This window comes from Sarcophilus harrisii, chromosome 2 (genome assembly GCF_902635505.1).
Source record: "Sarcophilus harrisii chromosome 2, mSarHar1.11, whole genome shotgun sequence".
NCBI lineage: Eukaryota > Metazoa > Chordata > Mammalia > Dasyuromorphia > Dasyuridae > Sarcophilus > Sarcophilus harrisii.
Genome location: NC_045427.1, coordinates 204,755,175 through 204,899,353, shown reverse-complemented (window position 1 = coordinate 204,899,353; position 144,179 = coordinate 204,755,175). Strand labels below are relative to the sequence as shown.

Genomic DNA, 144,179 nt, shown 5'->3' with positions numbered 1-144,179 from the left:
TCCACTTCAAACAATTCAGCCTGATATTTTTCTAAGTCTGCAACACAGAGGCTGAATTCTTATCTCTTAGGAGCTTGCTAACTTTTTAACACGGAATACAAAATGCAAAGCAAACAAACAAACACACACAGACACATGCAGAGCTCTATTTTTCCCTTTTATTTTTCTTTTTATCCTTTTATATCTAGCTACTGTCCTGATAAATTCTTGGACTGTGTCTTTCCCATACTTAGTTCCCAAACTAAATTCAGCAGTTTCCCAGAAGCCTACCTCAGCAGTTCTTTACCAATGGGGCCTGTCACAGTCCAGCACTCAACAAAATTTAGCAAAGGCTATTCCCTCGGGTTCCCTAAGACCCCGCAAATAAGACCCCCAAACTGTTCTGAGAGCTTACTGAGCCATCACGTGTAGATTCTAAAACTGCGCCAGCCAGTTAAGATTCTACTTCCTTCAATCTTCAATTCTGCTTTCCACTGAGTACCTCTGTCTTGGGTCATTGTCTAAGAGGGGAGGGAGGCTGCCCACCCAGAGCCAGAGACCATGGAGAAAACTGCTCCGTGGGCACCTGTCCCTGTCCAGGGTGCACATAGCCATCTCCCCCAAAGACCCCATCCCGGACAAGCCCCCAACTGTTTGGGACAAAAAGACCTACCCAAAGTGACTACTCAGAGATCACTCATAGAAAGCAGAATTATTTATTAGAATCTCGAGAAGCAGACCCCATCCTGGTCTGTGAGCCAAATTCACAGCAGGAGAGAGCCACTCCCTTAAAAATGTTCACAATATTTAAACATTTCAGACAAAGAACCTCCAAAATCCCACCCTCTATATGGTATGATTGGTCACATAAGTCTATTCCCCTATTTGGTCAGTGGAATGCCGTAGATGTATAGCTTTCCCACCAGTGTCCTTCCTTAAACAATGGAATATAGTCCGGGCCTTACCTAAAATGGCATGCTTCCTACCACGGATCCTCTTTTGGACAGTGGAATGAAGCCCAGGCCTTATCTGAAACCAGATGCTTCCTAAACTGAGGCCTTTAAGACTTTAGCTAACAGTCCCTGATCTTCACCTTTTTCCCACACAAGAAGATGTCAAGGGTGTGCCCTTTGCCCCTCTCAAGATTGTATTATCAAGTTCTCTAGGAATAGCAGATAACTGATTCAGAGAAATGTGGACAGTTACTAGAGCACTGCACAGGAGCATGCTTTTGATGGCTTTATGCACATGGAAGAAGGAAAGCATACAGTTTTCAGAGATTTGTGAGCACTAGGCATCTGATTTTTTGGTGATGAGAACACAGAGAGCATCAATGTGAAGTCCTACATTACTTCCCAAGGAGAGGGATATCCCTCTATAGAGTTCCGATATCCCTCTATATCCCTCTATAGAGAGCCATCAAAGGAATAATAGCTGTAGAATGTGAACCACATAAAGATGACCCAAGTTATAGTGGGATTCTACAAGATGATTTGCTATTATTTTACCTATGGCTATTCTCCCCAGAAAAAATACAATTAATCTGGTCAAAGTAGAGAAACAAAGAATAAATTGCCCCTATACTGTAGCCCCAGATTATCACCATAGTAATGAGCCACAAGCAAATAAAGGCTAATCTAGACTTGACTAACCTTACCAAAAAATTAGAGCTAGGCTTGATGTCTGCTAAATGTTGTTCTAAAAAGCCAAAGAGGTTAGGTTCAGAGACCAAAGCTGCTCAGTTTGGGGAGAATAAATGGCACACCCATAAAAGCCAAATGATATTTTGCTGCAATGACAGATGATAAGGCATTGGTATCCTGGATGTATTCGAGCACAAATTTCTCCAGAATACCATGCCTATGGAACTATTATCAAGAAATAGGTTCCTAAGAAATTTATTCCTACCTCATCAACCTTTCCTGGGTCCTTTTGACCAAGAATCATGGGACCCCATGCATCATCAGTAACTACTGATAATAATGTGTTTTTCTATGCGGAACAATAAATCTCAAGTTAACATTATATTTATCTAGTTGTTTTATGAAAGATACTTGAATGATATAACACCCTGTGAATGGTCTGGGTCTCTCTGGACTGAATAAGAAAGACTATCCACATTTGGGTTATGTCTTTAAGCAATAAAGGATAATTTTGGTCAGGTGCCTGATTCTGATTGATAATAAGATAAGTCACACACTCATTCCCAGAGGCTACCCGTTCCACCCAATACTGGGGGTAATACAGTTTGTAGCTTTCAGAGAGCTAGATACTTCTTTTCCCTTCCTCTGCAACTTTTGTGAATGGCAAGGCTCCTTTTATTAGTTTTAAGAATCTAATGTGTCTGAATGTATCCAATTAGATTTTTTTTTACAAGGCAATTGGAGTTAAGTGACTTGCTCTGGATCACACGCCAGTTAAGTTTCAAGGATCTAAGGCTACATTTGAACTCAGGTCCTCCTTACTCCAGGGTCAGTACTCTTATCTTTGTGCTCCCAGTTAGATTTCTTATGGTTCAGTCTCTATCCTAATAGAAAAATTAAACCCCTATTTCAGTCCTTACTGTATTTCAATGGAATTTGTGCATAAAAGCATGGTATAACTCAAGACATTTAATCATAATAAAAAAATCAAACTATACATTAATGCCTCAAACAGTGCTCAGTGTGGTTCCCCTACTTCAGTGGCTGTGGTGAGACAGAAAGACTATATTTCCAAGTTTGGTAAATAAGGTAGAGATAGGAATAACAATGTCCCTTTAGAGAAAGACCTCCTCTGTAGTCTACCCAAGACCTTAGAACTAGGAAATTCCTGATGATTTCCCACAATGTTCACTAGCAATACCTTAACTGTATGTGCTATAATTCTCTTTACCAAGTTTACTCTTTACTAAAATTCTCAATTTGCCATAATGATAATGTAAAACCATGGCTTAACCTTTTAAGAAATGAAAGAACAATTAAAGCTTAAAATGAGGTTTTCCCAAGGAAGATTAAAGTATGACTAAAAGGCAGTTTTAAACTACATTGGGTAAAAAAGGAATATCAAAGAAGGAATAGGATCTTTGCTTAAGATAGGATGGTAAAGAGAGACAACAGAAATGTTCAACTAGTTTTGCTGCATATATACAAGATGGAGGAACCCTGACTATTTAGCAGTTCCTCTGGGCTTTTTAATGGTTTGCCTACTTAATATGTGATTATTATTATTGTTGTTGTTGTTGTTGTTATCTTTTCTGGACTCCAATATCCTCATTTATAAATTGAGAACTACATGGACTCCATAGTCCCTTCTAGCTTTAGCAGTCAATAATTCTATGAAATGTCAGCTCATTGAAATTACTAGTCCCACAGTACTAGAATTTATTAGCAAGATAACAGGTACGAGAAAAGGCAATTCAGTCATAGGCTGAATTACATGAGGCAGTATCATGTACAGGGAGGTGCTAGTTCCCATTAAGACCATTTTCTAAAATATGGCATTCAATTCTGGGTGCCATATTTTAAGAGGAATATTGATTATTTGGGGAGTGTCCCAGGTAAGGTTGCAAGGATGGTGAAAGTCCTCAAGTTTTTGCCTTATAGAGATGGGTTGAAGGGACCTGGGACATTTAACTTAGAAAAGAAAACCCTTAACTGTAACTTGTTTTGAATGTGACAGAGAATGAAGACAAGTCTCTACTTCCCTATGTTTAATGCAGCAACCATTAAATTTGAATAGGAATGACACTTTCCATGAAGTGAAATCTGACTGATTACAACCAGGTCAAAACTTCATATTCCTGTAAGCCTGTCATGCCAGAGGCATAGAAGATGTCACAGTGGGAAAGGAAGAAGTAGAAGGTAAGCAATGTGAAGGAAAAAGAGTGGGGGGGAAGGGCTGAAGAAAGTATGATGGACACATAATGGCAGTCTATTAGCCAAGCTTCGAGGAGAAATTGAGCCAGCAGTTGTGAAAACTGCCAACATCTACCAGTGATGTGTAGAAGCTACATGGGAGCTATAACTGACAGAATAATAACCAGATGCTATGGGTGTCTAGTGGACAAAAAAAAAAAAAAGTAAATAGAAGCAGACAATCAGCTAGATCATAACTATGCATCATGAGGTAAACAGTCCACTTCTGTGAAGGAGTGCCCAAGGCCACATAAAGTCTTTGCCTTATTTTCCCCTGATTGCCAAAAAGGAACCTGAAAGTTTTCTTCTGAAAATTGGAGGAATGGCTGTAAGAATGTTTCCATTGTTTTGAATTCACATTCCTGTTCCGAATAAATGGGTTTTCATTTATTATTATTTTTCCTGAGCCATGCTGTTATTGTAGACCTGAGTCAACTTCTTACTAACAAGTTCTTACCCTGAGGCAAGACAAGTGATTCACTAAACCACTCCCCTGTAAACAATACTTGGAGGATGAGTGCTATGGGGGTGGAAAAAGGGTTACATGTATGTTATGCTGAAGGAGGATGAGACTTGTTCTGCTTGGCCTAGATGGCATAGGGGAGAATAGGCAGATTCTATATTCCTTAAAATTGAATTCTGTGTCTAATTTTTAAAAAGTTTAGTGTTTAGTTTTTTTTTTAATTGCTCTATTAAATTTGAATTTAATTTAATGAATTATAGCTGCTTTGGCTATGTATTCAATAAATTCAGTGGCATGTACCTACTATCAGTCATTATTATTGCTCAGTGAAATGTTGCCTCTTCATTATTTGTTATTGTTGTTATTGTTTTTGACATTATCCTCTCTAGGTTGAACTATGTATGTATATACTTTAGATCTTTCTAGCTTTAACAAACTATAATTCTATGAAATTTCATCTATTGTAGATAATTTTATTGGAAACACTAGTCCAGGTGCTATAAGCCACAGTCCCTAAGACTTTCCCCTAACCAAAGTTATTAAAAATGTTGTCATTTCTAAACCCTTTGATAAAACTTTAAGAACTGACTATTAAGGTCTAAGAGTCAACTGTGATGAACTGGAGCCAATAAATACAAGCAAAACCAACTCTGATCATCATGACTTCTAAGTCTGTCGTTAAAGAAAATGCCCTTGTGTGTGCACACCCTTACCTTTAAGAAAATGGAATTCTTCTTTTAGACTTCTAGAGTCAAGGACAATACAACTGAGAGTAAACTGTAAATATGTTTACCTTATTGGTTCTCATGGGACAGATTAACAGTTTCAATAATGTACAATGTTTTACCTTTACTAAAATTAAAATGACCTTAAACAAATCATATCATCTCTGTGAGTTTCTTTATCTATAAAATGGGGGTAATGGATTATCCATCAAATAGCAATGTCTACTCTGTGCCAAGTACTGTGCTAAATACTAGGAATACAAATACAAAGGATAAAATCATCCATACTTAAAAGGATTTTATATTCTCTAATGGAGGAAAAAACAAGCACAGGTATAATAAAAAAAAACAAAATAAATAAATAAGAGAATATGTACTAATAAGCAAATATAAGATAATTTCTAAGGTCCTTCCCCATCTTTGATACTTTGATACATCTTTGTTGTTAGATTCCTGGGGCAATACAACAAGACTGAAGACAAACTCAATATAATTTGTGAAGGGACACATTCCTAATAACTGGGTGGCTCAGAAAGAAGTTTCACTTAACTTGATACCACTGGAGTTGGCCTTTGAAGGAAGATAAGAATTGAAAGAGGAAGAATTGATAAGGAATTATATTGCAGGTATAGAATCTGTAAGAAAGCATGGAGATGGTAACATTTGCCAATTTGTTTTATAAATAACTAATTTTCTTATTTATAAAAATTTTACTTAGATTTATTTAGATCAGAAGGTTCACAAGGGCAGTCTGTCCAAGAAATTTCAAAAGGCAAATTCCAGCCAGACCATGACTATGGAGAGCTTTCATTTTCAGGCTTAGGAGTTGGAATTTTATCCTAAAGACAATTCAGATCCACTCAAAATCTTTGAGCAGAGACATGACAAGGTTACAAGTGTGCCTCAGAAAGATTTTTTTTTCAGTTAAGTAAAGGGAAGTTAGATTGAAGAAAGGAAGGACCTGAGACAGAACAATTTAGAAGCTAGTATCATATTTCAGATGATAACTGATGAATGTCTGAATAATGGACACATCCATGTAAGAGGGAGAGGTAGACTCATTGATTGATTGAACGCAAAGAGGGAGAGAGAAAAGCAAAGCATTACCCTGAAAATATAAACGAAGGGAACTAGGAGGTGATAATAACCTTAACAAAAGCATAGAGAAGAGGCAAGTTAATGAGTTCCATTTTAGACATATTGAGTTTGTGATTCCTACATGACATGCAAGCAGAGGTGTCCAACAAGTAGCTGCTAACATGAGACCAGAGCCCAGGAGAAAAATGCAGGCTGAATATATTGGGATTTGAGACTCATCAGAGATGAAAAAGGACCCATGAAAACAGGTGAGATCACCAGAGATAGAGAACTAGGGGACATAAATGTTAAAATGATGAAGATACCTTCCTAATTTCCCCCAATTAATGTTTTCCTCCTTATCATCAAATCATATGATCTAAAAAGGCTGTGGAGCAATTAAGAAAGTAGGAGGAAACCCAGGAAAAGCAGTGTTTCAGAAACCAAATGAAGAATAGAATATCTAGCAGAATAATCCATATGGCAGCTCTCTTCAGCTGTGACATTCTATGGTTCTAAAAAAAAGGAGCTACCAAAAGTGTACTTCAGCTTCAAAGACAGGTCAAATAGAGAAAAGAAGGATTAGGAAGAAAAAAATTGAAAAAGATTTATGACATGACCTTTCCCTTTAATTTCATAATTAGCTATCCACTTAGTATTTTCTAGTTCCTTACAACTGCACAGCAGTGGAATATCATGTGGTTTAGATGCCACAAGCTCTGGATTCAAGTTTCAGTTCTGTTGTTATTTTTCTGAGGTCTTCTTTCCAAAAGCCAGTTTAATCTAGACAAGTATCTGAGGTTTCTTGTTTCATATATGTTTCCATCTTGGGGGAGTCTGATGACCACTAGATGTCAGTATGATTGAGTTTGGGTTTCAGGATTCAAGGCCAGTCTGTGCTGTGATAGTCATTTGCCATAGTTTCTGTTTGCCAGAAAACAAGCAAAGGTGGTTAGAAAAATAACAGATTCCACCATGGTCATTTACATTGGAACATTCAGAGAAATTCGTTAATGGGTAATAAAGTGGCAGGTGAACTACACCATTTTCACAAGTTCTTCATTATTTATTATTTATTTAGGGTTGAGGACCTTTGTCTCTTACAGCAATGACAACCACTTATGAAAAGCTGCTGTCTGAAGCACTTGAAAATGATGGACCATCCAATTGACCGGCCTTTAAAATTAGGAACCTTATTCAAAAGGCAGCAGAAAACTTACTATAATAAATTGCACTCATGTAATGTATATATACATTTTCTCATTTGAGACTCATTGTTAACATCCCTATTTTACAGGTTAAGAAAATGAGATTTCAAATTGTTAAGTAACTTTGTTCACATGATTAGAAACTCCTACAGGGAGAATTTGAATTCAGATTTTTCTTCCTCTAGACATCATACCAAGGTTGCCTCAATAAAGTGAGTCAGAAAGTTTCATTTCTAGTCCTGAATCTGCCACTAACTTGCTGTGTTCTCCTAAACAAGTAATTTTACTTTTTCCAGGCCATACATATATGTTCTTATGTCATCATAATTAGCCAATATTTAGCACCTCTTCTGATATTTCCACTCCTCTCTTGCCTCCTAACTTCCCTTGTTCCAACCTGGAAGGAAGGAAGGAAGTATTAACTAGGAGGAAAGAAGGGGATGTGAAATAAGCAACAGCTCTTTTCTGAAAATTTTGTCTAAACTTTCATCCCTTCTGTTTCTGGCTCACAAAGAAACAGAAAAATTGTTCCATAGAGACATGAGTACTGAATTAGAATCAAAAGATCAGAGTTCAGATTCTGATTATTAGTTCAGATTATTAGTTATGATTTGGGGGCAAGTAGATTAACCTTTATGTAGCAATTGGAGAATCTCTTCATTCATGTGAAAGCCCCAAAGAGCTGCCTTAGATTGGAGATATTCTATGGGTTATTCACTCTAAATTATTGTTCATATGTCCTCACCATTGTGTTTGCTAGTAAACATAAAGACAAAAATAGTCTAAAGCAAAGACATTTATAAATTAGCTTAGTAAGAAAAAATAGTAATAGGCCATTTTTCTATTTACTACCATATCCTCACCCACTCTACATCCCTGCCTCCCACAAATATACATACCATCAATAGGAAAAATAAATATATAAAGAAATCACATGTGGAGAGTACACATAGGGAACATTTGTTCAGGCCACATATTTAAAGAAACATGCACATCAGGGCAATGTGTATATAAGGCACAGATGGAAGAATAATTTTCTCTGATATTGTAGGGTCACTAATGTCTTTTCATATCTGTAAACTGTTATCTCTGCATTAGTAATTGCATCCATCAGTTCCTCCTATCCTTCAAAGCCAAGCCTGGTTTTTTTTGGAGCACACAATAGCCAGCCATTACTTAGAGTCAGAAAGCTATTTTTTTAACTCATTTAATCCTCCCAGCAGGATCAACATTTCTGCTGATCCCAGGTTTGTATCCGACTTAAGGTTAGAAAGTCCTTTTTTAACTCCCCTAAATTCCTGATTGTCAAACTGCCTTCCCTTTCAAACATTTTAAGAGCTACCTTCTAGCAATCTGAAAAAGACTAGCTGGGTCTAAAGCACTACAGTTTTCCTCTCCACCACCACACCTTCCCCAAATCCTTTGGGTCTTGCCATGCAAATAAATATGAGCTAACATGAAAGCTAGCTGAAAAGGCAAAATTTCTGTCTTCTTTCCAGCCCAAATTCTTGCCTTTATTATTTATCTGTGTCCAGCAACAAGCCTCTGAGGCTTTGAGACACAATACAAGTCAGACCCTCATTTCCTCATGTATAAAACGGTTATAGGGAAAGTATTCTGTAAATCCTTAAGCTCTAAAGAAATCTGGCTTGTTCTTTTTCATAACAGAGTTTTAAGCATTCTGTCTTCCTCCCACTGATAGAAACTTGTGGTTAAGATTCTTTAAAATACAAGCTTCCTATTCAGACCCTGGGCTGTTTTCCCCTAACACTGAGCCTCTAGCTCCCAGCTCTCTTAAGTGTGGCTCTGGGCCCAAAAGCAGAGTTCCCAGGTTTTCAAAGACCTTTAAATCTAGAAATCCTGGGGGAATAGGGGTGGGGAATGGGCTTCAGAACAGATTGAACAGGCCCTTCCAGATCCAGGCAATTTTCAAGAATGTTTAAACAGAACATAATGAGATTTATAGAGATTCATTTACTAGGAGTGTATGAACAGGGACTAACTTCTTTATATAAAGCCCAGGGAGGGTCTGGCTGAGCCTCTGTCAAGAAGACTTAAAGTAGGGTTTCCACTTCAGATGGGTTTAGACCAGATGCTCTCTGAGATCTCTTCCAAGTTTGATACTCTGTGAGAAGAGACTGAGACTGGTGACTGTGCACAGCTCTACTTCCATTTAAATCTAATTCACTTGCAAATCATGACGCCATCTTCTGTCATGATCCTCTCAGAGAATAAAGACAAACAACAATTAACTGAGACAGCAAAGAGAATCAACAATCACATTTCTCTCCTAGACTCTCACAGGAGAAAAAAAAAAGTTTTAATGATGCATTTTTCAGTTAATTTGACATCCTGTATATTTGTAGGAAACTTGATCCCAAGAATTCTTTTAGGTCAGTCACACTTGCCTGCAAAGACATTGCTTAATTGCTGAATTATCTTTTAGTTAAAATTTATTCTAAGTAAGAGAAAGAATAATATTCTCCGTTTTCATATTATTGTATATTTGGTTTATATACAAACCCTGGGAAGTGATTCTCTAAAATTAAACTTCTTCTCTACTATCAAACAGGATTCATTCAATAAAATTATTAATTAAGTACCTGTTATTGTTTGTCCCTTCATTCTCTTGAAGAAAACTATAACATCAGGGAGGTAATGCCATCACATGCAAGGAAATTTAAGTGAAGGAGACCTGGACAAGGTCACCCACCTCAACTTTCTCCTCCCAGTACAATCTGGCCAGATACAGATCAGAACAACAGGAGATGGCCCTGAATACAGAAGGCCTTTTTAAGCTAAGGTTTTTAACAGGTCTCAGTTTGACTAACCCAGTCAGTGCTTAAAGCTAGGCAGCAAGCAGTTAGCTGTATACAGAGCAGTAGACTCAGTCAGGAGGAAATACAAAATTTAGATAAGAGTTGGTTTCTGTCTTCAAGGCACATATCCTATAGGAGGGAGACAATGTACAAACACAAATAGTCATTACCTGTATCAAAATCAATAGGACCATGGGACAAAAGTACCTCTTCCAATAAGGACACCTAGTTTTGATTTCATTCAGCTAGGAAACACAGTAGATAAAGTGTTGGGCCTAGAGCCAGGAAGATCTGAGTTCAAATACAGACGACTTAGACACTTATTAACTATGTGTCCCTGGGCAAAGCACTTAATTTCTGCCTGGCTCATTTTCCTCAAAGGTAAAGTGGGAGTAGCAATTGCACCTACCTCTCAGGGTTGTTTCGAGGATAAAGTCAGTCAGTATTTGTAAGTCACTTGGTGCAGTGTCTGGCACAGAGTAGGCATTACATAAATGCTTATTTCCTTCCTTCATTATAACTAGGTTCAATCCTGCCTATGATTTTGCTCAGTCCCATCTGACTCTTTGTGACCCTATTTGGGATTTTCTTGGCAAAGATCCAGGAGTAGGTTCCCATTTCTTTATCCAATTCATTTTACAGATGAGGAAACTGAGATAGAGTTAAGTGACTTGCCCAGGTTCATACATATCTGAGGCCAGATTTGAATCTTCCTAATTTTAGACCCATCACTTATCTGTAAGTTTCAACCCAATTTCTAAAAAGGGGTGATCTGACTTTTTTGTGCTCTCTGTCTCATTACGCCTCCACCCTTTTATGCTTAATAAATAAAAAAATCATTACAGCAAAAATTGTCAACAGACAAGAATAATAATGATGACCAAAAATACTCTCAGTTCTGGATAATGGAGTTTGGTCCCTATGTGGTGTGCCTGTCCTACCTCAGTCTCCTTTGCAGGCTTATCATCCTTCTCCCTATATACGAATTCTCCTTTGGTAATGCCATTAGTTCTCACGGGTTTATGTATGGCAATGACTTCCAGATCGATCTATCCAATCTCAGACTCTTCCCTGAGCTTTAATCTCTCCTTAAATCTTGCCTTTTGGATATTTCAATCTGGATGGCCTGAAGACTTCTCAAACTTAACCTATCCCAAGTCTAATTTATTGTCTTTTTTTCCAAAGTCTCCTTTCTTCCATACTTTCTTATTTGTGCAAAGAAATAATTCTTCCAGTTTCCCAGGTTCACAATTTCAGCATTATATTTGACTCCTCATTGTTCCTCACACCATATAGCCAACCAATTGCTAAATCTTTCCATTTTTACTGCCTCCTTCTCTCCCTTCATATGATTATCACCTTAGTTCATGTCTTTACAACCTATCACTCAGATTATTACAAAGATTCCCTAAACCTCCATTCTTCTAGTCTTACTTCACTCCAATCCATTCTTCTTGATTCTGTCAGTATGATTTCCCTTAAGCACAAATCATATGATTCTCCTACTCAATCAGGGCCTCCAAATGACCATAGAAGCAAATTTTAAAAGTGTTCTATTTAGTTTTTAAGGCCCTACGTAATCTGACCCCAATTTATCTTCTTTCTTTTTTTGCTTATTATCATTTCATTATTTACATTCTCAATCATAAGTACAAGAAAGGAGCAAACAAAGGAGCTTGAAAGAAAGAGAGAGAGCTCCAACTGTGCCTAACATTACTCTAAAACAATGCCTTTCATAGAAACACTATCTAGAAAGCTATGAGAAATGACAATATTAAATCAATAAATAGCATTTGAAGAACCAAGTAGTCTACAAGAGTACTGCTTAGTACTCCAAGAGTCCTTAAGAAAACAGCCCAATCTATCTTTCTAGGCACATTGAATAGTTCTCTCACATTGTGCAATCATAGGATTCTCACAACACTTAATGCATCTCTCATCTTTCTGTCTTTACATGTCTTTTCTTTCCTTCCTCTCATAGAATCCTTCTCCTTCTTTAAGTAGAGCTTAATTATCATCTTCTGCATAGAAACTTTTCTGACTTCCCCAATCTCTAGGACCCCAACCTCCTCCCAACTATCTTAAATTTAATCATTTTGCATAAATTTGTATTTATTCATTTTATGTTTGTGCTGTTAGTGTATGTACATGTATATACAATTTGTTGTTGTGTTCACTCATTTCAGTCATATCTGACTCTGTGATATCATTTGGAGTTTTCTCATCAAATATACTGGAGTAGTTTGCCTTCTCAAGCTCATTTTACAAGTGAGTAAATTGAGGCAACCAGAGCTAAGTAATTTGCCCAAGGACACACAGCTAGTAAGTATATGAAACAGGATTTGAACCAGTCCTCCTGATTCTAGGCCCAGAGCTTTAACTATTGTGCCACCTTGTTACCCTATAAATATACAATACGTTCCACTTATTAGAATGTAGGATCATTGTTAGGAGAAATTATTTCTTAATTTGTACTTGCATTTTTAGGCAACTAGTCCATAGATGACATTTTACTACTTGCTTGTTGATTGATTGATGGAAATATGGTCAATTCAGATTTTCATTGTTGTCAGGTAACGTGCACAGGATCATGACCTAAGGGTCTTCACATTGATAGTCACAATAGTTGAAAGGCCCTATTTCTGATGTGCAGAGACGCAGAATTGAGCCTGTTAAGCAAGTGGAGGGTAGAAATAATCTTGTAAAAAATTCCTTCTCTTTCACTAAGGATAGAAGAGATAGACAGTTGTCTCAAATGGATATGTGATAGCTTTGCTCAGAGGCATTGAGCCGGACTGGCTGATCTCTTGTGGTTTTTCTAAGATCCAGCTTTGTTTACTTTGTTTTACTTTGTTAAACTTTGTTTACCATTTTTTAAAACATTCTTGACTGCATAATGCACTGTCTGACTGCTGTCCTGAGTGAGACCAGAATCCTATAGTGCATTAGAGTCCCACCTTATCCTGTGGGTACAACAGAACAAACGAGAACCACAGAGATGAATATGGGATTAAATTGGGTAAAAGGGATTTGTTTCTGTCTGAGCTGCATTCAAGATTCACTCCTCCAACTGCTCTGTGGCTTCCAGACAAAGAAAAAACCAGCATCAAAATTGGCTTTTTTTGTAGCAGCAAAGTTTTCCATGGGCTTATCTCTGAGATGATGTAACAATTGTCTCTCGAGAAAGGATTCTTGGAATTGGAGTTTTTCTGGAAGTCAATTAGAGATGAAGGGGCTGCTTTTTAACTTGATAAAAAGGATCTTTGTCAGCTCCATGAGCTAACTGTCAAAGCCAAGGGACATCTTTCTGCTCATCATTTACTGAGAAATCAGGGAAGGCCTCTGATACTGCCTTTCCAGACAGAGGAGAAGGTGGCCATTCCACAACTGCAGATTATAAAGTCACTAAAAGTGATTTTTGCTCATCTGTTCTTTTCTGTCAGTTAATACACATCACATTCACCTGCCATTTCTTTTAACTTGTACTATATTTAAATGTTTATGTTTTATCTAGGAGATAGCTAGGTTGTTCAGTGAAGTCAATAAGACCTAAGCAATCCTGTCTCAAGACAGTAGCTGTGTGAGCCTGTTTGCTTTACTTCATTGGAGAAGAAAATGGCAAACCACTACAGTTTCTTAGCCAAGAAAACCCCAAATGGGGTTACAAAGAGATAGATATGATTGAACAACAATTGTTTTTTGTGACTACTACACTAGAAAGTCCTTGAAATCAGAGACCCTCTCCTAATTATATTTATATCTCTTCCAGTGTTTTGATAGTACTCTACAGATACTTAATAAAAATAAGTAGGATGCTTAATAAATGTTTATTAAATGTTGAATCAAGTGATTCCCATCTTTCAAGTTCCTAGAGTTCTCCAGAGTTCAAGTTCTCCAGGGTAAAGATATACAATTGTATCTATCTTCTATTTTCATAAAATGACTAGTCCTTCAAATGATCTTCATGTAATATAATCTGAAGCCTTTTTACCATCGTGTTTGCCTAACCTAAAACAATCTCTGCATTATCATTGTCCCATGACATGAAATACCCAGAACAAAATACAGTACTCCAGAGATGACCTTAATAAAATAATCACAATATTATCCCCTCCTTCATCCTGGGCATCGACTTTTTTAATAAAACCCTGGAACACCTTGGTTATTTTGGCACTGGATCACACTGATTACTCACATTGGACTAATATGATTAAAAAAACTCTGAACTTGCTCTTTTTACCAGTCTTGCATCATTCCATCTCTACTTATGACTTACTACTATTAAAAATATTTTTCTTCCTCAATGTGACTTCCAAACCCTCCTCCCTTCAGGTCTTTCCCAGGTCAAAAACCTTTTTCTCATTATACTCTACTCTATTCCCAACCTCAACTCCTTAATGAATCAGTTCAACTCAACATAATCTTCTTTTCTTGAATTCTGTTGCCAATTTATTCCTTGCCAAACATCGGAGATTAGAGAAGGGATTTCATTATAAGCCAAATAAGATTTTTTTTTTTTTTTTTGCTCTTGGAAAGAGCATAAGATTGGGAATCAGAAAACTTGGGTTCAAATCTTGCCTCTGGTAATTAATGTATTTGTCTCTGGCATTTACTATGTAGGATTGGAAAAGGAAGGAATTAAAATGCCTTCTGGGTTAATGATTACCCAGGGGAAAGTTCTTTGGCTTTGAAATAATCCATTTGTAACAAGGATATTAAGTTTTTCAACTACTACCCTTCCCACCACTTAGGTTTATTACTAAGAGATAGCCAGACTACTGCTTACAAAATTTGCAACGTTGACTCTGGGTATTTCATTAAAGAACCCAGATAAAGGGAAAAGAGATTTGGCTCTAGAAATGATTTCTGAATTTTACAACTATGTAATTTGGAAAGTTTTATGCATTGTGGTAGAAAGAATCTCTTTGAGTCCTTAGTTTAAGCTTTCTTAATTTAAGGTGGGAGTTCCAATATATAAGGCAATATCTCTTTATACAAATATATTGAACCACTTACTGATTTTTCAATTTGGTCAGAAGGAGGTAGTAAATGGAGAAGAGAAAGCTATGGCTCTGGAAATAGAGACCTTTGCTATCTTTTTACTACCACTTTACTACCTATATATCTTTGAGCAATTTGTTTAACCTTAAAATGTGGGAGTTAGAAAAGAAGGCTTCTAAGCCTAATGAGCTCCAGTTCTAGATTTTATAAAATGACTAGCCCCTAAATCAAATCACCAATTTAAAAAGTACCCCATTGGCAATTTGATGGGTACCAGCCAGTCAAAAGGAACTTCAATTGGCCATAGAATACCAGAATTAGAAAGGTCTCCAGGAGACATTTCATCCAACCTTTTCAGGAATAGGAATTTCCTCTATATCCTCTGTCGTCTCTCTGTCTCTCTCTCTGTCTCTCTCTTTCTTCTCTCTCTCTCACTCTGTCTGTCTTTCTCTCTGTGTCTCTCTCTCTTTCTCTCTCTTTCTCTCTCTTTCTCTCTCTTCCTCTTCTCTCTTGCTCTTTCTCTTCTTTTCTCTCTTGTTCTCTCTCTGTGTGTCTCTTTCCTTGTTCTCTCTTCGTCTCTTGCTCTCTTTCTCTCTTGTGTCTCTGTGTGTCTCTCTGTGTGTCTCTCTTTCTTTCTCTTTCTCTCTCTCTCTTTCTCTGTATCTCTGTGTCTTTCTCTCTCTCTCTTTCTTTTTCTCTCTCTCCTCTCTCTCTCTTTCTCTCTTTGTCTCTCTCTATTTCTCTCTTTTTGTCTCTCTTTCTCTCTGTCACTTTGCCTCTCTCTTTATCTCTCTCTCTCTCTGTCTCTCTTTATCTCTCTTTATCTCTCTCTCTGTCTCTCTTTATCTCTCTCTCTCTCTCTCTTTATCTCTCTCTCTCTCTCTCTCTTTATCTCTCTCTCTCTCTCATACACACACACACACACACACACACACACACACAAATACACACACACACACACACACTCTGTCTCTGTCTCTATATATTTATAGCTCTAAAAAGTAGACATCTATTCTTGACTGAAACATTAACTATCTACTAAGAGATCCCATACAAATGTTACCTTTAATCCCAATGGTTCTATAGATAAATGCTCTAAAGTGTAAATGTCTTTTTTGATTCAACCTCCTCAGTCAGGTTGACAAACAAAAAAAATTTGTCTTCAGGGTTATTTAAATACGGAATACTGTCCAACTATCCTCTTCTCAGATAATATGAACAGAGCCTTCTATTGAACACAAATGTAATCATCTTTTGCTTTACTCAAGAGCTACATTCTATGATGGATGGTTTCAATTATACTCGCATCTTCCTCTTGGTTAGTCACCATGACTAGTATTAGTACCATTTTTATTGTGGGCCCCCAATAAACAAATAAATTCATGAAATAATAGAAAGAGGAAACTGAAAGCAATCAGGCATCTCCCTTACATCTGTCAGTTTCACCTGGGACTATTTTCAATTCAATTAATCAAAATTCACTGAGCAACAATTCTTTGAAGAGTCTTGTTTTAATGGATTTTTTAATAATAGAATTTTGTTTTCAAAACATATGTATAGTTTTCAACATTCACCCCTGCAAAATCTTGTATTTCAAATTTTCCCCCCTTTCTTCTCCCATCTCCTCCCCTATACAGCAAGCAATCCAATAAAGGTTAAACATGTGATAAATATTTCCACAATTATCTTGCTGCATAAGAAAAATCAGATTAAAAAGGGAAAAAATGAGAAAGAAAACAAAAAGCAAGCAAACAACAACAACAAAATGAAAATACAATGTTGTGATCCATACTCAGTTCCTACAGTCTTCTCTCTGGGTGCAAATGGCTTTCGCCATCACAAATCTATTGGAACTGGCCTGAATCATCTCATTGTTGGGAAGAGCCATGTCTATCAGAATTGATCATCTCACGTTTTGTTGTTGCTATATACAGTCTCCTGTTTCTTTTTCTTCACTTCATTTAGCATCAGTTCATGTAAGTCTCTCCAGATCTCTCTGAAATCATCCTGCTGATTGTTTCTTATAATACAATAATATTCCATAACATTCATATTCCTTTAATAGATATTTTAAATTTTTTGCTTACCTATGAACACAAACTTTGCAAAATCAAATTTTTTCTCCTTTGATCCAACCATCACATTACTAGGTTTGTGCGCCAAAATCAAAGATAGAAAGAAAAAGTCCTTTATACAACAAAATATTCATATCAGAACTCTGGGCTGGCAGAGAGAAAGAATAAGAGAAAGACAGGCAGACACACACACACACACACACACACAGAGAGAGAGAGAGAGAGAGAGAGAGAGAGAAAGAGAGAGAGCACAAAATGGATGCCCATTGATTGAAGAATTGCTGAATAAATTGTGGAATATCAGTGTTCTCAAAGGTTCAAATGGATTTGTGATCTTAGTGTGCTTTCTTTTTTTTATTATAGCTTTTTATTTACAAGATATATGCATGGGTAATTTTTCAGCATTGACAATTGTAAGACCTTTTGTTCCAACTTTTCCCCTCCTTCCCCCGCCCCTTTCCCCAGATGGCAGGTAGACCAATACATGTTAAATATGTTAAAGTATATGTTAAATACAATATTTGTTTACATATCCATAGTTATTTTGCTGTGTGCTTTCTTTTAAAAGACTTTTAATCAGTTAACATTAAACAACAAAAATGTGTCAGACACTATGCTAAGCACTGGGGATATAGAAAAAGGGAAAGGGGAAAAAACCTTTCCTCTTAAGGACCTTAGTCTAATGTCAACATACAAAAACGTTGGGATAAACAAGATACATACAGGATAAACTGAAAATAATTAATAGGAAGAAGGCCTTAACATTTAAGGGAGATGGAGAAAGGCTTCTTGCAGAAAGTGGGATTTAACTGGAACTGGGAGGTAAAGATGAGGCGAGAGGACATTCCAGGTATGGGAGATAGCCAGTATAAATTTCCAGAGTGAGGAGATAAAGAGTGTCTTGTACAAGGAACAGAACAAGGAGGCTATTCTCACTGAAGTGCAAAGTATATGTTGGAGTAAAGTATAGTAAGACTGGACAATTAGGAGAGGATCAAGTTATGAAAGGCTTTAAAAGGGAGAGAGGGTTTTATATTTCATCCTGATGATAATAGGGAATTCTGGAGTTGATTGAACAGGAAGGGGACATGGTCAAACTTATGCTTTAGGAAGATCAATTGACAGCTGACATCAGAGAAGCAAACTATCAGGTTATTGCAGTAATCCAGGGGTTAGGTGGTGAGGGTTTGTACTCAGGTGGTGGCAGTCAGAGGAAATAACGGGGTATAAATAAGAAATCTTCTGAAGGTAAAATTGACGGGTCTTAGCTAAATCTGGGAAAAAAGAGTAGAAAAAAAAGGAGTTGAGGATGTGACAGGATGAGTCTGGATAACTAAGGGGATGCTGGTACCTCAATAGTAACAGGGAAGTTGGGAAGAGGAACAGGTTTGAGGGAAAGACTCTCCTCCAAAAGGTTGTCTCCCATCCACGCAGTAACATTAATCAGGATTACTTAGAAGACACATGACATATAACTTTGTTGCCCTGATAACTGAAATTAGATGAGGAAAAAAATAGGATGACGTATGCTTATCCAAGATGTCTACCACTGTCACAAAGAAGACCCAGTGCAGAGTCCAAGCTGAAAAAAGGATTTTGTACAAAATCCTTTTGTACAAACTCTGGGGTCTTCCAGAGATTCCTATTTAGGAGTGACATTGTTCAGATCCCATAAAGTCCTGGAAGACTGCAGTGCCTTCAAGATGAAATCCACAAACACTCCAAAGAATTTGACAGCTATTCATATTGTAAAGACTAAGTGGATGAAAAAATATCCAGATTAAGGCATCCGATTATATGGACAACCTAAAAAGCTCATTCATAAATGCATCTATAGATACACATGTCTATATATGGACATATGTGTGTGCATATTTACATAGTCATATGTAACGGCATGTAATGATATAAACCATCTGTCTAAAGATACATACATAGATAAAAAATAGATGCACACATATATACATACATATAAAAAATAGACATCTAAGTTCTACCTAGAATTGAACAGATGGAGAATAGAATGATTTGTTCTTGGGAAATTGCAAATTCTTTAATAGCTTATTAATGTAGTGGAATAAAATAGAATATCTTTATTATATAAAAATGATAAGCATGAAGAAATATGAAAAACATTCATATGAACTGGTAGAACAGGGATAGGTACTGTACCTGTGATCTTACTCACTTGGGTTAAGAAAACTATCTCTACTAATACTGTTTAGCTTCTTTTCTGCAACTTAAAAAGAGTTTCTGGGGCAGCTAGATGGTCCAATGGATAGGGCACCAATCCAGGAGTCAGGAGGACCTGAGTTCAAATCCAACCTCATACACCTAACACTTAGCTGTGTGAACCTCACTTAACTCCAATTGCCTTGCCAAAAAAAAAAAAAAAAAAAAAAGAGTTGCCTAGAACTTTGAGAGGTTAACTGACTTTCCTAGGATTATATAGCCAGTCTGTGCCAGTCAGGACATATGCCCAGATCTTCCTGACTCCAAGTTCAGCCTTTATCCACCATTCAACATTGCTTCTCATCAATTGATACAGAGCAGGGGAAAAAAATCGAGAATATTTTTTAAATGACTACGGTAATGTCCTGGAAAACAACACTAAAAAGCAACTCAAATTAAGCATAATTACTGATGGAATATATCTCCCTCTTCTTGGGCTGAGACCCATGTATGCATTTTACATTCTCATAGATTAATTTGATGTGTTGGTGTGTTTGCTTAACTGTCTGGGATTTGGTTGGGGTGGGGGAAAGGGGGAGTGTTACAAGATAGGGTAGAATGAGTGTCAAAGCACATAAGGAAATAATTGGGAAAATGTATACTATATGTTTATGATTCACATCAACAATTAGATCAAAAGAAAGAATGTCAGAGTTAAGGTAAAAATAGTAATCGGGCTATACAAATGAGGTGTGAAGGAAGAATATTCACAGAGGCATTAGAGGAGGGCTTGTAGTTCTGAAAACCTTCTCACATCAGGAATGGGTTCAATAGGCAGCTCGCGCATTTATACCAAGAAGGGCACAGCACCTTCTAAAACTATAAAGAAACAAGGCGGGAAGGACGGGGGACGGGTAGGTGGGGAAGCAAAAGGTGAGGAAAGAAGACAAGGGAAAGATTCTTGAGAGGGGAGAAGTTAAGTAAAAGTAAGGCAAGTTATGGAGCAGAATTTAATTAAAGAGGCAGCAGGGATAGGAAAGACAGGTGAGTATAGGTGGTGTGTGTATCTGTGAGTGTGTGGATGTATGTATTTATTTACATATGTATAAATATATCTTTTTCTTAATTGTAGCTTGGGGGTGGATGAAAGGGAAGGAAAAGAATAAAGTAAATAAGATTGTGCAGCAGAGAACCAAAAAACAATTTACAAGGAAGTAAATAAAAATGAACATTAATGAATATAATTTCTTCTATTAATAAATACACTTTCTTGATTTGGTAATTTGTTGTTATATATTCTGAATCCTGCCTGATGTTCTGCTAGCCACATGACAATGTTCTCTTTTATGTCACTTTGTTTTGTATTTCTTTTGTTTTTCTTACTTTAAATAAAATAAATTTTAAAAATCAAGTTAGCTAAATAGACAGATATTTATCAAAAAAATCTCGTGTCCTGGTTTTGTAATTAATTCAATTTTTTGTTTTCAATTTTATTAATAAATTCTTTAATTATTAGGAGCTATATTTTGGTGTTTATAGGGTGAGTTAAATTTGTTGGTTTTCTGTTTATTTTTTTTAGTTGCATGTCCAATTCCTTTATCTGCTTTTTCTCTTTTATTGTTGAAATGATTTAAAGATGTAAGATTTCTTTTAAGAACTGCTTTGTCTGCATCACAAAAAAAGAATGGGTGATATAGAAACAATGTATATCTAAAAGGGTTTTTTTTTTTAATCTAATGCTTCATACATCATTTAATTCATTTGATGTGTTGGGTTTGTTTAACTGTCTGGGAGTGTTACAAGATAGGGTAGAATGAGTCAAAGCACATAAGGAAATAATTGATATAAAAACAACATATATTTAAAAGGAGTTTTTTTTTTAATCTAATGCTCTGCAAATCATAAAAGTGTGATTTTTTTCATATGTGTCATATTATAAAGTTGAATCGGTTAGTTAATCAACAGGCATTTATTAAACATTTTCTTTGTGCCAAGTACTGTACTAAGTGCTAGAGATTCAAAAAAGAGCAAAAATCAGTCCATGCCCTCAACTAGTAGCCATTTTAACAGTTAGTTATGAATTTAAATGTGTCTAATAGATGATTAACTTGTTAACTAACACTTATTCACCCCAGTAGGGGCAATAAAGTCAAAAGGAAAAAGTACTGGATTTGAAATTAAGGATCTGGACTCAAACCCAACTCTGTTATTTACTATCCATATGATGTTGGGCAAGTCACTTAATCTTTATAGATTTCAGTATCCTTTTCTGTAAAATAGGACCTTAGACATCCAGTGTCAAAAAAGTATGGCTACATCAAATTTCATCCACTTACCAGTTGTATTTTACAGTGAACAAATGAATAACTTCTATTGTTATCATTTTTTCTTTCTACGCTGAACTTAATATCTTTCTGAGCATACAAATTTATTGTTTTCTTCCTCTCCCTCCATTTTTAGTTTAAAGCTTTCTTGATTAGTTAGCTTGGCAAAAATATCCAACCAAATACGTCATATCTGATCATCATGAGAGACTAAGATTTCATCAATCTTGTAACTATAGTCTAAAAAGGTGAATCCTGTTTTCCTATCCCACACCATAAACAGAAATTCACTTCTCAAATCTTCCTATATCTTCTAAAATCTGACCTTTTGTCTAAAAGAATGATTTTCTAAAACGCTACCACTTACATCTCCAAATCCTTTAGCTTCCTACACAGGATTTCATTATCCTTATAGATATTATTCATCCCTACACAAAGTGGCATAAGGTAGCAGATAAATTTAGGAAAGGATGATGGAATTACAGATCTATGGTTGGAAAAGACTTTAAAAGCCATCTAGCCCAACCCTCTCATTTTACAGGGGAAGAAATTGAGATTTCCAAGGAGATCAAATGCCCAAGTTAACACAGGTAAATGTCAGATATAGGAAATAAATAATGAATCTCCTGGAAAGATAAGATTGTAGAGGTAGGATAGATTCCTCTTCTACTATGCTCTCTCTATCTAAATCTTTCCTTCATCACTCTTGTTAGTTAATGGTTTTTTTTTTTTTTTAAGAAATTCAAAGGTCAAGAGTTCTTAATTTTTATGATTCTGTGGAACAAATTAGGGATCTTATACAAAATGTACAGCTAAAGTTTTGAGCTTTACATTATTCTTTTAATTATTTAAGCTTTTTTGTATAAAAATACATGTACATCCTTTTCTTCACCAGTTAAAAAGGAATCCGTTTTGCAGGTTTGGAAACATGCATATTTCTTTTTGTATAATAAAATGATTCCTTTTTTGAAATTTTTTTTGGGAAAAATTCTTAACCTATGGTTCACAGACATCCTCTTCAAGTTATTTGTGGTAGATTTCAGGGGATTTGTTATCTTGGATGGAAAGAACTACTTTTTTTGATCACTAAATTTTTGTGAGATTTAGCATTTTCCTCAACTATTTAAAAACATTATTCTTAAAAGGGGCCTGTCAGCTTCTCCAGACTGCCAAAACGGTCCATGATACATACCCCAAAAACAAATAGAAAAGTGAAGAAGCCCTGGCATAGAAGAGAAAATAACAGAGGGTGAATTTTTTAAAATGGCACAGTCCTATGAGACTGTCAGGATTCCTAAAGCTCAGAAGAAGCTGAGGCTGACAACAAAAGGTTTTATTTAGCTATTTTGGTGAGGGATGAGGCTGGAGGGAGGTTAAAAGGATTGAGACTACTGCTCTGGATAGATTGGATGATAATAACAGGAGACAGAGACAATCAAAATACTGAATTCTTTATTTGCTTTTTTTCTTTGCCTAGAAGAATAACTTTTGGGCTAGAAAAGACAGAATAATGATTAATGTAGGAGGTTCAAACCCAATTTAAGTAGGAAACAGTGGAAGAGTACTCAGCTGCCTCTGATGAATTCTAGCCTCAGGTTGTCTCTTCTCCTCTTTTAAGAGTCTTATCCTGACTCTTTAGTAAACCAGTTCAGTTCTACACTAGTCTCTTTTCTTGAATCCTTTACTCCCAAATATGATCAAATCAGACCAAATGAGATAGTATTTACTATCCATGTGATGGATATCCATATGATGGACAGTTCCTGGAACATCCTAGGTGCTTTATAAATGCTTATCCCCTTTCCCTTTCCTCCTTCCCCTCCCTTATGGTCCCGTTTGCCTTGCCAAGCTTCAGCCCTAGATTATTTCAACCACCCCACTATATTTGCTCCTAACCACATGTTGCAAAATAAAACTGGAGAAAATAATGAAACTCTGCTGACTGGAACCACTACAAATTTATGTTTCATAATCTCAACTGGACTGTCACTGCAGTAAGGCAATCTTTTTACTCCTCCCTAACTAATTCACTATTCCAGTCACTAGGACCACTTTTCCAAATTTTTTCAACCCTCCTTAAATCTTCCATAGCTCTCCTCCCCACATCCTTTCAAGCCGAGAACTTTGCCTCATATTTCACAGAAAAAAATTGAAGCCATTTATCAAGAACTTCCATTCCTCCTCTCCTCAACTCACATCTTCCACATGCCTTCTGAAACTGTCTCCATCTTCACTCCTATCTCACATAATGAAGTGGTCCTTCTTGTCAAGGCAAAGAACTCTGCGTGCAAATCATTTCATTCCGTTCTGTCTTTTCCAGGAGATTTTCCCCTTCATTATCCTTACTCTCTCACTTTATCTTCAATCCCTCTTTATCTACCCGCTGCTTCCCTATTGCCTACATTCATGCCCATGTCTCTCTCATCCTCAAAAATTCTCACTTGATCCATATATTCCTTTAAACTATTATCTGGTCTCTTTTCTGTTCTGTGGCCAGTTAGAGCTTCTGCCTCTTTTCCTCTCACTTTCTTCTGAAGTCTCTTTATTCTGGCTTCTGACTTTAACCAAAACTGTTCTCTACAATGTTACTAATGATACATCACTTACCCAATCTAATGACCTTTTCTAAATTCTCATCTTTCTGGCCTCTATGCAGCTTTTGACACTGTCAATTATCACTTCTTATGCTATTTTCTTGCTAGGTTTTCTTCTGGTTCCTCTCTTATCTATCAGACCATTCCTTAATCTCTTTCTCATAATCTTCAACTTTATCTTACCTGATAAACATGATTGTCTCATAGAACTCTACCTGGGTTCTTCTTCTTTTCTCTTCTCCCTCTCTTCTGTTCTACTCAATGAAATCTTTACCTCCTATAGGTTCAGAATTCTCAAATCTATTTCTCAATCCTAAACTTATTACTGACCTGAAGTCTTGCAGCTTCACCTGCTAATTGGACATCTTGCATTGGATGTCTCATGAGACTTCTTAAACTTAAAATATCTAAATTTGAACTCATATTTTCCCCAAAATTTCTCCCTCTTCCTAACTTTCCTATTATTGTTGAGGATACTACTATTTTCCCATAGACTCAGGCTTGCAACTTCAGTGTCATCCTGAACTCCAGATTCTCTTTCACCCCCAAATTCAAGGCTTGTCAATTTTTCCTCTCATATATATATACATACATATATATATATATATATACATACATATATATATATATATATTCTCATGATCTCTGACTGCCATTACTCACTGTCACTTCACATTTGTACCATAACAAGAGCTTTTTGTTTGACCATCTTGCCATGAATCTCTCTTCAGTCTATCCTCTACTCAAATGCTAAAGTAATCTTTTAAAAGAGCAGGCCCAACCTGCATTTTCAAATTCCAGTGACTCCCTATCACCTCCAGCAATAAATATAAAATCCTCTGTTCGGTGTTCAAATCCTTTATTAACTTGCTCCTCTACCTTTCCAGTTTTCTGATACCTTATTCCCCTCCATATATTCCAAGATCACTAACATTGGCCTCCTTGCAATTTCTTACACAAAACACTCTCACTAGTAACTCAGGGCATTTTTATTGTATATCACTCTTGTTTGGGATGCTCTTCTTCCTCATTTCTGCCTCCTGCCTTTCTTGACTTCCTTTAAGTTCTGCTTAGTCATCTTCTACAGAAGTTCTTTCCCAATTGCCATTAATTCTCATATTTTCTACTCCTTCAAATATTTCCAGTTTATCCTAAATATAAATTGTATACAGTATCTTGCACATTATCTTTCCATTAACTAAATTCCTTGAGATCATGGCCTTTCTTTGTATTCTCAGTCGTTAGTGTCATGATGGCACATTAGTAGATACTCAATAAATATTTGTTAAGTGACTCTCTCTGTAGACAAGCTGAAAAAATTGTAGGATAGATAATTATATATTTAGAGCTATTCAGAACTGATTAAATGACTATATTTAAAAAATTAATGACTTACCTAGCTTTGGAGAGACTTTCAATCCCTTGATCACTTAGTCATTATTTCCTTGGTATTTATGCTGCTTAATATTTCTTTTTATTGCCCAGATAAAGATGATGTTCCATGGTAACTAACTTTTTGTGATTCCATAAATGGTTACACACCAGCCTATCCTCCACTATCTCCTGAAATCTGTCCAAGCTCATGTTTGTTGCTTCCATGATACTGTATCTCCTCATCCTCTATCATCCATCTCTCCTTTGCTTTTAATTTGGCCCACCAGGGACTTTTCCAATGAGTCCCTTCTTCTTATTATGTAGCCAAAGTATTTCAGCTTCACCCTTAATATTTTCACCCTTCAGTAAATATCCTGAATTATTTTTTTTTAAGTATCAACTGATTTGATTTCCTTGTTGTTCAAAAATTTTCGAAAGTCTTCTCTAGTCCCATAATTTAAAAGCATCAGTTCTACAGTGCTAAATTTTCCTTAAAGCCCAACTCTCACACCCATATATATTTTATTTAATTATTATAGCTTTTTATTTATAGGATTATGCATGGGTAATTTTTCAGCATTGACAATTGCAAATCCTTTTGTTCCAACTTTTCCCCCTTCTTCCCCCCAGCCCCTCCCCCAGATGGCAGGTTGACCAATACATGCTAAATATGTTAAAGTATAAGTTAAATACAATAATATGTATACATGTCCAAACAGTTATTTACAGCCATATATTGTTACTGAAAAATCCACAGTTTTGACTATTCATACCTTTATTAGCAAAACAATGTCTCTGTCTCTCTCTTTTTTTTTTTTAGTATGGTGTCCAGATTTGCTATCGTTTTCCTTCCAAAAGCAAGCATCTTTTAATTTCATGACTGCAGTCACCATCTACAGTGATCTTTAAGCCCCAAATTATGAAATCTCACACTGAATCTATTTTTTCTTTTCTCTACTGGCACCAGTTGCCAAGATCTTAGTTGAGTTTTTTTTTTTTTAATGTTGAACTTCAAGCAAGCTTTTATGTTCTCCTTTTTTTCCTTCATCAAGAGGCTTCTTAAATGCTTCTTCACTTTCTGCCATCAGAGTGGTAACATCTGTATATCTGAGATTGTTGAGATTTCTCCTAAAAGCCTTAATTCTGATTTTTGGTTCATCCAGACTGGCATTTTGTACCATGTTTTTTGCCATATGAGTTATAAATAAGGTGACAATATGCAGCCTTGTCATACTCCCTTCCCAATCTTAAATCAATCAGATGTTCCATGTTCAGTTCTAATGATGCTTTTTTTGGTCTACCTATAGGTTCTTTAGGAAAAAAGTAAGATGATCGGGTACTCCCACCTCTTTGAGGGCTTGCTACATTTTGTTGTGACCCCTACAGCTTTAGTGCAGTCAATGAAGCAGAAGTGGGTGTTTTGTTGTTGTTGTTTTCTGGAGCTCTCTTGCTTTCTCCAAAATCCAATGGATGTTAGCAATTGGGTTTCTAGTTCTTCTGCCTTTTTAGAAACCAGTCTGCTCTTTTGCTAATTCTCAGTTTACATATTGCTGAAAACTGAGAAAGCTGATTTATTGGGGACCCCCTACTCAAATCCTAATCAGTATTAATCAGTCTATTATAATTTTATAAGGGGCAATGATTGTTAATAATGATTCATTTAGTAATACTTATCTAGTCAGTCATCGAATAGTAAGTATAGGAGTAAGTAATTCATAGTTTGTACAAGTCAAATAGGAACATAGATTCTGGTAGAGAGGCTTTTTGCATGGAATTATATAAGAATGGAAATTACTTGTATTTCATGCATGAGGCCTGTTTGTATAACTACAGTATCATGGGAATTCTGACATGAAGTATCTCTATCCTGTTTCACTCACATCCCATGCTGGTATTGTGGAAAACCCCTAAATTCCCCCAAAAAATGTTCTTGGGGATGTGCTATCTCCACTTGCCCAACCCAAGGGATGGCTCATCCATATCATGATTATCTAGAATATTTCCTATAGAAATATTTTCTGCACTGCCTATCTCAACAACTTGTGACTCTGCTGGGATTCATTTTGGTCTATATATTATATGGTAACCAATGAAATGCTGTTCTAATTTTAGTATAATTGTAACCCTGAAAAAATAGACCTCTGAAGGAAAATGGAACCTTAGATTAAGAGGGAGGTCTGGGGTTTGCTTAGCTGGAGGGAAGCCAGAGTTCTCTAATAAATTATGTTTTGGATTCAGAGCTCTACCTAAGTTTCTCTTTTTGGTTTTCCGGGGTAATCTTTTCCCCCACAAGATTTACAGGATCTTAAGCAAAATCCTGCTGGCTGTGAAATGAGCACACTTATTTGGTAATTTGAATGTTCTTTGGTGTTGCCCTTCTAATAGTGGCCCCTGTTAAATTTTCCAAATAGGCTGGCAAATTGAGATCAGCATTTTAACAACATAATCTTTTAGGATTTTAAATACCTCAACTGGAATTCTGTCACCTCCACTTAGTCTTATTGTTAGCAATGCTTCCAGATACCCAATTGACTTTATTCTTCAGGATGTATGTATGACTCTTGATCAGTAACCACATCATCATGGTTAACAGTGATGTTACGAACTTTCTTTTATAAGTATTCTGTATATTCTTGCCATTTTCTAATCTCTTCTACTTCTGTTAAGTCCCTATAGTTTTTACTTTTTTTATCCCTATTTTTTCATGAAATATTTTTGATAGTTCTAATTTCCTTAAAGTGATCTGTCTTTCACATTCTATTTTCTTCTATTTCTTTGTATTGCTCATTTAAGAAAAATTTCCTATCTTTCCTTGCTATTCTCTGAAATTCTGCATTCAGTTGGGTATATTTTTTCTTTTCTACTTAGGTATTTTGCTTTCTTTCTCTTTTTTTTCTTTTAAGCGTTTTTTGCTGCTACCTCCTGTCCATAATTCTTCAGGAACTGTCTCTCTCAGATCTTATCCCTTAAATCTATCAATCATTTCCACTTCATATTGATAAGAAGTGTTATTTAAGTTATAACCATACAGTCTAGTGGCTTTTTCCCTAAGTCAATTTAAGTCTGAATTTTACAATAAGAAGCTCATGCTCTGAGCCACAGTAAGTTCCAGATTTTGTCTTAATGAACTATATAGAGCTTCTCCACCTTTGGCTGCAAAATATTTAATTAATCTGATTCCAATATTGATCATTTGAACATATTTATGTGTAGAATTGCTTTTGGATTGTTGAAAAAGAAGTGTTTGGTATGACTAGTGAGTTATCTTCACAAAACTCTATTAGTCTCCATCCTACTTCATTTTGTATTCCAAAATCAAAGTTGCCTGTTATTCCAATTATCTTTTGATTGCCTCCTTTACTAATAGATCTGATCCTCTATGATGAAAGTGACATTTTGGAGTAAAGTGGGGAGGGCTTGTTTATAGAAAATGTTACATGACTTCATAGCACTAATTCAATTTGGTTTCTTCAACATCAGTGACTGCAGCACAGACATATTACTGTGATACTGAATGGTTTGCCTTGGATTTGAACAGACATTATTCTGCTATTATTGAGATTATACCCCAGTACTGCTTTTCTTCCTCTTTTATTGACTATTGCATTGTCTCCATTTCTTCTAAGGGATTCTTGTCCATAATAGTATATGTAATGATCACCTGAATTAAATTCACCCATTCCTATACATTTGAATTCACTGACACCCAAGATGTCAAATGTTTAATTTTTCCTATTTTGTGTTTTACCACATCCAGCTTACTTTGGTTCACAGGACTAACATTTCAGATTCAGATAAAAGTATTGATAGTATATTCATCAAATTTGCAGATGACTCAAAGCTGAGAGGAATGTCTAATATTGGATAGCAGAGTCAGGATTCAAAAATATATCAGAAGATTAGATAGACTAAAATGAGATAAAAATTCAATAATCCTTAATTGGTCTATGAAACCAAATTTTTAAAAAGATAATGTAAAGTTATCCACTTCTATAGTAGGAGCATCTGTAGGCTCTTGAGATTATTGTTGCTATTGAGAACACGTCTTTGGCCCTATCTAGTACTTTGCCAGCCTACAGGTTTGAATAATAGAAATACTGACCTGGGCATGAAGAAATATTTTCCCCAGCTGGAAATGCTCTAGAACTTCTTTCAGCTCCTGACTATAGGCAGGAAACCATATTTTATATCTTTTTTATTCCTATATCTTTATGATGTAAAACAGGAACTTTAATAAGTCCATTGTCACATCTTTAGGTTACCCTGTTCCCATTGTCCCACACAAAGATAACCCAGCTTATAAAACTGTTTTTTAGCATATCTAAGATTCAATCATTTCATTATCCATTTTGCATACTCCTGTAGACACACAAACAAGTTTGTTCTCTTGGCCCCTCCCCAACTCCTCCCTAATTCCTCCTTAAGTTGCCCTTACTCTCCCCCCTTCCCTCCCACTTTAAAAGTTCACATCACTCAAAATATCTTGCTTAATTGTACATAACTTAACCATGCTTAATAACCCACAAGGTATTTTGTATTAATAAATGGCATACTTTGTAACCATGATAAATGTCTGTGTGAGTTCTTCACATTACAAAAGGCTCTCCCACATGGTACCTGAGTTCTTCATTTATCTGATACGTCTTCATTTATACTTTGTTTTTTTTTTTTTTATTTAATATAAATAAGTATAATTTAAGCTTTAAATTAATATTTGTCATTTTTAACATTGTTTTCTTTTGAAATTTTGAGTTCCCAGGTCTCTCTCCCAATCGTTTCCCATCTACTTAGAAGGCAAACATTATGATATTAATTATACATATGAAATCATGCAAACCATATTTCCATATTAGCCATATTGCAAAAGGAAGGGAGGAAGGAAGGAAAAGAGGGAAGGAGGGAGGAAGGAAAAAAAGAAAAATATATACTTCAATTTGTACTCAGAATTCACTCTTTGGAATGATAACATTTTTGTCATGAGTCCTTTGTCTTGATTCATTATATTGACCAGAGTAGCCAAGTCTATATTTTTGTATTTTTAAACTTCAGTTAATAAAGTAATTTAAATTAGACTTTATATTTCATGAGTGCCCCATAGCCAAAAACAATAACAACAACAATCCAAATCCAAACTTCTATTGTGCCACAGTTCACTAGTACTGTTCTACCTCGGTTTCCCTAATTATATTGCCTCAGTTTCCCTAAATTGTTCTGCCTCAATTCCTAATTGTTCTCCTCAATCCTGCAACAGCACCCCTCCCTCCTAATCATCATAATCCAGATAAGGAGAAAGACCTTCTCTCTTAGACTTCATGACCCCAGTCCTTCCCTACTTATCAGAATGTCCGGTGGCTCCCCCCATTCTGTCATTGTTCTTCTCAATCCCAACTTATCAGAATGGCAGAACTGGATTGAGGGTCTGTTCTGCTCTCAATGCTCTGACTCTTCCCCTGCCTCAGTCTACCCCCTGTGTCTGAGCCACATGTATATATGTCATTGAGTACTCACATTATTTGCTGGATTCTTGGAGATGATAGTCTCAGACCAAACCATGGATCCATTTGATCCCAGTAAATCTCTCCCTTTCAAATAAAATATTAAAAACTCTCCATTCTCTATCTTGCCTCAGTTTCTCTGGCATTACATTTGAAGGTTCCACTAAAGTATTAGAAACTGAGAATGGGATTAGAGATTAGAGACCTTCGGGTCTCCTCCTTGGGCCTGGGGGCAGCTGGAGACCTGAGTTCTTGGCCTGGAGAGGCTGACCCTCTGGATTTCTCCAGAGTCTATAGGAAAGAGAGCAGTTTTCAGCCACAGCTACACCCAGCGGTGGACACCTTCATTTTGGCCATGGGAGAGTAAATCTGGATATTTTAGGATATAATTTAATCTGTTTACCTGTTCTGTCTGTCTGTGCTAGTATCTGGATTCTCAGAATAGAATCCCGACAGGCATTAAGTTCTGAGAAGGATATCAACAGGACGCCGGATGATCCCCTCTGGTTTGGGTGTCTTCCAAGACACATCTGGTCTGATCTGACTCTGAGCATCTTTTTGGGCACTCTCTGGTTATATGAGTTAAATGTTCTGTTTAATGTTGTAATTGTGCAATCTGTGTGATTTGTGTTCTGTGTTTAAGAGCTATGTTAAAGTTTTCAGAACAATGATTAAGAATTGGTTATTTCAATGTGGCAACTGTGTTTAGTATATTTCTAACTCCTTAACCTGTTGCACTGATCTGTAAGTAAAAGGAACAGAAAATCTTGGCTATTTTAAAACTGGCAGATGGGTTTTTCCTTGAGGCAGTTTAAAATTCAGACTTGCTTGGCTTGGCTTGGGTCAGAGGACAAAGAAGTTTATGCTAATTGCTGGTTTAAACTTCAGAGAGAAAAGGAAAAAAAAAAACATACACAAACATATTCTTTTGGGGAGTTTTAAAATGGTGGGAAATAATTTTCCTGTTGTATGCAGGCTAGATTTGGTTATCTTGAGTATAGATCTAAAGAACAGTGGCTTGTTAAAGAGAAGTTCTGTTAACTTCCTTCTGAAACACTTTGGGTAATTTGTTATCATTATAAATTATGCTTTAAATCCTGCTCTGCTGGACATGTGGGTTTTATGGAGTCAATTAGCTATCCACTATATTGTGAATTTTAATAGTTTAGAAGGGGATTTAGGTGAGACAAGAAGGAAAATTTGCAAGTGGAAAAGAAGTTGGGTGGGATAGGAGAAACAGGATCTTTTGTCTTCAGGGGTGAAGATTAAACTCACCCCCACCCCAGCCCCCCACTGCTTCTGCTACCTTAGCAATACTTTTTCAATACCTGAAAGAATGGGAACCCCTAGTTCCTATTCACTTTGCCTTAGGCACTTCTGGCCCACCCCCTATCTCACCAGTTCAGACTGAATTGGAAGTCCTCCCAAAAAATCCTTTAAACTTACTGGACTATGATTTCTAGTTATGCTTTAACTTTGAAATCCCTTATTTTGTTGGAATTGCCCTGGCAGACTCAGTTTTGGGGCCTATTTTTTGGGAAATCTCCAACATACAGACACCTGTCCTGGGACTGGCAGTCTCTCTGATCCGTTTCTCCATTCCTGTAACCCCGGTTTCTTAATTAGTTTTTCAGCATTCTCAGTTTTAGTTTGTTATTAGGCTGCTAAAAGTTCGGGGTTTGCCTGCCTTGATGGTCTAACTCTGCATACTCTGACCACACTGCTCAGAAGTCCAGATCCTTTCTGTATCCTGGTAGCGGGATTTCCCAGCCTGTCCTCCCAGGAGGGGATGGATGGAGCCACTTTTGGTCCCATTTTCCCCCTGGAGTCTATCAGACAGAAATGGGCTCTGCCATTCCTTCCCCTCATCCTAGGGCTAGGGCTGGCAGGTACCACCATTCTTAGCACCCGAGTCCTTGGGACCATCTTGAGGCCAGAAGCTGTTTGACAGTCAGCAATGATTTGAGGAGTGGTCTGTTCAGCATCAGACAAATTGTTGTTCTTAAATTGCCCTGAGGCAAACTCCAAAGTCAGAAGATTTAGGATTACTTATTGTTAGAACAGAAGCCCCCCTCAAAGATCAGTGGACCTCAGAATCATTGCTGTCTCCCCTAGAAGCTAAAGTATATCAATATGGCAGCCAAAAAATTCTCACAAATTGTATTGAGAGTCACACTGTCTAGAGTGAAGGAGATCACAGTAGCATTGTATTATGTATTATGACTTGGTTAGAACACTATTGGAAGTACCTTGCTCTTTTCTGGGTGCCACATTTCAAGAAGGACCTGGCAAAAGCTGGGCATATTGTAGAGTATTCTTACTCAAATATAGATGGACTGGATAGTCTCTGAGATCTTCATGTGAGTATTTTTGAGCTTATGAGTTTATAATTGTCCTAGGCTAACTGAAACCTATTGTAATAATCATTCTCCTGCCTTATACCTACTAGAAAAGGCCTATGGATTTCTGCCATGAGTTCATGTTAGAGTATTTATTTATGGAGGCCCAATTTCAGATTGGACAAAATGGTGCAAGCTTTGACCGAGGGATGATAAGTTACCTAACAAATGTGTCAAAAGTGTCCAAAAGGAGATCAGATAATGGAAAATAATAGAAACTACTGACTGAGTAATTTACTGGTCAGACTGACTTCCCAATCTAACTTGCTCCTGATTTACAAGCCCTAAGAGGTAAGGGTGTCATATAAATCAGATAAATAAGCTAATTTCCTGATTTCAGACTCAACTTGAAGTTGAGTTTTGGTATAGTAAGAAGTGGAATAAAAGTCTGAAATGCTGTTTATTCTCAAAACATTTAGCATTCTCTGTGTAGCATTCCCTTAGGGCTACTTTCTCCAACTCATACATTAGCATATTGAATACTCAGAGAAAGACTGACCACCACTTCTTATGGTTTTAGGAACAGCCCTAAGGGCTTAGGATTGATTTCTAACTCTACTTGATAAACCCCATCCAGAGAACCTTCTCACCTCTTGCCATTGATAATCAATTTGTTAGATAGAGTTAATTAGCTTTTAGAAAGGGATATTTACTTATATAATGTAGTAAGAACAGTTGATGTGAAAACATTCCCTCCCCCCCAAATTACTTGGGCCCCATTTTCATCTTGCACATACTGTTTCTGGGAAAAAAGACTCAAGCTTAAAGTGCACGTGTAGTAAAGGGGGACCTCATAGCTCCTAATTTTATATCTATGCCCTCTATACCGTTTAAGGGATGGTTCTTTTTCTTTCCAAAGTAAATCAGTTTCTTACACATAACATGTTCTTTAAAGGAATAAAAGTGTTTATTTCATAGTTTTTTTCCCCAGAGCTAGAGATGGAAAACCAGAGGAGGTAGAGAGGAAATAGTAAGTGTTCAGCAGCATAGCACAAAGAAGTCCAAAAAGCAGGGTTTGCTGTGTGAGGCAGGCTAGATTTGGTGCACCCTCACCATTCAGAAGCCCAGGAGTAAGGGTGAAAGTGGAGGCTGGAATACTGGAGAGTCCTAAAGAGTGCAAGAAGACTGAGCCCTGTAGATTTCTTGAAGAAGGAAGTACTTAAGCTAATAAAGAGAGTTTCAAATGAAGGGAAGTAAGAACATCCAGCTATAGTGAATAGCTTTGCAAAGTCATGGACTCAGAAGATGGGATGTAATGAACAAGAAATAGTAAGCAGACCAGTTTGGCTGGACATCGTGTGTGAGATGTAGAACTCCTAATCATCTGAATCATTTACTCTGACCCAGCCTGGATTTGGTTATTCTCTTAGATCTCCTCCAGGGAACTTTGTTCTTTTGTCAGCCAGCACTATCCAGGATCCTTTATTAGTGTAAGGCACGTATTGATCATATAATGTAACGTTCTTGTCGGTTTTCTGGAGGTCTTTGGGGGCAATCTTCCTTTCAGTTCAGTAATCACCACAAGAATAGCCAGAGGTTAAAGTCCAGAATCCAAATCCTTTATTGCCTCCTTGCCTAGGGCCCGGCTACTTTTCTTAGAGGCCTTCCCGAGTCTTAGTTTCATATGGTTAAATGTTTCCGGTCTTGGAGCATCATTTTTAGGTTCAAATATTACTTAGTCTTTTAGTCACTATCTCTTAAAGGGGAAAAACAAAACAGATTTATATTCATTAGTCTGAATCTTTCCCACCAAATGCTAATTACACATAAGACCATTGCACATAGTAAATTCATTTATCCAAGCAAATAATGAGCAGAAATCAGAGAAGTTCTGTAGACTAGAATATACCAGAAAATATACAAGAGTTAATGAACTCATTAAAGCGGAGTAAAATGAAATCTTGGCTTAATCAAAAGAGAGGAGTTTTTATTGTTAGCCAAAGAGAAATTCATTGAAGTTTTTAGGGAAGCAAGTTGGAAATTAGGAATATGTTAAGAAGTCAACTTTGCATTTACTATGTGTGTGTGTGTGTGTGTGTGTGTGTGTACACACAAATCTGTTTCTCTTTTTTTTTCTTCACTTGTTTCACATCAATCCCCAAGAATTTATTTCCTTTCACAAACAGGCAATGAAGAATGTTTTTCCTCTCCAAAAATATAGCATCAGCTCTACACACAGTCACAGGGTTATATTCTCATGTCACAGTCACAGGGTTATATTCTCATGTTCTTCAATCCAAAATCATGTCCTGTAGGCAGTTTGTAATTTAGGATTTTCTCTCACCAACCCAACTTGTTTGGGAGATAAGTTAACATTAGTTCTTGTTCTAAAAACTCAGACCTGATTGACTCTACCTATCCTCTCTGAAGGTTTTGCTTTAATCTCAAAGATCCCCTATTCTACGCTGACCAGAAAAGATCCCCTTTCTATGATACTTTAAATTGCTTTCCTTGTGAAAGCCCTTTGAAGTAAGGTAATGCATGAATTAACCTTTTACAGATGAAGAATAAAAAACTGAGAGATTAAGCTGTTTTGTTCATAGTCACCCAGTTAGATTGTAATGCCAAAAGAAACTGAACGAGACAGAGATTAGAGACCAATTCATAGTTTAATAAATGGAGAGAAATACTGGGACCAGTGGATCCCAGGGCTAGACGAGACTATCATCTCAAAGAGTCTAGCAAGCCTTTTATGGAATAACAACAATGGAGGGACCTAGGTGGGGATAGAGGGAGGTTACTGATATTCTAATGACATTAAGGAATGTCTATAAAACCTTTATCTCAACCATTAAGAGCAGACGGTCATAACCTTTTTTTTTTTTTTTTTTAATAGCCTTTTATTTACAGGATATATACATGGGTAACTTTACAGGATTAACAATTGCCAAACCTCTTGTTCCAATTTTTCACCTCTTACCCCCCCCCACCCCCTCCCCTAGATGGCAGGATGACCAGTAGATGTTAAATATATTAAAATATAACTTAGATACACAATAAGTATACATGACCAAAACATTATTTTGCTGTACAAAAAGAATCAGACTCTGAATTATTGTACAATTAGCTTGTGAAGGAAATCAAAAATGCAGGTGTGCATAAATATAGGGATTGGGAATTCAATGTAATGGTTTTTAGTCATCTCCCAGAGTTCTTTTTCTGGGTATAGCTAGTTCAGTTCATTACTGCTACATTAGAAATGATTTGGTTGATCTCGTTGCTGAGGATGGCCTGATCCATCAGAACTGGTCATCATCTAGTATTGTTGTTGAAGTATATAATGATCTCCTGGTCCTGCTCATTTCACTCAGCATCAGTTCGTGTAAGTCTCTCCAGGCCTTTCTGAAATCATCCTGTTGGTCATTTCTTACAGAACAGTAATATTCCATAATTTTCATATACCACAATTTATTCAGCCATTCTCCAACTGATGGACATCCATTCAGTTTCCAGTTTCTAGCCACTACAAAAAGGGCTGCCACAAACATTCGTGCACATACAGGTCCCTTTCCCTTCTTTATAATCTCTTTGGGATATAATCCCAGTAGTAACACTGCTGGATCAAAGGGTATGCACAGTTTGATAACTTTTTGAGCATAGTTCCAAACTACTCTCCAAAATGGTTGGATTCGTTCACAACTCCACCAACAATGCATCAATGTCCCAGTTTTCCCGCATCCCCTCCAACAATCATCATTATTTTTTCCTGTCATCTTAGCCAATCTGACAGGTGTGTAGTGGTATCTTAGAGTTGTCTTAATTTGCATTTCTCTGATTAATAATGACTTGGAGCATCTTTTCATATGACTAGAAATAGTTTCAATTTCTTCATCTGAGAATTGTCTGTTCATATCCTTTGACCATTTTTCAATTGGAGAATGGCTTGATTTTTTATAAATTAGAGTTAATTCTCTATATATTTTGGAAATGAGGCCTTTATCAGAACCTTTGACTGTAAAAATATTTTCCCAGTTTATTGCTTCCCTTCTAATCTTGTCTGCATTAGTTTTGTTTGTACAAAAACTTTTCAGTTTGGTATAATCGAAATTTTCTATTTTGTGATCAGTAATGATCTCTAGTTCTGCTTTGGTCATAAAGACCTTCCCCTTCCACAGGTCTGAGAGGTAAACTATCCTATGTTCCTCTAATTTATTAATAATTTCATTCTTTATGCCTAGGTCATGAACCCATTTTGACCTTATCTTGGTGTACGGCGTTAAGTATGGATCAATGCCTAGTTTCTGCCATATTAGTTTCCAATTTTCCCAGCAATTTTTATCAAACAGTAAGTTCTTATCCCAAAAGCTGGGATCTTTGGGTTTGTCAAAGACTAGGTTGCTATATTTGTTGACTGTTTTATCCCTTGAACCTAATCTATTCCACTGATCAACTAATCTATTCCTTAGCCAATACCAAATAGTTTTGGTAACTGCTGCTCTATAATATAATTTTAGATCTGGTACAGCTAAGCCACCATCATTTGATTTTTTTTTCATTAATTCCCTTGAAATTCTTGACCTTTTGTTTTTCCATATGAACTTTGTTGTTATTTTTTCTAGGTCATTAAAATAGTTTTTTGGGAGTCTGATTGGTATAGCGCTAAATAAATAGATTAGTTTAGGTAATATTGTCATCTTTATTATATTTGCTCGCCCTATCCAAGAGCATTTAATATTTTTCCAATTGGTTAGATCAGACTTAATTTGTGTGAAAAGTGGTCTGTAATTTTGCTCATAAAGTTTCTGATTTTCCCTTGGCAGATAGATTCCTAAATATTTTATATTATCAGTAGTTACTTTAAATGGAATTTCTCTTTGTAACTCTGACTGTTGGATTTTGTTAGTGATATATAAGAATGCTGATGACTTATGTGGGTTTATTTTATAACCAGCAACTTTGCTAAAGTTGTGGATTATTTCTAATAACTTTTTAGCAGAATCTCTGGGGTTCTCTAAGTATACCATCATGTCATCGGCAAAGAGTGATAATTTGGCTTCCTCATTGCCTATTCTTATTCCTTTAATCTCTTTCTCAGCTCTTATTGCTATAGCTAGCGTTTCTAATACAATATTAAATAGTAACGGTGATAGTGGGCAACCTTGTTTCACTCCAGATCTTATTGGGAATGGTTGCAGTTTGTCTCCATTACATATGATGCTTACTGATGGTTTTAAATAGATGCTGCTGATTATTTTAAGGAAAAGTCCATTTATTCCTATACTCTCAAGTGTTTTTAATAGGAATGGATGTTGGATTTTATCAAATGCTTTTTCTGCATCTATTGAGATGATCATATGGTTTTTGTTAATTTGGTTATTAACATGGCCAATTATATTGATAGTTTTCCTAATATTGAACCAGCCCTGCATTCCTGGTATAAATCCTACTTGATCATAGTGTATTATCTTGGAGATGATTTTCTGTAGTCTTTTTGCTAATATCTTATTTAAGATTTTAGCATCAATATTCATTAGGGAGATTGGTCTATAATTTTCTTTCTCTGTTTTCAGCCTACCTGGTTTAGGTATCAGTACCATGTCTGTGTCATAGAAGGAATTTGGTAGGACTCCTTCATTCCCTATTTTATCAAATAATTTATATAGCATTGGGGCCAATTGTTCTTTAAATGTTTGGTAAAATTCACATGTAAATCCATCTGGTCCTGGGGATTTTTTCTTAGGGAGTTGTTTAATTGCCTGTTCTATTTCTTTTTCTGAAATGGGACTATTCAAGCAATTTACTTCCTCCTCTGTTAGTCTGGGAAGTCTATATTTTTGGAGGTAGTCACATTTCACTTAGGTTATCAAATTTATTGGCATAAAGTTGAGCAAAATAACTCCTTATTATTTCTCTAATTTCCTCTTCATTGGTGGAAAGTTCTCCCTTTTCATTTTTAAGACTACTAATTTCATTTTCCTCCCTCCTTTTTCTAATCAGATTTACCAAAGGCTTATCTATTTTATTGGCTTTTTCATAGAACCAACTCTTAGTTTTATTAATTAGTTCAATAGTTTTTTTACTTTCAATATTTTTAATTTCTCCTTTTAAGTTTAGAATTTCCAATTTAGTATTTGATTGGGGGTTTTTAGACGGTCATAACCTTAAGGCAGAATTACGAAATAGGACAATTGTAGGAACTGGTCACCCCATTAAAAGTGAACTTTGGCATTACAAGATCATACCAAATGTTGATGCCAATATTTGAACTCAAGTCTTTCCTACCTCTATTAACCAGAACTTTTTTTATAACTTTGAAGACAGTTTCCCTTCCCATCACTATATCTATCACCCTCTCTTTGACTTATAAACCATCCAATAAATTCCCCTTGAAGAAGGTAGCATGAGACACTGGAAAGTATGAAGACTTACCTTTGAATCATGGCTCTACTACTTCTTATCTGTGTGATTTAGGCAAGCCATTTAATTTCTCTGGATTTCAGTTTCTTTTTCTACAGAATTAATATGTGGGACTACATGACCTTAAAGGTCCCTTTTATGATCCACTCCCACTTTATAAAGCTCATTTCTTGACAGTTTTATCAGCCACTTAATAAAACAATCAAACCATTCTGTTTAATTATTAACATTACTACTCTTGATGATCCAGTAGGCAAAAATCCAGAGTCTTTAATGGTGCCAGGAGAGGGCACCAGTGCAGCTCCCTGGGTTCCATAACATCACCAGAAAAATCCTACCCATGACATATGCTCCTTTATAGATCAAGTCTTCTTAGAATTCAGTCTCCTTCAATTCTTGTGATATTTGAAGAATAAGTTGCTGTCTCCAAAAAGGTTTTATAAATTTACCAAAGGCTAAGACCTTGGCAGACATCTCCCTGATGCTTTGCCCTCGTTCCTTGGATAACAGTTTCTTGTCAAAATAAATTTAGGGACTATTTAAAACAACTAGATAGTATAAGGTTGCAATATTGTTATGGTGTAGGAAATGAGAAGTTGGTGGATTTAAAAAAATATGGAAAGACAGATTTAAGAAGGGTGATATTATCCACCTTCAGAGAAACAAGCATATTACAACCTTGTATAGATGTATATGAATGTATATATATGTGTGTGTGTGTGATTGTAATATTTATGTATGTGCATTATATATATTACATACTGTAGTATGTATATAATACATACTATACATTGAACTCAGAACTGTCCATCGATGTTTTCTTTGCTTCTTTATAGAATTTTATTTATAGATTTTTTTATATACACTTTCTTGAAATAGAAATTTATTGTTTTATATTTTGAATCCTTTTTGGTGTTCTGCTATATACATGAAAATTTTTTTTCCTTTTTTCTATTTTCTATTTGTTTTAAATAAATAAATGCAAAAAAAAATAAGCATCGGGCTCTGTGATTCTATGCTTATTCCTACTTTCTCTTTCCTATATCATAAACTCTTCAAGTCTTTGCTCTGAGACCTTGGGGATATGTATGTGTATTCATGTATAAATATATATACCAATGTGTGTATGTATTTATGTAAGTATTGTGTGTATGTGTATATATATAGACATATATAGATATATATATATATATATGTCTATACATACACACACATATCAAAAACAGAGGAAATCTGGATTTTGTTTTCTTACCAAGTTGGTTCTAGATTTATTCAAATAAACAAATTGGTTCCTGCTCAGAAAAAAGCTCTCTTATCTGTGTTGATAAAAAGTCTGTTCTTCAAAGTTTGCCTACTTCCCTCAGATCTTTGCCTACCTTTTAAACATTCACTACTCCCCTGAGGCCATAGCACTACAGCCCCTGTCCAAGCCCAAGTGTCCCATATTGCAGATCTCTCTTCTAACTGATCTAACCATACATCCTTATGTGTCTCTGACTATCCTTAGGCATTAGGGAAGGAATCAGTACCTAAAGGAATTGTTTAAAAATGAGTTGTATAACTTAAAAGTTCAAATTTTAAGACTTTCTACCCTCTAGACCTGGGGAGGACTTTAGAAACCATCTTATTATTGTCCCAATGAGTAAAATGAGATCCCCCATGGGGAAGGGAATTAGTCAAAGTCACACAATGGAAGAGATTGACCTCTCGATGTAGAACATCAGTGAAGAAAGAGATTTAATGTACTGGCTTTTTTTCTACTAAAAAATAAAGACATACAAAATTGTCTGTTTGTCAAAACTCCTAAAACAATGACTTGAAACTCCAAATAACCAAATGGACTATCTCAGTTACTTAGATAATAAGGACTGTGTAACTGATAGTCAAGCTTGCTTTTTCCATCTTAGTTTCTCACCTGTTCCTGGATAATTTCTTTCCTTGAATTTACATTTTAGTATGCTAGTATATTGAATGAATGTTGTAATGGTGGTGATAGTAGAGAATATTTATATAGTGGTTTAAACATGTTACTTCATTGATCTTCACAATAACTTTGTGCTGGGAGGGCTACAAATCTCATCGACTCTAATTTATAGAACCAGGCTAAATGAAGTTATCCAGAATTACACATTTAGCAAGTGACTTTGGAGGAGGATTTTAGTGTCTTTTTCTGAAATCTTCCCCATTTCTAAATGTTCATCTTACTGTCGTATTTGCAGTTTTGATATCATCCTGGATCCTTATTTGAATTCATTCCACGTATCCAATCTGTTGGCTAATCATTTTTGCTTGTTTCTGTCTTCACAATATGTCTTTTATATATTCCCTATTCTCCATTTATTAACCACCGTATTTCAAGCCCTCATTATCTCTCACCTAAACTTATTCAGTATTCCTTATAATTGATCTTCCTGACTCAATTGGCACCCCTCTCTCTTTATTTCAATCTATCCTCCACTCAGCTGCCAAGGGGATTTTTCTAAAATGTAAGTCTAACCATATCACTCCTGTCCTCAGTGAGCTCCCAAGATAAATTTCTCTGCTTAGCATTTAAAGCTCTTCATAATCTGACCCCTTTCTGTCTTTCCAATTTCTTTTTGAAAAAATGTTATAGATATAGTAGATACTTATACACAAAAAGCTCCTATATTCTCTCCCTCTTACCCTTTCCTTTGGATAAAAGGAGGAAAAATACAGATCAAGAATCAAGGAAAACAAATGCCCACTTTGGCAATTCCCTAAAATGTATATATCATTCTGCATGTTAAGTCTATCACTTCTCTGCCAGAAACTGAGTAGCATTCTTTATCATTTAGTCCTCTAGAATCATGGTTGCTCATTGCATTGATCAGAGTTCTTAAATCTTTCAAAGTTCACTTTACTCCCCCATAATCTATGGTATAGCTACACCAGCTGACTTGCAGGTTGTTGAACAGAGCACTCCATCTCTATTTGGGTGCCTTTGCACTGGTTTTCTTCCATGCTTTGAACATTCTATCCTCACACCTTTGCCTCTTATCTCACAGTTTCTCTAGATTCCTTCAAGATTTCCTTCAAATCCTTCCTTTCACAAGGGCCCTTTTTCTCAATCCAACCAGCTGCTTTCCTCTCTTTTACCTTCATTTATTCTGCACATAGCCTGAATATAACTAGTAATTTTCATGTTTTCCCCCATTATCATGTAAGCTCCTGGAGGCTAGGTTCTGTTTTTCCTCTGTATCCCGAGTGCTTAGCACAATGCCTGGCACCCAACAGATGCTTAATAAACACTTAGCAGCTAGGCAGTGGTGGAGCCACGTCCTAGGCACAGAAAGTTCAGATCCAGCTTAATGGATGTGAACCTAGAAAAGTCACTTCAGAGCTGTCTCCCTCAGTTTCCTCAACTGGAATGGATGATAATAACAGTACCTGCGTCACAATGTTGTGAGGATCCAATGAAATATTTGTAAAACTCAAGATAATGCTTGAACATATTAGGTACTTAGTAAATATTTGTTCCTTTCCACCTATGTGGAAATGCTTATGTGGGCTTATGTCCACATCCAGAGGCTAGACATCTCCTGCATGCTACCATATATAAAAGAAGGTGATGGACAAGGGAGGAACAGAAGATGATGGGAAGAAGAAAGGGAAGAAATGTGCTTCCTAAATGTCTGTGGCTAGATGTGTGTATCTTTGGGGATCCCAAAGCATTATAATTTCATTTTACTGGTGTATCTCAAGGAGCTGTGATTTTTTTTTTTTTTTTTTTTGTGATTGTTGGTATCCCTCAAGGATGAACTTAATTGATTGGGCAATTGCAGTAGCAAAAAAAAAAAAAAAAAAATGCATCATCCTAGGGCCCATCTGGCAAGAATCCTCTGCATGTTTAGTGAGGCAGGTCCTCAGAAAAGAGACACCTAATCCTATTAAAAAAAAAAAAAAAACCTTTCCATCTTCACAGGACCTTCCTGAGTATGTGTTCTGCTGCAATAACTTTCAAGAACTCATGGTCAAGTCTATACCACAAGGAGACACTGGAGGAGGACTTTATGAGAGGATCATTCCTTTAATCTCAACATTTCATTAATTTTGCCTTTTCATTTATTTAACAAAATATCCATAAGGTAAGAATCTAGTTTAACTCCCTCTGCTTTGCAGAAAAGAACACAGACAAAACAAAAGCTTTGCCCAAAGCCACAGAGTATATATCGCTGAAGGAACGAAAAGATAATTCTTCAAGTCTCTGTTAGTGAATTCCATGCTGTTTTCCCTGTCTTCCTAAGGGCTTTTGGTTTTGTACTTCTATTGTTTTTCATTTTTTTCCCCCAATTTGCAGCAAGTTCTAAGCATATTTGTTGACCACAGGCTTCCTGGGTTGCTTAGGCTTCCAGACCCATCTGAATACAGCCATAAAGGCTGACTGACCTAAACTGGTAGCCCTCAGAGGATTCTATGTAATTACGCATGCTATAGCCAGAAGCCTAGAATGCCAGAGTGGAGAGGACAGTAGTAAAGCATCTAAGTAGGAATCCTGTCCTTTTCTTCAAGGGCCTCCCTAACAAAGGGGTCATCCGGGTCTTGAAGGGGATAGCAAGTTAATCATTCAACATCTATTAATTAAGTAATGTAAGTAAGTGTCAGGCACTATGCTAACAGAGAGAGGGAGGGAGGGAATAAGAGGAAGAATACAAATCAGTCCCTGACTTCAAAGAACTCATAATCTAATGGTAGGAAGAAATCCTTGTGGCAGGTGTGAAATTATGAGATACATGGATCCACTGCTTAAATGATAGATCTAAGAGGGACTCTCTGATGCCTACTTTCCCTTCTCTCCTATCAGGTAGGCAGAGATATGCTGATAAATGCTTAACAACCAGCTCTCTCAGAAAACATAATAATAAAGGACATGCTTTTAAAGTTAATCTGCATTATCATTACTTTTTTCCATTGCTTTCTTAAGTTTTTAACTACTAAGAAAACAAGAAGTCAAACCTGATTTGTAACACTGGCCAATTTCCAAGACATAAATGCTCACACAAGAAATATTTTTAGAGATTTAATCAATGTTTAATGTATTATATTGTATATTGACATTTTTATACAAATATACCATTTTCATGACTTCAGGATATTTGCAAAATGCTCTGCAAAATATTAGATATGACTGGAATCTGAGTTCTTCCCCTCAGTTAAAATGATTTACTTTTTTTTTTTAAATTTATGGGGGGCACCTAAGTGGTGCAGTGGATAGAGCACCAGCCCTGAAATCAGGGCTTGAATTCAAATCTGGTCTCAAGACACTCAACACTTCCTAGCTGTGTGACCCTAGGCAAGTCACTTAACCCCAATTGCCTTATCAAAAGAAATTATGGAATAAAATAAAGGATTTCTTATTGACTCTCAAGCCAATTGTTAAATTTCCAGTGAAAATAAATCCATAGTGGAAATGTTACAATTGCTTGAGAGCCAGAAGGAACAGAAACCTACATAGGAAATCTTGGATCATTATTGTAAGTACTCTTGTTTCTCTAGTTATGGGGAGGTGATGAGGAAGAAGATGACCAAGAAACATTATAGGAAATCTCTCTTCAGGATGAAATTTATCCCTTCAAAGAGGGGATCCTTGCAATAGAACTGAGGAAGGATTAGTCCATTCTCTCAGCATCTTCCTCTAAGTCCTATCAGCGGCATGTCTTTAACCCCTTTCTTACTCAGAGGGTTGGAATTGGAAAGAATAATTAAGGCTTTTTAATCCAGTCCTCTCATTTTACAGATGAAATTGATGTGAGATTAGATGATTTATCCAACATTCCACAAGAAATAAATGGCAAAGATGGAGTTCAAGCTCAGGTTTTCCAGCTTTCAATCAAGGGTTCTTTCTGTTGTACCACATTCCTTCATCTTCTCCTCTTTCTCCCACCACCCCCTTTCCATTGCTCTATTTATCATCCTCTTCTTTCTCCTCCCCTTCTCTCCTTTCCTCTCTCCCTCCATCCCCTCCCCTCTTCCCTCTCTCTCCCTCTCTTTCCCTCTCCTTCTCTTTCCTTCTCTTTCCCCCATCTCTCTGTCTCTGTCTCTGTGTCTCTCTGTGTCTATCTCTTTCTGTGTATCTGTCTCTCTGTCTCTGTTTTACTATCTCTTTCTGTCTCTCTGTCTCTCTTTCTCTCTGTGTGCCTCTGTCTCTCTGTTTTTCTCTGATTCTGTCTCTGTCTTTCTATCTCTCTGTCTCTTTCTTTCTCATCTTTCTCTCTGTCTCTCTGTCTCCGTCTCTGTGTTTCTCTATCTCTTTGTGTCTGTCTTTCTGTCTCTGTTTCTCTAACTCTTTTTGTCTGTCTTTCTCTGATTCTGTCTCTGTCTTTCTGTCTGTCTCTGCTTCTATCTCTCTCTGTCTCTCTGTTTCCCTCTCCCTCTCTCTTCCTCTTTCTCTCTCCCTCCCTCTCTTTCTCCCTCCAATCTCAGTCTCTCCTTTTCTGTCTCTCTTTCTATCTCTCTGTCTCCATCCCTCTTTCTGTCTCTCTGTCTCTCTCCTTCACTCCCTCTCTCCTCTCTCCCTCCCTCTCTCTGTCTCTCTTTCCGTCTTTCTCTGTGTGTCTCTCTCTTTTTCTCTCTTTGTCTCTGTCTCTTTCTCTCTCTCTCTGTCTCTCTTTCTATCCCTCTGCCTGTCTCTGTCTCTCCTTTCCTCCTTCTCTCTCCCTCCCTTACCCCACCACTATCATCCTTTCTCTCTCTATGTATCCACCATCATTACCTCTGTACAATTTCCTTCCTTTCCTTTTTTTCCTCCTCCCCTCTTCTTTTTTTTATACCTGGTACCACTTCTACCACTGAACTCTACTTTCACAACTACATTCACAAAGACAAACAGCCAGCTAGAGCAGAAGTCACTTTAATGAGAAGCCAAAAGGTGTTTTTCCATAAGACAATTTCTAGGAACATCTAGTAACCTTCTGAACAAAGGTCAGCTTTTATGGGTCATGTTAAAGCCTTGGGCAGGAACCTAGAGTAGAAAATTTTAAGTGCAACATAATCAAAGACTGAAGCAGGAAAAAAGGAAATTAAGCAAATAAACAAGTAGGAAAATGCCCCAGCTGTGTACAAAGCAGATGGATTCTTGCACAGGATGCCATGCAGCACATCTGTGAATAAGGGGGAGAAATCTGCGGGAGAATCATTTAATTGCTGGTGTGTTGCCCAAGTTGAAGATCGTAAGTAGTCTCGACCATAAACTTCTAGTACATCAGGAGACACATTTTCCAAGATGTCGTTTTCTTCCTTCACCCACCTTTCAGTTGTGCCTCCTATGTCTGTGACAACAGAAAGGAGAGGATTAGGGACAGGAATAGGGAATGAGTTGGCAGTTGAAAAAATGACTAAGTAAATGTGTCATTCCAGGTTTCTGCATGATTCTATTGGCAAAGCTAGTTAAATATCCAAGAAACGTGACATCCCTGCTCTGTTATCCTGACAACCTCTTAAAAATGCAGAGATGTAATTTGTTCATTAGTTCATATAATTTTTATTGTATTGTGGTCAGTAAAAATGTATTTTACATTTCTGCATGTTTCTGAAATTTTTATGCCCTGATACACAATCAGTTTTTGTGAAGGTGAGAAGCACAGCTCGAAAATTTTTTCTAGGTCTGATAGGGATAAATTAAAGTTCCCCACTATTATAAATTTACTACTTTTTTTCTGTAACATTTAAGTTTTCCTTTTAAAAGTTAGATGTAATGTGATTTGGTACCTATATATTTAGTATTGATATTTATTCATTGCCTACAGTTTTATTTTACTAAGTATACTTTGTTTCTATCTTTTTAAATAAGTCTATTTTTGCTCTCACTTTATTTGAGATCACAAATGCTATACTTGTCTTTTTTTACTCTAGCTGAAGAATGATAGATACTGCTCCATCCATTTAGTCTAATTCTATGTGCATATTTCTTTTTCCAGGGTGTTTCTTATAAAACATATTATTGAATTCTAGTTTCTAATTCATTCAATTGTCTTTTTTCCATTTTGTGGATGCATTCCATTCACATTAGTTATCATTGCTGTGTATTTTCCTCCATCCTATTTTCTTTTACTATTTCTTCTCCAGTTTCTCACCATTTCCTTAAAAGAATATTTTGTTTTGATTAATCCATCTTTTGATCTACCCTTTCTCTTATTTCCCCTCTTTCCCTATACCCATTTCCATCTTGTTTCACTATTGAGTGTTTTTTTTTTTATTCAGCTCTTTGTGTGTGTATATGTATTCTTTCCTTCTTTGACCACTTTAGTTGAAAGTGAGGTTCATGTCACTCACTCTTCTCCTCTACTCCCTTCAACTTGTTATATAGTCTATTTTCCCACTCTATGTAAGATAATTTTTCTCATTTTCTCTCTTCCTTTTCCTCACCTTCTACTTCGCTATATCCCTCTTACCATTCTCTTCATTTTTTTAAATTATTAAAATTTAAACAGAATCACTACTAGGTCCATTGTCAAATTAGAATCCCTCTATGATTTTTCTTGATGATAGAGCTCAAAGGATTTACATGTATCATGTTTCTTCATATAAGAATGTAAACAGCCAAATCTTGTTTAATTCCTTATGCTTACTTGCTCATATTTACTTCTTTATGCTTCTCTGAATTTCTGCATTCGTGTATAAATGTGAGTGAACTAGGAAACTAAGGACTTCTCAGAATAATAACCTTGAGTAATACAAGACTCAGCACCAAGATTCTGTTTAATCAGGCTCTGGGAGAAGAGCAAAGAATTGCTCTTCCAACATAAAACATTTAAGAAATAACCCCTTGACCTTTAATCAACTGCTTAGAGAAAAACCTAACTAATTGTTTAATGGTCTAGAGATATCTAGCCATCCCTTTCTGATTGATTGAGAAAAGCCGGAAACAGACCAAATCCCCTTAGATACTAGCTCAGGAATTGAGAAACCTTTAACCCCTCTTGCTTAATTGATTATTTACCTTTGAAGCAAAACAGACCCCTTTTTCTTAATAACATTTTGAAACATTTATTGTTTAACCAAGACCCTGGTACCACAAAAGCCCACCTGTATTCCAAAGATAAATAAGGAATAAAGATCGAGTTGGCCAATGATTTTAAAAGGATTAACAGGAGATAGGTGGGCAAATAGTTTCTGTAAACCTTGACTATATAACTATGCTCCTTACTTCTGTAAAATTGGCTTTCCATGCTCCAGACTTTCTGGTGAAGGGACTGTCCTGTTTCTCCAGAGAATCAAAATACAGAAACTTTCTGTTTTGTACCATGCCTTTAAGCAGTCAATTTGAGTAGGATCTTTGCATCCACACAAATGTTTTACTCAACTCTGATATTTCATCATGAATGTTCTATTTCATTAAAGCTCCATTTTCCCCAGTAGGATTACCCACTGGGTTTTCTGGATAAGTTATACTTGATTATGTATATAACTTTTGTCTTTTTAAAATATTATGTTCCAAGTTCTCTGATTCTTTACTATGGTGGCTATTAAATCTTATGTGATCTTGACGAGGGTTACTTACTATTTGAATTCTGTCTGCCTGACTCAAATATATATATTTTAATCTGGGAGCCCTAGATTTTGCCTATAACATTCCTAAGATAATTCATTTCGGGGTTTCTATCAGGAGGTGATTGCTGGACTCTTTCTCTTTCTACTTTGCTTTCTGGTAATAAGAGATCTAGGTAGTTTTGTTTTCATAATTTCTTGAAATATGATAGCTAAGCTATTTTTTAATCATGGCTTTCATGTATTCCAATGATTCCCAAATTATTTCTCCTTGATCTCTTCTCTATTAAATTGTGAGATACTTCAAATTTTCTTCTATTTTTCAGACTTTTGATTTTGTCCTATAATTTCTTTGTACTTCATAAAGACATTAGGTTTTACATAATCAATTCTAATTTTCATGGAGATTTTCCATAGAGTGTTTTCTTGGATTAGGTTTTGTAACCTTTTGTTGATTTTGTTTTTATATTTTTCTTCCATACATCTCATTTTATTTTAAAAGTAATTTTGGCTCTTTTTAACTCTTCCAGGAATTCTGTTGAATTTATATCAGAGCCCCATTTTTCTTAAAAATATTGTTTGCAAACAAGTCATTCCCTTCTTCTGGGTTTATATCTTCAACTTCTGTTGCCATAATAACTTTTTAATGTAGGGTTCATTTTGTGTGTGTGTGCTCATTCTTTATAGCCTAGTTCTTGATTTTGAACTTTATGTTAGAGCTGGTCTTTGAACACTTTTGGGGGAAGGGGGAGGAATGAGTGTATGACCTGAGCTTCTCTGCTCTTATATCCTCCTGCTGCTTCCATGACAGTTAAACTAGAGTTTGTAAACTTTCAATAGTCCCAAAGTGATGGGATCCTGGGTAAAGTCTGTTCACTGCCCTATTAATAAGAGCTCTGCAAATTCCTGATCCAGCTTTTGGTCTGTTGTGATCTTTCTGGTTGAGAGTTTAAGGGGACTGTTGCTGAACTTGAATCAGACATTATTATTCTGTTAGGAGGTTCTACAATGCTGAATGGCTGAACTGGTCAGAGACTTCTACTCTGGCTATTCCACTTTAGGTTTTCACCCTGGGCTATAGAGTAGAAATGAGTTCTGATCTGTTTCAAAGATGACAGCCAAACAGTTATTGTTTTCTTCAAGATCTTTTTCCTTGCTCAGTATACAATTAGAGCCTTGGTAGCTATTGATCCTCTGAGACTATTCCTCTTTGCACTGAATCTTTGACCTGGAATGGGTTAGTTGGCATCAAAGCTGCCTTGTGGTACCTAATTCTACATCTTACACTTATGTAAAAACCTAAGATCATTTCCTTCCCCACTTCCCAGTTTCAAATCAATTTCAGTTCATGGGAATTAAATTATGTCCTATGACATGTTCCTGACAGACCTCATCTCGAGTATCTTCAAGTCTTTTTGTGCCAAGAAAATGACTCACTTTTTCTTAGATTCTCTAATTAGAATTTAGTCTGGTGCATTTTCTAGTGCATTTTCTGGTGCATTTTTTGTAGTTAAGCAAAGCCATACTTCTTCCTCTTATTTCATCATCTCAAATTTTACTTGTCCAGCTATTTCATTTTTCTATGTTCTATTTTCTATTTCTGCTTGTTGTTGTGTATGTGTGTGTGTAAACTACACAATATATATGTATATGACATATGTTTATATGTAGACACATACCTACACACAAATACAAATAGGTATGTACATACACATCTGCTAAACTATATCAACTCAGTTCAAAACTAATCTTAAAAAGAGGCAGCCATGTGTCAAAGCTGCCCTAGATCATAATGTTATGAAAATGAGATAATGAATTATAAATTCAGATTAATTAATTTAAATAAAGAAAAAAAGATGACCCAACAGAATTAGGAGTAGTGAGAAAGACAAAGGGAAAATAGATTTGAACTCTCCCTTTCATGTTCTTCTTTCAGCTCTTTTCTGGCAGGTAGAACAGCAGTCAGGTGTTACTCCTCCCCTTTCTCTGCTTTCTGGGATCAGTCATTCTCAGAATATCTGCCCAAATTAGTGCTAGGTACAATTATCTATTCTCTCAGGCTTAAAACCTTTTGAGTTATAGGATCATAGGTTTAACTTGAAGGGCATTTAGGGATCATCTAAAATCCATCCCTTTCATTTTGCAAATTAATAACAGAAGCTTAAAGCAATGCATTGATTGATCCAAAGTGACACATATAGTTGCTCACCTGATTGAAACCCAGATCCAGCACCTCATTGCATCCCTTTGACTCTTACTCAGTAAATTCCAATGACTCACTATTATTTCTATAGTTAAATGCAAACTTTTCTATTACCATAACAACAATAGCTAACATTTATAGAGAGTTTTTAGATTTGAAGAGCATTTTACAAATAATATCTCATTTGACAACTTTCTAAGTGTCCAGTCCTCTATCCATTGGACTTCATAGCTACCTCAAAGCCATGTAAAGCTGTTCATATCTTAACCAGCTTTCCAGTCTTATTAAATATTACTCCCTTTAACATCATTTATAATTCAATTAAACTGAACTTTTTATTATTCCTCATTTGTTACATATTCTAATTCCAACCTTCATGTTTCTGTACTCAGCTTAAACTCCACTTTTTACATGATACTCAAGCTGAGTTCTGAAGAAAATGAAGGATTCTAGGAGTTGGGAGATAAAGGAGGAAGTGTCTTCCAGTCATAGAGGTCAGTACAAAAGGAAAGAGAAAGGAAATAGAGACTCTTATAGGAGAAACAATGAGAAATACAATTTGGCTAAAGCATTAAAGTACAAAAGGGGAAATGAGGTGTGAAAATACTGAAAAGGTAGGTGTGACCAGGTTGTGAAGGACTTTGCATAAAAACAGAGAAGTTTATATTTTATCCTTGACATAATAAGAAGCCATTGTAGTTTATTGAACATTGGAAGTTTGTGGTCAATCACTTTGGCAGCTAAGTGAAGGATGGATTGGAGAAGGGAGAGTTAAGGAAGGAAGCCAATTACTAGATTATAGTAATAATTATTCTAGCAAGAAGTGAGGATAGCCTGAACTAGGGTAGTGGCTGTGTGAATAGAGAGAAGAGGATAAATGGGAGAAGTATGTTGGAGATGGAAACAAGATTTAGCAACTGAATAGATATGATGTGAGGGAGAGGGAAGCTAGGAAAAATTCTGAGGTTCCTAAATTGGAAGATTTGAATGGTGACAGAAACGGGGATGTTTGGGAAAAGTTTGAAAGAGGTGGAAAAGATATAATTAGTTCTGTTTTAGATAGGTTGAGTTTGAAGTGCCTGTGGGACATCCAATTTAGAATATCCAAGGAGTAATTGTTGAAATAAGACTGGAATTCAGGAGAGATTAAAGCTGGATGCATTTAGATATATAGATGCAGGAGCCATTGGCACAAGATTGAAGATTAAACCTAGGGGATCTGATTAGTTCATCAAGTAAAAGAGTGTAAGGAGATAAGTGGAGAGGCCTGAGGATACAGCCTTGGAGTATATACACAGTGGGCAGGATATAGAAGTAAATTCAGGACAGAAAAAGAACATATTCCCCATGTTATTGATTTGGTATTGGGGTTTTTTTTTTGGTGTTGGTATTTTTTAGCTGCTTTGATAAATGTGACCATTGGTAACTGATTAAAAAATCAAAATGAAGGTAATAATTGGTATAGCTGTCTTAGACTAGTCAAAATTGTATCTTGTGTTCGTTCTCATTCCACAGACCACCCAATACCAAAAGACAATACAGGTAAATGGAAATAATAATGGCTTGGAAAGAAAATTACCTATCTCAGCTACTAACTAGCTATAGTCTCTTTTTCTCTCTGAGCTTCATTTGTACATCTTATAAAATGAGGCAATTGTATAAGAGGACCACTTCTTAACTCACTATACTAGGATGCTGATAGTTAAGGCGACTTTGATATCATTTATTACAGGAATGCTTCAATGAGGAAAATGCCTTTATCAATATACTTTGCTGCCCCTCTTGTCTCAGAGAGTTAACTGGAACACTGAGAGATTTAATGATTTGCCTAGGGTTAAACAGCTATTTTGTACAAGAGGCAGGACTTGAACCCATGTGTTCCTGACACTAAGGCCAGTTTTCTTTCTATTAAATAATCTTTTCTTAGAATTTTTCAAAAACTTACTTGTTCTGAAACCTGCAGGATGAATTAATACCACTTTGATGCCCCATTTTTTAAGTTCTAATCTCATGACCCCAGAAAACATGGTCAGAGCTGCCTTGGATGAACAATATGCAGAAAATAGTTTCATGGGAACGATTCCTATAAGGAAACAAAAGAAATAGTCATAGGATTTGGGATGGAATAAAAGATCATAGAGATTATCTAATTCAATAATTATCTAATGATCATTATCTAATTTAATCCCCTGTTTTTACATATGAAGAAGTTAAAGCCCAGAATAGTAATATGCCTTACTTAACATCACATGGAAGTAATAAGTCACATGGAAGTAATAAATCACATGGAAGTAATAAGTAATAAGATAGCCTATATCACAGAAACTTGTTCTAGATTTTTTTTCCTTAGTTTTCTGCTTTCCTTCTAATTTTGGCTATGTTGGTTTTGTTTTGTAAAACTTTTTTGCTTTATGAAACTTAAAGTTTTAACTTCATATAATAAAAATTATCCATTTAACTTCCTGTGATCCTCTTTGCCTCTTATTTGGTCATAAACCCTTTCTTTGTCTATAGATCTGATAGGTAAAATTTTCTTCTATTTTGCTTATATTACCCTTTGTGTCTAAATCATGTATCTATTTTAACCTTCTTTTGGTTTATGATGTGAGATCCTGGTTTATGCTTAGTTTCTGCTAAAGCACTTCCTGATTTTCCCGGAAATTATGGTCAAATATTGAGTTCTTAGCTCCAAATCTTGCATCTTTGGGTTGATCAAACACTAGAATACTATGATCATTTATTAGTGAATATTGTGTTCCTACCTTATTCAAATGATTACCACTTTATAATAAAGTTTGAGGTATAATAGTGCTAGGTTTTCTTCTTTCAAATTTATTTTTCCTAGATTCCCTCGATATTCTTGACCTTTTGTTGTTCCAGATGAATTTTATTGTTATTTTTTTTAGCACTATAAATTAATCCTTTGATCATTTGATTTCTATAGACTTAATAAATAAATTAATGTGAGTAGTAAATTAAAGCGAGTAGGATTGTCATTTATATTTTCTTAGCCAATCCATGAGAAATTAATATTTCTCCAATTCCTTAGCTCTGTAATTCCTGGGTTTGTTTTGGCAAGTAGACTCTTAAGTATTTTATATTGCCTATTTTAAAAGGACTTCCTCTATTTCTTCCTGCTGAGTTTTGTGGTAATATATAAAAATGCTGGAGACTTATGTGGGCTTATTTTATATTCTGAAACTTTGCTATAGTTATTAATTGTTTCAACTAATTTTCTAGTTGATTCTTTAGGGTTCTGTAAGTATACAATTATGTCATTTGCAAAGAATGATAGATTCATTTTTTTGCCTATTCTTACTCTTAGCATTTCTAATGCAATATTGAGTAATAGTGATGATAATGGACATCCTTGTTTAGCCTCTAATCTTACTTGGAAGGTCTTACTAGAAAGGAATATATCTCTATTATAAATCATGCTTGTTGAAGATGTTAGATATATGTTACTATATTAAATAGTAATCATTTTAAGGAAACCTCCATTTATTCCTATGCTCTATGAAAGGGTATTATATTTGATCAAAAATTCTTTCTACATCTATTGAGATAACCATATGATTTCTGTTGGTTTTGTTGCTGTTATACCCAATTATGTTAATAACTTTCCTAATATTGAACCAGCCCTGCTATATTGCTGTGATCTACTTGATAGTATATTATTTTAAACTTTGGCATCAATATTCATTAGGCTAATTAGTCCACAGTTTTCTTTTTCTATTTTTGTTCTGTATGATTCAGATGTCTTTTTTCCCATTTTTTATTTTAAATTTTCTTTTTCACTATGAGCATATCACCAAATGCAAACATAGAATAGAATCTTTTCACACAAATTGTTGTCTAACCACATTTTTCCCATATTGATTGATTCCATCAACTTTTTAACCCCAAATGTTGAGTTTTAGCATTTATCCCTATTAAATTTCATTATTAATATTATCCATAAGAAGTGTTATGGCAGAGCAGCTAAGTGGAACAGTGGATAAAGCACTAGGCCTGGAGTGAGGAAGATCTGAATTCAAATCAAGCCTTATATACTTAGAAGCTATGTTACCATGGGTGGGTCACTCAATCTGCCTCAGTTTCCTTACCAGTAAAATAACAATAGTACCTATCTTTCAGGATTGCTGTGAGGATAAATGAGATCATCTTTTGTAAAAATATCTGGAATTCTGGCATTGAAAAAAGACACGCCTTTGTTTCCAGGATCATGTGAAATATTATTTGTAAAATACTTACCATACAGTGGGTGCAAATGTTAGTTATAATACTAATTGTTGTTGCTGTTGACAGAATCCTAGGCTTAGAATCAGAAAGAATTGGAATGAACTCCTATTTCTGATACTTGCTGGTTAAGTGGTCCCATAACAAGTCACTCAATCTCTGGGTCCCTCAGGCAATTCTTTAGAACTGAGCTTCTAAGTCATAGAGTGTGATAATCTACAATAGTGGAAGGAGTTCTCACAGGACAAGATCCCAATATTGAAACAATGATAGATCCTTTGCATAGTATCCTGACTATCTTATTAGTATCAGATGATTACTTTGTTGTCCAATGTGCTAGAACTATCTATGCCCTCATCCAAGTCATTGATAAAATTCTGGAACAAGACAGAAGCAAAAAATTTTAAGACATTCTGCTAAAAACTTCTTTCAAGCTGACAATAACTGATTAATGATCACTTTTTATTTGAATTAGGGTTAAGTGGCTTTCCTAGGGTCACACAGTTAGTAAGGGTCTGAGGCTGGTATGAAATTCAGCAAGATGAGTCTTCCTGACTCTAGGCCTAGTTATCTATCTATTGTACCACTTACCTGCCCCCAAGTTACTGTTTGATAATGATTGTTGTTGTTCATGTTCCAACAAGACCAAAATAACATTACTATGTCAGGGTCAAGGTATAGTATGTCTGACAGTGATTAATCAGACCAATGGAGGGTCTGCTTGGAAGGTTCCACCATAGGTCAGGCACAAATAGTTCATATAAATATTTGGAATGAAGTCTCTAAATTTGTTCTACCATAGGTCAGGCACAAATAGTTCATATAAATATTTGGAAAGAAGATATCTCTAAATTTGCCTATCCCCTCTTTCTTTTGAGTTACTGCAGTTCTGTTTTGCTTATAGGGCACAGTACCTTCTTTGATGTAGGGCTGCCATTCTGGGTAGTCCTGCGCCAGTGTCTCCTATGTCTCACAATCAATTCCAAAGTTCTTTAGAGTGCCCTTGTATCTGTTTTTCTGTATTATATATACACTTGCCTTATATAAATTCTGGTAAAATAGTATTTTAGGCAAACATACTTTTGGCATTCACATAATGTGACCAGTTCATCTTGAATTATGTTCTCTGCAATAGTTTGAATACTTAGCAGATCAGCTCAAGGAGGGATCTCAGTGTCCAGGACCTTATCTTGCCAGGTGATCTTTGGGATCTTCCTAAGACAATTCAAATGGAAGTCATTCAGTTTCCTGGCACTATATCATCAGGTATATTGTGCAGATTTCAAAGGCACACAATGATGTCAATCAACCTAATAACATTTCTCTGCCATACTTTCCTCTCATACCCTGAACTAGCTCTGTCAATGCATGAACCCACCTCATCCTCTATGTGTACCTTCTGGAAAGTGGATTGTCAAGGTAGAGAATTTATCCATAGCATGCAAAGGGTCTCTCTCTATTTGCTGTAACTGATGGTTCCATGTGTGGATGGTACGGTGCTGGCATTAATTGTCAGGCAAAAATTAGCAAAAGGGACAGAGAATTGGTCCATTCTTTGTTGTATCTCAGCTCCAGAGTCTACACCGAGTGCACAGTCATCTGCAAACAACACATCCCACACCAACTCTCCCTCCACTTTAGTCTTGGCTTTTCAAGTTAAAAATTTACTGCCCGTGCTGTTTTTGTACTCATTGAAGGTATCCAACAATGATTTACATCATGCTAAAAAGCAAAGCCCCGGTCCATTCTGGGAAAAGGGAAATCCATTATCCAGAACCCTGGTAAGCATACCAATCATGGAACCAATGTACGACCCTGATGAGCTTCTCCAGGCAACCAAATTTTGCCATGATCTTCCACAAGCCCACATGACTGACAAGATCATAGACCTTGATCAGATTGATGAGCACCATATACCTTTGTCCTGATCCTGGCATTTCTTCTAGGGTGTTTTAGTCCACAAATTTGGGCAATAATTTCCGAAGCCACACTGTCTTCCAGGTAAAGATCAACCTGTTCCTCTGGCAGGAATTTTGCTGACAATGATTAAGAGAGAGGACCCCACCCCTACTGTGATTGTCACAGGACAACTGAGAAGAAGAAAGTAGATAGTAAGAAGCAACTGAGCTTCTCTTCTTCTTTGACCCAGCTCAGGGATTAAGGAATTCTGAGCCATCTGGACCCTATTCCATCACCTTCTAATACCATCTGAATAGACTCCTGTTTTGAAGATTACATAAGTAATGTCATTAAAGAAACCAACTCCTCCACATACAAACCTATTTCCCATTACTTCAGTCTACTCAGGCAACCCCTGAATAAGCAGAAACAATACCCTCCCTTTATGGGGATGTAAAATAGTGATTAATTAAGATACACTCCAGTTAAACCCAATCTCTGGGTTTTTGTCAAATTGGTATTTGACTTAAGGTCAGAAAAGACAAGTTCAAATCTTGACTAACACTAGCTCTGTGGCCATGAACAAATCATTTTACTTCTGAGACTCAGTTTCCTCTTATATACCTTTACCCTTTAAACAGAAGCCAGTTTGAACTAAAGCTCTCCCAGGGGATGACTGTTGTGTCCTTGTTTTTCCTATACCCAAGTATAGAGTGTCTGCAAATGAGACCGAGTCAGTGAAAACCTGATTGCACTGGAGGCAGCTGTCTCTCCTAGGGCAACTGGCAGAAAATGTTGGAGAGGGGAGTAATCAGCCACACCTGAAATTCATTTACCAATCAGGCTTGCCAGGGGATGTCCCAGTACTATTCAGTGAGGTCAATCAGAAGGAAGACATCCCTGGATTTAAAGGGTCCCATGATTCTAAGATAGGGTTACCAATAGAGACCAATGATCTCAATTTATTGATTACTGTTAGACTAATAAATTGATTAAATCATGTTCAGAACTTTGGCTGTAGGGGATTTCATTTGATACAGTAAAAATAATAGCATTTTTAGAATGCCTACTCTATGCCAGGTACGAGCTAATAAAACAAACATTTTTGAAGCAGCTAAATGGTGGGGTGGATAAATCACTGGACCTGTCTGGAGTCAAACCTCAGACACTTACTAGCTGTGTGATCCTGGACAAGTCTCACCCTCTATTTCCTCAGTTTCCTTATCTGTAAAATGGATTTAATAATAGCACTGAGTTCCCAGGCTTGTCATGATGATCAAATCAGATAATAATTGTAAAGCACTTAGCATAGTGCCTGGCACATAATAAGAATTATATAAATGTTAGCTATTATTATTATTTGAAGAAATTGAACCTCAGAGAGAAAAGATATGCCTCAGATCACACAATGAATAACATCAGATAACATCAGGATTTGCACCCTATTTTCCTGACTCTAAGTCTAAGCCCTTTATCCACCATACCACATTCCTCCTTAATGAAAGAAAATGGAAAAAAATCAGATGAATACAGAAAATTCCTCAGAGAAGACATGCAAAGTATAGAGTGTTAGAAATCAAAAACATAAGGAAGAAGGTGATCATTTTTCCACACAATTGCTTGCCACATAGTAAACAGAAAAACCCTACAGTCTACAAAAGGTGAGAATTTGTAGACAATTGGAAGGAAATATCTTTCAGCCTTCAGAATTACTGGTCTTCTTATAAGGAGAAAGGGCGTTTGGCACTGGCCCGGGCTAAGCCCCTAAAAATTAGATAGGGTGTAACTCCAGTGATACTATAGGAAAGTAAACAGATGCCTGACAAAATAATTAGGCCAAAGGAGAAGGTTGGCAATGCATCAGAGCACAGTGGGGTTCCACCCTTTTTCCCCTTTGTTCCCAATTTCTTTTACAAACATGTGAGAATCCACCTACTTTAAGGGGAATTTTCCAGATGAATATTCTGGATCAGTTGTCAGTGAGTCACAGATCAAAGCTTCCCAATTGTCATCTCCCACCTCATTATCCATGACCAATGTGAGAAGCCTGCCATAGCTAATGATTTGGGGATTAATGGAACAAGGAAGGTGACGTTATTTCCCCCTCTGCCTTGCTCAGGCCCCACATGAGGTATTGAATTCAGTTCTGGCTCTCTAGCACTTGGCATGGTACTTAGCACAGAGTAGGAGTTTAATAAATGTTTATTGATTGATTACTGCATTTGAAAAAAGGACACTAATAAGATCAAGGACTACCAGGATAGTAAAGAGATTAGTGACTGTCATCCAACAACCAGCTGAGAGAACCAGTATTGCTTAATAAACAGTAGAGAAACCTAAAGGTCTAGTTTACCTTTAAAATTGCCTTTAACATTAAAGTTACTAAAACTTTGGTTAAAGTTACCTAGAACAAATACACCCAAAGGAGAAATCCACTTCCACAATTTCACCATGGCGATCTACCTTCAGCTAAGAGGCCATCCTATCCCACTGAATAGCTTTAATATGGAAAAGATTTTCCTTACACAGAGCTGAAATCTACTTCTCTAATACTAGGGAACAGAGCTGACAATTCAGCCCTATCAGTCCCTAACAAAGTAACTCAATTTCTTTTCTATATGACAGCCCTTCAAATACTGGAGGGGACCTCTCATGGGTCCTCTGGATCTTCTTTCCTTCAAACTAAAAAGCCATAGGTTTTTAAAGTGATCCTCATATGGCATGGTCCGCTTCAAGATCTTTCCCCATTCTTATTATTATACACCCCAACTTGGCAATGTCCTTCACTAAATGTGGTCTACAAAACTGATCATGATAGTTCTAAAGCAGTCTGCCCTTCACTGGGGCCTTCCACTCCACCCACCTCCATTCTAGACATTATTCCACTCTTTATTTTTTGTATTATGTGGAATAAAACAAGCATTTCCATAAAATAGTATGATAAAAAGATGATTGTACATGAAACTACAAATCTATTATGCATAACTTGCTATTCTTTTCAAATATATTATCATGTAAATTTCTTTTTTTCTTTTGTTCTTACTTTCCCTTCCTTACACCCCCAATAGCTACCATTAGACACAAATAGGGGTGTGTGTGAATGTATGTAAAATTGTTCTATACATATTTCTATTTATCAGTTTATTCTCTGGATGCAGATATCCTTCATATGTCTTATACAGTGAATTTGGGTATTTATAATGGACATAATAACTTATTCTCTGAAAATTCTTCCTACAACAATACCGCTGTTACTGTATATAATGTTCCCTTGATTCACCTCATTTTACTTTTCATTATTTCATGCAAGTGTTTCCTGTTTTTCTAAAATCATTGAGCACATACAGAATCAGTTGAGTATTGAGATCTATTTAACAAATAGGGAACTAGGAGGAGAAAAGATTAAGTAAAGTGGGGAGGAGGACTGACAGAAGGGAGGGCAGATCTGGGGAGGTAGTAGACAGAAGTAAAACACTGGTGAAGAGGGAAAGGATGAAAGAAGAAAGAGAACAAAGAGGGTTTATAAGAAAAAAAAAATAAAATCATTGAACTTAGCATTTCTTAAAGCACAGTAATATTCTGTCCAAATCATATACTGCAACTTGTTCAGCCATTCCCCTATTGATGGACATCCCTGCAATTTTCAATTCTTTGCCACCACAAAGAAAGCTATTATAGATGTTCTAGAACAAATAGGTTCTTATACAGTCTCTAATCACATCAGGCTTGTCATATCCTGCATTGACATATATTAAGTTTGTAGTCCATTAAAAGCCCCAGAACTTTATAATGATGATGATAGCATTTATACGCAATTTCAAGTTTTGCAAAGCATTTTACATGTTATCTCAATTGAGCTATACAACAGTTCTATGCTATTATTATCCCCATTTCATAGATGAGGAAACTGAAGCTGAGAGAAATCAAATGACTCCTTCAAGGTAATATAGGTAGTTAATATGAGGTAGGATTTAAACTTGGCTCTTCCTGATTCCAAGTACAGGAACTATTATCTAGACATACCTCATTCACTACACGCATAGCTGATTTTTTTGTTTGTTTTTAATACAAATGTAAGATATTACATTTACTAGCAGCCAAGTGGTGGCCTGGAATCAGGAAAAATTGAGTTCGAATCCAGCCTCACAAACTTACTACTTGTGTGATCCTGAATAAGTCCTTCACTAGTTTTACTAATTTGTAAACTGGGAGTCACTTGCCTCCCCAGGGATCAAATAAGCTCATAAATATATGGAACTTAGCATAGCATCTGGTACAGAGTAAGCACTACTAATTTTAGCTTGCTTTTAGACAGATAGGTGTAGATATATATATTAATTATATTATTAAATTATACATTATATATAAGTATATAGATTAATTATATTATTAAATATCACCTTGTTAGATTCAGTCCATCATTTTAGTCCAGCCATTTTAGGTTCTCAAGGTATTTTTGAATACCAATTCTATTGTCTAGTGCATTAGCTATGTCTCCCAGATTTATTTTATATAAAAATTTGATGAATATGCCATAAGCTTCACTAAAGTAATTGACAAAAAATGTTATAGATGAGAAAAACCGAAGAAAACAGGATGAAGTAACTTGCCCATGATCACACAACTTGTAAGTGCCTGAAGCTAGATTTAAACTCAGGAAGATGAATTTTCCATGATTCTAGTCCCTGCATTCTATCCGCTGCACATAAGCTGCCCATAGAAGGGACCTCTAGTACAACTCAGACCTGAGCTCCTGCAGGCCTTCTACATCTCCTCATCTTGTCTCCATCCAAATGTTTCCACTGATGGGGACCTGCTACTCCTTCTTCAAATAGCTTCTTAGAACACTTGTAATTGTTAGGAAATGTGTCAGCATGTTAAGCTAGAATCTACATCTCTGCAATTACACTTTGGAGTACGCGTTCTTTATCAGACTTTGACACCATACCTCAACTGCCTTCTGCTGTGGCCCTTCTGCTCCTTCCTCCTATCAATAAGTTCCTCATGTAGCTTCCATTTAGAAGGGTCCAGACCATGACTCTTTCATTGGACTGACTTCACCACTGTGTGACTTCACCACCCTACACAGGTGCCTTCTCCTCTCCCTTTCCTTCCCACTTCCCTTTTATGTCTTTTCTTGCTTTCCTATAATGTAAGTTTCTTGTGGGTAACGATAATCTTTCTTTTTTCCTTTTAGTTGTATATCTGCTCTCAGTGCAGTGCCTGGAACATAGTATGTGTTCAATAAGTGCTCATTGATTTGACTTGACAAAACCAAAGGCAGGTCTCTTGCATAGTCTTCCAAGTTGAAATTGAATTATTAACAATTTTATGTCATTAATTCCAAAACCACTTAAAAGTGATGTCATCTAGTCTGTGTCTGTCATGTCCATAAAGGTAGCATGACAAATTTTTGTTGGATTTGTTGCCAATATTCAGGTACTTTATATGCACAGAATTCTCCTAATCTATCACTATCTAAGAAAAAACTATGGGAGAGGGGAAAGTAAAGTTATCCTTGTACAACTTGTTCAAATGTAATTGGAGAAATGATCCCCTTCCTTTGTTAAAAAATTATGATTTTTCTGCAACTATACCTATTCTGTTTCTACTGCTTCTACTGCTTAATGTCAGACTAAGTAGTGAATATTTTGTAATTATCCACTGTTTCAAATTATCTGTACTACTTCTTCCCTCTATCAACACCGTCATTTTCCTCCCAAGTATGTGATATTTTTAATTGTAATGAAATAAAATCTGAAAGTGGATCTAAATCACTGTGGGGAGGGGTGGCGAGGTAACTGTGACTTGCTCAAGGATACACAGCTAGTGTCAGTTGTCTTGAGGATGGATTTGAATTCAGGTCCTCCTGACTCCAAGCCTCTATCTACTGCCCCTAATCATTTTAAAGCATAAACATGAGTTGTAATACTATAACTACAGAGTGATTCGTTCTATTCACTGTCATTAGGAAATAGTCATTGCCCATGCTCAGCATTCACTTACTGGAGCCAAAGGAATAAGTATGATAATGGCATTTCCTATCTCCCTTGCTTACCATACCTGGTACACCCAGAGCTGAATGGTTCTAATTAAATGTTCCTGGAACTGGCAGACTAAAAATTTCTGCTGTAGCTTGAGCTTAACTCATAAGAAAAAAAGTCCATCCTTAGGGAACTTACCAGGCAAACTGGTGTATTTGTTTAGTCTAAAGGAGAAAATTATAAGGAATATGATAGGTGTCTCCAAGTATTTGAAGGACTCTCATGAAAAAGATTTGTTCTCCTTGACTCCAAAGTGTAATTGCAGAGATGCAGATTCTAGCTTAACATGCTGACACATTTCCTAACAATTACAAGTGTTCTAAGAAGCTATTTGAAGAAGGAGTAGCAGGTCCCCATCAGTGGAAACATTTGGATGGAGACAAGATGAGGAGATGTAGAAGGCCTGCAGGAGCTCAGGTCTGAGTTGTGCTAGAGGTCCCTTCTATGGGCAGCTTATGTGCAGTGGATAGAATGCAGGGACTGGAATCATGGAAAATTCATCTATCTGAGTTTAAATCTAGCTTCAGGCACTTACAAGTTGTGTGATCATGGGCAAGTTACTTCATCCTGTTTTCTTCGGTTTTTCTCATCTATAACATGAGCTGGAGAAGGAAATGGCAAATCTCTACAATACCGTTAAAACTACAAATGGGATCACAAGGAGTTGGAAACAATCGATACAACCATTGAACAACAAAAAAAAGTCTCTTCTAACTCTAGTGTTCTATGACATCCTCCCTAGGACTATTTAAGTGATTAGGATGCCCACAATTCTTTCCCCACTTAATAAATTATTTCTTATTCTGGGCTGCACAACCCTTCCATATTAAAACTATTTGGATTTCTTCAATTAGAGAAGACAAGGTAAGGAGGTGATCTAGAGTGCAATTCATGGAGTTGTGACACGAAGGGCACTTGCATTTTTTGTTCATAAATGCACATTATTACAAATGCCAGACAACTTGGCTTTCTAGGGTCATATTAGGTAGGTAGGCTTTTGCCAGTAACACTGTACAGGTTTGTCAAATATTATGAAAATTACATAAAATGTCACAAAGATAAATATTGATACATAGGCAGAACACTCTCAGCCAATAAAAGTCAGGCAGAGTCCCTCCAGGTTAAGGTTAATAATTTTCTTCTTAACCAGGTGCCATTGATCAGCCTATATCCTTCCTAGTTAGATTAATGTCACCCATCAGGTGGTTTATACCTCTCACAGAAGTTCCAGACTCTATATTGCAGAGTTATGGTTGGCTATGAGACTCCAGAAAAGCTCTTGGCTCTGGCATTCCCTGAATGGTTGAGTTTATACACACTCATTTACATACATTTAAACTACTGCTGCTTAATCACTTCTAGACCTACATGTACCATCTCCAAAATCCACCTCTAATCTAAGAATAAGGCCTTCAGAGAGGGTATAGTTTGGCCCCACAGCAAAAAAAAAGTGCAATAGGATATCTCGGGAAATAATATCCAGTGCATATTCACTGGAAGACTTCAAGAAAATGGGTAGACAGCTACTTTTTTTGAGTTAGTAGAAGCTTGTGTACTAGATAGAATTCTATAATTTTGTGATTATAGAGAATTTTTTTTCCTAGTAAAAGTAGGGTGCTTTAAGACCAGGATAATCCTTCCACTCAACCATATCTTTTGTACTTCCCACAGTGTCTTTCTCCAGTTAAAAGAAAGCTTTTGACAGACGATTTGATTATGTGTCAATCACCCTTCTGAAAAAAGATGTTGACTATTGCTTCTGAGCTTGGAGGTCCTAGGCTTATCCTATCATTGCTAATTTGGTCTAATTTATATTGGTCTGTATCATCCTACACCAACTTTATTTCCTACCTCTATTGCCACCTGATCAGTTCAGGTAATTTGCTTATTCCTTTGAGGAATTCCCGTCTTTTTTTTCACATGAATGTTTGATCCACATTCTCTTTAATTCTCATCTATCACTTTTAGTTATCATCACTCCTTATTTTATACATATGACCTCAAAAACTGTGCTCCAGAGCCCACTTCATTCTTAAAAGATTTACAACATGACCCAACCTAGACCAACTTGGCCCAGTTCAGTCCCAGGTGAAAGAGCTCCCAGAAAACACACTGGTTAATCCTGACTGAACTTGCCTATCCACACCAAGGGACAAAGAGTCAGATATTTAAAACAAAACAAAACAAAACAAAAACAAAGACTATGCTCTATTTAATCTAAATAGGATAAGAGGATTAAACATAAAATACCACATCTACCCTTAAGCCTATAAAATTGGGATGACTTAACCTTGGTGGGGATTGTATGTCAAAGTCCCTGACAATGAAAAATGAGTTCCCAAATTGTGCAAATAAAAGCTAGAACATCAGATTATTTAGTAGCTTGGACTCTACTGATTGACTAGATTACCTAATAGTCTGGTGATCCTGGACTTCTTGTTCCAAAATGGTCATTGGAGTTAAGTAAATGCATGAGAAGCAGAGAAGCTCTGGTGTGGTAGAGAGCTACATTTCTTTTTTTTTTCATTAAAGCTATTTATGACGGTTAAATTTCTTGTCAGAAAATCTGGGTGCAAATTTTGACAGTTATTTATCACTTGTAGACATTATTTAACGTTTTTGGTCCTAAACTACTCCAATTATAAAAGGGGAATGATCATTCTTGTGCTCTTAATTCACACAAAAATAAAACAAAAATACTGGAAATAAACCCTGGATTTAAGCAAAGAGTAAGTTTGAGATAAGCCCTTACTGAGTTTATCTAAGAAATCATGCTTGTAAACTTCAACAGGTTATATCAATATGAGTTGTTACTCTGTATTTGCTGTGATTTCATCAACATAAGGTACTCTTCAGGAGGGAAGTCCTTCTACTAAAGCAAATTGGTGTCTGTTAAGCTAATTTCTGGTCTTAGAGAGTTTCCTGAATGTATGTTGGCAGCCAGAGTCTGGGAATGTGACTTCAAATCTCAAAGTTAATGTAAACTACCTTGAGTAAATGTAAGCAGCAAGAGAAGCTCCAACTATATCATGGGAACCCTTGCACATGACTCTGAATCCCTGGCACTACACCTTCTTTGTTCTTTTTTTTTTTTTTTTTCATTTTTAATTAATTAGAAAATAGAAAAAGAAAAAACTTGATCTCATATGCACATTGGAATATAAGAGAAAATTCAAAATATAAAGCAATAAAATTTCCATTTCAAGAAAACCTATATAATAAATACTACACCTTTTATTAAGAGCTGTCCATCTTTTCTTTGCTTCTTTAGGAGATTTTCTTTTGTTCTCTGCTGTGCACTTTTTTGCTTTGTTCTTTTTTCCCTCTTCCTCCCTCCCCCAAGAAGGCTACAATTAAGCACATATATATTTATACATACATATATACATACACATATATACACATACATATATATAGACATATAGACATAAACATCTCTAATCATAAAATACATTTACATATATATATATATATCTTTGTAATGCCATACTATGCTTATTTGTTATGTTTCTTTGAAAGTGAATATCTTCCTTCATAAGTCCAAATCTTTTCATAATTTTCTAAATCCTTATTTTTTCTTATTATTTATCATTTCTTATATACTATAACAATAGTCCAACCTTATATTTTCTAGTTATTTTAAATAATCTAAAACAATATTGATTAATATGGCTTAGATATAGCATAGTTTCCCTTTTTTCTGTTTTGATTAAATCTATTTTAGCTTTAATTTTGTCTGAGATCATGAATGCTACCCCTGCTTAACTTTTTTTACCTAATAAATCAATCTTTGTTCTGTTTCTATGTACCTGGTCTGACTTAGGGATGGTGCAGGTATCCATCACACCACTCTGTCTTTCTGCTGCCAGGCCTGAGTCTCATGAGAAAAGTTCCCAAATCACCCAGAAAGTCCTAATAAATCCAACTTACACAATAGGCTAGCATGGGCCCTCAGCATCCAAGTATGATCTCTGAGGGTTTGCATCCCTACAATTGGTATATCAGGGCAGAAGAGATCAACTAGTTTACATCTGGCTTTACAATTGGTGTGGCTGGCAAGATAGTCTGCCCCTCTACAAATATTGTGTCCTGACACCAAAACGCTGAGAAGTGACTTGCTCAGGGTTGTAGAGCCAGCATGGGAACAAACTGAGCCTTTACAAATACATTTTCCTGCCTTCAAAGCTAGCTCTCTCTCTATAACATTGAGCAGCTTTTCCGGTTGTTAATATTATTGCTGTTATTATTATTGCTATCATCATCATGATTGCCCAGTGTCATGAATGTGGAGAAAAGTTATCATATTTACATCAGGGGGATTTAATTGAATTTTGCAGTTCCTAGAAAGTTATGGGTGGAATCCATTTCTGGCTGTTGCCTGGACAAAAAAGAATGATTCCTGGAATAGAGCTTCTCTGGGCTTGTGAGAAGGGATCAAAGGACACATATTCAACTCACCTGCCATACTGCTTATATTGACAAACCTTCCTTTAGATTTCCGCAGGAGGGGTAAAAAGGCCTTGGTCACTTCCACAGCCCCAAAGAAGTTCACATCCATGCACTGTCTGTAGATGCTCATGGGAAGGAGCTCCCCATCTGCTAGAGTGCCCAAGATCCCGGCGTTGTTGATAACAGCCCACAATCCTAGGATAAAAAAGGGAATTTGGGGAAATAGGAAACAATTTCTGGCATGAACAAGATAAAGGAAGTGAATGCTACCTTCAAAACCAGAATAGGTCTGTAGAAAGGAATGTAGAGACTATATAGTCCATCTTCTCATTCTACAAATTAGGAGATTTAGGCCAAGAGATCCATGGGACTTAAAGATTTACAAAGCATTTTACATGTTAACTTGATTTGAAGGTAAATACTGGGAATACAAAAGAAAAAGAAAAAAAAATTTTCTCTAAGGAAGTCACATTCTAATGAGGAAGACAATCATATATAAATAGTTATATACAATATAAATACAGAGTACATAGAAGAATGGCAAGTAGACCTGGATACCTGACTCTTCAAGGCTTGGAGGGGAGTAATATATTAAATGATTGGAACAATAAGAAGGGGCCAAGTTGTAAAGAGCTTTAAATGTAAGTCACAGGAATTTTTCTTCGGTCCTAGAAGTAACAGAGAACCAGTGAATTTTACTAAGTGTGCATTTGGCCATAGTGTGGTAGGTAGACCGAGGTGTGGGAGACAGATCAAAGTAAAAGGCTATTGTTGATGTACAGGTGAAGTGATAAGGGCCTGACTTGGAGACATGTGCATATAAGAAAGCAAAAATGTGTGAGGGCAATTGAAAAGAAAGAAATGACAAAACGCAAGAAAGTATTTTGGATTTGCATAATAAACAAATGAGAATTATAGAAAGATATTGTACCTGGGAAAGGATAGTTTTGTCCTGAAAGGTACATAATGGATTTTATTTTGAACACACTGAATTTGGGAAGGCTGTGAGACAGCCCCTTTGAAATGCCTAAGAGGTAGGTGGTAACATGAGAATGGAGCTCAGAATAGAGACTAAGTCTAGGTAAATGGACCTTCTACTCAGTATCAGTCAAAATAATATGGCATATAAAAGGGGAGAAAGAGCATAGGAATTAAAAATGAGAGTATACTGAGGAGGTGTCAATATCTGTTAGGATAGGATCTCCTAGATTCAAAGTTGATCTGGGGAGAAAAAAAGAAAGATCCCCACAGGGGGCCGTGGATTTTGAATAGAGCTCTCTACTTGGTTAAGACACAATAGCTTATGTGGCCTTATACCAGAATTAGCTCAACTATGTTGATAAAGTGCTTTACAGATACACAACATGTGTCAATGTTATATTATGCTATTTCATCTCAAGTCATATAGTATTATTTATTTATTATATGTCCAGGTGATTTGTGTAAAAGATAAAAGAGTATCAGGATACAATATAAACCACAGAGAAAAGGTAATCCTAATTTCTCAAAGGTTTTGTCAGCATTTCTAATAAAAAAAAATGCCACAAGACTGAAACACAATACAACAGTTTCTTTTTTTAAAAAAAAAAAAGTGAAAGAGGAATAGTGAAAACTATGGGTTAACAAACTTGAAATTTCTCACAAAGTCACAGAAGCAATTGCTAGTCAAATGGTTTATAACCACTGTGAAAAGGAGATAGTGATCAATAAAGGCAAACATGGGTTCACTAAGAACAAGCCAAGCTAAACTCATCTCTTTTCTTGACAAGCTTGCAAGACTCATTTAGCAGAGAAATGTCACAGAAAAGACATTTGAATTTCAGCAAGACATTTACAAGGCCCTTAATGATAGCTTTGTGGGCAAACTCAAGAACTGTGGATTGTCTGAAAGTATTAGAAAGATTCACAGCTGGTTGAATGATACACTACACTCCTGCTTCCCTAAAAGAGGAGTTGATTAATGGTTTGATGTTAACCTGGAGGGTGGTCTCTAGTGTGATGTTAAAGGTACATTCTCAGTCATGTCTTATTCCATGTTTTTTTTTTTTTTGTTTTTTACCAATACGTTGAATGAAGATATGGATGACAGCTTCTCAGTCTTAGGAGATTTTAAGAAGATATAAAATAAATAAGAATAATAACTAATAAGATGGATGATAGAAAAAAAAATTCCAACAGGCTGAAACAATGGGTATCAATGAACAAGATGAAATTTGATAACAAAAAATATAAAGTTTATACTTAGTTTCAAAAAGTAAAGTACAAAAGTATAGAATTGGAAACATATGGCTAAAAACATTTTGATTTAGAACAAGTTAGTAGTTTTGATTGTAAGCTCAATCTGAGTAATAAAATGTGGTGGTTTTCTGGAGGCAGCCTTAGTCTCAGTTGAAATAAATAATTACTCCAAAATCCAGCCAGCTGGTAAAAATGCAAACGTTTATTTCTCCTTGCAAATTAGCCCGGTTAGTTGAGGCTTATCTCTCTGCCCTGGCTCCAAGAGATCTTGCAGCTTTGTCCTTGGCTTCTGCCTCTGCTTTCTTCAGCCTCCAGCTCAACTCCGACTCATGGCTTCTCAATCTCTAACTGAGGCGAGTAGTCTCTTGTATCTCCCAGAGTGCTCTATTTATGTTACTTCTCTGAGAGTGGGATTGTGGGATATCTCCCAGCATGTTCTCTGAAATCTCCCAAACATGTGAACTCCATTGAGTTCTTAGATACTTATGAGCTCTCTAAAGGTGTGAACACAAGCATTGTTTCCATCAGTTGTACTTAGTATCTAGTTCAAGTTCTGGCCCAAAATAACTCTTTCTAAGATTAAATCAACTCCAATGGCTTAACACTTTGTAAAGATTCCAACAACAAATTATCTACTAAAAAAGCAAATGGGTCATTTTCATTAATGCCTTTCCAGAGGAAGTCCTATATATTATGTTCGATACCATCAATCCTGAGTGAAGGATTTACAGAAAAAATGGATAAGATCACATAGATTAAGAACACAGGGATGAGTTGCAACCTGTAGGAGTAAATGGAATAACCTTACTATTGAGATCATAGATCCATTTAAAGGACCATGGGATCCTACATCTTAAGAAAAATTCTCAGAGATTATCTAGGCCAAACATTTTATTTTATCAATTAAAAAAAACACATGCAGAAAAAGGCTAGGGAAATGAAGTAATGTGCCCAAGATCACATAAGTATTGAACATCTGTGACAAGATTTCAACTCAGATCTTCTGGGTCCAGAGATAGTGCTCAACTGAATTGGAAAATTAGGAAAATGATAATCCTCTCGCAAGGGTCAGACAATATCGAAAATTTTGTATATATGTATATATATAAACATATATATGCACAATACTTAAACATGTACATGTTATCTTTTCATATAGAATATAAGCTCCTTATATTTCATTCTTGTCATTGTATCCCCCGAACCTAGTATGATGCCTGGAACATAGTAGGTACTTAACATATGCTTGTTGAATGACTGATTTGTATTTGTGTCATCATCTCTTTCCATCAAAGATCTTACCCTGATGCCTCATTGCAGCATGGATGGAGGTGAACCTAGATTCTCAAAGAGTGTGGCAATGGAGTATAAGTTCCAACAAGACCTAGCAAACTGAAAAGATTTCTAGGGAATGACAAAAGTGCTTATCACCAAAAGTTTGATCATAGTTGGATTTTTTTTTTTTTAGCTAATTTCAACACAAATTTTTGTTTTAGCCAAGTCAACTCATTGGACATTGGACAGAATATCTAAAGAGTTGAAATCAAGGGTCTAAGTTATAACCCCAGATTTTAAGTTCATTCCTTAAGAAAAGAAATTATGTCTTATTTTTGTTAGAATCTCTATTGGGTACTAGCATACTAGACATTTAATCATTTTTTTTTTATTTTGATAGAAACTGGATTGTACCCAGCAGAGAATAACCAGGAAAGTAGAATATTAAGAAATTATATGAGAAATACTTAAAACAATCAGGAGTATTTATTCTGTTTATTATTTATTCTATTCTCTAGAGGAGACCTTTCAGTTATTTAAAAATAGTTAAGGAACTGTTATGTAAAAGAATTAGACAAGAGGGTAGATCTAAGATCAATGAGTGGAAGTTATATCCACTGTGAAAGGAAAAAGCTTTCTAGTTATTATAAAGTAGAGTGAGACATGATTTCCTTGATATAGGGTAGTCCCAATAAGGAACTTCCTTCTACTAATGCAGCTTAGTACCTGTTGTGCATTTTATGATCTGAGAGAGTACCCTGGGGCATTGAGAAGTTAACTAATTTGCTTACCATCACAGAGTATTTCATGTCAAGGAAGAAATATAAATGCTAACATTTATGCTTGTAACAATAGACTGGGCTGCCTTTGTGTGAGCATCCCTTCACAAGGAAGTGCTGAAGCAGAGGCTTATTGACACTCAAAACTATTGTGGAGACAATTATTGCATTAGGTGAAAGAATCTCTTCCAGTAGTAGGATTCTAATGATTCTGTAACTAGTTGTATATTTACTTCCTATTATCAGGAAAGATTTCCCTGTCCAAACTGCAAAGTAACTCAGTTTCCCTCCAAACTGCTTCCCATTTATAGCCTATCAAATATTTATGTCATTTATTATCTGGAGGATGTGCTATTTTCCTAGAAAAGTACCAAGCTCCCAATACCTGTGTGTTTCACCTTTTCTGAAATTCGAGCTTGAACTTCTTTGATCTGGGTGGGGTTCGTAATATCCATTTGGAAAACTGAGGTTCGCTTGGAGCAGCTCTTCTTCAATGCCTCAGCTCCAGGTCCTTTTTCATTCAGAACACCAACAAATACGGTGAATCCCAATTCATCCAAATACTTTGACAGGACATGACCAATCCCAGAATCTCCACCTGAAAGCAGCAGAGCAATTCAACAGGTGAAGACCACAACCAGAACAAGCCCAAGAGAGAATCTGTTTTCTTCAGCAGTAGTCCTTAGGGAAGAAAGGGGTATTTTAGCAAACTTTGGGGGTTGACCACTCAGGATTGGATCAAATTATTATTATTTTTATGTGATAGTTCAGAGAGATAATATCTCAGGTCCCTTCTAATTCTAAATTTTGTAATCTTATTGTAAGTCTCCTTTCTCCCCTCTCCCCTTAACAGGCAAGGCAACAGTCTGTTATCTATCAATTCTATAGAAAGCTGTGATTATATTATTTTAGATTCCACCAAGACTTAGGACACTTGATGATTGGCTCAAGAGAATCTGGTATTGAAACACAGATGAATGAATTATATCCAGAGCACCTTGATGACTGGTCCTAAATTCACAAGGGATTTTGCTGAGAGTTCATTTTCATTTGGGGATCATTAGGGGTTCATAAAATTATGAGTTCATAACTCCAGCAACAATGAATTAATGTCTCATTTCCCCCACATCCTATTCAACATTTGTCATTTTCCTTTTCTGTTTTATATACCAATCTAATAGGTACAAGAAAGGACCTCAAAATTATTTTAATTTGCATTTTTCCAATCAATAGTGAGTTAGAATATTTTTTTTTCCTTATGGCTATAGATAGTTTTGATTATTTCATCTGAAATATCTTTTGATCATTTATCAATTGAGAAATGAATCTTATTTTTATACATTTGACTTAGCTCTCTATAAGTTTAAGAAATATCTTTATCAGAGCAACTTGCTTCAAAAATTTTTCATGGTAAAAATAAATAAATAAGCAAATAAATAATTAATAACAAATTTTTCATTATGATTGCTAACTGTATGTCCCTCTGTTCTACTCTCCTATTTGTTTAATTCTCTTTCTCCTTTCATGATACCCCTCCCCAAATCTGCTCTCCCTTTTATCACCACCTCCCCTTCTCTTATCCCTCTTCTCACTTATTTTCCAAAGGGTAATACATATTTCTATATCCATTTGAGTGTGTATGTTATTCCCTCTTTGAGCCAATTCTCATGAGAATAAAGTTCACTCACTCTCCCTTACTTTCTCTCTCTTCACAAGCCCCCACTGCTTCTGCTGATTTAGTGGTTCCCAAGACCTGCTCCAGATCTGCTGGGATTTGGTCTGTGTTGGCAACTGTGCCAGACTTTATTCCACTCTCATCCCCCTGAGTTAGACCTTTCCTGCTAACTTTTTAAGTTGTCTTGAACTGGAAAATCATTTCATTCCATTTTTTGTGGGTTCTACAACTTTAGAATTTTTTATTATTTATTTGAAAGAGATAAGATAAGATAAGAAAGAGCTGGGAGAGAGCTCAGAAGAACTCCTGCCTTTACTCCACCACTTTGGTTCTGCCTCCAAAGTTCTCCTTTCCTCTGAATTTTCCTGTTACTATTAATTATCAGAATTACCCTCCCAGTCCCCTAGGTTCACAATCTCTAGATGTCATCCTCAATTCCCTACTCTTTCTCTCATGTGCCATATCTAATTATTTTCCAAGTCCTATGGACTCTACCTGTTTATTTACTGAGCTACTTCTTCTAATTTCTGAAGCTGTCATTTTCACAACATTGCTCATATACGTTTTTTTTCTCTCCTGTGATACTACCATCACCTCAGCACAGGTCCTAGTCACCTCACATCTGGACTCTAGGCAATAGCCTGACGTTTGATCTTCCCATTTAAAGTCTCTTCCCACTCCCATCCATCCTCCACTCATTTTCTAAAATGATCTTCCTAAAGCATAAGTCTGATCACATTACCCTCTTCTTAAAAACTCCAATAATTCCCTATTATCTCCAATAACAATTTTAAAAACAGCTTTTTGCCTTTTCAATTCATTCATAACCTGTTCCTCTCCCACTTGTCCAGTGTTCTTATATGTTATATACTCTGCAATGCTATTCCTTGCAGAGATGTGCCATCTTCATACTAGACATTTCCACTGACTGCGCCCCATCTCTGGAATACTCTCCCTCTTCTTCTTTGCCTCCTGTATTCCCTAGCTTCCTTCAAACTGACTAATTCCTTTCCTTTGCTCCAATTTATCTTTTATAGATCTTGTTAGCATAAAATTGTTTATATATTACACATTATTATATATTAAACTTGAGCTTTTTGAAAGAAAGACAAATGTGTGAATTTTCTTTGTTTTGTTTTGTTTGGGGCTGGTGGTGGTGGTAGTTTTGGTTTTGGTTTTTGCCTTTCTTTGTATTCTCAGTACTTAGTATGGTGCCTAATACATAGTAGATACCTTATTAAAATAATCATATTTTAAAATAATAATAAATAATACTTATAATTAAATAATAAAATATACTTATTTTGACTTGACTCCAACACAATTTTTTTTAAAAGAAAAAATATCTATATATACCAAAAATATAAAACCTCTTTTTGTGGTAACCAAAAATTGAAAATTAATAAAAGGAAAATAATCAACAATGAATGCCTTGAGTGTTTTGCTGTTTCCTTGCTAATCTTTTACCAGCTATAGGCATGAAGATAATAAATAACTGTGTGATTTATAATAAGAATATAGTCCCAGGTAAAAAACCTATGTGTAAGCAAGCTATGATGTAATCCTATTTTAATTAACCTTAGAATTATAACTAAATCATTGTAAAGTATGTCTCTTTAAGTATGTGACCATAATAATCATATACATATATTAATCTTTATAACAAAAACAAAAACAAAAAAACTAAGAAAGCCCATAGGGGACTAATTGCGACATCATGGAAAGAACAAAGTTAATCCCTCAAAGAAAGGACATGATGACCTGCAAAATTGTAATCTTGCATGAATCAGCTTCTAACAACTTTATGGCACCATATATGAATAAAAGACGTATAAATAACTATGAATTTTGTATCTTTAGATAATAACATACTGGGCAGGCTACAGATCTTTGTTTCTCTTAATAAAAGTTGGTTTTATTTCTCAGAAAGGCTTCCCAAGTTTGTTTTTACACTAAGAACAAATTCTCCCATTGAGGAATGGCTAAACAAATTGCAGGAGATGCATATAATGGGGTATTATTATGCCATAAGAAACGGTGAAATAGAAATTTTAAAGGAAATTGGGAAGAACTTTAAGAACTCTTGTAGATTAAAGGAAAACAATTTAGATAATTATAATGTTATTGAGAAAAACATCTTTGAAAGATATTAGCACTCTGATCAACCTAATGATAACCCAGGAGTCCAAAAGAACAAAACTGAAATGCACCCCTTGGCTTCTGAAAGCAAGAGGTGATGAACTCAAAATTCAGAAAGACAGAGACATATTTTTTCAGCCATGGCTAATATGGGGTGTATTGTGTAGGTGTAGTTTGAGGGGTCTGTTTTTCAGGTTTGTTCTACTTATTTAATTTACTCATCTGGGGAAGGTGATGAGAGGGATATATTATTTTTAAAACTCATTCCTTAGAAAATAAAAATAATAAGCTATTATTTAAAAAAAAAAGCAGGATTGCTACAAGGCTCGGTTAGGATAGCATCAATATTCATGACTTAATTCATAAACTCCGTGAGCTTAAGATTCACTTTGTCTGGGCTGGCTATGTTGCTTTAGACATATTTCTAATCATTTTTACTTTTTTGTATATTTATATGTTATATATGTTAACTATTATATTTATATTAAATCAATTTTTGAATCAATTTTCTCTTTCCTCTTGGCAAAGGGGAAGAAAGGAAAAGTACACATGTTGATCCTTGAATACTCAGGAAGGTGCAGTGGCAGAAGATGAAAATATATCATTAAAAATTGGTTGAAGATGACCTCTGAACTCAGGGATCTTTGTGGTTCAGGAGCTAAGAAGGTCAAAAGGCTCAGTGACCTCAAGTTTAGGATTAGGAGCATGGTTGAAAGGATACTAGATGTGTGCAGGACCAAAGTCATAAGGAGGCTTACTAAACTTAACTTCAGGGGAAGGACATTCAGAATAAGAAAAGGATATTAGACTGGGGACACAGTTTTGATGCAGTTGAGCATAGGGAGGTTCTCTCTGCTTCTGTGTTGCCCGTATTGTTCCATTGGTCAAGTCTCAGGTCATTTCTAGAGTTCCATGCGGTCTTTTTTTTTTTGATGACCAAGAAGCCCACCTTTAATGGGAAGAGTATTGGCTTGAGTTGGATTAAAATTGCGCCTTAAAATACTTTATGTATGGGATGTTGGGTCATTCATTTAGCCTGTGCCCATCTCAGTTTACTTATCTTTAAAGTAAAATTTATTGGGGTTTCTTTTAATTTTAAATTACTGTACAGAAATAGAGAACCTGTGTTGCAAGTGAATCAACATTATGTCCCCAATCAAATTTCCTCTCTTCACACGAAATGTCCTTCCTTTGTTATGATTAGGCAAGTCTCCTTTTTATCAATTGTTAGATAGGGTACGAGGGTCTCATTCTGTTCCAGTCTCTAGTCTGAGATACTTGTTGTAGTACTGAGATACAAGATGAGCTTGACATTGTCATCCTTGGTCTGCCATACTGACTGTCCTCAAGTTGTGGGTGTTTTCCAGGTTTAACCTGGGAGGTAGGGAGAGAATATCTATGGGAGCAAGAAAGTCTTAACACAGACTAAGGAGTCAGTGGGAAGTTTAAGCTGGGAACAATGACTGAGATTCTGAATCATCCCTTAAAGTGAGTGAGCCTCCCAACTGGCAAGGAAAGAATTTCCACAATAACTCCAGTTAGTTTCCTCACTCCTTTTTTGTAACTATCTCCTTTCTACTTCTTCAGGTTTGATGAGGATTAAGTCTCATTTTGTTTACTGGGTTTCAGCCTTTCTTTTAATAGCATTTCTGGCCTTTCAGCACTTTTCATCCTCATGGATTCTTTTAAACCGAAGCCAAAATTAAGGAGCCACTGATCCTTTGCCTCCCATCCAGAATGCCCTTGGGAACAATGAATGTAAGCACTAAGGATTAAGCGCCACCCATCCTGACTCAGAGAGCTTTTAACACCACCTGAGATGCTCTAGTTAGGGAGCTCAGCCCTCACCTTAACAGCTAGCCCTGAAGTGGTGATCAAGAAGAAACAAACTCTTGAACTTTGGTCAGCCTTCAATAGGAATTCAAAATAAGCATTTATTAATCTGTGCCAGGCCCTATGTTAAATGCTTCTACATATATTTGATTTCTTCATTTGATTCTTATAACAACCATATGAGTGAGATGGGTGCTATTAGGATCTCTATATTACAGATGAAGAAACTGAGGCAGGCAGAGATTAAGTAATTTGGCCAGGATCACATGGCAGATGTATAAGGCCAGATTTGAACTTGGAGCCTGAATCCAGATTCAGAGTTTTATCTACTGTACCATTTTGCCCTAAGATGAGGTAGAAAGAATTGAAGGTTGATAGGCAAAAGCATAAAATAAATTCATATTTGTAAAATGCTTTGAAAATCTTAAAGTACTGTTTAAATGCTTGTTGTTGTTGTTGGAATAGATGGAAATGGATAGAGGGTTGCATTTGGAGTCAGAAAGACCTGAATTCAAATCTTTGCCTCACTCACTTGCTAGTTTCTGGACAAGTCACTTAATCTCAGCTTCAGTTTCCTTATTTATAAAACGGAAAGGAGGGACATAATAGCACAACAACCTTAGGATCAAATGAGATAATAATTATAAAGCACTTTGAAAATCTTAAAGTTCTAAAGCTTAACCTACCTTCTTTTTCTTTTGCAAGGCAATTGGGGCATGATAAGTGTCTGAGGCTGACTCTGAACTCAAGTCTTCCTGACCCCAGGGAGGGCTCTATCTACTGTGCCATCTAGTTGCCACTAGCTATTTTTAATAAAGTAGGCACAAATTGCTTTTATCATGATTCATCAACCACCCAGCAACTTGAGCCTGAGCAGGCCTTTGGGAAGAAACTGCAATCATTTGAGTTTGTTCACGAAAGGGGTGGTCAGCAGCCTCCCTTCCCACTCCAAGTCCCTAGCTTATCTGTACAGGAGGAGAAACTCCTTCCTAGCCTTAGTGCCAAACAATATCTGGGTGGATACTCTAGGTGAGACCCCTATCCCTGCAGCCTCCTGACTCCAGATCCAGTAGTGTATCCACTGCACCATCTAGCTGCCCAAATATATAAGGTGGAACCTTCCTTAACTCCAGAACCCATCACTCCTTGGATTCAATACAAAAGTTTATATTTGGCCCAAACTCCCATCTGCTGCATTCTCTATCAGCAGATCAGATAGGGGTCATAAATCAAGGAACAAATCATTTCATTAGAACAGAATAGCTAAGTAAAGAGGAAAGTAAATCCAATCATAGCATAATTCCCGAGACTTCTATCCTCCATCACTATCCAAATGAATGCAATTTCCTATAAATTCCTCTACTGGAATTCTAGGAAATACTATGAGATAAGGAAATATGTATATGATGACCATAAAACTTAATGAAACTGAGTCACCATGGCTGAATAATCCAGAAACTAGTTGTATCTAACTGCTTCTCTGCTCTCCTTCTCTTAGTCTTTTAGAATTGGTTTGGGAGTTAGCTAAAATCATTCAGCTACCTCTTCAGCTATTGTCCCCTGACATGCTTCCCTTTGTTCTGCATGCACATCCATTCATTGCTTTTCCTTTGAACTGTTGCTGTCATCTCCTAAAGAGGTTGTCTTCACAACATGTCTGTGTACATCTCCTTCTCTCCTCTGGCACAGACACTCATCACTCAGTACTTGGACTGCTGAAAGGACCAAGAGCTTTCTGGGTGGTCTCTCTGCCTCATCTTTCCAATACACTACAGTTCCCATTCAGCTATCAAAGTGAAGCATAATTCTGAACTATGTCATTCTCTAACTCAATATCTTTATGATCTTTATAATCCCCAAGATTATTTATATAAAATACTGCTTGGATTTTTTTTGTCTTTTTTCTTAAAAGTATTTTATTTTTCTAAATACATGTCAAGATAGTTTTCAACATTCATTTTTGTTAGAGTTTGTGTTCCAAATTTTTCTTCCTCTTTCCCTTACCCCTACCCACCCAAGACAACAAGAAATCTGATATAGAGTAAATATGTCTAGGCCTTTTTAAACATTTCTATATTTGTCATGTTGTGCAAGAAAAATCAGACCAAAAAGAAAAAAAAAACCATGACAAAGAAAAAAAACAAACAAAAAGTGAAAATACTATGCTTGGGTCCACATCAGCCTCCTTAAGGTGTGATTGGCATTTTCCATCCCAAATCTATTAGAATTTGAGGTGCCTTTGATCACCTCATTGTTGAAAGGAGCCAAGCCCATCACAGTTGATCATCATACAATCTTGTTGCTGTATATGATTTTCTTTTGGTTCTGCTCACTTCACTCAGCATCAGTTCATGTAAGTTTTAAAATCTTTTATAACCTAGTTCTCTTGCACCTGTCTAGTCTTTTTACATCTTCCTCCCACCATGTTCTTTGCAATCTTAACAACATTTACCTCACTATACAAGTACATATCTTGTGCCAGCTCTTTCCAGTCCTTAGCACAGTGCCTGGCATATAGTAAACCTTAATAAATATTTGTTGACTGACCAAAAAAAATTACATAGGCAGCTCAAAGAGTCATTCAAGTCTTAATTTTTTTTCTTTCACTAAAGGTTCTCTAGCCTTCCCTGGTAGCTGAATTAGAAAGAATTAATTCTTTCCCTCCTTTCCCTGCCCCAGGATTCAGGCTGTATCCTTCCATTTCCATCCCTCCTACAAATCCCACACCTTCCACTGAATTTTTCTGAAGCTGGGGATAAACATAGAGAGATTCTCTTTTCATTTGTTCTCCCCACTCCTATCATAGCTCTGCACTTAGCATCAAGTCCAATGCAACTGAACTTGAAGATTTGATAAGCTTTTAGGAGACATTTAACTAATCTAGGTGCTTGTGGAAGAACTACTGACATTGTGGCTTCCATAGCAGAGGCTATCCTTGGCCCTATACTTTAAAGAAAAGACCAGAGAGTAAGACAAAATCCTTCGGTCCAAAAGATCTTAAATTTTTGTCTTACTGCCCAGGATGGCATGCATGGGTGTTGAAGCCCTTTGGTATGAGGGCTTACTGAGCCCTTTTCAGGATATTGTTTACTCTGGCTTTAATTAAGAATCTGATTATATTAATCATATGATCATGCTGGAAGGGACCTCAGAGGTCAGTTAGACCAAATTGCTCATTATATATAAAAGGAAATTGAGGTCAGAGCAATGAAATAACTTACCTAAAATTACACAAATAATTAGTGGTACAGATGAGGTTGGAACCTAGGTTCTCCCACTTTAAATCCAATAATCTGAACTCTCTGCCACAGTTAATGTTGTATAGTTTGACAGATTGTCCCCCTTTATATGATCAACACATTATGTAATTCCATTATTAAACTTCCTCAGGGAAGCACATTTCAGAGAGAAAATTTTTTTTCTTTAATCCTCTAAATTAAAAAAAAAAAATCAAATATCTCTTTCCACTATACCAGTTTTTTTTTATCAGTAAGTGACTTTTCTTACCTGCAAAATAATATTATAATAACAATATCTGCCAACTCTACACATCTCAAAGGGAGATCAGGAGAATGAATGAGGCAATTCCTCCTCCTGAGCCATTAAATCCTGTATTCAACAGTTTTATTAATGACTTCAATAAAGGCATGGACAGTATTCTTATCAAAATTGCAGGTGACACAAAGCTAGGAGGGATAGGGTAGATAACAGAGTCAGGGTCCAAAAGAATCTTGACAGGTTCAAAAACTGGACTGAACCTAATAAGATGAAATTAAATAGAGACAAATATCATTTGGGTTCAATAAATTGACTTCATAGGCATAATCAGTCAACATTCATTTATAAGCAACTACTTTGTGCCAGGCACTATGAGGAGCCTAAGAGAAACAAATACAAATTTATATAGTTCTTGTTCTTGAGGAGCTTACTTTCTGCTGGTTCATATAGAATGTATTCACAGATGAATAAATACCATATTTACAGAAAATAAGACCACAGAGATAAGGATTTAGGGGAAAAGATAATGAGTTCTTTTTATATGTTGAATTTCCAGTGTCCATTAGACATATAGGGGAAAATGGCTAGCTGCCAGATGGAAATATAGGACAGAAGCTCAGGAGGAGACATAAGACATATGTAGATAGAAGCCATCTACATAGAAATTGAAATCCCAGAAGCTGATAAGTTCAAGAGAGTAGACAGAAGTGCCTCTGAGAAGGCCCTGAGAAACACTTTTTTTGTAGGAGGAGTGACATAAATGACATTCTTGCAAAGGAGTCATAGAAAGATTTGGAGAGAGTAATTTTGGTTGAATAGTGAAATCAGAATCCAGATAGCAACAAACTGAGAAGTAAACCAGAAAAGAGAAAGGAAAGACATAAAGTATAAATAGCTGGGTTTGTGGGTTTGGTTTTTTAAAGTTTTGCTCTGGACAGGTGAGATTTGATACTTTAGGATGATGTTATTAGGGTCAAGTGAAGGTTTTTCATAAAGATGCCTCCATCCAATTTAGGCATATGTGAACACAACAGAAAAGGAACCTGATGAGATTATCCATGATGAAGACAGAGTTATTCAGCAGTTCATGTGAAAAAATAAGGTGGAGATATCATGGACCAATGGTGTCAAACTCAAGCAGAATTCGTGGGACTACATATTAACTTAGAAAAACACAAATCACCATTACCTATGTTACATTTTATTTATTTTGTTCAACATTTTCCAATTATATCCTAGTCTGGTGTAAGCCTTACTTGGGAGTTTTACTGTCTGGATCCTCTGGCATGAGTTTGACATTTTTGTTGGAGGGATTTTCACCTTGATATGAGTCAATAGAATAATACAGTAGCCAAAGAAAACAACAATCTTAAAGTGGTCTTGAATTGCATTGAGACAGAAATAACATCCAGGAATAAAGCTTTACTTTGTCCTAATCAGACCACATTTGGAGTAGTGTTCAGTTCTGGGTAGCATGTTTTCGCTACAGACATTGACAAACTGAAGAACAGTTAAAAGAGGTCAAACAGAATGGTGAAAGCGCCTTGAGTCTATGGCATATAAGAATCTGTTGAAGAAAATAGGAACATTTGGCCCAGAAAAGAGAAGACGGGGAAAAAGAGAGAATGATTTCTATCTTCAAATACATGAAAGTATTTCAAGAACTGTCACATTAAAATAGACCAGACTTGTTCTGTTTAGTCCCAGAGGGCAGAACCAGGAACACTGGGGAAAAGTTGAAAAAAAAATAGGCATATTTAGACTTAATTAAGGGAAAGTTTCTAACAATTAAAGATGACCAAAAGCAGAATGGGCTTCCTTGAGAAGTAATGTATCACTCCTTATTAGACATCTCCAAGCAAATGCTACATGATAATTTTTCAAGTACATTCTGATGGGTATTCTTTCATGTATGAATTGGATCAGATTCATTCATTTAATAAGCATGTTGATTTTGTGAATATACACAAAGTAAGAAAGTTATTATCAAAGTACAGACTTTCTATTTTCCCTATCTGTCCATTATTTATGTTAACCTGAGCTCAGTTCAGTTGTTCAGTCATTTTTCAGTTGTGTCCAATTCTTCATGACCCCATTTTGGGTTTCCTTGGCAAAGACACAGAAATGGTTTACCATTTTTTTTCCAGATCATTTTCCAGAGGAAGAAACTAGGGCAAGCAGAACTAAGTGACTTGTCCATGGTCAACCTGGTCTCAATTATTTTATGTTATATTTGGAGAACCAGATGCATTGTCATGCCCTTTTATGAGGACTCAGACATTCAGAGTTGTTGTCAGCACATAACGAATGACTACAAATGTGCATCTTTTGGCAATGATGAACAATCAGCACAGCAGTGTCCCCCAACAAATATGACAGTCTTGGCTTTCCCTCTGTGAAGCCTGATCAGACCTGCAAGCTTATTTATATGCCTTCATTCCTTGAGGAGGACAACCAGAATGTGAGGGAATTCGAAATGCAACCCTATGAGCATTAGTTGAAAAAATAGAATATAAGATAGTTTGGGGATGATACCATAGCTATCATCAAGTATATGAAGGATTAGATTGCTATGGAGAAATCATGATCTGTTTGGTTTCAAAATAAAACCTGGAATAATGGATTAAATTCATAGAGAATCAAATTTAGGATCAATAAAAAGGATCTTACTGATATTCATGCTACCCCCAAAAGTGGGATTGGACGCCTCATGAGATAATGCATTTTATATCAATAGAGATCTTCCACAAAATGTGGACAACAACTTGATTATGTGATAGAGGGCATTGCTATTTAAGCACAGAGTTCATGGCATCACATATTCAGAGCTTGTGGTCACCCCATTTAACTAACTTCATTTTGCAGTTGTTAAAACTGAGACACAGAAAAGTTTAAATGGCTACCTGAGATCACATAGTTAAATTAGGGGCAAAACACAGGTCCTTATGCTCCAAATTTAACATTCTTTCAACTGAATTGTGCTTGAATTTGACATTCCTTTCAATTCCAAGTCACTGTGACCTTCTTTCTGACACATTTTTGTATTTTTCTTTAACACGTGAACACCCGGGCATCTAGAAGGTAACTGACTGTTAGCATGTGACTTTCCTGTTATAAGCATTGTCTTTTGGCATAACCTCCAGGAGTTCTGGGCAAGCATCATAACACAATCTCCTGACTCATTCCTGGCCAGACACTGACACCATCTGCACCTCCCATCTCTTTGATAACTGTAGATACATAGTCTTGATTATTTTTTATTATCCCATGAATCATTCACAAACTCTTCTCTCACCTGAACTGCTCTGAAAAACCTTTAAGTGTGATATAAATGTGAGTTGTTGTTATTATTGTTATTATTATATCCTCTTACATCTTCTGTTTCATGCCTCAGACCTAGTGATATCCAGGGCTGCCTGACCAAATTGGTGGAAATAAATAGCAACAAATAGTAACTTAGGCTGGAATATTTTCCCATTCCTAGAGCAATTATTTACTCTTGGAAAGTGCTTTTCCATCCCCGCTTCTAAAGAGCTGTTTGATCCTCGGCAAATTACTTAACCTCTTTGTGACCTGTCCTTTTGCAATTGTTAAGAGATATGATACCCTTTTCAGCATCAAAACAAAACAAAACCAAAAAATTTTATTGAGCAGATAATTTACCTGGAATTTGTTAGTCTAGGTGCTGGGTTTAAAGTTAAAAGTTGACCTTCCTGTAAATGTAAAGCATCAACACCTACACAATATTGCTTTAGCACTGTTCCTCTGAGCAGTGGATTTTTCTAGGATTCCATCTATCCAAGTCTGGTCATTTCATAATCACATGGATTCAGGGTTGGGATATTTACTTCCTCTGGAATATTTGCCCCAGTTTATTGTTAGGGGTGGCGCTCATTGCAACTTCCCAGAGATGTAACTAAGGAGATATATGTGGAGCTTTCCCCAAGAATACCAATATGAAAGGGAAACCCTGACACCCCTATCATATTTATTCTGGGTATATTCATCTGTGTATGTACTTGTCTTCCCTATTGAATATAATCAATATTTATTCTAGGTATATTCATCTGTGGATGTACTTGTCTTCGCTATTGAATGTAATCTCCATCAGAATCTTGCTTGTTTCATTCTTTGTATTTGTGTACTCAGAGCCTAACAAAGTGCCTTACATATAATAGGCATTTAATAAATGCTTTTTGAAAGATTCCTTGGTCCAGAGATTCCCATGTGTACCTTTCACCTCAATTTGAGGAAGGGTGGAAGGAAAGCAAAGGGCATATGACTAGGTACATTGACATTGGGGAAGAGAATAGGTCATCCTTTCTGCTGGATCAATTGTACCTATGTTTGGAAATGTCCCCTGTACTGCTGTCTACCTGCTCCAGAGTATCCTTAAAATCCCCTGCCAATCCCAGATTAAAAAATTCCTTGCTGTGTTTTTGCTACTGTGACCACTATGATTAAAATGACTGTTGCTATTATTATTATTATTATTATCCTTCTGAAACTATTGACAAAATTTTCCTCTCCTAGTTTTATTTCTATAACCTCGTTTTACTAAGACAATATGTATAAACATTGATTCTTTCTATTATCATTTATCTTCACTAAGTCACTCAGTGCCAGAGGCTTAATTATCCAAGGACCTTTAGTCTGCTTTCCTGGCTGCTATTGAGTGAACCTCCAAAATCCTCCCTGAACATATTGATTTTCCATTTCTCTTTACTTCCACCCAGGCTAGTATCTTACCCAATTCACTGGCCCATTGCTCTGCCTTGTGATGATCAGTGTCCCATCATTTTTATTTCTGTGGCTTGCCCTGCAGCAAAACTTTCTCCCAGGTCAACCCTGGCCTAGCTGACTCTATAGAGGGGAATATTCTCCCAAATCACCTTGTAACTTGAAATCACATACTTCTAAACACTAATTCAATGGAAAACTGGGATAGGAAAGTAAAGTCCAAGATTTAATGACTTTATTTCATTTTTAAAGATATAAAATATTATAATGATTGAATAGTACCATGAGGAAAATATGGGTTTCTAATTGTAAAAGTAGGCAAGCTATTTCCCTTTTCTAGGTCTTGCTTTCTTTTTCTGTAAGAGTCAGTGGGACAGGATGGACCATAAGGTCATCAGTTTAGAATGGAAAGGAACCTTAAAAATTGGATGACCTCCAATACATTGCTCTTGTTTTACAAAATAAATAGAGGGGGTAAAGTGATTTGCCCAAGATCACAGTACAAGTAAAGGACAGAGCAAGACTTTGAGCCCAGACTCTCTGACCACAAGTTGCTATTACATTATGCTACAATATTCCCAACAAAGTTTTAGAAAGTCCCTTCCAGTTCTAACATTCTATCTCTATACATGTCTAGATCACTCCCTTTGAGACTGCTTTTGGGATTAAAATAGACTTCAGTTCTCCTGGAAGAATTCACTTCAAGAATTAACATTTTCCGTAGCTTAAATGTTTGATCAACTTAAAATAACCTTCTATTTTCAGGTAGCTGTTTTTACTTGCACTCATTGATCAGGTTTGATCTTACAGCAAAGTTTGATATTACAGCCTAGTCACCTGTCAAGTACAACCTGGAACTAAGAGATAATGATGTAGAAGAAGAACTTCAGTTCTAGAATTCCTCCTCTTTTCCTTTCTTATCCCACCTCAGTTGAGTACTTTGGTCCACTATGGTGACCAACCAAGCTTCCCCATACATTCCAGCCACATTTTCATCAACAGCCCTGTACCTTCCATTCCATATTCTTTCTCTTCTCAGTCCTGGAACCACAATTATTGTCACCACAACAGAAGGTATATGTCCATCACCTTTCCTTCAGATCCATTTATTTGTCAAACCAAAATCTCTTTCTTGGCTCCAACTCTCCTATATATGTTGCCTTCCCTTAATAGCAGGAATTTGTCTTCAATTTAGTGTGTTAATCCCCAACTTTGCAGGTAATAAGAGCTTAATAAATATTTTGGTTCTTAGAAAAAACCCATTTATCTCCACTATATTGATAGGATAATGCCCTCAGTATTTTCAATCCTTCTTTCTCCTGGTACAGCTGAACTGTTGTCTTCATGCTCTGAGTCAAAACATATCTGTTTTACTTTTCCTGCCTTGATGGATGAGGCTTCAAGGGAACCACATGATAAAATAGAAAAGGATAGAACTGTAGAGTCAAAAGGTCTGAGTTCAAATCTAATGTGTACTATTTAAATTACCTTAGATATAGTTATACCATAGAAGGACCAGAATTTAAGAATACCTTAAATGCCTTAAAGCAATTGAAAAGTTGCTTTTAAAAAAATTTTCTATCCACAAGATAAAGAAAATTGATATTATAAATTGAAAATATTATTTTAAAATAAAATTATAAAATAATTCTTCTAATGTTAATTTCCTTGGGTCTTAGTTTCCTTATCTGTAAAAGGTAGGGATGGGAATGGATGATTTCAGATGTTTCTTAATCCAATTTAATCTCATGTTTAAAATAATAATTACTTATACAGTGCTTTACAGTTTATAAAAATGCTTTACATAGAAGAATTCTGAAAAATGACAAAATAGGTTGATAAATTTTAAGCTCTCCAGATTAAAAAAGTTATCCAACTATAAAAGGAGTTATAGAGTCTGAAACATAAAGAAAAAAACTCCTTGAAAATTAGAATTGAGCAAGGAAGCCAGAGAAGCTATAAGAAATCAAGAAATAACAAAACCAAATATAAAGAATGAAAAAAAGAACAGAATGTAAAACATAAGAAAAACAACAGAGCTGAAGAACATATCAAGGAGAGAAAGTATAAGAATAATTGTACTAAAGCTATGACCAAAAAAGAACTTTGATACAATAATGCAAGAAATAATCCAAGAAAATTATCCTGGAGTGATAGAACATGAGAAAAAAGTAGAAATCGAAAAAAAGCCACCAATCACTAACTCAAAGAGATTCTTTGTGGAAAATGCTAAAGAATATTAATGCCAGATTTTGAAACCTCCAGATCAGATAAAATTTTGCAAGAATAAAAAAAAAAAACAATTCAGATATGCTAGAGCTATAATTAAAATTGTATAGTACTTATCAGCAGCCACAGTAAAAGACTGCAAGTCCTGGAAATATATATACCAGCAATCAAAAGAACTAGTCCTGAGGCCAAAAATATCATATCCAGAAAAAAATGGACATTCAATGGACTTGCAGATTTTCAGGACTTTCTATCAACCAAACCCAAACTTAATAGAAAATTTAACATATTTGAAAGCCAAGATCCAAGATTAATTAACTAAGTGCTTTTACTGTCTATTAAAAAAAAGACTTTGAAGAACCAGGCTATCAACTGATGCAATGCTTTTTTAAATCCCTAATTGTTCATGTTTTTACATGAAAATGTATATCATATGTTTAAGATATTAATCAATAATTGACTAGCTCAAAAGAAAAATTTATACAAATGAGGTGCAGAGGAAGAATAGATACAAAGGCATTAGAGGGGGAAGGAGGGCTCGTAGTTCTGAAAACTAGTCATATTAGGAATGGGTTAAATAATCAACACTACATATATACCACAAATAAGGGAGGGAGGGTGGGCAGAGAGGGAAGCAAAGGGTGGCAGAAGAAGATAAGAGAGGGATCAATGCGGTGGGGGAAAGTTAAGTAATAGCAAGGCAAGTTAAGGAGTAGAATTAAAGTAGAAAAATTAGTAGGGATAGGACATTACAACAAGAAACAGGAGTGAATATATATATATATATATATATATATATATATATATTCACTCCTGTTTCTTCATATATATATATGTATGTGGGTCTGTGGATGAATGTGAATGTATATGTATACATGTTTGTGTATATGTATGTGTGTATGACTGCGGGTACATGTGTCTATGTATATATGTATATTTGTGCTTAATTATAGCCTGCTTAGGGCAGATGGGGAAATGAAAGGGGAGAAAAAAGAATAAAGTACAAAAAGTAAGAGCTGAGAACAAAAGAACAACCTACAAGGAAGTAAAGAAAAGATGGACTCATTAATATAATTTTTTCCTATTATTATTTTCCTTTCTTGAACTGGAAATTTATTGCTATATATTTTGAATCCTCCTTGATGTTCTGCTTGGCACATGAAAAAAAAAAGACAAAAAAAGAAAAAGAAAAAAAAGTTTTACATATGCAATATTTGAGCTTCACAATAGCTTATAAATTAGCATCATTGATTATTATTATTTATATTTTATAAACGAGGAAATAAATGAGCTTCACAAAGGTACTTTTGCCTTAACATTTCTAGGACAGAGTCTGGCACACGATGGATTCTTGATAATTTGTTGAATTTCCTATTCAGAACAATACTTCAAATTGTTGAATCTCTTGTGTAATTATTGCCTGTGTCCTTCTATCAAATTGGCATGGAGGCCTTCTGAATGTCCTGAAGGATTTCCTTAAGTTCTCTTGACAATGTATGGACACCACTGAAGAACACCTGACTGGCCGTCTATCAGTTATTCCTGATTCTCACTCCAGGACTAGCTTATCTTTCCCTTCCCACTCATCCCTTATCCATGAGCATCCAAATGACAATATACTTCATACCATAAAATTGACATAATTCCTCATTTGTAACCTGTTACAACTTCTTCATTCCCATTATGTGCCTTTATGAGGCAAGTAGGTGAGGCAGCAGACTGGGCCTAGAATCAAAAGGATTTGAGTTCAAATCTAGATTCAGATAATTATTAGCTTTGTGAACCTGAGGAAGTCACTCAACTTCAGAAGGTCTGTCTCAGTTTCCTCAACTTCCTCAACTTAAATATGGAGATGATAATAATAGTATCTATCGCATAGAGTTGTTGTATGGATCAAATGAGATAATATTTATAAAGGGCTTACCACAGTGCCTGGCACATAGTAGACTTTGGATAAATCAGTAGACATATTCCTTTAATTTTCCCCTCTTTGTGTCACTTTCCTTTTCTCTTTCTCAGTTTCAGTTCTTTGAAGACTATAATTTTTTATGATTTGTAAACACAGGGAAAAACCTAAAGAATATCAGTATTTAAAAGATGGGCCTTGTTTCAAAGAGAAACCTGGAATTGTTAAAAAATAATAATGACAATTATGCATTTCTCAAAGACAATCCAGTATATTCTCCTCTTTCTGTTTATTTCTGGGCCTAATTCATCATCCATGTGCCATGTCTATCCAAGCCATATGTAGTAGTAGATAAGCTCTATCCATCTACTTTTATTGTTTGAACAGTAGGTATTCTTGATTCACTTGGTTTTCTTATATGAATATGAAACTCTCTTTTGAGTGATCATGTATTTTCAGGGAAAAGTCTTAATCATGTCAACACAGACATGAAAACTTATATAATACCATCATGCAAACCATAAACTCATAGGTTTCAGAGCTAGAGAGGACTTTAGAGATTCTTTATATGCCATCTAGCCAATCCTACCACTTTACAGAGGAGGCAGAGAAAGGACTGATTTGCTAAAGATCACAAAACAATAAATAGCAAAGGTGACATTCAGTCCTTTGATACCAAATCCAGGATTGATATAATTCCTGAGTTTTATAGTATCCATGTAGCCTATCTAGTACTACCCATCTAGTAGTATCATGTAGTTTCCATCTATCTTATCATGTTAAATATGATGACTCTCCATCTTTGTTTCATGGTGACTTACTGAAGGTCAGATAGCTCAGAATTAGGATTCTCTTTCAGGTCTTCCTGACTCCAAGTCTAAAGTTCTATCCAATTCACTACCTAGTTTCTCTGATGGAATGATTAGGCAGAACTCGGTATTGGGTTGTGTTCCATCCTTCTGCCTTTGTTTCCTTAAGACAGTATAATGAAAGGATCTGATCTCGGAAGCATGTGCAAATATTCCAATCAACCACATGGAACAACAAGTACTCCAATCAACCACAAGGATTGGAGTTCATGGAGGGAACCAATTGGTGGAATTCATGGAGGGAAGGAATCCACATGTGTGAATAAAGTGCTTTTACTGTCTATTAAAAAAAGACTTTGAAGAACCAGGCTATCAACTGATGCAATGCTTTTTTAATCCCTAAGACAAATAGTGATTGTAGAATGAACACTTTATTTTAAAGCAAAATTATAATATTTTGTGTTGATTGACATTCTTTATCTTTGTTGTGTTTGCTTTCCTTGACCATAAAGAGGGAAACAGTGAAACTATGTGGTCTTAGAGGTGCCTTCTAATTGTACATTTATGATCTATGTGGATACCATCATCCTACCAGTTCTCCAGCCTCACAAACTAGATGTCATCTTTGACTTTTCATTCTCTCTCTCGTATTCTCACACCCAATCTGTTGCCAAAGCCTGTCATTTTTATCTTCACAACTTTTTCATATAACTCCTTTCTTTGTTCTGATATTACCACTACCTTGGAGCAGACTCACATCATTTCAGATATGGACTACTTCCAATAGCCTATTAGTCTCTCTCATATAAATCCCTCCTCAATCCTGTCCCTCTTTACCCACCATCAAAGTAACTGTCTTAAAGCACAAGTCTGAACATGATACATTTCTACCTAATAGACTCCAAATAGAAAATCTTTTTAACGTGGTTCTACACTTACTACCTCTCCAGGCCTCTTATACCTTTCACATTTCCACATTCTCCGCTACCCAGTGACACTGTGCTACAGGAGCCTCCTAACCAATGGCTGCTAGAGATCTAACTCAGATCTGTAGAATGGATCTCTTCATATGAGAGGATGATGATGATACAAGGAGACTGAGAGGCAATTGCATCTGATCTGCATGTGTTGTCTGTTTCAAGGAAGACACTATCTCCAAGTTCCAGTCATTTTTACTGACTATCTCCACATTTGAAATGCTCCCCTTCCTTATTTCTAACTCTTGGCTTCCCTGGCTTCCTTGAAGTTATAATCACAGTTCTACTATCTATAGGAATCCTTCATTGATCCCTCTTAAATCCAGTACCTTCTATCTATTGATTATTTCCCATTTAACATGTAATTTAGCCTGTTGGTACATAGTCATTTACATGGTGTTTTCCCCATTCAATAACTCTTTGAAAGCAGGGACTGTCTTTTCCCTTTCTTTGTTTCCCCAGCACTTAACACAGTACCATAGTAAGCACTTAATAAATGTCTATTGGCTGACTAATTGGCAGAAGAGCTAAAAGATTTAATGACTTGGGAGTTGCCAAGTGGAAACCAATTGCAGATATATATAAAACATGTGAACTACTCATCTCTCATCTCTTTTCCAGGAACTTTAAGGAGGAAGAACCGTTTGAGGCTGCTAGATGGAGTTAAGAGCAGCTTCCCTATCACCTATCTAGCCGCAATATGTCCATAAGCACAGGATATCTCTTTCTTTGTTATATTTGTTTTTTCTTTCTTAATTTTATATGAGTATTTGGAAATTAAAGTAGTCAAGCGACTTTTTCAGTTTGAGAGAAGCAGAAGTCCTATCAGAGTTCTCACTGGTGGCAAGAACTGAATGGTATCAGTTGCAGAGTTTACAGGGATCAAGAGATAGCACAACATCACCCTCAAGATAGACATATACAGGAAGCAAACAGGTTAGCTTCTGACATCTAGAGGCTCTGTCAAGAGTCCCATTGGCAATTGGTGGTGATGGCTATTGGGAGAGGGAAACTTGAGTACAACAGAAGCATCTACAGATGTAACAAAAAGAAAGCAACCTGAAAATGGGGGAAATATTCTTTTTTCTATGTATTTTCTCTTCACATATGGCTCACTACCATTGTAATTTAGGTCTAATTTACTTTCTTCAGAAAACTGTGTATGTTCAAGGGGAAAGTGTCCCTCCAGTTTGTTGTTTTCATACTATTGTTCTTGGTATACATTCTCAACAAATCCCTTTTCTAAAAAACAATGGAGTTCAATTGGTTGATTGCAAAGCAGCAATACACAGATAGGGGCTTACGACTGGCATTATCTGAAGGAAAAAAAACACTTAGAAGAATGGCAGTCATGCTTTAGGAGGGAACTAGCTTGCCAATTTGTGTGGGTGTTAGAAAACTAGCCCCAGATGGATTGTGCACTAAAACTGCTAAATTATGAATCTCCCCACACACTCCATGTCTTTCCTGCTGTTTCCTAGAAGCAGGCTGTGAATGCTCAGTAACTGCTGAGAACTTGGCTACCATATTAGATATAACATGGAATAAAATCCCAATTGGCAAAAGATTATGTTTTAACCTTAAATAGTTCATTTATACTCTGTAACATATGGTATTGATCTCAATGATTCAAGAACTGGGGAGAGACAATCTCTTCCAGTCCCAACTTTCAATGACCAGCTAAAAATAATAGCTTACATATAGAAAGAGCTTTAAGATTTGTGAAGTACTTTACACACATTATTTCATTTGATTCTCCAAATAAGCCTCTACGGTGTTTTCATATCTTCATTTTGCCAGTAGAAAACTAAACTTAGGTTAAATAACTTACCTAGAGTGCCTGGGAGAGCAGCTAAGGTAGAATATAGACCCAGGTCTTTCTAAATAAAATTTCAGCACTCTCCACTATGCCATGCTACTCCTAACACTACTCTGTCCTCCCCCTTTACTTCCTTTTCCCCAAAGCCTCCTCATTCTTCTTTTCACTGTTCCATTTAATTTTTCATTTTCCTTCCTTTCCTCCCGCTTTGTTTTCTACTTTTGTTTCCCTTTATCTCTCTCCACTTCTCCAGAAAAGTGCCATACATCCCTTCTGAATCGCTTTTATCACAGCTATGTTCAGCCTTCTCAATGATACTTTCAACAAAGTGCCTATTAGGAGTTCAGTTCTTAACTTTCTGAGGAATTCTGCCAGCAGGATTCTTATATTATATTTTCTTCCCTCCTTTTGTCTTCTCAGAAGAAACTTATAAACTCAGACCTAAGAAAGCTCTTGGCTGGCTCCAAAGGAAAAGAGATTGTAGTAAGTCTTTCTTAAAAAGGAGAAAGTTGAAGTCAAGTGCTGCCATTATAGAACATTGAATGTGGAGTCAGGAGCTGGCTTCAAATCCTGTTTCTTTCCACTTGTGTTGCCTTGAGTAAATCAATTTCCTTCTGTAAAATGAAATGGTGGGGACTCAGTGATTCTAAAATTATCTTCCAGATCTAAATTGAGACTCTTATGTGTCTGATTGTGAAAATGCAAAGAGGATATATCTTCTATATAGACAGCCTTTGAAATAGCCATCATCCCTTTCCTGTCCCATGCCTGGCATGTATTCCTTTCTTACAAAAATATTATAGAATCTCTCTCTTCCTTTAAAAAATATTTAACTTCTCTAGCTCCTATTTTAGCACCATCCTTGCCAAACTACATTGTTTTTGATTACTAAATACATATTTATGGATATATATATACATAGATACATACGTATATATATATATATGTATACATATTTGTTTGTTAATTTTATATGTTATATATAATTATTCTTTCCCCCATTACAATGTAATGTAAACTTCTTGCATTTTGAGACTATTTCATTCTTTATATTTGTCTTTCTATTGTCTAACATGGTACTTGGAGCATAAAAGATTCTTAATAATTCTTGTTAGTTGATATTTATTAATTTAGCAATCATTTAACTGTGCTGGTCTTGGTGGATGTGAATCATTTGATGTTCAACATCCTCCAAGTAAATACCAAATAAATAGAGGGATTAAAATCTTTGTACAGGTTCCCCATTCAATGTCTAGTCCTATATCCTGCTACATCCTTGCTCCACCACTGAATGGAGATTTAGATCGTCCTGTCACTTGTTTGTTTAGGGTGAGCAATAGAAATTAACTTGTTTGGTTCTCCCATATACACCGTTGTTAAGTTCAATTAAACAAACATTAATTAAATGTCCATCCTAAGAACATGCATAAGATGAACATACAAAGGGAGACTACAAGGATGGTAGGTGCTATAAAAGGAAGGAGAGGTTGAATATCTGGCTATTTGATCCCAGAAGATATAAATAAGAGTAATGAGTGCAAGAGGCAGAAGAGAAAATTTTAGTTGAATTTACATAGGGTAAACTGCCCTAACAGAGCTTTCAAATGTGAAATGGACTGCCTCAGGAAATAATAGCCTGTTCATCAGCAGAAGTCTTCAAGTAAAATGTTTGGATGATCATTTGTTGAGGATGATTCAAAGAGGATTCTTATTCAAAGGCAAGTCAAAAGAAATAAGATCTCTTTTGTTTCCCATTAGTCTAAAGAGCACTGTATCAGTCGTTAAGGATTGAAAGAAAAGTAGTCCTTGCCCTCAGAGAGAGCAAGCTTACATTCCATGAGAGAGATACATACACAGATAAATAAATACAAGATAATTTGAAAAGAGAGACATTAAAACCTGGGGAAATAAAGAAATAGGGGATAGGAAAAGATGTAATGGAGAAGGTGCCAAGTCTTCAGGAATAAAAAGTAAAAAATTTGGAAAGGCAGAGATGAGGAGACAGTACATTCCAGATATAAAGAAAACAAAGATATCAAGTTAGGACATGGAATGTTGATTTTACAAGACAGTGGACCCATTTTACAAGAATGCAGAGTTTTAAAGAGAAGTAACACAAAATAAGGCTGTAAACCAGATTGTAAAGAGTTAAGGGGTTAAATTCTAGAGACCAAGTTGTGGTTTGTTTGTTTGTTGACTTCCCTATGACTTAGGAAGATCATTTTGGCAGCTATGTAGATTTAGATCAAAGAGGGGAGAGACTTAAAGCAAAGAGACCAGTGTAAGTGAGAAGTGATAAAGTCCTGATTGAGTATGGTTGCCATTTGAATAGAGAGAAGAGGACAGAAGAAAGAGATGTTGTATAAATAAAATTGATGGCACTTGTTAATTTATTGGATATGGGGATAGGGAGAATAAGGGAGAGAAAAACTCAAACATGACTTGAGAGAATGTCCAGAAATAGGGAAATTTTGAGAGTGTGGAGAGTTGAAGGAATAAAGAGAAGCTAATAAGTTCTATATTGGAACTATTAAATTTTAGATACCAATAGGATATCTAGATGATGGTATCCAGGTTGGTATTTAGCAACGTGGGACTGGAATTCAGAAGATAAAATACAGCTAGATATGCAGACATGGGAATCAGATGCTGGAATAATTGATTCCATGGGTAGAGATAAGGTCACCAAGGGCAAGAACGTAGAGAGAAAAGAGGTCTCAGACCACAATCTTGGAGGATATTTATATTTAGAGTATGACAGTTAGATGGTAAACCAGAAAAAGAAACTATGAAGAAGCCATCAGAGGAGTAGGATGAAAATCAGAAATAGGACATAGAAAGCAAGGAAATAGAAATTATCTGGACAGACGAAGGAAAACATAGTCAAATAATGAATGATCAAGGAAGTTAGTACTGAGAAAAGGCTGGTTGGTTGGTAAGATCACTTTTTTCAGAGGTGAGTTTTAGCAGAATGGTAGAACCAAAGCCTGTATTGAAGAGTTTGGGAAGTAAATAGGTGTTATGAAAGTGGAAACAGCAAATACTGATAGTTCTTTCTAGGATTATGGAATATTGGCAGGAGGGCAATTGCCTAAATGTATGAGAGAGTCAAGTAAAAAGTTTTTTCTTTGTTTTAAGAATTGGTGTAACCTGGCCATATCTGTAGACAGCAGTGAAGGAACCAGTAGATAGAAAGAAATCTGTAATGGGAGAAAGGGAATGATTAATGGAACAAGCTCTTGAAAGTAATGTAATTAAGCAAATAAATACATGGGTTCACCTCGAGTTAGCAAAAGAATCAACTTTTCCTCTGAGACTGGTGTAAGCTTTTAATCTAGAAAATTCCATGCCCCATACTCTAATTAACTGAATGAATAAAGATATAAAGAGGTTTTTGAGATATAGTCAAAGCTAAAAATAGACATATTTATGCCCAAAATATTGGCTACTAGTGAGAAAAAGAATTATAATGCTGAAGGAGAAGTAATTACATGAGAATAAAACCATTGCTGTTAATATCACAATGGAACATAAAGGGTAGAAAGGAATTGTGATTGGGAATTTAGGGGTCCTCTTAGCCCCTTCTAAATTACCCATCTTTGGGTGAAGTTCCAAGTTCTATCCTCGTTATAATTTTTGAACTCGATATTCTCAGCAAAGAGAAATCATCAGCAAGGAGGGAGGCACTAGGAGGCTGGAGGAGAGAAAGGAAGTTTGAGACAGCCCCCCAAGGGAGCTGGAGGTAGTCAGTCAGGGAAAATTAGAGGGTTGTGCTGGAGTAATGAGGGCTCAATTAAGATGTAAACGAATTTTTCATGGACCTCATTAACCGTGAGGAAAATTGAATTTGATTTCATGCATGCACACACACACATATACTCCCACTCCCCCACACACTCATACTCACACATACTCATTCACACTCACATACTCACACTCCCATTCTTACATACTCACAAACACACACCTACACACACTGACACTCCCACACTCACACTTATGCCCACACACACACTCATATTTACACTCACACACACATACACACTCACACTCACATATTCACACACACACTCCCATTCACACTCACACATACACACACACTCACATGCTCATACTCACACACACACACAGATACTCACATACACTTTCACACACTCATATTCCCACATACATGCACATTCATAGTCCCACATTCACACTTACGCACATACACACACACTCTCTCTCTCCCTCTTACACACACACACACACACACACACACACACACACACACACACATATACACACACACACACACCTCTCCCTTTGCTCCCTTAGGAAAAATGTCAAATAATATGTGCTTGTAGGGCCAAGCCAAACAGATTCCAGGTGGAGCCCTGCCATGATGCAATCTAACTCTCAGTCTCACCTGGGGAAAGAAGGAGATTCCAAGAGAAGGCCCCCAACTCTGGCTGAGTTCTCATCAGTGAAATGATGAGGTCTCTAAATAAGTGTACCAGAATAAGTGGGAGCTTTAACTAATTGCTCTTCTTTAAGAGGAAGATTATTAACTGAAGTAAAAATCAACATATTTAATTTTTCCTCACATAAATGAGAACTTAAACATTTGTCTGCACATGCACTCATTAGGGTCAATCACCTGTTCTACAGAACCTGGAAGGGTAAAAATAATATGCAATATCTTGTGTGTATGTGTGTGTGTGTGAGTGCATGTGTGTGTATATATTTATATACAGACATACACACATATAAGTATTCTATATATACATACTACATAAATATGCATGTATATTTTTATATATACGCAAGTACATGTATGTATGTGTATAAAATCTCCAATGATGGACTTTGTACAAATAAAGAAAATAATATTTCATCTTATTTATCTGTAATAGGAATATTTGTGTTGGATTAATGTAGGTAAAAGATCCTATTGCAAAAAGACAGAAATAGCTTTTCCTCTCCTTTTCTTCTTTTCTTTCATTGTCTTTCTTTCCACCCTGCCTTCCTTTCTTCTTTCTTCATTTTTTCTTATATTGCTTATTCTTTCCTTTTTTTTTTTTTTTTTTTTTTTACTTCTTTCTTTCCTTTTTTTAACAATAGAAAAATGGTTGATCTTAGGGAAAGCATTTTCTGGTTATTGTTGTTGGGTTTTGTTTTGTTTTGTTTTGTTTTTTTGTGATAGAAAGACAGTCATTTCTTTCTCAACCAAAGACATGGAAAGGAGTGATCCCCATCCACTGCATTTGGAGAGCTTAGGAGGCTTTCACAGAAAAGACAGATTAACAACTAATGCTAAAAATAATAAGCCTTTACTAAAAGCACATTTTAACTCACACAAGGGAAGGTTCCAGGTCTAACCTGAAACTCAAAAGGGCAAGGAAAAGAAGAGCAGTTCAAGCTAAAGGATATATCTGGATCTCAACGGCTAGAGAAATAAGGATAAAATTTGAATTCCAGTCATCAAAGAGGCATGGCAGGCTTTGGGTAAAATCAACATTGGGTCATAGCAGCAGGAGTAAAGGAGGTGATAATGTGAAAAACTAACCTCTGAACTCGACTTTCTTAAGTGATAACATTCACTTTTTTTTTAATTTATAAAGCATATGCATATAATTTTTCCAACATTGACCCTTGCAAAACCTTTTGTTCCAGATTTTCCCCTCTTTCCCCATACCCCCTCCTCTGACTGGCGGGTAATCCAGTAAGTGTTAAATATGTTGAAATACATGTTAAATCCAATATATGTATACATATTTATACAGTTATCTTGCTGCAGAAGAAAAATCAGATCAAGAAAGGAAAAGAAAAACTGAGAAAGAAAATAAAATGCAAGAAAATAACAATAGAGAGAGTGAGAATGCTATGTTGTGTTCCACACTCTGTTCCCATGGTTCTCTTTCTGGGTGTAGATGGCTCTTTTCATCACTGCACAAGCGGAACTGGTTTGAATCCTCTCATTGTCTAAGAGAGCCGTGTCCATCAGAATTGATTGTAAAACATAGTCTTCTTGCTGCCATGTATAATGATCTCTTAGTTCTGCTCATTTTACTTAGCATCAGTTCATGTAGGCCTTTTCAAGCCTCTCTGAAATCATCCTGCTGGTTGTTTCTTACAGAACAGTAGTATTACATAGCATTCAGATACCATAACTTATTAAGCCATTCTCTAATTGATGGGCATCGATTCAGTTTCCAGTTCCTTGCCACTACAAACAGGGCTGCCACAAACATTTTTGCACATGTGGGTCCCTTTCCTTCCTAAGATCTCTTTGGGATATAAGCCCAGTAGAAACACTGCTGGATCAAAGAATATGCACAGTTTGATAACTTTTTGAGCATAGTTCCAAATTGCTCTCTAGAATGGTTGGATTCGTTCACAGTTCCACCTACAATGTATCAGTGTCCCAGTTTTCCCACATCACCCCCCCCAACATTTGTTGTTATCTTTTTCTGTCATCTTAGTCAATCTGACAGGTGTATGGTGGTATCAAAGTTGTCTTAATTTGCATTTCCCTGATCAATAGTGATTTGGAGACCTTTTCATATGACTACATATAGTTTCAACTTCTTCATCTGAAAATTGTCTGTTCATATCCTTTGACCATTTATTAATTGGAGAATGGCTTTAACTATTATAAATTTGAGTCAATTCTCTATATAATTTAGAAATGAGGCCTTTATCAGATACTTTAGATGTAAAAGTGTTTTCCCAATTTATTGCTTCCCTTCTAATCTTGTCTGCATTAGTTTTGTTTGTACAAAAACTTTTTAACTTAATATAATCAAAATTATCTATTTTGTGATCAATAATGGTCTCTAGTTCTTCTTTGGTCACAAATTCCTTCCTCCTCCACAAATCTGAGAGAAAAACTATCCTATGTTCTTCTAAATTGTTTACAATATCATTCTTTATATCTAGATCATGAACCCATTTCAACCTTATCTTGGTATACGGTGTTAGGTGTGGGTCTATGCCTACTTTCTGCCATACTAGTTTCCAATTTTCCCAGAACTTTTTTGTCAAATAGTGTACTCTTATTCCAAAAGCTGGGGCCTTTAGGTTTGTCAAATACTAGATTGCTAGACTATTCCTAGAACCTATTCCCAGAACCTAACCTATTCCACTGATCAACTTCTCCATTTCTTAGCCAGTACCAAATGGTTTTGATGATCACTGCTTTATAATATAGTTTTAGATCTAGTCTGTACTAGGGGTTTTATCAAATGCTTTTTCTGCATCTATTGAGATAATCATATGGTTTTTGTTAATTTGCTATATATATATATATATATATATATAGTCAATTATGTTCATAGTTTTTCCAATATTGAACCAGCCCTGCATTCCTGGTATAAATCCTATTTGGTAATGGTATAATATCCTGGGGATGATTTTCTGTAATCTCTTTGCTAATATTTTATTTAAGATTTTTGCATCAATATTCATTAGGGATATATATATAATATTAAATGTTTGTAGAATTCATATCCATTTGGTCCTAGGGATTTTTTTTAGAGAGTTGATTAATAACTTGTTCTATTTCTTTTTCTAAAATGGAACTATTGAAATAATTTATCTCCTCTTCTGTTAATCTGGGCAATCTATGTTTTTCAATTAGGTTTTCTTTATTGGCATAAAGTTGGGCAAAGTAACTCCTAATAATTGCTCTAATTTCCTCTTCATTAATTCCCTTTTCATTTTTGAGACTAACATTTTGATTTTCCTCTTTCCTTTTTCTAATCAAATTATCTAAAGGTTTATCTATTTTATTGGTTTTTTCATAAAACCAACTCAGTTTTACTTATTAATTCAATAGCTTTTTAGTTTCAATTTTATTGATCTCTCCTTTTAATGTTAGAATTTCAAGTTTGGTATTTGATGGGGGGGGGGGTAAATTTGTTCTTTTTCTAGCTTTTTTAGTTGCAAGCCCAATTCATTGATCTTTTCTTTCACTATTTTACGCAAGCAAGCATCTAGAGATATGAAATTTCCCCTTATTACAACTTTGGCTGCATCCCACAAATTTTGGTATGTTGTCCCATTATTATCATTCTCTTGAATAAAATTATTGATCATGTCTATGATTTGCTGTTTCACCCATTCATTCTTTAGGATGAGATTATTTCGTGTCCAATTACTTTTTGGTCTATTTTCCCCTAGCCTTTTATTGAATGTGATTTTGATTGCATTTTCCTTTCTATTTAGCCTATCACTTCCCTTTTTGCCTTTCCCCTATCACTTTTCTATAAGGTGAGAGAAGTTTCTCAGTAAAACCAAATATATCTAATATTTTTTTATTGAGCCAAATCTTATGAGAGTAAGATTCGCACAATATTCATCACACTCCCTTCTTTTCCTCAATTATAACAGGTTTTCTTTGCCTTGTCCTGAGATGTAATTTCCCTCATTTTACCTCCACTTTTCCTTTTTTTTTTTTCTGTTACAATGCCCTTTCCACTTCTAGTTTCTTTTTTATATTGTAACAGTAAAATTAGATTATACATGTATTCCTTATGTATACCTATAACAGAAATAGTTCTCAAGAGTTTTTTTTTTCCTTTTTGCCTCTTTATGTTTCTCTTGAGTTCTAAATTTGGAGGTCAAATTTTTTTGTTTAGCTCTATTCTTTTCATAAAAAATAAATGGAATTGGGGCAGCTAGGTGGCGCAGTTGATAGAGCACCAGCCCTGAAGTCAGGAAAAGGTGAGTTCAAATCTGGCCTCAGACACTTAACACTTCCTAGCAGTGTGACCCTAGGCAAGTCACTTAACCCTAATTGCCTTAGCAAAACAAAATAATACAAAAATAAACAAACAAATAAATAAATGGAATTCACCTGTTTCATTGAATGTCCATCTTCTTCCCTGAAAGAAAATGCTCAGTTTAGCTGGGCAATTTATTATTGGCTGCATTTAAAGTTCCTTTGCCTTTCAGAATATCAGATTCCAGGCCCTTCAATTCTTTAAAGTGGAAGCTGCTAGGTCCTGTGTAATCCTTATTGTGGCTCCCCTGTGTTTGAATTGTTTCTTTCTGGCTGTTTGTAATATTTTTTTCTTGGTCCAATAGATCTGAAATTTAGCCACATTATTCCTTGGGGTTTTAATTTTGGGGTCTCTTTCAGGAGGTGTTCAGTGAATTCTTTCAATGGTCATTTTACCTTCTGATTCTATGACACTCAGGCAGTTTTCTTTGATGATTTCCTCAAAAATAATGTCTAGGCTGTTTTTTTCATCATGGATTTCAGGGAGTCCAATAATCCTTAGATTGTCTCTCCTAGATCTATTTTCCAGGTCAGTTGCTTTCCCAGTTAGGTATTTTGCATTTTTTTCTGTTTTTTTCTTTTTCTTTTTTTTGGTTTTGCTTGACTGATTCTTGTTGTCTCATTGAGTCATTCATTCCCATTTGTTCAATTCTGAATTTAGTGAATTATTTTCTTTATTTTTTATTTCTTTTTGTAATTATCCAATTGAATTTTTAAATGAATTGTTTTGTTCTATGGAATTTTTTTTCTTTTCACAAATTCTGTTTTTAAGGAGTTATTTTCTTTTTTCATTTCACAAATTTTATTTTTAAGGAGTTATTTTCTTTTTCTGTTTCACAAATTCTGTTTTTATGGGAGTTGTTTTCTTTTATCAAATCTATCTTTTAATGCCTTTTCCAAACTCTCTTGCAAAGTTTTCGTTTTCTTTCCCCATTTTTTTCTAGCTCTCTTTTAAGATGCTTTTTACTTTCTTCTAGGAGAGCCTTGTGTGTTGGGGACCAGGTTATATCACTTTTTGGGGTTTCATCTGGAGACAATCTGCCTTTAGTCTCCTCAGGTTTTGATATCTGTTCTTCTCTTTCACCACAGAAGTTGTGTATCATTAGAGTTCTCTTTACTTTTTCACTCATTTTTTTTTAAAGTTAAGATCTGCTTTTAGGGAAGGGGAAGTTTTCCAAGGTTCCTCTACAAGCAGCAGCTTCCTCTATAACCAGTCTCCATTGTGCTGGGTCAGTGCTGACTCACTACCATTGCTGGATGGGCGTTTCCAGGTCCTGTGAGATTCTGGCAGTTTGGGGTTCAATATTAATCTTTGTGTTTGAATTGGATGTTTTCTAAATTCTCTGCTGATCTACTGGCTTGCAGCCAAGTCAGAGTCACCAACACTGCTGCTGTAGATTCCTCCCCAGAGATTCTCCACTATGTGGAGCCTGTACTGCCCCACAGAGTTCACACTGTCCTGTGGAGTCCATACCACTCCAGGACTCTGTGCTGTTTGTGCTCAGGAGCTTGTGCTTTGCTGCCTCCCTCCTGTTTCCAATTGAAACAGACTTTTTCTAGCAATCTTTGAAATATCTTCTGCTGATAATTTGTTGCACCCCCAATATCTGTGGGTTCTGCCATTCCAGAGCTAATTCAAAAGCTGGATTTGCTTAATTAGTCTGAAAGTTGTAGAAGGTCAAAGAGAAACATGTGTCATCTCTGCCATCTTGGCTCCACCCCATGATAACTTATTCTTGATATTTGTTCCAGTTGGATGGGTATAAGGACAGGATAATAATTCCTTAGATTAATTCAATGATTAGACAGTGATCAGGAAATTTATGAGGCATAAGGTTTCACTCAGATACACTGAAAATGGCTCTCCACTTATAGTAGGATGTGGACAAAGATACCAGAGATTGGCTAGGAGACCTGGTTAAACAAAGCATGAAGCATAAAATTTTCCAGATTATAAATAAATTGAGGAAAAGGACAGAGCTAAATTCTAAACTGGAGGATGGCATATGACCATAACAGAGGCAGCTTGTCACATACAAGTCTCAGGGAAGCCCAAATTATCAGAGAGAAATAGAGAACCTGTTCTCTAAGTTGATAATGTGAAAAACTACCCTCTGAACTCAATCTTCTTAAGTGATAACTTATTCTTGACATTTATTCCAGTTGTATGGATATAAGGGCAGGATAATAATTCCTTAGATTAGTTCAATGATTAGTTAGATAGTGGTCAGGAAATTTATGAGGCATGAGGTTTCGCTCAGATGCACTGAAAATGGTTCTCCACTTACGGTAGGATGGGCAGAAAGATACCATAGATTGGCTAGGAGATCTGGTTAAACAGAGCATGAATCATGGAATTTTCCAGATTATAAATATTTAGGAAATTTGAGGAAAAGGAGAGGGCCAAGTCCTAGACTGGAGGAGGGCATATAACCAGAACAGAGGCAGCTTGTTACATACAAGCCTCAATGAAGCCCAAATTACCAAAGAGAAATAGAGAACCTGTTCCACAAAATATACTAACACTATTGTCAAGGTGCGTAAAAATGACTTTTGAATATATAGTAGATACAAATATAGATGGATTATCATGATCTATCTTAACCTCATGGGAACTTGATTTCATTATCTGCAAAATGAAAAGGTTATTAGACCAGATGAGTTACAAGGTCCCCTCCAGTTTTAAATATGATGAACTCATTATATAATCATCTCCAGATCCTTTTTCTAATGGAAATATCAGGGGATAATATTTGGAATATGGCATGGCTTTACTCCTTCATATCATCCTTAAAAATTAAGAATGGCCCCCAAATAATTTCATGTCCATATGTTACTCATTATAGTTCTATTACCTCTATTTCCAGATCTTTTATTTTCACTCTCCTGATAATAGATTTAATAAATTTTCTGTTTGCTGAGGGAAGTCTGATTCGCTTCTGTTTACTTTAAACTTTTCTCTCTCTGGAGGAGCCCACTTTCTTCTAGCACTCCAGGAGTCAATCAGTAAACCTTTGTTCATCTTATTGAGACTGCGTGGATATTTCTCAGCTGCCATCTTTCCATACTCATGAAAAATCATTGCTGTTGTTGTTTTGGAGGGAGGTAAAGGAAGATTGTTTCTTCCCATATGAATTCTCCCTGGCTACTCCACTGTTTTATTCTCTGAAATTTTTTGTCCAATACTTTAAAATATCTAAAATTTCATTACTACAGAAGCTCTCAACTGCTACAGATTATAAATCTTTTAAATCTCAGTATGCTGACAGCATCACACATTTCTATGGCCCAAAATAAATAAAATAAAATCATTACCTGGCAGTCAACCTTGTAGATTTTCTCTAGTTCTCTATATGTTCCTCTTGAGGGTCAATGACAAGACCTGCCCTCCAGATTTCCTTAATGGAATGGTCACATGGTCAGGGAGGGAGAGGAACAGAAATTTCCCACTAGATTTTCTATTCCTTTTCTGATACTGTCTGAAGTTTTAAAGAACCTTGTTGGTCAAAGCAGTATTAACAGATTTTAAATTTTTTGTAAAATTTAAATTAGAAATTTTAATAAAAGATTACAGGAATATACCACGAAAATCATGTACTTTGACCAGGCTAAATTTATACCAGGAATGCAGGCTTAGTTCAATATTCGGAAAATATAAACAAAATTGACCATATTAATGAACAAACAACAAAAGTTATATGATATCATTAGATGTGGAAAAAGCTTTTTAAGAAAAAACCACCCAATCTTATTAAAACAACTAAAAAGCATAAGAATAAATGGAGCTTTTCTTAAAATAATAAGTAGTATCTGTCTAAACTAATAAGAAGCATTTTCTGTAATGGAGATCAATTAAAAACCTTTCCAATAAGATGTAAGAATGTCCATTATCACCACTATTTTTCAATATTGTACTAGAAATACAACTATATAGCAATAAGAGAAGAAAAAGAAATTGAAATAAGAATAGACAAATAAATAAAACCATCATTCTTTGCAGAAAATATGATGGTATGTTTAGAAAACCTTAGGGAATCAACAAAAAAAACACAATAGAAACAATTAACAATTTTAGCAAAGTTATAGGATAAAAATAAATCCACACAAATCAACAGCATTTCTATATATTACCAATGAAACCCAGAAGGAAGAGATAGAAAAAGAAATTCCATTTAAAATTGCAGATAGTATAAAATACTTGTCAAGAGACATACAGGAACAATATGAACACAATTACAAAACACTTTGTATAAATAAAAACAGATTTAAATATTGGAGAAATATTAATTGCTCATGGTTAGGCCAGCAATGGTAATATTACTTAAATTAATTTGCTTATTTAATGCCACATCAGTGAAACTACCAAAACTTACTTTATAGATCTAGAAAAAATAATTATAAAATTCATCACTAGAAATAAAAGATCAAGATTATCAGAATCAATGAAAAAAAAATGTGAAGGAAGAAAGCCTAGCAGTACCAGTCTCAAACTATATTACAAAGCAGTAATTATCAGAACAACTTGGTACTGGATAAGAAATAGTTATCAATGGAGTAGATCGCATGTATAATCTATATCAAATTAGATTAGGCATATAATATTAAGCAATAATAATAATGAGGTATCAAGAAGCAAATGAATACAGTAGTCTAGTGTTTGATAAACCTAAAGATCCCAGCTACTGGAGCAAGAACTCATTATTTGACGAAAAAATGCTAGGAAAAGTAGAAAGCATTCTAACAGAAACCAAGTATAGATTTCAATATCAGGTCAAAATGGATAAGTAATTTAGACATAAAGAATGATACCATAAACAAATTTGGAGTGCATGGAAGAAATTATAGATGAGGAAACTGAGGCAGATAAGATCACACAACTAGTGAGAGTGTGAGATCACATTTGGGTCTTTCTGTCTCAGACCCAGTGTTCTATCTACTGTATCACCTAAGAGTACACATTCACACACATGCACACACACACACACACACATACATTATACATCATGGAATGATATACCTTGGGATCAGATTAAGTATTATAGGAAGTTCAGAAAAGTAGATTGATGAACCTGAAATAGTTGGAAAATGCTACATAGAAAGACAGGCTCTAAGATGCATCTTGAAGAAAAGGAAGAAACCTGTTTAGGCATTAAGGAGAGCATTCCCAGTGGAAGAAATAGAAGAAGCAAGATGGCAAAAGTGAAATGTGGGACAGTGAAGAGGTCAATTTAATGATACTCTTGGGTAACAGTAATCACTTGGTCCTAAAATTCATGATTGAGAACAAAAGGAAATCAGGGTTTACTCTAAAATGCCCTCCACAGGGAGGGAATTCTTGAAATTTACTTTCATTGGAATTAGTCAAAGAGAGATTAACATATATACTCAGTTTGGTATAGAAATCTATCTTTCCATACAGGAAAGTAGGGGGAACAGGGAATAGAGAAAGAAAAGGGAGGCAGTGGTCAGAAGCAAAGCATTCTTGTGGAATAACAGGTGAAAGGTGAGATAGAATAGAATAAACAGGGGAGAAAGAATAAAAGGAAATAACAATCATAACTGTGAAAAAATGTGGGAGCAAGTTTCTTTGATAAAAGCCTCATAATGCAAATATGTAGGGAAATGAATTAAATTTGCAAAAATAACATCCATTCTCCAACTGACAAATGATCCAAAAATATGAACAGTTTTCAGATACAGTAATCAAGATTATCTATAGCCATAAGAAAAAAATTTTTCCAAACCACTACTGATTGGAGAAACACAAATTTAAATAATTCTGAGGTAGTTTAGCACACCTATTAGATTGGCTAATAGGACAGCAAAGGAGAATGACAAATGTTGAATGGGATGTGGGAAATTGAAACACTAGTGCACGGTGAGTGGAGTTGTGAACTAATTCAACCATTATACAGAGCAATTTAAAACTATACTCAAATATTTATAGCAGCCCTTTTCTGTAGACAAAGAATTGGAAATTGAGGAATGCCCATCAATTTGGGAATGATTAAATAATTTGCTATATGATTGTGATGTAATATATTGTGATATGAGAAATAATAAGCTCCATGCTTTCAGAAAACCTTGAAGATAGTTGCATGGACTGATGCAAATAACAAGTAGAACTAGGAAAACATTGTACAAAGTAGCAACAACATTGCAAGATGGTCAACTTAGCTCTCCTCAGTATTATAATGATCCTAAACAATTTGAAAGACTCATGATAAAAATGTTGTTCATCCCAAAAGAAAGAATTGATGTTGTCTAAATGCAATTGAAGTAAACTTTTTTAAACTTCATTTTTCTTGGATTTTTATTTTTGTCTTTGTTTTCTTTCATAATATAACTAATATGGAAATACATATACATGTATAATCTATATCAAATTGCTTGCCTTGTCAATGAGGTGTAGTGAAGCAAGAGGGAGAGAATTTGGAATTCAACTTCTAAAAAGAATATTGAAAGTTGTTTTACATGTAATTGGGGGAAATAAAATGTTAATTTTTTAAAATAAATAAATTAAATTCTCCCCACATTTAGTGGGAAATTTCTAAGAGTTTAAAGAAAGGATGGATAAGATATAATGGTCTAAAATTCTATAGAGGAAGTCAAGAAGGAAGGATGGGACATTCTCAAGAATAAAATTCTAAAGATGCAAAGAGACATGATTGCAATAGCATAGAAAATGCAAGAGTCTAAAGAAACTAATATGGAAACATAGTGAACTAATAAGCCAGGGCTTCCTGATGACTCCTTGCCATCCTGACTTTCCACTCTCAAGTTTATACCTCCCCCAGAAATTTGGATCCAAACCCCTAAAACTCTGGGATCTGATTGGTAAGTATTTACTTTATCTTATCCCCTCTAAGGTCCACTGTGTCCTTTCCAGGAATGGTGGTATTGATTTGATGACTCTTTTCAGAACTTTAGTTGGAAAGCAGAGTGAGAGTAGAGGTTATATGTAAGACAGCATGGCTTGGATATGGTTGAGAAATGATAGAAAGAGTGGTCTGTGAGCATTTAGAAAGAAAATAAAATAGGTCAGGCTAGATTCATCATCTCCTTTTTTTGGTAAGATCAAGGGTACATTACCATATTGTCACTATACCTAAATTTTTAGCAAATTGACTTGTGGACTAAAAAATAAAGAATAGATGATAATTCAGTCATACAGATTCAGAACTGGTTGAATTACCCAGCCTTAAGAATGGGGCCATGTCAACTTGGAGATGGGCTTTTAGTGTAATTAGCAATCTATCCTTGGCCCTGTGTTAGTCAATATTTTTTTCAATGATTTTAGTGAGGGAATAAAGGATATATTCAACAAACCCAAAAATAACATGAAATAGGAAAAGACAGTTAACACAACAGATGATAATGTTAGAATCCAAAAGATCGCAATAGATTAGAAAAAAGAGCTGAATTTAAAAAGGGAAATTTAATTTGGAATTTGGGTTCCAAAAATGATCTTGTCAAATACAAGATTGGGGAGGGCATAGTTAGATAACAATGTGAACAAGATGTGATTATGTTATCAGAATGTAGGGTCAGCATGATTTGACATTATGATTTCATAAGCAAAAAAAAAAAAAAAAAAAAAAAGCTGATGTAATTTTAGATTGTTTAGAGAGGCATGCTGCCCAAACAAGAGAGGTGATTATTTTTGTTCAAGTTGGACCATATCAAGAAATCCCTGTTCAGTTCTGGCTATCACATTTAAAGAAGAACATTGGCAATACATATATGTACTTCAGTAGACTTGTTCTCCTTGAATGCAGAGGAGAAAACTGGAACAATACTGGGGGAATTCGGGGATATTGAAAAGGGGAATATTTAGAACTGAAAAATAGAAACTTCCTAACAACTAACAATTGTATACACATGGAATGAACTATGGAAGGTAGTAGGTTCCCTTTCATTGGGGAATTTAGACAGAGGTTTCAAGTCAGGGGTGACTTAGAATGAATTTTTGTTTGAGCTCTGTTGGATTAAATGTTTTCTAAGATCCTCTTTTAACTCTAAGATTCTGTGATTTGATGAACCCACAGCAGAACTATCCTCTAAGTAGTCATTATATGTACATATATGTGTGTGTATACATACATACATATATATATATATGTATATTCATTATTTGTTTAAAATTATTGGTAAAACCAGAGATAGTCTAACAGAAATTGGGCATAAATCAGTATCTTTCACTATTTACTATGGATACATGACCTAGATATAAAGAAAAATATTATAAAAATCTGAAAAACATGGAATATGTTATCTATCAAACATGGACAGGAAAACAATTTAGTAGTAAAGAAGAAATAGAGAGCATGTGAGGTATAATAATTTTGTGAGGTGATAATTTTGATTACATTAAATCAAAAAAGTTTTGTCCAAATAAAACAAATGTAGCCAAGATCAAAAGGAAAGCAGAAAATTGAGGTGGGAGGAATTTATAGACAGATTTTCAGATAAAGGTTTTGTATCTCAGATATACAAAGAACTTTGTCAAATCTATAAGAATACAAGTCATTCCCACATTGATAGTCAAAGGATATGTTCAGTCAGCTTTCCAATGAAGAAATCAAAGCAATTTTAGTTTTATGAAAAAATTTTCTAAATCATTATTAATTAAAGAAATGCCAATTAAAATAGCCTTGAAATATTTTTTATACATATCAGGTTGGCTAAAATGATTGAAGGGTAAAGTGACAAATGTGAAGAGAATATAGAAAAACTGGGACACTAATTCACTATTGATAGAACTGTGACCTGATCCAACCATTTTGGAAAGAAAGAATTTGGAAAGAAATTGGAAAGGAATTATGCCCAAAGAGTTATTACCTATATCTTTTGGCCCAGCAATACTACTATAAGGTCTGTTTCTCAAGAAGACTGGGAGAAAAGGAAAATAATTTAAATGATTAAATATTTATAGTAGCTTTTTTTGTGGAGGCAAAGAACTAGAAGTTGCAGGGATGCCCTTGGGCATCAACTGGGGAATGGCTAAACAAGTGGTAAATAATCCTGATACAATACTACTATGCTATAAGAAATGATGAGCTCTATGATCTTGGAAAAACATGAATTGACTTGCATTAAATAATGAATAGTGAAATGAGTAGGTCCAAGATAACATTGAATATTATAACAATATTGTTTTTAAAATGACATTGAGCGAATAAGTTATTTTGTCTTTTATAAATGCCCAAATTAACTACAAAGGACAAATGAAGAAAGATGTTATCTGCATCCTGAGAAAGATCTGATAATTAACAGTATGTATAGAATGATTTTACATATATATGTGTATATATCTAGATATACATATTTGTGTCTAATGGTAGCCATGGTAGGGTAGAGAAAAATAGGAGTGGAGGGGGAGAGAAGTTTACTTCTGATAACTTTATTATATATTTAAAAGGAATAGCAAGTAGTATATAATAGTTTCAAGTATGATCATCTTTCTTTTCTATTCTATTATGTTATGGAAATGCTTGTTTTATTTCTTAAGTTCAGAATAAAATAAATTAAAAGATGTAAATAAATTTTAAAAATATGTAAGAACCAGGGAAAGTAATGGAGCCTTTGAACAGATTCCTGATCCAACTGAGCACTGAAAGGCAAGATACTAGTTCTCTAATATAGGAAAGTTCTAAGGAACTCCACTGTTGACCTGAAAGTTATCAAAAAGAATTGAACTATAATATCCTTTTGGACTCTAATATTCTGCTTTAGTCTATTTTGCAGTGGTGCAGTGGAAGCTTCTTGCATTTTAAGTTAGAGAACTTGGGTTCAAATCCCAGTTCTACCACTTACTCTTTGGTAACACTGAACAAGCCATACAGCCTCTGTTGCTTAGTTTCCCCATTTATAAAAGGAGATGTTTGAACTAGATAATCTTTATAGTCCTTTCCATCTCTGTATCTATATCTATATCTACAATTACATATCTACATCTACATCTACAACTATGGTTTTGTTTAAGAATCATTTCCTAGAATGTCTAAGTACTGAATTCACAACAATGCTTCTGTTTCAAACTTGTATTTATCAAGTCCAAAAATTTAGTCTCTAGAAATTGATTTGTCAGTATTGAAGTAAGTCAGAGATCTAATTGCATTGTTTATCTATACTTCCTTTCTGCTAATTTTTAGGCATTATGAGAAAGAACTGAAAAGTGTAGATTAAAAGTTGAACTGTTTTTCTTGGGAGGAGCAGTTTTAACCCTATTTTTCAGTTCAGGTTGCGCCTTTGAGCTCATTATCCCTATTTTGGTCAATAGACAAGCAATTTTTGGCTGAGTATGAACAGCGCACAAATATTCAGATAAAAAATAGTCAAGAATCACTTATTCCACTGGAAGTCACAAATTCATGGAGATTTTTTTTAATCAGATGAATTTTCCCTTTTGAGGGAAATATTGAGTTTGATGCCAACTTCATTCAAGCTCATTTATTACTGCTCCTGCTAAGACAAATGTGGTGTTACTAATCTTAGTGGCAAGGATTTTATAATTGGATTAAAATAAAAGTAACTCCAATGTAAATTATCAAAGGGCTCTAAACTTCCTCTATCCTAATCCCATTCTTTCCTTGTCTGGCCTAAGAATGACCTACAAGAAGAGAAAGCTCAACTATTGGTGATGTCATTACTTCTCAAGTCTTAGTCTTTTGCTAAGTAGGTTGATCCTAAGTAATGGTAATCTTAATTAAGGTACTATCCAGACTCAAATTTACAACCAAACCAACCAGTTTTACAACTCAAAGGAATTTAATCTGGCCCAGAATTGCAGCTAAAAACACAAAAGAATGAAAAAGCTGGTAACCCCACTCTAGTTCTAAAAATCAATGTATATAATTCACATTCAAATAAATTTTAAAAATGTTTTTAAAGTTCAAGGATGAAGTAAAATGGAAAAGGCTGAAAAAAGGGGAAAGAAGTTAATTAGTTGGAAATGAGTAAATTTGAAAACTTGCAGTAAAAGTAGGTATCTTCCTTCAATAGTTTTCAGCCCAGTACTTAAATGGAATTGTAAACATTTGGAAATATCCAGAAATGCTCATATCTCAAAGATGAGGAATAATTAGTCTCAACTTGCTGATATACATCGTTAAAAGATTAATCATATCTGTACCCAGAGGGACCGCTGTACCTTTTGTGGGTAGAATAAGGGCACTAAAGCATTATAAACATTATCAGGTAGTCACAAAAGATAGTCAATTAATTCATATCACACACACACACACACACACACACACACACACACACCAATTTATCAAAAATAGCAAGGGACAGCTCCACAAGAAAAAAATATTCTAAGCAAAATTTGAATTTATGTCGATTGTTTATATTTTAATAAGAAAAGTCATTTTACTTCTATGCCTCAGTTTTTCATCTGTTAAATAAAGAGTTCAGAATAGTCTCTAAGGTCTCTTCTGAATTTCAATCTCAATTTTATGATCTATAGTTAAGGTAACATCTGGTTTTGCCCTTAGCCAGAACTGCGTTGGTCTTCCCCCACTTACCTGTGATCAACACAGCTTTCCCATCCACAGGTAACATTTCTTGACTGGATGAATAAGCCAAAGAGAAGCAACATGCCATAGAGAAAAGAGTCCAACCCCAAAAGATTGATAAACTGGAAAAGCAATAGGCTCCCCATAGGCAGAGCAGAGCTGAGTGACAGATCACCACTGGAGAGCTCATGGTTTTGCTCTGGCTCTTCTTGAATTTGTACAGAGCTGTTCCTCCTAATACCACAGTAACACCCAAAAGGAGCAGCTCGGGTTCCCAAGAGAAAGGAGTCATCTTCAAAGCCTGGAGGTCATACGTGTCTGTGTGTGTACAGAAGCTTCATGCACCTAAGGCAGCCTAGGCAATGTGAACAGAGGTGAAGGCAGGGAAAAAAAAATTCAACACCTTGAATGGGCATGGCCTGAGCCAAATCACAAATGGGAATGTTTCAAGTGGGTTATCTAAACTTCTGTCTACTAGGATACAAAGGCCACGGTACTTCCTCTTCCCTTATTCTGCTCCTTCTTGCTCCACCTTTGGAGGGATAACCTTAGCTGGATAATGATTGACAGAGTCAGCCCTAAACAGCAACAAGCCCTAACCCAGAAAGAAATAAGGCTGTTGCACTTTCCATCGCAGGCTCATAGGACTATGCAACCTCAGTCTGTAAGGTACCTTGGCAAGCCTCTATTCCAACCTCCCTGATTTTACAGACAAAGAAATTGAGACCTTGGGAGGAGAAGGGAATTACTCAAGATGATATAAGTCAAAATACAGATTTTCAGAATTCAAAAAAGTTAGAATTCAAATATAGGTGTCTCACCATAAATGGGAACAAAAATAATAATCATACTGACATTTTGATGGCACTAAGGTCTACCAAGTCCTTTATGCAATATTGTTTCATTTAAGTCACCCAAAAGCCCTGTGAAGTAGATACTGCACACCCCTTTTACAAAGCAAATAATTCCTAAAGATACTTGCTCAAGATCATGCAGATACGATTTGAATTTAAATGTTCCTGACTCAAAGTCCAATGTTCTTTCTATTACACTATGAGTTTGTCAAGATCCATGTTTGATTAAGACCATTTCACTATATAACAAAGGTTCCCTCTTTAGTAATGCTCCATTTTTAGACAACTAGTAGACAAACAAATATAAATCTTAATACTACTCCTACTCCTACTAATAATAATAACTTCTTATACTTGTACATCATTTTAAAGTTTATGGATTGTTTTCACAGATAAGATCTTATTTGATTCTCACAACAAGTCTCTGAGGTAGGCAACAAAAGCATTATTTTCCCCATTTTACAAATGAAGAAACTAAGATACAAGGTGAAGAAGCAATTTGCCTGCAGTCATACTGTTGGCAAGGGGCTGAGCAGGGAACTAGAATCCAGATATTCTGGTTTCAACTCTAGTGGGTTTTTTTTTTCCATTACCCCAAATCGCGTGTCTTTCAAAGCTATGTGCTCCTTTAATGACATCTGACACAGAGGATGGAGGAACCTTTCTCAAGATTCCAGTAAAACAGGACCTCACAGTAGCTTAGATATTACATCTTTCTATTTTTTTTAGACATGGTATCATTTTACGTAGGTTTAAGAAGATTCAGAGAAACAAAATGGAATTGAGCTCTATTTATTTAATAGCTCTGCTCCTCATTAACCAAAGATCATTAAATGGGACTCCATAGGTGATAGATCCATCATGTATTTTTCTATAACTCACTAAAAGTAACATTCCAGGAAAAGAAAAGTCTGCCTAAATGGGAAACAAGAAACAGGTCTGGACTAGCATGTATTGCAAAATGCTATTATTTCTTTTATCTTCCCAGTTTTTATAACACACAAAAGTGAACTGGGTTTGGAGAGGACCTAGTTCTGCCACTTGATTCTGCCACATGATTGTGTGATCTGAAGCAAGCAACAATGTCGTTAGGTCTCAGTTTTTTCATCTATAAAAGGAGAAGGATTCCATATCATCTCTAAGCTACATCCAGCTCTAAATTCCATAGAATTCCATAGCCTTTAAGCTACATCCATCTCTGATCCAATAATCTTCTTATGATATGAAAAAAAAGCAAATCTGTATATCAAAAAACAATTCAGGTTCTTTAATGATAAATCAATTTAGAACTGTGAGTGAATATATTCTTATGTCATGTAGTCAACAGACTAAGAGTGATCAGATTTAAGTGGATAAAATATAGTTGTCATAGTTATCACATTCTCTTTTAGTATTTTGTTGCCATTCTTTCTTACCCCACAAATACCCCACAGAAACCTGAAAGAAATCAGATTCACAGCTCCCACCTCTATAGTTCATCTATCCCTTTCCCTGATATCTTATCCCTGATAACCTTTTACTTCCCACTCTTCCTTGGGACTGAAGATCTGCCAAAGCAAGACTCTTTATTAACTAACCATGACCACATTTCCAGATGAAAAGGACCATGATGGAATATTTTGTGAGGAAGACTTTCAATAAAGAATCATGAAATCATAGATCTAAAGCCGAACAGAACAAACAAACTCAATCCTTTCATTTTATAGCAAAGGAAAAATGATTTGCCCCAAATTGCACAGGCAAATAGCAAAAAAAAAAAAAAAATTATTCTATTTTTATTGATCTTTTTTATACTACATTTATTTCTGAATACAATCTTCCTCCCTTTTCTACTCAGCAAGCCATTTTTTAAAGCAGAAAAAATAGAAATTCAACAAAACTAACCAATACAATGATCATGTCTGACAACTAATACAATAGTCCATAACCCTATTCTTGAACCTCTCCTATGAAGTGAGAGAAGGTGCATTTTCTCAACCTTTTTCTGAGGTCAAGCTTAATCATTGTATGGAAAGCAGTTCTGTGGAATAGTTTTCAGTTTCTTTTACTTACATTTTTGTTGTCATTGTGTATATTGTTTTCTCTGTTCTGCTTATTTTACTCTGAATCAATTCACATAAATTTTCCCAAACTTATCTGAATTCTTCATTTTTTTTTCATTTCTTATGGCACAGCAACATTTCATTATATTTGTGTACCACTAATTGTTTAGCCATTTCCCAAATGATAGGCATCTGTTTTATTTCTAGTTATTTGCTACTACAAAAGTCATTGCATTCAACATTTTTTTGTTGTATGTGAAATCAGCCTTCTTATCTTTGTCTTTCTTGTGATATAAGCTAACAGTGTGATTTCTACGTCAAAGAGTATAAAAATCTTAGTCATTTTTATATTAATTCAAATATACTTCCAGAAAGGTTACATAAAATTCATAGTTCCACAAATAGAATGTTAGTTTCCTGTCACCCCACAATCTCTCTGGTAAAAACTATTTCATTTTACATTATATTTGCCAGTTTCCAGGAAATGAAATGAAACCAGAGACAGGATTTGAATTCAGCTCCTATGACTTCAAATTCAGTACTATTTCCTTACAATTCCTCAAAAGTGGGATAATACTGTGTCATGAAATTCAAATTCAACTACAAAAACACACAGGGAGTCAAATGTAATAAGAATGTATGTTCTTCTACAAATAGTCAGGACCGTGGACAGTGGTGGCTATCAATCAAACCAAAAACCTGCCCACTGCTGCTATGTCACCCTCTCAGATCCTTTCTTATTCATTTAATTATATGATTCATTAAGTCTCACAACTCATGTTTCCATCTCCCTGATCTTCTCCCTTTCTTCTCTTTCTAGCAATGTTGTTCCAATCAAAAACCTCTATCCAAACGGTGATTACTTAAGCAAGCAGTTTAACTATATTAAGTAAACTAGTAATAAAATGCAAGTATCAAATTCAGGTATTACAAAACCGGCAGCCATCTTAGTTTCCTTTCAACACCACCCCAGAGAGGTGAGAAGTGGGGAGATACTCTAACAGGCAGAGGGAAAGAAATAGAAATATTCATCCTGAATGTAAACTTTATGATTCTCACTGAGTGCAGGAAAAGAGGTGGTTTTAGTCAATCATTCAATTCTATCATCAGATATAAACTGGACTTCATATTCATTGCTTGAATGGCTATGAAAACTTAGTCTTATCCCCTTGGCTTTCCATGGCGATTATTCATTGACTCAGCCTTTGCCCCATAGCAACCATTAATTCTGACAGATGACTTCTGCTAGAATAGAAAGCTACCCAACTGCCATAGAAACAGTATAAAGAATAGAGAAAGAATTTTCCCATTGCCACCATTTCTCCAGGTTTCTCTGTCTCTTTGTCTCTATCTCCGTATATCTGTGCATGTTTCTATCTGTCTGTCTGTCTGTCTCTCTCACATCATGAAAATCCACACAGAGCTATTCCAAAAGAAACTTTCATTTTTATCATTTCATCCTCAGTAACTAATAAAGTAATTGACAGAGTAAGTGCTTAATAAATGTTAGTTTTTTGGTTAAGTGATCATATTCACTCCAAAAGTATATCAATTTAAACAAATTTCATTCCAAGGGTATGTCAATAATTGCTTTTCTACTGATGTCTCACTCTAAGTAGGAAACAGAGCCCCACCCCCTGTGCATACTCATTTTGCAAATATGGAAACATTGTCACTTTTAAAATATAAAACCCAGTATTTACCAAGCACTGGCAAATACCAAGTTAGGAAACCAACTAAACATACTTTTTTGTAGAAATTGGTTCATGTGCACCTTGCATGTGCATGTAGATAACATATACCAAAGTTTATGCAAACTTTTTGTTATTATTCATAAACTCATTTAATTTTTGCTCTTCAAAACAAGAAGTTTTCACTTTCCCTCTTCCACTATGAATTTTAATACTAAAAGGCAGGAAAAGAGGGCTTTAGTTTTTTTTTTTTTCCCAAGTAGAAGCAACTCTGAGAGATGCATTCTAAGACTAAGAAAATTCAATCTAACCCCTCAAAGACATTAAATTAGAAAGGGAAGCTCAGTGCACAAAAACTTATCATTTCTAACTACTTTCCTCCTGATTGTTACCCTTACACAGATACATCATAGTCCATATATTTAGAACTGGAAGAGACTTTTGAAGTCATTGAGTTTATTTCCATTATTTTACATGTTAATAAACTAAACTGAGAGGGGTATAGTAACTTGTCCAAGATCACAGGGAATGTCTGAGGGAAGATTTAAACCAAGTCTTCCTAACTCCACATTCAGCACTCTTCATTTGTGAACATCTCTTTTCATATTTTCTGATTCCCAAATCACCTCAGACTAGGCACATGTCTCAAAAATGAAAAGAAATATCAGTTTACAAGCAAACTGATTGGTTTCCAGTTCATCAGACAAAGGCTGGAAGAGTAGACCTAGGATTGGTGACTGACTATCTAATCCCTGGGGAAGTCTACATTGTCATTGCTTGCTTTCCTCATTGACCGTTAGCTACTTACCCATGAATTGGCAAATAAAGATCACTAGCTTAACTTTTTTTTACTCTAGTTTAGTGTTTACACCTTAAAGAGTTAGCTGAGACACTAGGAAGTTAAGTGACTTGCCTGGATGTATCAGAAGTGGGAGCTTTCTCTCTATCCACAACACCATGCTGTAAGAATATAAGAACAGGTGCCAATCTACATTGGTCAAGGAAGTAGGAGCTCCCTATATCAATGAATGAATTACAAAGGTGATTAAAAATGATGTTATGGGACAGCTAGATGGCCCAGACATCAGGAGGACCTGAGTTCAAATCCAGTCTCAGACATTTAACATTCACTAACTGTGTGACCTTGGGCAAGTCGCTTAACCCTAATTGCTTTGCAAAAATTGTTAATAATGTTAATTTTGATGATAGCTCATATACTGATTCTATATCAATATTTGGACCAAATATTACTTCTATTTCCTGTGAATGAGAAAATTTAAGCTATATTACAACTTGTTAAGCTTAAAAAGAACAGCATAACAACAACAAAACAGAGTCCTTGAAGGCAGAAGGTTTAGATTTTAGTTCCAGTTTTACTGTTAACTTGCCTGGAGACAGTAGGCAAATCATCTCCATACACTAAATCTCAACCTTCTCTTCATAAAATAATGAATTGGACTTGCTCCTTTCAGATCACTGATTTTATAATTCCCTTCCAACTCTAAAGTTTTGTGATCTACAAAGCCCTTTTCTTCAAAAGTCAAACAGTAATATATCTCTAGTGGTGGATTCCTCTATGGGAAGCCATATAGATAATCTAATGAGTTTCCAAGGTACTTCTCTCCATGTCTAAAAGATTTTTAATAAAAATAAACAAAAATTGACAAAATTAATGATAATGTTACTTGTCTAGTATACTCTAATTTCAAGGTATTTCGTGTGTCCACATCTACTCAGAATCATAGTTTATGAGCCTCAACAATGTCTTTGTTCTTACTAATCAGTCAGATTCCTTTAATTCATAACAAAATATCAGAATAAGAAAAGTAGCAGTAAAATACTTCCCCCATAAACCTGTGGCACACTCACTCTCTTAAATGGAAATATCTAAGGAATGTTCATGAACAGGAATACATGGGAATTTATGTGGAAGGACACACATCTATGTAACACATGTAATGAGAATGCATGCATAGTTGGAGGCTATTCTTCTTCTATTTCTGATAGGACAGTATTCCAAAACTGCCCTCAAAAAAGTCAAGAGTCTTTGTGGTGGGTTGGGTGTGTTATTTCATAAGCATATCTTGTATCTTGTTTATATGGTAAAACAATACAGATTTTCATGTTCAGTCTTTTTCAAATGATCCTCATTTTCCAAAGCCATTCTGTTTTCATTCATTTTTCTGGTAAACCAATGTTTAATTCTCAACCATATTTTAGTAGACGTTAAATTTATAGTAGTTACATTATATATGCATGTTTAGGCTCTTGTGGCTCAACAAACCATCAGCCATTTCTAATAGTTTTATACCATCCTTCTACTTTCATTGTTGCCTTGGCTATCAAATTCTTAGATCATAAAATCAGATGTCTTCTCCTCCACATGGTGATAGGGAATGAAAAATTAAACATGGTCTCACTGGATAAACTTTGACCTGCCAAAGTGAGCATCTACTTTTGAGCATTCCAACCTGGTCACTTCAGGACTCACTGATTTTGGACCAAATATAGGTCCTTAAGACTTTCTGTCTTTCTATCTCATTCCTTTACAATTACTGTTCTACTTTGGTGAATTGTTCTATGCAGGATAGATTGTTATGGCTAACGCTGGAGAAAGAGAACCCATTGGAATAGGAACAGCTAAATAACTGATTGATCAGCTTCAAGCTAAAACGTTCCTCAGGAAAAGACCTACTCTATATCCCTTCTGGGAAAAACCTTGGAGTCCTTAGCTTAAAAATTAAAAATATAAGTGTATTTCTTGTAGGGAAAAAAAAAAGTCTTAACAAACATAGTAACAGCTTTTTTTTTTCTGCAAAAGTGAAAATTATCAGTTTTCAGACCTTTGGTAAGTGTTAATTTATTTTTCTAAAATAAGACATTACTTCTAGGGGTCAACAGACTACGAAATAATCAGCTAGTTAGGTAGCACTTAAATACATCATCTGGTTTTTTAAACTTTTTTTTCATTAAAGGCCAAGGTTAGAAATGCCTTATATATTTCATGTTTAATATGTAATTACCACCCTGTCCTCTCTCTGGATCATTTGAGGGCCTCCCATTTCAACAAATTGATAAGGACTATTTTGGTCTAAGTCCTTCCCTCCACTTCCAGTTTTTATTAATCCTAATATTCTTCTTGATCTTTCATGTAAATAAATGTGAGAAAAGAAAAAGAATAGAATTCCCTGGATGAAATCACTGTGAGGAATTGCCCTCTTTAGTTCTTTGCACCAATTTTTTTTTTCTTCAAAATCTAAACAATTATTTAATTAAAGAATGCATTGAGGGGCAGCTAGGTGGTGCAGTGGATAGAGCACCAGCCCTGAAGTCAGGAGGACCTGAGTTCAAATTTGATCCCAGACAATTGATGCTTCCTAACTGTGTGATCCTGGACAACTCACTAAACCCCAATTTCCTCAGCAAAAAAAAAAAAAGAAGAAGAAGAAGAAGAAGAAGAATGCATTGAAATAATATATATTATACTGTGAAGGAATTTTTTTGCAAAATAAGGAAAATGTAGAAAAAGGTAGAATGACAGAAAAAGTGAAAAAAAATTGTCACATACCTAGCAAAACATTGGATTCAAAATATGTTAACAATAAATTTCCATTTCAAGAAAGCACATATAATAATACAAGATATTGTATTCATAACTGTCCATTTTTTTCCTCCTCTCCCCAATGCAGACTGCAGTTAAGTATGGATTTTTTTTATGTATATATATATTTTGCTCCAAATTCTTACTTTTATTATGTACATGTAGCCAGTCAAATATTTTGAATTGTTTTATACATGTATAAAATCCACATTCTCACTAAGTGTGAGCTAATATAAAATCTACTATAACTTTGTTCAATTTGTCTTTTATTAACAGGCAGAATACTGCAGTGAAAAATATAATGGATCTGAGTCAAATAACCTAAATTCTACCTGTTACCTTTATAGTTTAGGTAAGTCATGGAGTAGAATGTAAGCTTTTTGAGAGTAGTAACTGTATCACTTTTTCATTTGTCTTTCCAGTGGCTAGCACAGTGACTGGAACTATTAATTAATTATTAGTTAAGCTACTATAAATTTAGAGAAGGAAGAAATCTTCCTTTCTCAGGACCATAGACACCAGATATGAAGCCAGTTTTTAAATATTTAAAAGCCAGTCATTTAAGTGGAAAAAGTGCTAAGGTAGAATTCTAATAAAATTACTAAGGCTTTTAAAATTACAACTTTATGGAATTCATCCTATAACATGGTTATAAATTTTATTCAAATATTCACTCAGTAGCTCTTATAAACCCAGTTTTTTGGTAGGCAATTATGAATACAAAGAGCATAGAATCATAGCTATACAGCTAGAAAGAAGAGTATAGGTTATCTAAAACCAACCTAATGATTTTATTGATGAGGAAAATAAGATCTAGAAAATTATTTTTTCAAATCTATCAATAAAGCTTTGTTGATTACTTTCTGCATGTCACTATGCTAGTCACATGAAAAAGTTATATAGTTCCTACTCTCAAGGAGCTTATTACATTATACTTTATGACTTGCCCATGATTACAAATGTGACAAAGCTAGAATTCAGGTTCTTTGACTCCAGAGCCAATATACTTTCTATTGAACTATTCTGGCTTTCACAAAAGACAAACTCAAAACCATTTTTACCTTTTATGAAAGCAAAGTGAAGATATTGAATTCATTTCCAAACATCTTGCTTCTGGATTTAATCTCCCATTTCTCTTTCACCATGAGATTCCAAATGGAAATAATATAAAACTATCCAATAATCAAAAGGTATTACAAAGGCTAGATTTCTTTGGGGGGTTGAAGAAGGCAGATAAATACAGAAGAAATGTATAGAATTTTATTACAACCTGAAATAGTCTGCTTCCTATGCTACCATTTAGAAAAACAGGAAAACTTTGCCAATTGATCAAAAATTTAGATCATTTAGACAATCTCTCCATAGTTGCCTAAGTCAGTCTACAAGCAACAGAAAATAGATTTCCTCTTTGTGGTTGTATCTGTTTTTCCATGGAAAACACAAAGCAAAGATCATTTGATTCTATTAAATTCAATAAGCATGTGTTAAGTATCTATCATGAGCCAGACTCTGAGGTACAAAGATAAAAGCAAAAACAAAAAAATCAAAAAAACTAAACAGTCTAGGTCAACAACCTGGGACTAGTCAGTGAATAGTCACCCCAGATGAACTCTGTAAGACCTGCTCCTGAGGATTGACTCCATTAAATGTGCGCTCTCTCTCTCTCTCTCTCTCTCTCTCTCTCTCTCTCTCTATATATATATATATATATATATATACACACACACACACACACACACACACACACACAGATGGTTGCCTTTTAAAGCCTACCAAGCAAAGCCTGATCATTCAATCAACTAATAGTTAAGCATCCTAAAATTCCATCCTATTGAAGTAAGAACTTCCCATACACACACACACACACACACACACACACACACACACACACAATACACGAGTAACTTTTTTTTTTCCTTAAGGCTATTATACTTTAGTATTCTTGATTTTGTAGGTCATTGAACCAAATTTTATTCCACTTTGTAGAAAGTATGTACCTTAAAAATCATTTAAAAGTCCTTTCCCAGGAATGCAATGAACATCATAATCCTTAATGAATATGGTACAGCATTAAAATTCTTTTAGAAAATTAGCTAGTTGTATCAGTGACCCAAATTCCTGAGCACCAACATTTCTTATTTTATTTTATTTTTAATTTCTGGAATAAAACAAACATTTCCATAACATAGTACAATAAAAAAGATGATTGTACGTGAAACTGCAAATCTACTATGCAGAGTTTATTATTCCTTTCATATACATAACTAAATTGTTTTGCAAATTTCTTCCCCTCTCTATTTATCAGTCCTTATTCTAGCTGCAAAAATAACTTATTCACTCAGTCACACTTAAAACAATATTGCTGTTATTGTATACAATGATCTCTTGGTTCTGCTCATTTCACTCTTCATTATTCTGTGCAAGTCTTTGCAGGTTTTTCTAAAATCAGTAAGTTTCTCACGTCTTCTAACACAGTAATAGTCTGTCATAAACATATATTACAACTTGTTTAGCCATTTCCCAATTGATGGGCATCACTGCAATCTCCAGTTTTTTTCCCATCACAAAGAAAGCTGCTATAAACATTTTAAATATATAGCTTCTTCTCTTGCTCTATAATTATCTTTGGTAATGAATAAGTAGTGGTATTGCTTGGTCAAAGGGCATAGGCAGCTTAATTACAATGTGGGTACAATTCTAGGTTGCTTTCCAAAATGGTTGGGTTATTTTACAATTATGGATTAGTGTCCCAGTTTTTCCACATCCTCTCCAACAGCTGTCACTTTCTCCTATAATTTTAGCCAATCTGGTAAGTATAAAATCATTTTTAAGGTTGTTTTAATCTGCATTTCTCTAATCAGCAATGAATTAGAGCATTATTATGTTACTATAAATTATTTCTTCATTGGAAAACTACCTGTTCATATCCTTTGATTATTTATCAATTGTGGAATGACTAGTATTCTTATAGATATGGTGAGATATGACAAAGTACATATTTTAGATATGAGATTTTTTTCTTTTTCTTTTTCTTTTCTTTTCTTTTTTTTTCCTGAGGCAATTGGAGTTAAATGACTTGCCCAGAGTCACACAGTTAGGACATATTGTCTGAGGCCTCATTTGAATTCAGGTCCTCCTGACTTCAGGGACATGCTCTATTCACTATGCCATCTAGCTGCCCCTAAATATGAGATTTTTATCTGATAAGCTGTCTATAAAACTTTTCCAATTTTCTGCTTTCCAATCTTGCTATATTTGTATATTTTTATAAAACCTTTTAAATTTAACATAATAGAAGTTATCTATTTTAAACCTAGTTTTGTTCTCTTTCTCTTCTTTATTCATAAATTGTTCACCTATATAAATCTGATGATTTATATATTCCATGTTCTTCTAATTTTTTTTGTAAAAAACAATATTTCTTAAAGGCAGCTACTCATCTCAACAAAAACTATTCTCTTCTTTGATTTTGAATAACAATTTTAAAAAGCAATGCTCTTTACTCAAAACCATAGTTTTGAGTAAAAGTTCCTCTGCTTTTAATGTATATACTATATTTAAGAATAAAATTTGAAGTTCATTCACATTATTTGTCTATAATGTAGTTATCATTTATTCATACTAATTCATTTATAGAAAGCAACAAGAAATTGATATATGAAAGTCCTTCACACTCTGGCTGGTCTATTCTTTTTATCATATCTCTGACATCTGGAGATAATGGCATAGGTTCACTGGTGAGTTGTGTATTGAAATTATCCATGTCATAGTTATCTATTATCTGAGGGTGAAATAGAGGGAGAGCTACCCTCTTCTTTAGCAAATTATGGAAAAACATTTGAGACTTGCTGCCTAAAAATATCACATTTGTGGTTGACAACCAAATCTTTCTTTGGAATCCTTGTTTAAAAATTCCTTTTACATGAAGAGGGCTTTAACACAGAGTGATATAATGATATATAATGGTGTCTCTCTCTCTCTCTCTCTCTCTCTCTCTCTCTCTCTCTCTCTCGGTCACACAGGAAGTATTAAATGTCTGAAGCCAGATTTGAACCCAGGTCCTCCTGACTTCAGGGCTGGTGCTCTATCTATTGCTCCACCTAGCTGCTCCTCAAACTGATTTCTCAAGGAAAGTTTGAAAGGGGAAATTTTCAGTATTCATAACCAGATTGTTTGTAATTATATCAAATGGAGATTTTCCTGTAATTATCTCAAGCATCAAGATTTCATGATCTCAAAAATATACACCTTCTCCCTTTAGAATTTTTGATATAATATAATTTGATGTCCCACAGAAAGTGTTTGTTCGGTCACAGGAATTCAAACCTTTCCTGTAATCTATTCTTTGGCTACAAGAAATCTTGTCAGCTTTTAAGTCCCAGTAGGTAAATACTCATTTCGTCAACATAAAACTTGATCTATTTTTCTGGAAACTGTCTTTGCCTTTGCAAAGAACGTGAGATCCCCTTCATTCATATGCCCTATGACAAGGAACAACAGACTTGCTGTTTAGAAGCAGGAATGTAAGCAAATGGGTTACTGTATCAAATACAAAATTCAGATACAGGCCTCTAGTCTGTATACAATCTATGTCTTCATCATTGTGGACAAATTTCTTTATCATTTTCAAAATATGGTCATTTTTTTCAATGTCACTAAGAGAAATTTAGTATAACTTCCCCATCCAATAATTCTGTTTGGGTCAAAGACTTTTAGACTGAGTCTCTGAGATATTTTAATTTCATCTACTTCACCAATAACTGATGTAATGTCCCCAGAATCTTCTTCAATACAGTTGTGTTTCCAGGTTGAGGGAATACAGGCACATCCATCACTTTCTTCTGAGGATGTTGACTTCATTATTTTATCAGCTATTTGAGATTTGTGGCTTTTTATCATCTGTGTGAGGTACAAATCTACATGCCTTCCTCAGGGGGTAGAATATATAATAGCATTTATAGATCAGTTGCACTTGATAAACTTGTAGCTTTGTCTTCCAAGACCCCATAGCCTTTCCTTGTGGTAACCATGATATGCTACTATGTTAAAATCATATGCCTTCAAACAGATCTCTATATACATGATAGAGCTTCCCCTATTTTTGGGCTCTTTGGTAGTAGATAGATTTGGCTTTCCTAAGATAAAACTGGATCCTCTAGAATTCTAGGAAAAATGCAAGTTACTAGTCCTTCGTCTCTATGTTCATAATACTGGCAAAAGTTTCTTCCTTTCTTTCTTATATTATTTCCATCTGAGAAGATATGATACAAAAATCCATCTGAAGGTAAATGGTCACAAAGTTCGCCATAAATGGTTGATGAATTTGATATAGCCCAGTACAGAATAAGGAGCCAAAGTTGCCTGACATTCCCAAAAGAGATTATGATACCTCTGAGAAGGAAAATACTATTATTGGTGGGGCATTCTTATATAGGGGTGATGTCCACCTATCCTGAATCTATAACTGGGTCTATTGGCAGTTCATATGGTATAACATTATTATTATATTAATTAATCATATTATTAATATTATCAATACCAGTTATATTAACATAATTATATTATCAATTAATATATTCTATAATTAATATTTTACTATGTTATGCAATATCACAACATTATACAGTCCTACTCAATGGAGTAAGGGTCAAACACCCCTCTTAAGTCTAATACTTCCTATTATTAGATAATTATTATATGAGAGAAATTATTAAATAATAGATAGAATGAGGCCCAGATTCAGGAAGAACTATGTTTAGATTGACACATATTGACTGAATGATTCTGAAGAAATCATTTAATCTCTTAGTGCCCTCGGTAATTAAGACTATAAATTATAGTCTACATTAGTAAGGGGAATTTCTTCACCAGGAATACCATAAATAATGGTCTCCAAAACTTTGAACATGTATCCCATCAGAAAATATTTTTGAATGCAAAAGTTATATATATATACACACACACATATATTTGTAAATTTATGTATTCACTATTTATTAGTGTACTATTAGAATCTTAATACATGTACAATAATACAAATAAGGAGAATGAAATAAAAATGCTATTGAATACTGTTTTTTTAATTTATCAATGTGCAAAATTTTCTGCTTTGACTAAAATATTATCAAGAGCACATTTAGTGAGAACAATGATAGGATATACTTCATCATTTTTGAGAATGTTAGTTTAACATTTTGTGGTAGAATAATTTGGAGATATGGTTCAAAGGCTAGTTTATTTTGACACTAGATATGAGGAGGGTTTTATAGGTGATATGTTTTGGGCCATAAAAGCCTGGTTTAGAATGGTTTTAAGTTATCATTAGCTCATATCTCAAGTAAAAACACAAACTTATTACAAGGTTTATTATAATGATAGTGGATATGTACCCATATTTCAAATAACATTAATAATTTTTCATGTTTGTCAGCTCTAATTAGATGCCATTGTTTTTGACCCACAAAGAAGCAGACAGTTCCACTATTGTTGTATTGTTCATTCATGCTCACAGTATTAGCATTATCTTCAACCATATCTTCTTTGCCAGATTCTCTTTAAGCCATTTTGTTATGAGAGTTGGTTTAGTTAAAATTAGATAATATAATCTGTGACCCAATTTAATTAGGCACACATAAATTGGAATACATTGTAATATATTAAAAAGAAATAAATGAATAAGGGCAGCACTGTCAATACATCGCATTGGATCCTCTGGACTCTCCACATACTGATACCAAAGACATGTGACCATTTGACCTATAGAGTGGATGAGGGTGTGATGTTAATGTCAATCCACATACTAAAAATTAGGAGGGGGAACCAATTTATTTCTTTTTATTAGATGAAAATACATAGAATTAGACATACTAACATTTTTCCTTCCACATTCAAGCGAATTATCAAGTGTATTTCTTGAAATTTGCTGCTGGCAAATACTCTATTTTGGAGACTACAGTCCTACAAGGATAAATGATAGATCCTGAATAAACACATACACACTACCTTCACTGTAAAATAGAGACAATAATAACTATTCCCATGGATAAGGTGTTGTAGGGTTTTCAAAAGGCTTTTCTCACAAAATCCCATATGAGATAGATAGTGGAAGTATTATTACTTCATTTTCTGTGAATAAATTAAGATCTCTGAAACCTATGTGAATTGCCTGCGATCCTATCCCTAGAAAGTATCTGAGTAGGTATTGAAACCAAGGTCTCCTGATTCTAAATTCATTACTCCATCCACTATATCATGCTGCCTCTTAGAAAAATGTTATGTTCAAAAGCATCCTGTAAAGTCTGTATCCTTGAGTCTTACAGAAACATGAGTCTTACTATTAATACCATTACTAATATGCACAAAGCACCGTGCTTTCCACTAGGAAAGAACTTATTGTTCTCATGAAAATTATAGTCTAATAAAGAGATTAAATACCAACATCCATCATCTGTTCATTCATCAAATGTTTATTAAGAATTTATTTTCTGTTTGTGGCAACGCTTTTTGTAGTGTCAAGGAACTTGAAAGTGAGTGGATGCCCAACATTTGGAGAATGGCTGAATAAGTTATTGTATATGAATGAAATGGAATATTATTGTTCTGTAAGAAACGACAAGCAGGATGATATCAGAGAGGCCTGGAGACTTATATGAACTGATGCTAAGTGAAATGAGCAGAGCCAGGCGATCTCTGCACATGGCAACAACAAGATTATATGATGATCAATTCTGATGGATGTGGTTCTTTCCAACAATGAGATGATCTAGTTCAGTTCCAATGATCTTGTAATGAAGACAGTCATCTACACCAAGAGAGAAAACTGTGGAAAATGAGTGTGGATCACAACATAGCATTCTCACTTTTTGTTGTTGTTTGCTTGCATTTTATTTTCTTTCTCATTTTTTTTCCTTTTTGACTTGATTTTTCTTGTGCAGTAAGATAGTTGTATAAATAGGATATAACATATATTTTTACCATGTTTAACATAGATTGGATTACTTGCCATCTGGGGTGAGGGTAGGGGAAAAGAGGGAAAATCTGGAACACAAAGTTTTGTCAGAGTCAATGTTGAAAAATTATCCACGCATATATTTTGAAAATAAAAACTTTAATAAAAAATAATTAATTTTTTTCCAGAGCACTGTGATAAGTAATAGGAAAGAAACAAAGTTGGATAATATGGGGTTCTTTCCCTCATGGAATTCACAGATGAGGAAAGGGATCAAAAAACAAAAAAATATAACAAAGACACTGATGTCAATCAATCAGCATTTCTTAAAAGTCTATCATATGCTAGGGAGGAGACATCAACTTCCTGATGTTATTGGTCCTCTTTGAAAACAAAGGAGAATCAACAAATACAAACTGTATACAAAGTTAAATACAATATCATTTCAGGGGTGGAAAGGATAGTAGAAGCTGGAAGACAGTAATCAGGAAAACCTTCATTTTGAGAAGCTCTGAAGGAAGAGAGAGCTTCTATAAGTCAGAAGGAATTAGGAGACACATTCTAGTTAGGGGAAACAGCTTGTGTAAATGAATGAAAATGGTAGATAGACTATCATGGGTGAGGATTAGCAAGTAGGCCAATTTGTCTGGTATGTAGCATGCATGAAGGGGAACAAAATATGGTGAGTCTGAAAAGGCAAGTTGGGGCCAAATTGTGAAGGATTCTAAATTTCAAGGTTTAAATTTGTTCCTAGAGGTACTAGTGAGTCAATGGGGCTTTTCAGCAGGAGAATGACTTGGTCAAACCTGTGCTGTTTGTTGCCTAAGTATTTTAGGGAGATGTAACACAGGTGTTTTGGGAAGTTGTTGGAGGACAACCACTATAGCAGGTGGGGCAAAAGTGGCATCTGCATTGGACTTTAAAGAATGAATAAAAATATACTAAGTAAATAGAAGAACAATATTGACCCAGGAATAAAGATCTGATTTTATGTGTATTAGGTTTTATCTTACAGCATCTCACAAATACAGGGTCTCCTGCTCAGGGTCCCCTCTGGTAATATCAAAATTTAACTCATGCCTAAAACTTAAGAAAAAAGTTTCCTCAGTTCCTTTGAAGGTCCTGGAGCTAATAATGCATCAAATTTAGGATTATTTCTTTCACTTTCATTTCACTTGAACTAAAACAAAAAAGTCTCATAGCAAAAGCAATAAACTATCAAAATAATTCCTCTGGTGGACCTCTGATCACCCCCATCACACAACAGGACATTTCAGCTTAGAGAACCATAATCTGACCCTAGATTTCCTTTCCAGAGTTACCACACTTTATTATCCTTCATGAACACTATGTCCCAGACAAATTGACCTATTTGCTGTTTCCTACTATGATATTCTAACACCCAGTTCCATGCATTTTGTACAGGATGTTTCCCAGGCCTGAAATATAGCCTCTCTTTCTTCTGAATCATAGAAGCTCTCTCTTCCTGCAAAGTCTGGCTGAGTACCTTTACTTTTTCCTAATTTCCACCTCCCAGTTTCTAATCCCCCCCACCACTCCTGAAATGACATTGTATTTACTTGACATACAGTTTATTTACTTATTACGTATATTTACTTATATGTACTCATATATAAATTCCCAGTTCCAAGTTGGGTTAAGTCTTCCTCCCTTCTTCCCCCACAAGAGAAAAACACTCTAGGTAGAAAAGGTCATCTCTTTTCCATTTTTTTTTCCCCTAAATTTTTCAAATTTAGGTCAGCCTAAAAAGTCTCCATCCTATATAGTACCAGTGCAGATCAGGTCTGCCTCTCCTCACTAAGGCTTCCTCTTACTCTTCTTGGTTTTACCTCCTTTGCTTTGTCAAAGAGGTTTGATCAAGAAACTTTCCCATGACTCCAAACATGCCCCTCCATAGCTGCTGGCCTATGTTTCTATTGCTCCTAAATTAATCCAAGAACTCCTCATACTTTGGCATTGCTTCTAGCAGTACTAGAATTGAAAACCAAGGTTCAAACCCAACTCAAAATACCTGCCAGCTGTATGATCCTACACAAATCACTTAACTTTCTGGGTGTCATTTTTTCTCATTTGTAAATGAAGGAGTAAAATTTTAGCTTTTCTGCTCTAAATCTGTGAACTTGATCTTGTAGTCCATTAACTGCCATCTCTGGGGCTATGGGATTTCCTCTTCACTTGGGACCATATATTCCCTGATGTATATGGCTTCCTGGAGGAGCTGAAGAGCTAGATAGGTTTAGTGAGTCAATATCTATCCCATTCCATATTCTCTTTTTTATGTGGAATTCTGGTATTCTGACCTGTTTCTCCATCCTTCTTTTTAGGACAAATCTTTAGGCATAGTTCTAGCAAATAAACCGTCTGTGGAGCCATTATTCTTAGATGGAATAACAAAGGGCAAATGATACATGGAGCAGGGCAAATTCATATCATATAAAATAAGAGATGAATGCCAACCAAGAAAAAAAATTAAGTTCAATTCATATCAATAAATATTTATTACATACCTACCATATTTAAGTCCTGTGTCTCATTTGTGTTTACTTTCTTAACTTGGAGTGGTTAACTTTGCCAAAGAAGTCTCACAGAAGAGCCTTACTCAGCCTCTGTATATAATTTCTGAACCTACGGGAATCTGGGGGCAGAGGAAGAAAAAAATATATATCAAACAGCTAGAGTTTCAAATACTCAGAGCTGCTCATATGCATATAATCGAGCCCACTGAGAAAATGGAACCCCTTTTGTGTATTGTAATGATAATAGCTAGCATTTATATAGTACTCTAGGTTTTACAAATGTTATATAATAATCCTGAGTCAATCCTGTTATTATACTCTTTTTTAAATAAGGAAACTGAAGCTGAGAAAGATGGAGTGACTTTCCAGGATCACATAGGATACCAAATATCCTTGAAAGGATGTGAACTCAGGACTTACTGGCTCCTGGTCCAATATTCTATCTACTGCACCACTTAGTTAATTGTTTTACAATAATCAATATCCCCTTAAACTCTATGCTTCCTTTCTGTGACTTCATTTTTATTTATTCTCTACAGGCTTTTCCCTGAAAACATCCTAAGCAGATTTCACCTATATAAAGATGAATTTTGTGAGGCTTGTTCCCTAGAAATAACCCTGCTCCCAGGTTTCCCCATAACCTAACCATGTTAGTCCAATTGTGTAGTCCTAATTTCATATATATTCTAATATTCAGTGTTTGCATTACCTGAGAAAGCCTTATTCTTCCTAGATCTGGGCTGGTTCTTAAGCCAATTATATGCAGTCTAATGAGAGATATCTATGCTTTTCTTTCACTTTCAAGAAGCAACATCAACATGAGGAAAGATTATTCGCACAATACTTTTGTCTTCCTAGAACCCAATTTCTTCATTTTAAAAAATATCTCTTTCACCCAAGGACATACTGGACAAAGTTTATTTTATTTTTTTTTAATTTAATAGCCTTTTATTTACAGGTTATATGCATGGGTAACTTTACAGCATTAACAATTGCCAAACCTCTTGTTCCAATTTTTCACCTCTTACCCCCCCACCACCTCCCCCAGATGGCAGGATGACCAGTAGATGTTAAATATATTAAAATATAAATTAGATACACAATAAGTATACATGACCAAACCGTTATTTTGCTGTACAAAAAGAATCAGACTCTGAAATATTGTACAATTAGCTTGTGAAGGAAATCAAAAATGCAGGTGGGCATAAATATAGGGATTGGGAATTCAATGTAATGGTTTTTAGTCATCACCCAGAGTTCTTTCTCTGGGCGTAGCTGGTTCAGTTCATTACTGCTCCATTGGAAATGATTTAGTTGATCTCGTTGCTGAGGATGGCCAGGTCCATCAGAACTGGTCATCATATAGTATTGTTGTTGAAGTATATAATGATCTCCTGGTCCTGCTCATTTCACTCAGCATCAGTTCGTGTAAGTCTCTCCAGGCCTTTCTGAAATCATCCTGTTGGTCATTTCTTACAGAACAGTAATATTCCATAATATTCATATACCACAATTTATTCAGCCATTCTCCAACTGATGGGCATCCATTCAGTTTCCAGTTTCTAGCCACTACAAAAAGGGCTGCCACAAACATTCGTGCACATACAGGTCCCTTTCCCTTCTTTATAATCTCTTTGGGATATAATCCCAGTAGTAACACTGCTGGATCAAAGGGTATACACAGTTTGATAACTTTTTGAGCATAGTTCCAAACTACTCTCCAGAATGGTTGGATTCGTTCACAACTCCACCAACAATGCATCAATGTCCCAGTTTTCCCGCATCCCCTCCAACAATCATCATTATTTTTTACTGTCATCTTAGCCAATCTGACAGGTGTGTAGTGGTATCTTAGAGTTGTCTTAATTAGCATTTCTCTGATTAATAATGACTTGGAGCATCTTTTCATATGACTAGAAATAGTTTCAATTTCTTCATCTGAGAATTGTCTGTTCATATCCTTTGACCATTTCTCAATTGGAGAATGGCTTGATTTTTTATAAATTAGAGTTAATTCTCTATATATTTTGGAAATGAGGCCTTTATCAGAACCTTTGACTGTAAAAATATTTTCCCAGTTTATTGCTTCCCTTCTAATCTTGTCTGCATTAGTTTTGTTTGTACAAAAACTTTTCAGTTTGGTATAATCAAAATTTTCTATTTTGTGATCAGTAATGATCTCTAATTCTTCTTCGGTCATAAAGCCGGACAAAGTTTAATAACCACCAAGAAAAATCAACACATGACATGTTTTTAAGTTTAATCTGTAAAAATTTCACTTTCTTAAGTCTAGACAATCAATGAAACAATAAATGAAGGCCAGATTTGCCTTGGAAGTATAAATGGTCACAATGAAATTTTAACAATCAACTTTCAAGTCCAGAAAGATTTAGCTCCAGCATATCTTTGCTTCCATCCTTAACGTCCCATGATTTCAAAATTTTGAATGAGTTTTCCTATATACTAAAAATATATTTTTAATTCAGATAAATACAATAAGTAGAATTAAGAAAACAAGCTATTTATTTAATTGCTAGTTAAAGCCAATAGAATACAACCAAAACCTTTAGTTAAGACTCACATGGCAAGAGTATTGGTCTACACCTTAAGATTCCTGACAGGTACGTGGTAGCTCATCATACCTAGGCAAAAAAGCAACTTATAATTTTATAGCTTCCATGACTTGGTGGTTATATAACCTTTAATTTTTATTGCTAATCCTTTATTAAGCATCTTAAAAGAGCTTCTATCAGGCCCTATTTATTACTGTCTTCTGGGACATCAACAGGTAATGAGAGACCATATTTAAGGTTATGTTGCCATAAGTACAAATGCCTGGCCTCAGAATCAAGAATTCCTGGATTCAAGTCTCACCTATGAGATAAACCAGCCAAGTGACCCAGGCTAAGTTACTTAACCTCTTAGTGCCCACAATTTGCCCCAAAGGACTCTAAGTGGTAGAACAGTTGTTAATCTATTTTGGTAGAAGCAATTTCCTGACAAGGAACTCCCTATATATCAAATGATATCACAGACCCAGATCCTCCATCTTTTTATCCCCCTAAAAAATGTCAAATTCATCTTAGATTCCAGAGCTAGATGGAATCTTAAAAGTCATCTAGTCATATTTCTTCTTTTCCCAGATGAAGAATCTGAAATAAGAAAAAAAATAGCCTTCAAAAAATGGTTTCCATTTTGCTTCCTCAGCGGTTCTACTCCCACTTAGAAATAGGAAAGGCAAAAAACTTATCCCCTGCTTGAAGATGTGGTGAAAAGCTACTGAATAGACCTGAATATCATTAGGGGACAGGAGATGTGGGCAGAAAGAAAAGGGAAAAGAGATGCCTTTCACATCACAGATCAGAACTGAGAAGCCAAAATCAAACCAGACTTTGACCTTGAAAAGATGATAAACTCAATATTATCAATCTCCGTAATCAGTGGAAACTACAGAGACTGTCAGGATGAGGAAGAATCCAATCAATTTGTAAAGGATAAGTGGTTGAAAACAATAGCAATAATAATTAATTAGGATGGGAAAGCAGTCTGCCATAGTGAGTAGGTGTGCTGGAAGCCTTTTTAATTATTGTGGTCTATCATTCAGAGTAGAATTTCTGAAGGCTTTCCCTTTTTTGAACCTCTTTTTCAGGTTATTTTCCCACACACATGCTTTCTACCACAATCAACATACATTTATTCATGCAACAAATACATTTATTCATGAAATATTTATTAAGTGCCTACTATATGACAAGATCCTCTACTAAGCAGTGGTGAGATGCCATATATGCAGATCAATCTGACAAAGGGTAGGATATGAGCAGAGCCAACAGGAGATCCATAAACAGTCATCTAGAATAAGGGTTCTTCATCTTTTCTGTGTCTTGGACCCCTTTGGCACAATCTGGTCCCAGTACAGACTTTAGTAATGTCTATAGACCTCTTTTCAGAATGATTTTTTTTTTGTTGTAGAAAAATATTGTTCTTAGAATAATATTTTAAATACAAATATATCCAAAAAGAAACTGATTATATTAAATACAATTTAAAATTTTTAAAGCAAATTCATGGACCTCAGATTAAAACCCATATGTTCCAGGAAAACTTGAAGATGAAAATGAAGATTAAAACTTTCAACTGAGAAGAGGAGGGGAAGGCTTTCTAGAGGGCTTCCATATCCCCTGAATGCACACTCCCATGAGAATGTCTTCTCTATACTTCCTCTGTTGCAATTCAGATCTAGTCTTCAAAACCCAAGTTAAATGCTTGTCTCCATAAAGTCCTCCCTGATGCCATTTTTTCCCTTTGTAAAGACTTTGTCCCTTAGCTGTCATAAAGCATTTTGTTTTACAACTCTCTAATGAGCTTTTTATATGGTATATATATTCTGGTTATCTGTGTCTATGTCTATTACCAGACTTTGTCCTTAGTAGACTGAAAATTTTATGAGGGCTGATTTTTTTCTCATAATTTTCCCCTTTTTATCTTATTTTTCTTTCACAACATGAGTAATATAGAAATATTTTAAAATTACTTTAATATATAATCTATATAAAGTTGTTTGCTGTCTTGGGAAGGAGGGGGGTAAAAAAGGGAGGAAGAAACAATTGAAACTCAAAATCTTGCCAAAATGAATTTTGAAAACTATCTTTATATATAATTGAAAAAATAAAATACTACTGAGAAGAAAAAAATCAGTCACTGATCAGCCCTCATAAAATTTTCAGTCTACTAAGGACAAAGTCTGGTAATAGACATAGACACAGATAACCAGAATATATATACCATATAAAAAGCTCATTAGAGAGTTGTAAAACAAAATGCTTTATGACAGCTAAGGGACAAAGTCTTTACAAAGGGAAAAAATGGCATTTTTCATCTCAAATCTATTGGAATTGTCTTGGATTACTGTATTGCTGAGAAGAGTTAAGTCTATCATAGTTGATCACATAATCTTGTTGTTCCTGTGTACAATTTTCTGCTTGTTCTACTCACTTCCCAGTGACTGATTTTAATTGCATCTTATAGATACACACACACACACACAAACATACACATTTTCTCTTCTATCGGCACCTTGGAGACAAGGAATTTTTTTTCTTTGTATCCCTTAGAACTATACACAGTATCTGACACAGCATTACTCAATAAATACTAATTTATTGGAGTTATCTTCACCATCATTTTCTTTATTCTATAGCATAGGTTCCATGAGACTCTGAAATCCTTCACTACTCTGAGTTCAATGTAAAGTATTCTGCCTCGTTTTTCAGCAATGGTTTGAGCCCCCACCCAGTGGATCCTCTTTTTAAAAAAAATTCCCCAATATTTTACATTTGCTGTTAAAATTTTCAATTCCAGATTTATCCCTCATCCTCACCCCCAGCCCTCATTAAGAAAGTACATGTGAAGTTATGTAAAACATTTCCACAAAAGTCATGTTGTAAAAGAAAATAAGATCTTCCTCATCCTTAAAAAAATTCAAGAAAAATAAAGTAAAAAGAGAAGGAAAGGAAGAGGGAGGGAGGGAGAGAGGGAGAAAGAGAGAGAGAGAGAGAGAGAGAGAGAGAGAGAGAGAGAGAGAGAGAGAGACAGAGACAGACAGGGGGGTAGGGGAGAGGGAGAATGAGGGAAAGGAAGAGAGAGAGAGAGAAAATGTTTCAATCTGTATTCAGACACAATACGTTCTGTCTCTGGATATGGATAAGGTTTTTCATCATAAGTCCTTAAGAGTAATTATGGATCATTGTATTGCTGAAAATAGCAGAAACTCACAGCTGATCATCCCACAATATTGCTATTACTTTATATGCAGTACATTTCACTTTGCTTGAGTTCATAGAGGACTTTCCAAGTTTTTCTGAGAACATCCTGCATATCATTTTTCATAGAACAATAATATTCCATCATAATCACATAACACAATTTATTCAGCCATTCCCCAATTGATGGGCATCCCCTCAGTTTCTTCTTTTTTTTTTTTTTTTTTTTTTTTTTTTTTTTTTTGTCCTGAGAAGAAAGCTGATCTCAGTAGTATTTGAACATATGGCTTCTTTCCCCTTTTTAAAAATCTCTTTTGGGATTCATGCCTAGTAGTGATATTGTTAGGTCAAAGGATATGCATGATTTGTAGCCCTTGGGGCATAGTTCATAAATTTTGATCATTTATCAATTGGGGCATGTTTTTTGTTTTTTATAAATTTGACTCAGCTCCCTATATGTTTGAGAAATAAGGCCTTATCAGAGAAACTTGCTTCAAAAATTCTTTTTACAATTATTATTAACTATTCTCATCCCCATTTATCCTAATCTCTCTTCTTTTACACTGTCCATCTTCAAAAGTGTTTTGCCTCTGAGCATTCTCTCCCCCAATATGTTCTCTCTTCTATCACCCTCCCCCCTTCCTATATCACTTTCCCCTCCTATTTTCCTAGAGGGCAAGATAGATTTCTATACTCCTATTGAGCATGTATGTTATTTTTTATTTGAGCCAATTCTACACTCACCCTCTCCTCTCCCTGTTTCCCTCCACTGTAAAAGCTTCTATTTGCCTCTTTTATATCAAATAATACACCATTCCACTTCTCTCTCTTTCTCCCAGTACATTCTGTAATGGGCTGAAGCTCAAGTTAATGCACTGAGGTCCCAAGCACATAAGGCTAAATAGTAATTGGACCATACTCTATTAATGTATATGCTTGGAGAAAGAATGGCCCCTCCCCACTCTTCGCTCAAGTTCTGATATGTTGTATAGGAAATTATGATTTTGGTGGGTGGGGGCAGAGAGACAGGAAGAGAGGCCGGGAGAGAAGGCTGGGTGGCTTTTGGTCTGGCTGGCTTCTTGACTCAGCTGCACACATTGCTATTGCGAATTCCCCTTTACCTCTGATCCCCCTTTATCTCCGATCCTTCTTCACCTCTACTGAGAATAAAGATTGAAGATTTTCCCTCAACCTGAATTCCTGACTCCGGCTGATTTTAAAATACGTGGTCATCACAACATTCCTCTCATTCCATAATTTTTTTAGATATTCTTTCATATTCCACTCACACCCATGTCCTCTCTATACATATACTCCTAACTTCTATTATAATGAGAATGTTATAATGAGTTTCAAGTATCATCCTCCCAAGTAGGAATGTAAACAGATAAATCTTATTATGTCCCTCATGGTATCACTTTCTTGATTACCTTCTTATGCTTCTCTTGAATCCTGTATAAATTTCCTATTCAACTCTCACCTTTTCATAACAAATGCTTTAAAATCCTCTATTTCACTGAATTTCCACATTTTCTTCTGAAGGATTATATTCAGTTTTGCTGGATAGGTGATTTTTTTGTTTTAATGCTAGCTTTATTGCTCTCCAGAATATAATATTCCAAAACTTCTTGTTCTTACATGAAGAAGCTGCTAAATCTTGTTTTATCCTGACTGTGACTCCACTGTACCTAACTGTTTCTTTCTGGATGCTTGCAATATTTTCTCCTTGACCTAGGGGTTCTGGAATTTGACTATAATATTCCTGGAAGTTTTCATTGGGAATCTATTTCAGAAGGTGATCAATGGATACTTTCAATTTCTAGTTTACCCTCTGGTTCTAGAATATCAGGGCAGTTTGCATTGATAATTTCTTGAAATATGATATCCAGCCTTTGTTTTTTTAATCATTATTTTCAGGTAGACCCATAATTTCTAAATTATTTCTCCTGGATCTATTTTCTAGGTCAGTTGTTTTTCAAATGAGATTATTTCATTTTTTTTTCTATTTTTTCATTCTTTTGGTTTTACTTCATTGTATCTTAATTTTTCATAAAGTCATTAGCTTCCATTTGCTTAATTCTAATTTTCAAGGAATCATTTTCCTCAGTGAGCTTTTGTACTTCCTTTTCCATTTGGTCAATTTTGTGTTTTAAGGCATTCTTCTCCCCATTAGCTTTTTGTATTTCCTATATCTTTCTCAATTCACTTCCTAATTTTTCCTCTCTTAATTTTCCTCTCACTTAATTTTCAAAATCCCTTTTGAGCTCCCATCTGCTCATGTTTCTAGTCTATTACTCTGCTTTTTATGCTTTGTTAAAGAAAGTCTCTGTTTCCAAGATGAATAGTTCACTGGGCCAAACTTCTAGGATTTTGTGCATCTGTTTTCAGAGATCCTTCTAGGGACCTGATTGTAGAGGGCTGAAACTCCAAAAAGGTATACTTGAATTAGACAACTGAACACTTAAGGCTGATTACCTATTCGATGTGAGACAATGACTCTATTAGCATATATTTGGATAAATGGCTCTTCTCACCATGGGTGCTTGCTGAATGTTTGGTGTTAAGATAATTAGAGGCAAGGATTGGAGGGCAGAGGGAAAGAGGCCAGAGTCATTTGGTGCCAGGAGGAGAGGAGAGAGGCTAGTGACTTAGGACCCCTGAATCCAGGATACATCTTTGGCAAGCCTTGTGGTAGCTTGCCTGCCTCCTTCACTTCTCCCCCTAAAGACCAAGGACTTTAATTCATCCTGACTCTGGCTGACCCCAAGGCCTCCAGGGATCTAGCCCAGAATTTACACCTGACTACAAGCACTATTTTCTGCCCTGAAAGTGTGAGGAGTTCCTGCCAAACTATAGCTGTAAGATAAAGTGTGCTAAAGCAACATAATTCTTCCACAGTGCTAGTAAAGAGACCTACTGTCAGCTAGGCGGCTGGAAGCTACCACCACCACTACTGCCCACATCTACTCTTGGTATGCTGGTTTCCCAAGGCCTTCTCATCCTACTGATAAACCTTTCCTATTGATCTTCCAAGTTGTCTTTGGAATCTCTGGGCTAATAAGTCACCAGTACTGCTGCTAATTTAGAGGTCCTCTGGCCAGTTCCTGATTTGTGGGGCTAAGGCTGGGGCTGGGTTGACACTGTCCATTGAGATGGCATTGAGATTGCACACTGGACTCCCACCCTAATGCCACAGTCCTTTCCTGCTGACCTTCTAAGTTGTCTTCAGCTGGAAAATTATTCAATTCTGTCTTTTTGTGTGTTCTGATTCTCTAAAATTCTTTTAGAGACATTATTTAGAGAAATTTGGAGTTATCTGGGGGAGAGTACTGCAAGTTCCTGCCTTCATTCCACCAAAACTCTTATCTTAAATCTTTAAAAAGCACAATTCCCAATTGGGGCAGAATGTCCAAGTAAATAACCATTTTCAGTCTTCCATAATGCAATCTCCCATAGATTCTTACACCACTGGTGAAGAAGAAAGCAATCTCTGAATAATTTACAATTTACAGTGACTGCATTATAACTGGAATGGATCTTATGGTTCTGTCTCCTAAGAACTTGTTTTCCTTCATTGCCTCCTAGCTCTTCCACAATAATAATGATTATTGTGGAAAAAATAATTCTGATTACCAACAACTGGTATTTATTTATAGTGCCTAATATATACATGAAACTGCACTAGATGCTTTACAGTTATCCCATTTGATCCTCACTCCAGTCCTGGGAGGTTTATCCCATTTGATCCTCACTCCAGCCCTGGGAGGTTGTTATTATTATGCTCTTCATATTACAGATGAGGAAACTTGAGGTAAACAGAAGTTAAGTGACTTACTCAGGTCATACCACTAGTAAGTACCTGCAATCACATCTGAACTCAAATCTTCCTGACTCCAGGCCCAGAGACCTATCCATGACACCATCTAGCTACTCCTTTAGCCATAAACTTCCTTTATATAGTCCCAAAGCTCCTCTTTCTTCTGCTGCCTCACTCCATCTTGAAGTTTCATCCTTCCCATTGTCCTCGATCTCCAAAGTTCCTAGCACTTCTTCAATGAGTTGCTGCTGCCATCTCCTAGAGATGCTGCTACTACATCTTTTTTCTTATGGAAAAAGTATTATTGCTCTCTTGTGAGTATAGTCTGAGCAGAGCTGATACATTATTAATTCTGCTATCTCACATCTATCAGATTGGATAACATAGCACTGAAGGAAAAAGGACAAATATTGGAGGTGATGTAAGAAAATTAAGACACTAATGCACTGTTGGTGAAGTTTTATACTGATTCAATAATTTTTTAATGTCATGCTATTTGGTGCATATTTGTTTAATATTGTAATAACTTCATTGTCTATAGTACTCCCACACACACAAAAAGTAGTTTTCCTGATTATCTCTTTAAATTCAGTCTATTTTTGCTTTTGCTTTTTTTCTGAGCTCATGATTGTTGCCCCTGCTTTTTTTTTTTTTTTAACTTCAGTTAAGGCATAATAGATCTTTTTCCAACTCCTTATTTTTATTGTATATGTATCTTTCTGTTTCAAGTATATTTCTTATAAACATCGGATTCAGGTTTTGCTACTTGCTTCTTTTTATGAGTTAAGTTCGTATCATTCACAATTCTGATTATTGTGTATTTCCCTCCATCCTATTTTCTTCTGTTTATCTTTCCCTCTTTTTTTAACCTATCCCTCCTCAAAAGTTTGTTTTGCTTCTCACCACTCCTTCATTTAATCTGTCCTTCCTCTTATCCACTCTCCTTTCTTATTGTTCTTTCCTCCTATTTCCTTGTTGGGTAAGAAATTTCTATACCCAAGAGAGTGTGCAATTCATATATGTGTGTGTGTATGTGTATGTATATACACACACATATATATATACATACATACGTATATAGTCATATATCATATTACATATATATGATATATTATATGTATATATGTTTATGTATGTGTATGTATATTCTTTCCTCTTTGAATCTGTTCAGATAAGAGCAAGATTCAAATATTGTCCACCTCCCTTTTCCCTACCCATTGTAAAATTTCTTACTTATATGCCTTTTTTACATAAGGTCTATTCTTCTTCTCTTTTCCCTTTTCTCCCATACATCCCTTTTCTTATCCCTTCACTTTTTTTAGATCATCCCAATATAATTGATTTGTACTCATGGATTCTCTCTATATAGACTCCTTTTAACCACCCTAATAATGATAAAGTTCTTAAAGGTTACTTATATCATCTTCTTATATA

General features: G+C 35.5%; 1 protein-coding gene across 1 annotated transcript; it reads right to left on the bottom strand.

Annotated features, from left to right (window-relative positions):
* Positions 1–46,810: 46,810 nt before the first annotated feature.
* HSD17B2 (hydroxysteroid 17-beta dehydrogenase 2) lies at positions 46,811–114,973 on the bottom strand. Its single transcript, XM_003757858.4, has 5 exons — positions 114,503–114,973; positions 72,974–73,186; positions 68,306–68,491; positions 53,611–53,748; positions 46,811–47,244 (listed from the first exon to the last, which is right to left on the bottom strand). The coding sequence occupies exons 1-5, from the start codon at positions 114,783–114,785 to the stop codon at positions 46,913–46,915; spliced, it is 1,152 nt and encodes a 383-aa protein (XP_003757906.1). The 5' UTR covers positions 114,786–114,973; the 3' UTR covers positions 46,811–46,912.
* Positions 114,974–144,179: the final 29,206 nt, after the last annotated feature.

Bases quoted from the DNA above. Each gene is read 5' to 3' on its own strand.
- HSD17B2 (XM_003757858.4), bottom strand. From the start codon at position 114,785: ATGACTCCTTTCTCTTGGGAACCCGAGCTGCTCCTTTTGGGTGTTACT. The intron at 73,187-114,502 runs GTAAGTGGGGGA...TGCTGCTTTCAG, and splicing joins GAAAGCTGTGTTGATCACAG to GTGGAGATTCTGGGATTGGT. The intron at 53,749-68,305 runs GTGAGTTGAATA...GTTTCCTTATAG, and splicing joins CAATATAAGCAGTATGGCAG to GAATCGTTCCCATGAAACTA.